The sequence below is a fragment of the Plectropomus leopardus genome, chromosome 2, assembly GCF_008729295.1.
Source record: "Plectropomus leopardus isolate mb chromosome 2, YSFRI_Pleo_2.0, whole genome shotgun sequence".
In the NCBI taxonomy this organism is placed as follows: Eukaryota; Metazoa; Chordata; class Actinopteri; order Perciformes; family Serranidae; genus Plectropomus; species Plectropomus leopardus.
Window position 1 is genome coordinate 1918440 of NC_056464.1, and position 108257 is coordinate 2026696.

Genomic DNA, 108257 nt, shown 5'->3' on the forward strand with positions numbered 1-108257 from the left:
ATAGTGCGGAAAAGTAATCCATGTTGTCACAGTTCAACATGCAACCCATTTGCTGCTTGCTAACTTGTTTGGTATGCGACATAATAGGCCAACCAGAAGAGGGTCCAATAGCATCAAACTGAAAGGGAGCATATCTCCACCTACTGTGGAGGAGTTAGACACGCTTCTGTCAATAAATGGATTCTCCCCCAGTGCTTGTATACTGGGACAAGGACAACAGTTCAATTAAATGACCTAATCAAGCTATAACTGTAGCTCCACTTAACTGTGAATGGAAACATACAGAGTGACAGGATTACGCATTACTTGTACAACTTTATGCACAGCACAGAAAAGGTTTTTGCTGAATATCCCTCGTAGCCGTCCTTTTCCTTAAAAAAAAAAAAACACCAGGACTTAATGAACGAAAATATTGATTATAACAGTAAATCCAGTAACATTTCTAGCATGCTGAGACCCACTGGCTGCTGGGAGGAAGAGGTTCTGAGTGTGGGAGGGGTTTGTGTACAGAGGGGTGGAGTGGTGACTCAGGGAAGAGACTTGAAGTCACCCATCCTGTTGGCCTTGCCCTTGAAGCTGACAGTGCTGTTGCCCCTGCACTTGAAGGTGTCAGATGCTTGTGTGTCAATGTGTGTGTGTACAAGCAGCATCGCTCGGATGGAGACACTTAGATGGCAGTCACCATGACAGGGTCAACAAGGAGGGAGAGCACTGACACTGACATCACTCGACCTCTGATGACCGCTCTATACACACACACACACACACACACACACACACACACACACACACACACAAAGATGTGTGCTTCTTGTTCAAACACATACAGACAAAGTTACGCAGGACCACAGTTAGCTGGTTTGTGGAAAGCAAATTATTTGAATTGGAGAGTGAATTGTGAGTTTTTATTTAGGACACAATTATTTAAAATTTCTTGACATCATATCATAGGATATAAGAACATTTTCAACAGAAAATATTTTGATTTTAATTGACTTTTTGTAAGTGATAAGTTTTTGACTACTGTATGCTGAAAAAGTTCATTTATCACTGGTGATGTGAATGCTGAGCCACAGTACAGTGTACCTTCATTGTCAGGAGATGATTTGCAAGAAGGTGGGCTTGGGTTCCAGATATTTAAATTCTATTAAAGACTATTTGTTTCAAGCCTTCTGCTTGGTTGCACCTGAGACTCCTGGAGGCTAAAGAGGTTGTCACGGGTCAGTGGATTGCACCCGGTCGGCATACCTGAAAGGATGAAGCCATTTAGAGACTTACCCACCACACTGGGCTGCTTGTCAAGCTCCCATAGCAAGGAGGATGACCAGACAATCATTGATAAAAACAAGTGAGGTAAGACATAATGAAGTTTGAAATGATTTATTGATTTGACTGCCTTTATACCATGGTCTGGGCGAATACTTGGTTCTAATCTGCTGCAGGGTGTCTAATATGTGCACGTGTACTAACAGGAACCAAGAAAAGGGATCATATTTCTCCCGTTTTAGCTTCCTTGCATCGGCTCCCTGTAAAATCCAGAACTGAATTTAAAATCCCTCCTCTTTACCTACAAAGCTCTGAATGTTGCAGGCCATAGTTCCCAATCAACCCTCAAGAGCACTGCACTCTGAAAACACAGGGTTACTTGTCAAGTCAAGTCAAGTCAAGTCAATTTTATTTTATAAAGCAGCCCATTATCATCAAAAACACGGTTTGCCTCAGAGGGCTTTACAGCATACGACATCCCTCTGCCCTTAGACCCTCACATCGCCTAAGGAAAAACTCCTGAAAAAAGAACCCCTGTAACTGGGGGAAAATAATGGAAAACTCAGGAAGAGCGGCAGAGGATGATGAGGGATCCCTTTTCCAGGACGGACAGACGTGCAATAGATATTAATAAATCGTAAATAACAATTGAATTACAATAATGACAAAAAGGAAAGAGAAAGAAAGAGGGGAAGAGAGAGGGGAGAGAGGGGGAGAGATGCACAGCAATAATTTTAACAAACGCATGTCATATTACAATAGTGATAGGTGTAAAATTACTAAATGCACTCTATGATAGCATGTGATGTTATGTGCAAATATTGTGTGTGTTGATAAAAGTCCCATGCTTATATTGATAGTGGAGGTCGTGACTGATAATAACGTGCCAAACAAGATCGAGGCATTGCTGCAACCAGGACCCACAACACAGACAGCTTCAGACAGGACCGCTGCAATGGCTAAACCAAGACCACGATCAAGGCGAGCCGGAGGTGCAGTATCAGTGCAGCCACAGCACAGCACGACCAAAGGCAGGGTCACAGCTATCATCACAATCAGGCACAGCCAAGATTGCAGGCAGGATCTGGGAAAACTAGGAAACAAGTGAGCAGGATTGCTCCAGAGAGGCAACCAAGTTAGTGCAATGCAGTAAACAGACATGAGTGTTTGCAGATGGAGGAAGCAAGAGAAGAAAAAAGGAGCTTAGTGTATCCTAGATAGTCCCCCAGCAGATTAAACCTATGTCGGCCTAACTAGGGGCTGGTCCAGGCAACCTGTGCCAGCCCTAATTATAAACTTTATCAAAGAGAAAAGTCTTAAGTCAACCCTTAAAGTAGGAAACAGTGTCTGCCTCCCTGGCCGAAATTGGAAGATGGTTCCATAAAAGAGCAGCGTGGTAAGTGAAGGCTCTGGCTCTCATCCTACTTTTGGAGACTTTGGGAACCACAAGAAACTCCACATTTTCAGAGCGCAGTGATCTTGAGGGTTGGTAGGGAACTATGAGCCGCAATAGATAGGATGGAGCTGACCATTTAGAGCTTTGTAAGTAAGGAAGAGGATTTTAAATTCAATTCTGGATCTTACAGGGAGCCAGAGCAAAGAAGCTAAAACAGGAGAAATATGATATCTTTTCTTGGTTCCCGTACAGCAGCATTCGGCACCTTTTGGAGAGACCTAAGAGATTTGTTGGGGCAACCGGATAATAGGGAGTTACAGTAATCCAGCCTCGAAGTAACAAATACATGTACTAATTTTCACTGGTTCAAGTTAAGATAGATACCTGTTTACTACAAATACATGTCATTAAAAATATTAATACATGTCACTAAATTGATCATACCAGTACAGGGGGAGGGAGCCAGGGACCACCACCAGTATTGTGTGGATGCAAACACCACACACATTGTAGCTTACACTCACTGCAAAGCAAACAAAACACATGTGTAGCACTTGGGAAAAAAATCTTTTTTTTGTATAGTGCATTCCCTATTATTTGAGGTAACATTTCATTCAGCAATATGCATTTATTTCTAGTTCTTTTGTGTAAGAAGCTATAATTACTTTCGCCAGCAGGGGGCAGAGTTAAATAGTAAGTGGTGAATGACTACTAGTGAAGTAGTAGAATAAGCAGAGTTTGTTTTCAGTTGTTAGACGGAGCCCCGTTTGGTCGAAGGTGTGTGCCCGGTGCTCGTGACTTGCATGTTTTCTGTGCTGCTGGTGAAGAATAAATAGTGAACTATTCCTACACCTCGTCGTTGTCGTCTGAGTGGTGTAACACATGCAGGTTTAAGAAACACTACAATCTAACAATACAGCCTATCCACACACACACACACACACACTCACACACACACACACACACACACACACACTCACACACACACACACACACACACGTCTAAATCCAAACAACAGACAGGGGTTAGAAAGATATAGCAGAATGGCATGTGATAGAAGGCCCATGAAAAGTGAAACCTCCACCCAGCGACCAACCACCTGTAGATATAAAGCCACCCAGCACCCTGTTACTTGGCAAGCAAAATAACAAAAAATATACACAATGCAGCCAGAAAAGCCTCCCAAAAAAAAAAATGTAAAAGAGACACTCTTATACCAGCAAAGACAAAAGTTGGTCTGCAACAAAATAAACAAAAGCCCCCTTTTGTAGTAAATACAATATTACCAATTTGAAATATTTACAAAAAGAAACACCCACAAGGAATATGTAAAGGTATTACCTTCAGTCATTTGAGCAAAACTAGGTCAGGAGGTTAGCATTATTTTCCTCATTCCTATTTTAAGAGGCATGCACTGTTAGCTACAATATACATAAAAAAACAAACAAAGCAATAAAAAACATCAAGGGTGGCATATCTCTAGGTTTACAAGCTGCGGTGGCCAACACAATCATATGGTTTGCGGACATACACACATGCATACACGTTGCAATTATGAGAGAGCTAATGCTACCTGCAGCTAGCTGTGGTCTGACTGCAGACAACACCTACAGAGACACCAAGGGAAACACTGTTCAAACGCCATGTAAAAAAAAGTAATAACTACAGAGTGACCAAAAACGGATAACTTTCTTTACCTTGGACGCAAGAATCTCCTTCCACAGCAACACTACAGCAGGAACAGGCGAGGCTAAAGTGCCATCAAGCAAGACAAAACTCTTTACCGGGGCGACTAACCAGGAAGTCAACATGTATCACCTGTCTTCAATCTGAGTGATTATAAAGGTGGAGCAAACATACTACATTAGCTCCACCCATCACATACAGTTGCGTATCATCAGCATAACAATGGAAATTTACAGAGTGATTTCTAATTATGTTGCCTAGGGGAAGCATATATAAAGTGAAAAGGATTGGTCCAAGCACAGAACCTTGTGGCACGCCGAAGCTGATCTTAGTATCCACATAGGATTGATTATTGATGTAAACAAACTGGGAACGATCTAATGAGTATGATTTAAAGTCAATGGGGAAAAACAGGTCCAAAAGAATTTCAGGCCATGCTGCCATATCCAAGCTACCTGTGTCTGAGGTCAGGTCGGTTGAGGACAAGAGGTGATGGAATTTATCTCTAATAGTTATAATTTTGTCCATTAAAGAAACTCATAAAGTCATCACTGCTGAGGGTCAAAGGAATACAAGGCTCTATAGAGCTGTGACTCTGAGTCAGCCTAGCTACAGTGTTGAAAAGAAACCTGTGATTGTTTTTATTTTCCTCAATAAGTTTGCTCTTTGTGGTCCCAAAGTCTCCAAATGTAGGATGGGAGCCAGAGCCTTCGGTTACCACGCTGCTCTTTTATAGAAACCATCTTCCAGGTTTGGTCACTACTCTACTTTTAAGGGTAGACTTATTACCTTCCTCTTTGATAAAGCTTATAATTATGGCTGGCTCAGGCTGCCAGCTCCTAGTTAGGCTGACATAGGTTTAATCTGCTGGGGGACTATCTAGGATACACTAAGCTCCTTTTTCCCTCTCTTGCTCCCTCCATCTGCAAATGCTCTTGTCTTTATACTGCATTACGCTAACCTGGATGCCTCTCCGGAGCATTCGTGGTCCCTTGTTTCATTGTTTTCCCGGATCTTGGCTGTGCCTGGATCGTGGTGATGGCTGTGGTGATGCTGTGACCCTGCCTTTGGCTGTGCTCATGCTATGGCTACACCTGCAGTTTGCCTTGATCGTGGTCTTGGTTGTGCTGTTGCTGTGGTCTTGTCTGAGGCTGCGCCTGTGTCGTGAGCCCTGGTTGCGCAGATGCCATGATCCTGCCCAACGCAACCTTCTACTTCCATTATTATGCATCTTGCCTCCACTATTAATAAATGCATGGGACTCTTATCAACACCTACGATATTTTTACTTAACATTACGTTATCATAGAGTGCATTTAGTAATTTTAGGTCTAACGCTTTTGTGATATGATATGCTATTGTTACCATTATTGCTGTGCTTCTCTCCCCCTCTCACTTTCTCTCGCTCTTTCTCTTTCCTTTATGTCATTACTGTAATTTAATTGTTATTTATGACATCTATTGCACGTCTGTCCATCCTCCTCAGTCGCTCTTCCTGAGGTTTCTACCATTTTTTTACCCCATTACAGGGATTTTTTGGGGAGTTTTTCCTGAGACAACATGAGGGTCTAAGGGCAGAGGGATGTCATATGCTGTAAAGCCCTCTGAGGCAAACTGTGTTTTGTGATAATGAACTTTACAAATAAGACTGAATTGACATTGAATTAAAAAAGCCAATATAGCACACCTGCTAAGTAGTTCCAGTGACAGTGTCCATTTATCGCTCTAAATTAATACGTTGGCTACCATGTATCAATGTGTGCCTAACATAAGTGACCAGAGCAACAGAAACACAATCATGATGTAATGTTTGTTCATGAAGATCTTGATATTGATTTGGGGACCATGAGATTGCTGGATAGCAAGCTTGTCTTGTTGTTAAGCATACTGCCAAATTATATCTGGGCTACTGTTTGTTACGGACTTTGAGTCTTGCTAGCATAACGTTAGCTTTCGGCCCAGCAGGTTCTCATTCTAAATTCTTTAAATAGCACTGCTCTGTCAGTGCTTACAACATACAAGTGTGGCGCCAAAAGACACCTTCCGCTTCACCTGCAGCACGCACAGAAGGCATCAGATGATAATGTGGTCGGACAGAACCACTGGCGTTGGAATTGTACTCTGTCGGATGGTCAAAGGCAGCAGGCACATCCACATGCAACGCAGATGGACCGCATCGCTTGAGAATACAGCTGGACAGAATCAGCAGCATATGCTGGCAGACAGGCAGGTCCTGACAGAGCTGCATCATGTGACGAGTTTAGAGTGAGAACATGTGGTAGATACTGCCACTCTGACAGTGCTTTTGATGTAAGATTCCAATGCCAAAAGCCAACTTTTGCTTCTGTATGATTACCACTATGAGGTGAGAACACAGCCGGGTCGGCGGACAGATGGACGGCACTTGCTGTGTCTGCATGATATGCCACAGAACAACGTCAGGTTGAAACTCTGCCAGCACATAATATAATGTGTGCGAGGATGCCGGGCAGGAGGGGTGGTACAGACCCCAGACTTTCATGCGTACAATGTGCCTTACAATGTGGCTCCTTCCCCTAATCCTAACCATCCATAACAGCATGTGCATGTGTTGGCATTCTGGTATTGATTGCCATGTGGATGTGTTTTGTAAATAAAACCACATGCAGTGTCATCCCATCATGTGCTTATGTTCATATTATGTAGGCAGCATCCCAGAGCATAAATAACAGACACAGAGAGCGTAATGTGTAGATACGGAAGTCCACTGCAAAGCAGCAACATGTGATGACTTGGGATGAGAATGTGTTAGATGTTGCTGGGAAACCGAGCCATGGCCTTTAAAAAAAAACGAATATTTTGATTGCAAACCACACGGAAATCTAAATATATATACCTTTTTTTTCTTCGGCAAGTGACTTTGGTATGAGAGGGATAATGCCCTTCGAAGTATCCATAATCAGGAATTAATGGCCTCTGCGGTCGAACAGTTCATGCCTCCCAGTCGGCCTTTAATTCCTGATAATGGACACCTCGTCGGGCATTATCCCTTACTTATGAATCCTTTGACATCCAGATTCTTCCTCTGACTAAATGGGCAGTGGGAGCAGGGCAGCAGCAGGTTATCTGCAAAGGATATTTCCAAAGTAGCATGGCCTTGAGCTGAGGTAAAACAAAAATGTTGGTTTGAAAAATAACTTTCCAGAAAGTGCGTAGGTTTCATACAACTTTCAGGGGGAAAGTTGCACCAACATACTGTGGGCCTAAAGCTTATGACACAGACAAGTGATACTTAATTTACGGCATAAAAATAGTTTAGAATTTACAATAACAAAAATCATACTGGGAATTGTTTTTAAGTGCCAGAGTGCAAAAAATAGCATTAAAATAGGCTGTTCATAAAAAATGTGCCAGTGGAGGATCCCCCACAATCCCCCTCTAAAGTCCTTGAAATGTCAATAAATCTTAGAAATTCCTTTAAATCCTAGAAATGTCCCAAAATCCCAGAAATGTCCTAAAATCCTTGAAATGTCTTAAAATCCAAATATGCTAAAATCCAAGAAACACGTCTGAGGCTGCTGCGACTGGCCTCTGACCTGTCATTTTGCAAAAGTGGCCCCCAAGCAAAACAAGTGAAGTATTCCCACCATACATGCATGTTTTGCATAAACAGTAGGAATAAGATATAAACATTTCAGCAACACTGTGAGTACAGTAAAGAGTATAACTTTAACTTAAAGCATTTTCAACTAGAAAATATTATCCCATTAGCAATGCTGAGTTATTTAATCAACTATATCATTATACTTGACTTAGTCAATATTGCCCGGCCTAAATACTTCTCATTATTACACTGTGTGTCCTTGTAGTCGTACTCTGACTGACTGGGCCCATGAAGAGCTTTCGAGTACACCCGCTGTAACATTAAGTTGAGGAATAAGAGTGGGCAGAATGTAAAATGTGATAGATAGCACTCTGTAAGAAGTTTCAGCCAACAGCAGGAACAGACACCATTATGGGTTATAGAGTGGAGTTATTGTCATGGTTATCATTTGAGACGTTAATGGTTTTATGTGGAGAGAGAGATGGCAAAGACATGTTAATGTCCTCTTCATTTTTAACCTTGACCTACCTATCGTGCTCCTTAGGTAACCACCACCACAGCCATGCACACACAAACGAATTCACACACACAGAGAAAAGATGAGATGTGCAGAGGAGGTCATTTATAATTAGTTACACAGCACGACAGAAGTCCTGCGCTGCCACGCACAATCAAAGACAGCTCACAGCATACAGCATCCACCGCATGTATAGCAATCAGTTTTCAAGGCAATCAAGTAATCACAGTTTTAATAATGCATCTCCCACCAGGGGACAGTGTAAAACAGTGTAGGCTGAATATTAGATAATGAGCAAAAACTGACTATAAGCAAGCCGTGATGCTCACATTGTACCTCTTTAACTCTCTGTTTCTTCTCGCAGCAGCAGCAGCAGCAGCAGCAGTGTGTGCGTTTTCAGCAGTGTAGCTGTCAGACAGTGTGACAGCTTTATTGCTGGATGCCAGTGGTGAGCAGGTTGCCACAGGAAGCCTGGAGAGAGCTGCAGGCCAATCCTCAACAGCAGCAGTCCTTACTGGAACTATGTACCTCTTTGTTCCCCCAACCAAGTCTTGGAAAACTTTGGTTTCCCGCTCTGTGGATGAGCCTGAGCTCAGGTGTTTGTGTCAGATAGAGAGCTCACAGCGGTTCACCTCTGGTCTCTATCTGCCATTCTGTCACTGTCGCACACCTGGACACGTGTGGTCAGATTTACTTCATTGGATAAACCTTTTAACTATGTAAATTGTATTAGCTGTGTGTAGACTGGTTGTACTACGCCCCTTACCCAGTGCATGCTGGGATGACCTTCAGCTTCATAAGGAGGGAACTGGATAGGTGGTGTCACAACAGGATCCCACATTACTTATGTGGAACTGAATCTACATGTGTATTTTGTAAAACTGTCTAATGAAAAACAATGATATAAGAAAACCTTAAGATCAGGAATAACATGACACACAGTACACTGACATAAATAAAAAACAATGACAGGATCAAGAAATAACACTAATGGATTAGAGACCTTACACTGGACAACGACAACATACTGCACATTGTTCCCAGCCATCTTTTTAAAATATGATTATAACAAAAGTAGCAAAAAATAATATGAAATGATTAATTCATTTTGATAGTTGTTTTGTTCTTGTTTTTTTCTTACGTAGAATAAAAATATAATAAGATTCTCACTGAGTATTTTATAGAAAAAAGAAAAAGAAAACGGTTGTATTTTTGAGGTGGCATTCTGCATCACTTGCAAGAGCCAGTTCCCCTTAATATTCTTTATGGGCCCCACTCCCCACTCCACAGGGCCCAGTACAACTGCACTTCCTGCACTTTAATTTTTTACACCCCTGCTAATTGATATCTTACACAAGTAATTTCTGATAATTTACCCAATATATTCCATGGTTCACTCTTTTTATACAATAAAATACTGTACACTGACATCTCAATATAACTTTTCATGGGCTGAAAAGGACTGCAGGCTCAGGTTGATGTGAGGATAACTGACATTTATATCATGTTAATAATACACATATTATGATATTGTGTAAATAATCCAGCACTTCTTAAATAATTTCTGTTTCTTTCTGTTCTTGCTTTGTCTTTTTCCCCCTACACGATCTGGTTGCCTTATCACTATCACAATTTTTGTATGATTTTGTACAGTTATGAGTCTCTTTCCACCTGCCTATACTAACATGTTGATTGTGATTCATTAGCCCAAAGAAGAGACTACAGACTGTTTGATTAACTCTCATCCCTCCTCTTAAGGCCCTGACACTCCAAACTGAGGAGGATAGGATAGGATAGGATAGGGTAACATAGGATTTGCTTTATTAATCCACAAGGGGTCTGCCACAATCAACATAAAACATAAAAACACATGCAGCATGTAAACAAAAACACAGACATTATTGCTGCTCTCTTAATTTTTATCCAATACCCAATCTAGTATCAACACTTTATTGACTTTGTGTTTGCTTATGTATGCATTAAATAGTGAATAAAGGTTTTTAAGAAAAAATCACTGGTTGTTCTGGACCTATTTTCTTGATGAAGTTCCATTTAAATATACAATTCCTTCTGTGTTGAAAAATAGGCAGAGGTCCACCTTACCCAGTGGGTGTGTCCATTTAGAGAAACACTGACATCTATGTACCATAACTGTATTTTTGTCACGAAGTTCAGCATAAGTTCAATCAGGAAAGCTGTTTTAATGCGTCATTCATTCAAAGTTCGCTCTCTCTCTCTCTCTTATTTAATTCCTCCCACTTCTTCCAATCAGCTCATTATGGGTGTTTTTCAGTTAAACCAATCACATTTTGCCGTGATCTCTATCAGCCAGTTTTGTTGCTGCTGTCAAACTTCAAATCTGCTCTCTTCTCTGCTGCTGCCCGCTGTCACTTAGACAGAAACTCAGCGCTCTCCTCCACCCTGTTCACCTCCAGTCATTATATCCAGAGCCTGGGTCGAGCTCATCAACTGTCTGCTCCTCATCACAGCCAGATCCTTTGCACCCTCTTCATCATCCACCAGCAGCTGAATCTAGACTCTACAGAGGGGTTCCCTCTTGTGCTACAGCCTTGCCACCCAAGTTAAAATATATGACATCATGATCTAATCGCCAAAGACTGTTCACATTTGTCAGACTTTTGTGCCCATGTTAATAAATATTCTTGGACTCAGAATGTGGGTGGCATGGTGGCGTCGTGGTTAGTGCTGTTGCCTCACAGCAAGAGGGTCCCTGGTTGGAAACCTGGTTGGAACAGGGCCTTTCTGTGCGGACTTTGCATGTTCTCCCCGTGTCTGCATGGGTTCTCTCCAGGGTCTCCGGCTTCCTCCCACATTCCAAAGACATGCAGGTCAGGTTGATTGGTTACTCTTAATTGCCCTTAGGTGTGACTGTGAGCGTGAGAGGTTATATGTGTCAGCCCTGCTTTGTCCGCCTGATGATAGCCCCGTAAATTATACCTACTCTACCTATTTGTTAGAAGTAACAACTGTACTTTAAAAAATTCAATAAAGATAAAATATAATAAAAATATACTCCACTGCACCATGTGCCTGTGTGAGCATTCATGCAACAAGGTCAGAGTTGGTGTGATTCTTTTTTGGTCAGTTAAAAAAATTAAAACGGCAGCAGGGTGGTGCAGTGGTTAGCACCTCACAGCAAGAGAGGTCTGGGTCCAAACCAGCTTAAGCGACCTGTGTCAGCGTGGGTTTTCTCTGGGCTCTCCGACTTCCTTCCACAGTCCAAAGACATGCAGGTTCATAGGTAACTCAGAATTGACTCTAAACAAGCTAAAATGATCAACACATTCTCATCATAAATTCGTTACATGTTGCAGCTTTGTCAGTGGACTTCCATGTCCATGTTCATATTATATTTTAGCTATCCCATCCCCCACCACGGGTATATAATAACACCATGACCAGTTCTGTCCAGCTGCTCTCTGACGCCATCCCCTGGCATTTCATGTACACATCAAGGTGCTTTTTGGCATTGTGCACTTCATGACTTCACTTCAAAATCATTAAATACCACTGTTTTGTCACTACTTTCAGATACCGACACCAAAAGGCACCTTTTGCTTCAGCATGATACACCACTGGATGGCATCAGCTGAGAACGCAGCTGGACAGAACGAGTCGCAGTATTATGATATACTGGCAGACAGCCAGGCGACACCTGTCGCATGTGCATTATATGCGACAGGACAGCGTCAGGTTGAGATGCAGCCCATAACAGCATAATATATGATTATTTCAACCTGTTTTGAATATAACCTGACTGAAGCTGATGGTGAAACAGGAAGGAGTAAAGTGTGTGCTTTGTGTTATCAAATAATGAAAGTGATTTTAGGAAATTCTTGAAACAACTTGATTTGCATTGAAAACAGGTTGGAAAATTTTGAGCTGCAGGAGTCAGCATGGAGACAGGCCTATCATTTCATCTGTGGACGAGTCTGTCAGTGTGAGTTGAGGGTGAAGAAATGGTGGAAATTCTTTCAGTGATGAAGAAGGTGTGCTGTTGTGCAAACTAGTGCACATTCGAAATGTGAAGGACCAATCAGATTGCTTGGTTAGAACTACTTGTTGTATTATATCAGAGCATCACATCCCTCCAAGTACACTCCCATCATCACAAAAAGTAGATGTTGCAAAAAATTATTAGCAGCCTATAAAACAATCACTGGCAAGGGCAAGGGTGTCATAAAAACATAGATTTAGTCAGTCAGTCATTTTCTGTAACCGCTTGTCCTCGTAAGGGTTGCGGGGGCTGAAACCAATCCCAGCTGTCATCGGGCGGAAGGTGGGGTACACCCTGGACAGTTCGCCAGACCATCGCAGGTCTATCAGGCGGACAAAGCAGGGCTGACACATATAACCTCTCACGCTCACAGTCACACCTCAGGGCAATTTAGAGTCACCAACCTGAGCTGCATGTCTTTGGACTGTGGGAGGAAGCCGGAGACCCTGGAGAGAACCCACGCAGACACGGGGAGAACATGCAAACTCCACACAGAAGGGCCCCGCCCGGACCAAACGCCGTTCCAACCAGGATTCGAACCAGAGACCCCCTTGCTGTGAGGCAACAGTGCTAACCACAAAGCCACCGTGCTGCCCAAAACTCGTAGTGTGAATCAAAATGTTTTCACTGTGAATTAGAAAATAATTAGGGGCCCATCTTTTGTCGCCACAAACACAAGAAAGCAAACTCCACACAGAAGGGCTGCCGGACCAAACGCCGTTCCAACCAGGATTCGAACCAGAGACCCCCTTGCTGTGAAAACAGTGCTAACCAAAAGCACCGTGCTGCCCAACATAGATTTAAAGAAAGATAAAATTTAAAATAAATAATAAAATAAAATAAAACAAAATACAATGAAATTAAATTAAATACAATGAAATCAGAGTAAATTATATTAAATAAATCTAACCAGACCGTGTTTTTCCATCTGACTGAGAGGTGATGACTCTATTTTACAAATCTTTGACTGAGTCCAGCAGTGAGTGTGTAGTAATGTAAGGGTCAAAAATAAAATTGTTAAATAACCGGAGTCTAGATATTAGCAAACATAATGGCCCTGACATCTGCAACCCCTTAAACAAAGAGTTAAAGCTGCTTTTATTTCAGCGCCTGGTGCAACCCATTCAAACATTTATTTTTAGTACTTGCAGAAAAATTGCTTAATTTGCTCTCAGTCACCAATTATCACCCTTTGTACATACCAAAAAGACAGTGTGTCTTATTATCAAATTATTTTAACCCATTCTACTTTCCAGTTTTAGCTGTTCTAAGTTCTTACTTAATGTTTCCTATTCTTCTTCTCACTAATTTCTTCCTAAATTGTATTTTCTGTGATATTTGCACTGATCTGATCTGTTGTGTCGGTTTTTCTTGCGCTGAAAGCCAAATGTGATACATTAACCCTTTGAAACCTGGAACATCAGTTTTCTTGTGCTCCATTCAGACACTTTTCAAAAGCTGTTTAACTCCTTGAAACCTTAGCAAATTGGTTTGATTTCTTTGAAAAAATAGCATGGTGGAGAACAGCAATGACCCACCTGGTGAGAAATATTCCACAAATTGCAAGAAAATGGTAAAAAGTCACAAGAATATGACCTGTAAATTGGGAAATTAATCAATAAATAAATATGGAAATTTTGCAGAAAATTATATTTATAATTATTCAAATTTTATATATTTAAAAACATATACATTAATATATATATATTTAATTTTCAGCACATTTCCAGGTCATTTCTGTCTTTCTTTCCTTTTGTTGTTGTTGCTGCTGACTTCAATTTTTTTTTAGCACTGCAGGAGCTGCAGCTGACGGATGACTGCTTCTGTGGACAGAGATGCTGAATGCAGCTCAGAGTCAGTGTGGATTGTAATTTACTATCTCAAGAAAAGAGACAGTCACATTTCCAACACATTCTCATCCCAACTCATTACATATTGCCGCTCTGTTAGTGACCTGTGTCGACTCATGACATTTTTGGTATCCTTCTGCATCAGCTGTTTATGCTCCAGGATGTTGTTACTGTGATGTCAACAAATGCACATGGTGGGATGAAGCAGCACAGTGCTTATTTTTACGCAACAGTGTGGACCATCACAATGGTTGGGATTAGGTAACAAATCACAGACGACTGGGTTTAGGCAAAAGAGGCACATGGTAAGGTGTAGAATCGTTCTCCTTCAGCTCCCTGTGCGCATTGCATGTAGACGCGCCCTGTGCCATCCGGCTGGCCGCCAAAGTATGATAACATTGCCAAAGGTTCTGTCCTAATATGTTTTCATCTGTTGCCGTCCAGCCGCATTCCTGTTTGACACAGAATGTGACTTTTGGCGTCACGCTTGTATGCAGAAAGCACTGACAGAGCAGCGCTGTTTGACGTGTGTGGAGTGCGAATAGGCTTACATTTCACAATAAAATATGATGTAAAGTGTCATCATAAATGCAGAATTTCTGTCAAGCAGCACTCATCAAAAGTGTTGAACACCCAACCATCAATCAGGTCGTAGTCAAGCTCAATATCTTCAGCACCCGGTTTCAGGAGCTTTGCAAATACAATGAATGAGCAGCAACCAGCAGCAGTGAAAAACCTGCCACCCCTCCTCTGCCAACAATAGCGTACACTGTAAAGACAAGTCAGAGGCTCCTCCTGGCTCTGATTGGTTGCTGCTGTTTAGGCACACTGGATTCTTGTATATGTCATTAGGAGCACTATAAGGAGGCAGAGGAGCATGATTTTTTTTTTTTTTTACAGATTATCTGTCTCATGTACTTACTGTCATACTGTCTTATTGAACCTTTAACCCTTTGATATGTTCTGGAAATTTGTTTGCAGTTCGCAGGACATTTCTTTTCAAGTTGATCATTATGTTTTTCATAAGTTTTTGAAATAAATCAAATCCATTTCCTCACGTTTTAGAGATTTAATGCTAGTTAACAACATCTAAGCACAAGCACAAGGAGATCCAGGTGTTAAAGTGTTAAATGTAGTGCAGCTGTAACCTAAAATGGAAGCAATGAATGATGCATTTTGCAACATGAGCCACATGAACATGCCACTGCCTGTACCATCATTTATCATGAAATTAACGTGTCTAAAATGGTGTTACGGAGATAGATGATTAACCATTCAGGGTGCAGCATGAGGTGATTTACTGGGTCAAATATATGAGTGCCTGTAATTTAACAGCGTGTGGTCAGATCATCCAACGCTGTCACCTTGTGGCAAAAAGAAAAAACTGCACTAAGTGTGCATGTGGGAACGTAAAAAAGTCATCACTAGTGTGTGTGTGTGTGTGTGTGTGTGTGTGTGTGAGAGAGAGAGAGAGAGAGAGAGAGAGAGAGAGAGAGAAAGAAAGAGAGAGACTGAAAGAGAGAGAAGGGAGAGAGCAGATCTGTAATGATAATGCCTGGAAGAGCGCCAGCCATGCTGATTTAACCTTTCTCACAGGATCATACCAGGTGACAGAAGCTGTATTTAAAGCCTCAGCTCTGGTTAAATACGCTGTGATGTGGATATTCAGCCTCATATCTGTTCATCAGCAACATGCATTTGTAATTGTTTTGTCATTCATGTCTGCATACGTTCAGCTGAACTGCAGCAGCAGCAGCAGCTCAGCGCTCCTTATAGCAGCATATTTCAGTGAGGGTTTGTATGTGTGTCACAGAGCCTCCCTGTCCTCTCTTTCACCCCGAAAAAACAGAAATACTCCCTCTTCATCCTGCTCTTCCTCTCTCTGTACCCCCCCCCCCCATCCCCCCCCGCCTCCATCCGGCTTTGATCCGCCCCTGCAGCCACGCTGGAAAGATGACAGAGCGTAGAAAGAGAAAGTGGAGAGGGAGGGAGAGAAAAAGATGACAGCTCCTCAACAAGTGTGGAGAGAGAGAGAGAGAGAGAGAGAGAGAGAGAGAAAGAGAGTGAAGAAGGATAGAGGCAAAAGAAAGAGGAGAGAGCTATTCCGATGATGAGCTTCTCACCATGGGAGGGGGAGGAGACATATGCAGCATCAAGAGGCACTGGAGCTGCGTTAAGCATGCACACGCTCGCTGCACTCTTTTCACACACACACGCACAAACGCACACGCGCACACACACACACACACACACACACACACACACAGGTTTAACCGCTTTTGTTTACCCTCAGTCTGGTTTGTAGACAGTCTCCATCTGCCCTGGTTGACACAGATGCTGACTTGTAACACATACAGTGATAATCAGTCATAGAAAGGTAGATGTCCAGAGGCACACACACACACACACACACACACACACACACACTTAATCCTTTGAAACCTGGATGGACATCAGTTTTCTTGTGCTGTCAGATGCCTTCCACGAGCGTTTACCCTTTGAAATCTGAGAAAATTGGTTTGATTTATTTTGACAACATGGAAAAATGTTGAAATGAGCAGCCTGATCAGAACATAATCACAGAAAAAAAAGTTGAAGAAAAATGTCCTGAAAACTATGTTTATAATTTATATTTAAAATTATGTTAAGGTCATTTCCTTGTTTGTTTTTCTTTTTTCCCCTTTCTTTTATTGTAGCTATTTTTTTGTGTGTGTGAATTGTTCTTGTAACTTTTACTTTTTTCTTGCTAGTTTTTGAGTCATCTCTTGTGAAGTTGTCCTTTTCATGCTCTTGAAAGGAATCCAGTCAAGTTGCTCTGGTTTTTTAAGGGTTAAAAGCTGACAATTATTTAAAGTTATTGTCAAAAAATCAAATAAAAAGCTCCTTACAATTACAGTATTTATTTAGTAAAGTGTGTGTCAAGCCTTATCTTCTTCCTTTGTACCAAAAAGTGTCATTGTTGTCCAAAAACTATTAAAAAATCACACTGTTGCACTGGGTGCTGTGTTCCTTCATTACTATGAATACACACAACTTAGTATATTATTTATTTTACTCAGACACACACCATCCCGCTGCTGCCGCAAAAACTCACTAGAGAACCAAATGTGGATTCATCCATCACTGAAAATAGTCCCCCAACAAATGTACTGTTTCCTGCTCTCACTAGCTCTAATCTGAGAGTTACCAGCTGTATTAGCAGATTACTTATGTGAAATTATATTTGAAAAGATTTGTATGGAGTTAGATTTGTCGCAATATTATATGTGTAAATAAACCAACAATCTGTATGTAAATGTGTAATCTGAAAATACAAAACACCTTCCACAAACACAGACGATAGAGTTGTAAACTTAAAAAAAATATTTTTCAAATATGGAACAGCACTGCAGATATACAAAAAAACATTAATGAAACTAATATCTGTCTCTAGATTAAATAAATGAAGACCATTTGTAGTAAAATTTTAAATTTCCTCTTTTAACACAGATAATATTGAAACAAATCTATTACGGAGATAGAGAAAAAGAGTAATTATAAATACATAAGTTAAACAAAAAAATGAATAAAAGTAGAGAGAGCAATAAAAACATCAACAAACAAAATAAAAAAATAATGGTAATATTACATTGTTACAGGAGTATTGCAATCAAGAAACAAAACAAATAACTGTTATAATACATCAAATTAATTTAACAATAAATGACAAGCATAGTTTTTCTCGGCAATAAAGAAATGTACTAGATTAAATAAAATAGATTCATTTCTAAAGTAATCAATGAAACAAGTGAATAAATAAAAGCAGGAAGAGTGGTGAAAACAAACGTCAAACAAAACAAATTTGGTAGTATTACAACGTCATAGGACAATTGCAATTGAGACAAATACAAAACAAATATCAGTTAACACATAAAATTAATGTACAAATAAATGCAGAATATAAACAAAAGCAAGAGTATTAAAATACAACAAAAAACATAATACATACACAAACGTATGGGCAATAGTACATGTTGTAGAATCACTGCAATTGAGACAAAACCCTAACAATACCCAAAAATAAATTGACAATTAAAACTTTGCTGCTTAAAAAACTGCTCTGTGTGTCTTTTCATTTTAGCTGTTAGCTCATCTCCACTACTGGTTTCAGGGAACATTCTTCCAGTGTGACTCTCTCCAGCTCCTCAGCCACATGCCGCCCAGCCTCTTACCACCTGTGCTGCAAGCCAAACAGCTTCCCAGCTTCAGTCACACCTCAACTTCTTCAACTCCAGCCTCTCACCACTAGCTTTGGCCTCACCTCAGTCTGCCTGCTTCTTCCACCTTCAAAAACTCTGCAAACAAACATAAACGCATACTATGCTGTGTTTAAAATAACTTAGTTGCCTTTTGGATTCATACAGGATATGAACTGCACTCTCACACATTGCCCACTCTCTTGCTCTTCATACTAGCAGTTGCTCTGAGCATCAAAAAATGATGCCGCCTTGTGTTTCATTCCGAAGCTAAATCTGCCTCAGGAGGCCGGTATCTGATGTCAGAGCATCTGTATTTGCAGTCCAATATTCACTTCCCGTCTGAAAGTGATTTGGATTTTTTTGACACCTTACCACGTGCCTTAATTGAGCTTTTACAAACCTTTCCTTTTTTTAAGAGCCTTTTAAAACTCTTTTTAATATTCATAGTCTTCATGAGCCTGTGCCCCTCATAACAGCACGAATGACAAAGCAGCACCATGTGACGAGTTGGTATGAAAAAAGTTGTCTAAAAGTTGTTGATATTTGATGAGTTGGGAATCAGATGGGTTTGTCCAGCTGCATAGATAACAGATAACAATCATTAAAAACAAAGCAGAGTACAGTGTCTGATGGGTCTCTGCTAGCAGGGGAAGCATTTTCTGGCACACAGTCACTATGAAAGACTATAGAAGGGAGTTTGGAAATTTAAAATCATAAATTCAACCCATGCATTTATTTAAAGGGAGGAAATGATCTGATAACAGCTCTGACATTGCCCCAAACCAAAATGCTATCCATGTGACTTGAATACAGGGTTGCTGCATAATTGCAAATCATGTATCCTCAATAATATTCCGTTATAATCCTGATAATAATCAGAAGCATCTTCTGAACACAGTGGTTCTCATAAGAGAACTCAAATCTTCCTGCTTCTCTTATTAACATGCATCTCATACCAGGACAGTCTCTAATTTAACTAGATTACGCTTAGCTCATTCAAATCATCTCTGCTACCCACATTTAAATTGGATTTCTCTTTACCTCACAACCTCATAATTGCTACTTGACACACTTTCATAATATTTATGTCTTCAGCTATTCGTCGTCAGCTATTTACAACTTACTTTGTTTGTTCCTCATCCATCCATATCCTGCACAACCTGCTGGCTGTCTGATTTGGTTTATAATTCAAATTTTCATTTTGGTCTGTTTGGCCAAAGAAATTTTGTAATATAATTCCATACAGTTGGAGACTTGCAGGAGACATTAAAAAAAATTAAAGTTTAAGTAGCAGCAAATATCCTGACTTAAACTACTTAGTACCTAATAAGTGTTAAGCTCCAAAAATACTAAATCCTAAACTTGACTGACTGTAAATATTGTTTGTTTGTTTCTTTGTTTGTTTGTTTGTTTGTTATGTTTGTTAATTATTGTCTGGTTTGGTTTTTTTTTATGTAGTACACTATGTTTAATGAAAATGCAATAAATCTAAATCTTTTAACACATTTACATATAAATTGGAGACAAGTTAAATTCCAGTGTTAAGGTTGTGATACATTTTTTTTCCTGCTGATGTGATATGAATTCATTTGAAGAGTTTTAAAGGATTTTTAGAGCTGCTACAGATCACATCTAGCCTTGAGTTTGAAAAACTCCCACACCCCTCCTCCTCCTCCTCCTCCTCTTCGCTCTTCCTCACTCTCTGCCAACGGGCATAAAAAGTGCCAGATTAACACACTGGCACACATAGACTACATTGGAAATGTTCATGCGTACAAAGCATCTGCTTGTGTGTGTGTGTGTGTGCGCACGCGCTCGTGCAATCATGATAATTGCCTGGATTTATGGGTGACAGGAACAGTTTACTGTGTCATTTGGACTTTCAGGGACAAGGGTTCACTTACCGGTGAATGTGACAGACAAAGAGCCCAGAAAGACACACACGTGAAAATGCCCACACACACACACGTGCACACACACATAAGCTGACTTGGATGCGTAGGAGTTTTGCAGCTTAGTGTTTGCATGTCGCAGTGATATCTCGTGTATTGAATGTGTGGGATGGAGGAGCGCTACATGCAAGGAGACAGATGCTGGAGTTCGCAATTACACTCACACAAACAAACACTGGCTCTGACACACACATGCACACACACACATATGCATGATGCCCAAAATCTGTCAAACACTGCAATGAAGCTGATATGCTCAGTGCTGCTGACTGTCCCACAGATGAACTCCTGCTACTGAGATTCACACTAAACCAAGGGGAGTCTGATCAAATACTCCAATTCCCTACTGTTACCTCCCCTTGCCTAAACGCACACACACACATGCACAGACACAAAAACAGAGTATGGGATGACGGTTGAATACTAATGTCGGACCTATTTACATTTCAAGCTGCACGACTGTCAGCACATCTCTGTTTGGGGAGAGAGTGGGGAATTGTCAAGAACACACAGTTCTCGCCTCGCTCTTAGTTTTATTCCAACCTTTAAACCCACAACATAATGTTGGGATACTATCGCATCAAGGGCTGGTAATGGAACTTGAGTCAAACTGGGGGAGCCACTGTTTCATCTTTCATTTTGTTTACAAATCCTGTATTTACACCGCTTTTCCTCCGAGAAACCAGCACGAGTCTCTTTTCATTCCATTTCCTTGGCTTGTGCGTCTCTTCAGACTGACCCACTAAAAGTCGTCAAAGGCTGCCGTGTGAATGGTGCAGCTTTTCAAAGTCTAGACCTATTCAGGTATTCTCATTAGCTGTCCTTCACACCACAAGAAAAGCTCAAGCAGTGCTCCGCTGAGTGGTTTCACCAAAGAATGAAATCAAATCAGAAAGCAGATGTGAATAGATGGTTATTTGGCAGGAATCAGTCTGAGCTCACATGGTCCTGTGAGACAACAACATCATGAGCTGCATCAGCTCAAACTGCTGATCCAGGCAGGTGGTCATGTGTTAAATCAGTTAGTTCATCCAAATATTTTTTTCAAAAAATGGTAGCACTCTACAGTATTAAGTCCACATCTATAATGTATTATGAAGGCTTTCATAGTGAATTATTATGCATTCATAATGCTTCATGACTGCACTCATAAACACACATATTGCTTATTGTTGCACTATATCAATAGTCATAAACCATTATAGATTTGACTTATAATTATTTATACTGTAAGTGGCAAGGGTCTTATGGATGTTCTTGACTAGTTATAAACTAGAGGTTGAATGATGAGGCTTATAATGCACTATAAATACTTATACACACATCAATAATCACATGTTGTAAGGACTCATAGTGTGCTGTAACAGTCCATGCAGCATCATGTACTGTATGTGTTAAGTAAAGTGAGGTACATATTTGGTACACATTTATGCAATTATAACAATTTATGCCTCATCATAATGAAGCATAAATTATAGATGTTTTCATAATTGAAAGTGTTACCAAAAAATTATTTGTTTTTGGAGACAAAATTCCAAGGAGAAGAGGAAACGATTAAAGCAACTTCTGACAAATAATAAGTCTGTGTTTTCTGAAGTAAAATGGTAAATAGTAAAGGGACTGCACTTGTATAGCTTTTCTAGTCTTCAGACCACTTTAACACTACATGTCACATTCGCCCATTCACACACACATCACGCACTGGTGGCCGAGGCTACTGTACAAGGTGCCACCTGCTACTCAGTAACCATTCATATGACACTCACACCCCAGTGACGCAGCATCAGGAACAGTTTGGTTGTCAGTGTCTTGCTCAAGGATACTTCCACATGTTGCCTGGAGGAGCCAGAGATCAAACCACTGACCTTTGGATTAGAGGATGACCCGCTTTACCTCTGAGCCCCAGCTACAAATGGTAAGTTGTAACTGTATGTGCAGCCCGTTCTCATTCCGAAGTTATCACATACCTCCACCTGATCAGTGCTTTCAGTGTAAGATCCCAACACAGAAAGCCACTTTTCGTGTCCACATGATACAACAGATGCCCGTCAGGCACCTTCTGTGGCAGCATGATACGCAGATGGGAGGGCGTCACTTGAGTACAAGCGAAAACTGTCACATGCATATGATACACAGCAGGATGTCGTCAGGTTGAAATGCTGCTGGTGAGATTGTAATATAGGAGTATGAGAGCATGTATAAGGTGAGCAGGACGGGTGGTGGATTTGTCCAACAAACCCCGGACTTTGATCTGAAATGTGATGTTTTACTCCTAATCCTCAAAATGTGCCTCCTTCCCCTAATCCTAATCATCCATGCCAGCATGTGCATTTGTTGACGTCCCAGCGTTTGTTGCTATGTGCTATTGTTGCCTAAACATAACCACTTGCAGTGTCATTCCACTACTGGAACATAAAGAGCAAATGCAAAATGATATCTAAAACATAATATGCTGATGTGGAAGTCCACTGCAAAGTGACAACGTGACAATTTGGGATGAGAACATGTTGGTATATCTACCACAGGGTGGACTTTACTATTAGGTAAGGTAGGCCATGCCCTCATCTAACAGGTTCCCCTTACAATTATAGATTTATTACGTTTACATGCAAAACATAAAATAATCACTGTTCTAACTCATATATGATGAAAAAAACCCATAGAAGGCCCTCAGAGCACCTCTTTTATCATTTCTGTGCTCCACAGTTGCTAAAGTCTTCCTGTGGCATCGGCTCACATGTTGTAGAGGATGGTAACACTTCAAATGAGCTTTGAAGAGGCTTGAGCCAATGTAAATACATTCGGTTGATCATACTTCAATACCTCTGCCCAAGTTAAATATTGAATATTTTTGCAGTTTTACATCAATAGTTTTATTGAAGTTAAAGATCTGACTGCCTCTATCACTGCCAATATAAACATCTCAAAGAGAGAAAGTGAAAATAAGACATAATGGAGGCTGTGCTGACCACAGGAAGAATGGCTGATGAAACTGCATCAACTGACGGGGATCCTAATAAATACAAATACATATCCAGCCCAATCTAATATTCTATGTAAGAATATGGCTTGTGTCTCTCTGTATTATGATTCCTTTCTTCATTTACCATGATTACACTGAAGGGTGTATCCTACAGGTCTCACAGCAGAAAGAAATACTGCTTGCTTTCATGTAAAAAAAAACACAGGTTAAAACAGAGCATCCTGCATTTGGTGTGAAATTGGAGAAGAAAATAAACATTTTATGTTTTTAGGTATTTATTAAAAGTATATGTATGTACTTGTACATGTATTTTGATATACTGTCATGATGTCCTAAATTTATATACTTGTGATCTTTGTTTGTGAGTCATGATTCTTATTAATTATATCATTTATTCATTTATTTATTGTGGGGTTTAAGAATAGAAAATATTGTATTTAACTTGTGTTTTCCAACAACCCTGATAATGGGCATGATACTGGCAACAACAAAAAAAACTCATCCTCAAAGACTGGAGGACACCAATCCTACCATGCTTTAAAAACTAGCTGCATGAAATTATTCCAGTTATGCACATGGAGAAGCTGTGATTCAATAATTCATGATTCAATTAATTGGGAAGAATCCTGGGTTCTTTCTTGCAACACCGTGACTCTCTATGTATATATGATCAGGACTTTCTTTCCTGTATTCTGTTTTTATTTTGTTTACACAGACCCTGGCTACAGCAGACAATATTTGCTGTTATGGTCCTGGGTCCTTTAATCACATGCTTATGATTAACTTCCTTTAGTTACCGGTAACTCTGCGTGTGTATGCCTGGGTTAGTGTGTTAAGTATGTGTGACTGTACTTTAAAGTTTTTGTGTCTTGATTTATGTGTGGTTTACGTCCTTACAATTTGCCTGTAAAAATATTATTTAATTAAAAGAAAACTTATGTTTTCCATACACAAAATATGTGTCATTATGGTTCAATGAAAAACAGGTAAATTGTTTCCTATATGTAAATAACGTTTTTATTTCACATTTGTCACAATTTCGCGTGCAGTCATGTGTGTCCGTCAGACATTTCACATGTGCAAAGTGACGTGTGATTTATCAAAATGAGAAACATGCTTCACATATGATATATTCACAGGCATATGTGGTTTTCAGACATTTCACATATGGATGTGGTCTTTATGTAAAAAACATGTATTTCACATGTGTCTTAATGAAAGGATCAATGCTGGCACTGGGTCCTTGGTTCATGGAACATGAGGGATTGTGAAGTGAAAGTTGAATTGATTTTTTTTAACAGTACTGGTGTACTAATAATATTGATAACTATTTTATATGATATGATAATTTTATTTATTTGATTAACTGATAAATATTTAGTCTTTGAAAGACAAAAGAAAAGGTAAATAATTCCCACCAGAGTTTTTCTTGAGCCTGGGGCAATGTCTTCAGATTGCTAACTTTGTCAGACTAACAGTCCCAAACCCAACTGTCATTAACCCTTTTAACCTGGAGTGATATCACTTTTCTTGTGCTGCTTTCAGACACCTTTCCCAAGTATTTACCTTTGGAACCCTGAGCAAAATGAGGGTGATTTTTTCATTTTTTATTTATTTTTTTTTTTTTTTACATTTTTTCTCTTTTTTCTTTTCTTTTCTTTTCTTTTTTAAAGCTGATTTTCAGGTAATTTTCTTGTACTTCCCACTATTTTTGTTTGCTGTTTTTTGGGTAATTTCTTTCTTTACTGCTCATTGTCTTTTTTAAAAAGTTTTTTAAAAGAAATCAAGGGTATTTTTTAATAATCCAAAAGGTTAATGACACGAAGGCAAACCCTCTACTGAGAATCTGAAATGTATTCATGTTGGCTTGCAGATTAATTTTCTTTAGGTTTACTACATGATCAGTCAACTTATAGTTTCAGTTCTAAATTAATTGTTAAATCATTCATTGCAATAATTGTTGCAGAAATGCAATCATTAACTTTCCTGTTCTAGCTGCACCTTTCCCACTACAATGAGTCAGAATGTCTGCTGTGAGAAAGGTCTGTGAATCTGCTTCTCTGAGAACAATAAAGAAACAGGAGTTTTCTGTGAGCAGGGTCATTAAGATTCAGGGAGCAAGATTTATTCACAAAGAAAAAGACAGGATGGACAAACTTTTGACAGGGAGGAAAACAAATTCAAGTGCAGCTCATCAAGCAGCCGTGTCAGACATTTGGACACCACTGCTGTGAGTTAACCACAAACTTCACTGCGAGCAGATTTCACTGGAACTGCTTTCTGCCAAAGAAATAGTACCTGTGAACAGTGACGGCGTGTTTGTGGATTCTCCTTCCTCCGCCTTTCTATGAACTGACCCTTTAACCTTTTGAAACCTGGATTGACATAATTTTTCTTATGCTGCATTCAGACGGCTTAAACAAGCTGTTTAACCCTTTGAACCCCAATAAAATTTGATGTGATCTTTTTTATGTGTAAGAAAAGGCTGAAAATAGTAAAAAGTGACAAGAAAAAGACTTTAAAAAATCAATTAGAAAAAAACTCTATGAAAAAAGAAAAATCCATTCATATTTATTCTAATTATATAAAAAATATGTTACAGAAGAATATGTATACATATAGTTTTTTCAATCTTTAGCAATTTTTGGTTCATTTCTTATTTGTCTTTTTATCTTTCCTTTTTTTTAATTGTCATGTATTAAAATTATGTTACAGGAAAAAACATATACATAGTTTGCCATGTTTTGTTTAGTTGCTCATTTCTTTCTCCACATGTTTTTGCAAGAAATCAAATCAATTTGCTGAGGTTTCAAAGGGTTAAATGGTGATGGTTGACAGTTTATTTGACAGAAGCAAACCAACGGGAGACTACAGGCAGGCTTTTGGTTGGTTTGACTGTGTGTAGCACTAATTCTACTCCTGCACGTGTTTACATAAATCAGTGAGTTGAGAGTGAAGTTAAGCAGCACAGCCTCCTCTCCATCTATCTCTCTCTCACTGCCTGTATTTCTTGCTCCACTTATCCACAGTGTTGCCTGCAGCTACTCATCTGAGAACAGAGCCGAGAAAATGAGGAAATCAGCTCCAAAGTGGAGGAGGATGATGTGTAAGAACAATCATTGTGCCAGGAGGCACGATAAGCCTTTGAATATCGGAGGCTCATTTATGGAACTTCTTAACCCTGTTGCTTTTTCTGTTTCTCTCTCAGAGCTTCAGTGGGCTGTTTGCAGACTGTCAAACAATGACTTCACCAACTGAGGGTGTCACAGCCAGGTCAAGAGACATTTTAATCAGACATTCACACACACAGAGACAGAGGTACTGAGTCAAACATTTGGCCAGCAGGCATCCACCACCAGTGGCTGACTAGAATTACTAATGTGCTCTGCTAGAAAGCACTAATCTAATTACAGTGCAGGCCAAACGCAGTCCTGTAGTGCCCTCTTTAGGAGGAGCAGGGCAGTGTGGCGAGGAGTTTTTTGAATTGGCATTCAACCTGTTTTATGTCACATATTTCTTTTATTAGTGTCTTATCTGCCCATACATTTGGCTGTTTTTTTATTTTAATTTTTATCTCTCTTCACCACATTTTATTTACTTGGGTAAATGGGTGTCTGACTTTTATTTTATTCTGTAAACCTTTTTATTTGGGGGGCACTTTGTGCTATATAAATAAAGATTATTTTCAATATTATTAACCCCCCAGCAGCATCTACCAGTCTCTGACATAATTCTTAAGCAGTCACTCAACCATGAATTTTTATGGGAGCAGTAGAACTTCACATTAACTTCATATGTTTATCTCATATTAACCTACTACCCCCACTGTATTATGTTCTGTCTAAAAACCAGTGGTTGATGTAAGATGATGTATGTCAGACTTGAGTAAAAGTACACATTTCTCACCAGAAAAGGACTTTGATAGAAGTTAAAGTCATCCTTAGAGTGTTAGATGAGTAGTATCTGATATTTACTGTACTTTATAATATAACCGTACTAAAGTACTGAAAGTAAATCTACAAGTAAATTCTGGTAATCTAAAAGCAAACGATCAGAAATTTAAGAATATGAAGTTTATTTCTTTGTAACACACACTACCTTAAAAAAGGAGCCAAAATGACACCTGAGGAAAATTAGGTTGTTTTTACAACTTTGAAACGTGCAGCAACATCACATTTCCTGTGCTGCTTTCAGACGCCTTTCACAAGTATTTAAACCTTTGACTTTGAGAAAATTGGTGTCATTTCTTTCAAAAAAACATCGAGGACAGGCAATGAGCAACTTGGTAAGAATTTTTTCATAAATTTCAAGATTTTAATAGAATTACAAAATTGAAAAAAGGAAAGGAAAATGTCAAGGGAAAAAAGAAAAAGAAAACCAGGGGAAACTATATCTAGAGCTAATTCTCTCTCATTTAAAAATACGTTACAGAAATATAATACTTCTACTAGGTTATTTCCTTTTTTAAGGTTGTAAAGGGTTAAGGGATAACATAACAAAATACAGTTTAAATAATAATAAAACATTCTATAGAACAAAAAAAGAAGAGTTCAAACATTCTATGCAGACAAAAAGGTAAAAATGAGAGGAGCGTCAATGTGTGTTTCAGTATTTTGTGTTTTCTTCTTAACTCTCTCATTAACCATCTCATGATGCTCAGATGTTTCTTGTGGCTCTTAGCAAGGGGCCCGATCCCCAGGTTGGAACCAGAACCACCCGACTGAACTACCTCACTCCATATCAAGAAGTTCAAACCTGATCAAACCAGTCAAAATGCTGCTCTAACATGGATGTAACAATGTGATCATGTCAGATATGAATATACTGTATATTTTTCTTTTTCAGCAGACGTTTATTTCTGATATTTTTTCTTCTGTGTGTAGGAATTGTACTTGTTATAGAGTATTTTTACATTGCTGTATTGGTAACATTACTGAAGTGAACGATTTCAAAGCTTTTTTTTTTTTTTAACACATATCACCTTCACCATATTTTGGCCTGGGACCTTGAGGGTTCTGGCCATTATCTTAGCTGTTCCTTGGACTGCACTCTTCTGGACTGAGATCTCAGAGGGTATTCCTGGTATCTGCTGGAGCCACTGTCCCAGTTTGGGGGTTACTGCCCTGAGTGCTCCAATCATCACTGGTACCCCTACTGCCTTCACCTTCCACACCTTGTCTAGCTCCTCTTTCAGCCCTTGGTATTTCTCAAGCTTCTCGTGTTCCCTCTTCCTGATGTTGCATTCGCTTAGGATTGCTACATCTATTACTACTGCCTTATTCTGCTGTTTATCAAACACTACCATGTCTGGTTGGTCAGCTATCGCCAGTTTGTCAGTCTGGATCTGGAAGTCCCACAGGATCTTGGCCCCGTCATTCTCAATCACATTTTGAGGAGTCTTCCATTTGGAGCTTGGGACATGAAGACCATACTCAGCACAGACGTTTCTGTACACGATGCCACCCACTTGGTTATGGCGCTCCATGTACACTGTGCCTGCCTGCATCTTACACCCTGCTGTTACGTGCTGGACCATCTCAGGGGCCTCTTTGCACAGCCTGCCGGAGTCCTGCCTTTCTTTCTTTCAGGTAACTTTCTTGTAACTTAGCCATTTCTCTTGAAATTGGTCAGTGCCTTCTTTCCTTATTTTGGAAGGAAATCCAGCCAATCTGCTCAAGTTTTCTAATGGTGAAATGAGTTGTATTTGCAGGTCTTTCTCTGTGCTGCATTGCAGCTCAGCATATAACCACAGGGTGGCAGTGCTACACAGGTGAGGCTGGTGTGGCGCTGCCCCAACTGATCACATCTGGCTGCAACTCAACATTTCATCACACTATGTCAAAATTCTCACTCCTCAACAGCTGAATAGAGGTTTGATGGGATTTGAGTGAATAAAAAAAATGATTATCTTTGAATCCGATGAATGGACACTGTGTGATCTGAGTCTTCCGCTGCAGGTCAGTACTGTTTCCTGCTTGCAGGACAGTGAGTTTAATTATCAAACCCAGAGGTGAGATGTAAAGATGTACCTGAGCTTCATGTACATTTCTATTGTTGCAGGCTGAAGAATGCACAACTCGGACTAAAGAATGATCCAGAGGCAACCGTAAAGCCATGAAGACAGAGGCGAGAGTCACTTCCCTGGTTGCCATGACAACATACCTGCTCCTCACTCCAGCATCGTCCCTGAACACAGAGACAGGAGTCTGTCTGATGTGGGAGAGGCAAGAAAGAGAGACCAGCAGACAATCAATCAATCAATCAATCAATCAATCAATCCTTTATTCCAGACTCAAGACAAAACATCAGATACAAAATAAATAAAATAACAGAGAGGACGAGACAATGCACACATTCTAACACTTTCTCATCGAATTACAACCAACTCCCAAAATCCTGACCTGTATCTGCACTTCTGACCAGGATGCAGCGGCGCGCCTTTCCAAATCCAACTTTACATAATTTCTAACAGTTTAGCACACACACACACACACACACACACACACACACACACACACACACACACACACATACATCATGATGGGAATAACTCACATTCCAACAAGCCCTCAGCACTACAATTTGACAGAACCTACTCAAACTCACCATGAGTGTGTGGACCTGAAATTCAATGAGCCTAAAACACAAAGGTTACTTCCACCCAGAGCCTCCAAACCCCAACTGGAATTTTCAACAAAATATTGTTTCAGTACGACTCAATATATATTGTAGCTATTTAAATTTTCTATCCACTGAGTATCTTTTCACTAGAATTTATAACTAGACTACTTGTTTGGAGACATTTACAATCTAAACAATTCAACCATATCTGACAATTTACTCCATGGGACTTGTGTGCCAGTGTGTGTGTGTGTGTGTGTGTGTGTGTGTGTGTGACCCTTAATAGAGAGCTGAACACTTTGAACTAAATGGAGTGAAATAAATCACATTAAATCAATCATTTACTTTCAAAACAGGCAGCTTTTATTTTGCAGAAATGGGTCACCATCCAAATATCTCACTGATCTTCTGGGCTTGACGGACTTTGAAAATTTAGCAGCTTGCTCTTTAGAATTGTGGCCACTTTCCATATTGTCAAGTTCTGCAACTGTCAACTTTTGTCTGGTGTCTTTGAGTATTGTAAAAAGTGCTCTACAAATAAAATGTATTATCATTATTATCATTATTAGTAAAAAGGACAAAGGTGTTAGCATCAAAGTATACTTAAAATATCTACATTCTCATGTAGAATCACAACATGTTTCAGAATGGCATCTATTATATAACTGGATTTAAATCATACTGTTGATTGTATGCATTACTTTATCCCTGTGATGCCTGAGAAAAATTGACTTGATATCTTTCAAAAAATGCTGGAGGGCAACCAGCAACTGAAATGGCCTAAAAGTTTTTTATCTGCAAATAAGTCCAAAAAAAGGACAGTTAAAAAAAAAGACCTCAAAAAGGCATTGCTGAAGAAAAAGAAATATATGTTTTCTTTTTTTCTGTAAGATTATTTTAAATTTAAAATGAAGTGAATTATAAATATAGTTTTCTGAACATTTTTTCTTCGATTTTTTGGATAATTATCGAATAATCCCCTTCCCCCACCCCCAGCTAATTTTCAGGTCATTTTTGCAGTTTGCAGGACATTTTCTTGCCGAGTTGCTTTATATGTTTTTTTCCTGTGGTTTTGTAAGAAATCAAACCAGTCTTCTCAGGTTTTGGAGGTTGAAATGCTAGTGAAGACTACTGATGTCAGTCCAGCTATTAAAGGATTAATGATGAATCCGGTAGAGTTAGGATTAATTTTATCTACTTTACAAATCTATAATATTATATTAAATGCTAATAAATAACATGTTTATTGTATTTTGTATGGATTATCTGTAACTGCAAAGTAACAAGTGACCAAAGCTTTAAGATAAATGCAATGAAAAGTAATATATTTGTCTCTTAAGACTGAAGCAAAAAAAAATTAAATGCTTTTTTTAATGAACTGTTAAACATTATTTACCCCTAAAAACTTGTTTTTTAAGTTTTCAAGATGAACTGTGAATTGTGATATTTCAATATTAATATATATTATAATAACATTACAGAAGACTTCACAGTTGCTAGAATTGGAAAAATAGTTAAATATATGTATTTATGTTAACAGTGGTGTGCATTTATTCAAGAACAAGAGTGAATGGAAAGACAGATGATATGGCTTTTTATTAATAGTTGGCTTATTGAAACATATATAGGCCTATGGCCTACATATTTAGTTATGGGGCTATTTATTAAAAATTCAGGGCTAAACCCTCGCATGAGCAGTCTTTATAACTCCTTTGTTGCAGTGAACAGTATGGTACGACTCCATTCAGAGACTAGTAATACAGTTTCATCCATATGAGTACTGTATAGTTACTGCCTTGAGTCTGTTGTCTTCAACTTTTGAGGAAGTTTAGAAACAAGCTGCAGGTTCATCCAGCTTGTTTAATGAGCTAACAGAGTGATTCTGACCAATGGGAGATCAGGAGGCATTTGTGTAAACCAATGCGCACTCGTGTTCCTGCAAGTGACTCATATTTAGCAGGTCATCATATCTACAATAACTTGTTGAATATTTGTCAGATTCTGACAGAAAAAGCATGTTGCATAACAGAAGTCAGAAGCAAAAGTGCATCAAAAGTGGATCAACGGTCTTCTTTCTTAGCCTGTCGCATCTGTAGCTCATTTGACTGTGCAGCATGGTGACTATTCCATGTATCAGGAAAAGTAAACTTTGACACAATAGAGAATTTGCGTTCTCGAACAATTTACAGAATCTTTCACTTTATATCACTTATATCACTTTATAAATATCACCCCCTTTAATACAGTATGCAGAAGAAAAAAAAATAAAAATAATAAAACACAGAGTCAATTATTCACCTCAAACAATATGTCCTGAGACAACTTTTTTACAGGCGCTACTGGCAAAATGGGACACCTTCAATGCTAAAATGGGACAACTTATATTACGATATAAAAGCCAGAGAAACTGAAGATGAGAAGTAATTTAAAAATGTATTGTCTTCAAATAACTAATATAATAACCCTTTACAACACCTTTCACCCTTTTTTGCAATGTATTTTTAAGTAAATTCCATGCTTGAGATAGCAGTTGTAGCTTTGGTACTCACCCTGCCTCTGACTGTTCTCGATACTCCAAAACTGTCCCTGTCATCCTGTCTTCAGTCCACTGGTTGTACTTCTTCTCTTGCCTTATCCTTGCTGATGCTTCTCTTTTCCTGTCTTTACTTGTTCCCTTCCCTTTGTCTGCCATTGCCTCTGAAATGTAAATAAATTTTGGTGTTTTTAAACAATGTATATTGTTATTTGTTTACTTATTTAACTAGTTATTTAAAACATTTCTATGTGTAATATTTATTAACAGTGCTATATATCTCAGTACTGCACTCTAAGAATTATGCCTTTCTCCTTTGTAGGGTAGAATAGCTAGCTAGAGCTTTTTGAAGTAGGCTAGGCTTGCTAAAACATGACAATGCTAGCCTTTCTTCACTTAGTTCCAGCAAGCTAGCTGACATATTTAGAAAAAAATATATCTGATAAAATTTATAAAAATGATTTATCTGAATATAGCAAGTGTTTTATGATCCTCAAAAAACAGCTTCACAAGTTTTAGGTCAGAATGCTAAGTCATGCCAATTACTATTGTGATTCTTGTATCAGGTGACTGCATGCCTTTTGTTTATATATATATATATATATATATATATATATATATATATATATATGTATATGTATATGTATATGTTATCCATGTTGGTTGGTAGGCCAACAGTTTTATCCAACTGAGCTCCTGACATCATAAACAATGCAATCTACTCACTAGTATCAGCTGGTTAAACTCTTCCTTCTCTTGACACAGGTGTGCGTGCTGCATTTTATTTTGTAATTTTTTTTTTTTTCAAGAAAAATACAAATGGTTGCATGTGTAATTCTTTAAAATACTGTATATGAACTGTAGGTTAATCACGTATAAAACAGTGATTAAACATATGGCTGGAAGTATTTTATGTGTGTTCATGGAAAGAGAGAACAGTTTTAATGTGTTATTTACACACAGGATAATTAAGACGTCTCTTTTACTGTCACAGAAAATCAAAGAGTCATCATTTTGAGAAGCATTGTACTGCACAGTACCATTTATTGATTTTTAAGTTAATAGACGTAATCCAGTACGCCTTCTATATACAATCAGCATTGGCACCTGGGTCAAATGACTCAGCAGTGTCATGTATTTATCACCTCCGGCCCTGATCGGCATTGATACAACAACCAGGTGAAAGTGCTTATTTCACCTCTGCAAGATGCAAAGAAGCACTGCCATTAATTACTGCCCGTCTCCATCTGAGCAGTGCTAAAACAATCCAATCCAAATTAGTCTGCACCAAGTTTGAAAGAGCTACTGAATAAGTAACAGACATATAAAGAGAAGTAAGCACTGTAAAATTTTCAGACCTCTGTCCATGCTGCTTTCTACTGTTTAACTGTTAAACGGATACACTAAAATACACACGCACAAAAGGCACACTCTTCTCTTGCAGAGCCATGTACACAGCTCTGCTCTAATGGCAATGGAAGAGCAGTCTATAGGCTATTTTTAGTTTACCTGTGTTTAAAAAACCTATGTGTGTGCACTAATTTGGGTGGGAAAGGGGTATTAAACTATGGGGTGCAGCAGTTTGGGTATTAAATTATTTTGTTTAATCGTGAGAGGAAATTTGGCATTATGAGTAATTCTCATCACAGTCTGAATATATAATAATATATAATACCTAACTGTATAAACTTACTAAAATAAACTGTGTAATCTTAATCTGAAGGGTTTTCCAGCTGTAATGCTATAGGTGTAACTGTGTTCTACCTGCATCTCCTGCTGCAGCAGTCTGCCAGGTACAGACAGAGGAAGGTTAGGCTCTGTATCAGCAGCACCCCAGTCACCCTGATTCCTAAAATATATCACATTCTATCATTATATTTACATGATGTTTGTGCATGTTGTAACCTATAATTGCAATGTTGCTTTATGGTCTTGTGGGAGCCACACTGAATTCACTGTTTGCATCCAACCTGAGGGCCTCTTTTTGTTTTCTTAACAGATCTAATTCAACCGAGCCTGCTAACGGAGGCGGGGGACTGTACGCTAAAAGTGCTCTGACGTGCAGTTCAAATATCCAATACAAAGGACAATCGTCGTTCAAACCAGCCAATAGGAGGAACAGAGCGCCGAGCTGCTCCTCTCAGGGATCCGTAGGGGCGGGGCTTGTCCTCGAGGACCCACCCCTCAAGGCCGCGGGGTTTGGTTGCACACAGGCTGCAGTTTCAGTTTGTTTTATTCACCATTTTGAGTAGCTGAAGGTAAAAAATTAAGAATATTTGCATTTGGAGGACAAGTCGCTGCCGTACTTTTATTTTCACGCGCTAGCTCGGACGGCGGAGTTGTGCGCCAACCTCGCGCCCCCTCGGTGTTTTGCAGAGCGGGAATCTATATTTCTTTTTTTCCCTGTGCTTTTTCTTCTCCCCCCTTTGTTACATCCTTAACCTCTACAGTATTCCTGCAAAATGTCAAGACCAGTGAGGTAGGTGTGCTAAATGTGTCCTCCGCTCTTCCTAACTTAATAACGACACCGTGCTGCCAGCCGTCGCACATAACATGCACGTCTCCACCATGCTGTGTTTTCTGAGCTGGGAATGTGTTTATTTCATGAAAAAATAATGGCAGCGGGTTGCGTGTGTGCTTCCCTTCTTGTGTGTGCACCCTCTTTTTCTAACATGGATCCCAGCGGTGTGGACTGTTCGCCATGTCTTGTGGAGAGGCTCGCAGGCAGCCCGCCGCTGTGTCGTGTCTGCCAGGCTTTAGACAGACCCATGATGTGCATTTTTGGCTGTATGTAGGCCAGGCGGAAAATTAGACGGTGTGATTTAACCAGCGACGTTTTACGGCTCACTTCAGCCAGGCCTGATAATATTTTCCCTCTCTAACTAAGAATGAGAATATGGCTACCCATTCATATAGGGGAGGCTCTGAAACGCTAACACCCCCCTACCAAAGGAGGAGGTGGTGTTCGGCCTCGGGATTTGATCTTGTTGCCGCGCAGACTAGGCACGTCGATGCTGTAGTCTGCTAATATCGCATTTCAATTTATTTAAAGCATTTATGTCCGTTCTCAACGACACGAAATGTTTTTTTTAGTCATCGAGAATATCTTGGTAGGAGGAATAACGGAGAGCAGACGTACATTTTCAGCGCTGGCAGTAAATTAGCACTGCTGGCTGATGTCACAGGGAGGCGGAGAACTACAACAGTCGCCACACCCCCCAGTGCCAGATCCCCACCGTGATTCCAGCGCACGAGCTCTCTTCAGACCATTTTCATCCAAATCAAAACGTCCTTCAACTCCATTAGAAGTCATTTTATTGCCATCAAATCTAATTTAAAGTAGATTTTTGAAGTCTCGCGGTTTCTGAGATCTAAACAGTATTAGTTATTCAGAGCTGTTTGAGAGGTGAGAGACTTTATTGGCACACATCCATAAACATCCATTTCTTTCAAATATCTAAAACAAACGAACAGAAAAGATCCAAATGAAACAAAATGGCAAAAACTAAAGGAGAAGGAGGAGGTAAACTTATTAACACCTTAGGCCTACATAGAGGTAAAAGATTTCACTGGTTCAGGGGCTAAAAAAAAGAACAATGAAGGAGAATTGAAAATTGATTCATCTGGAATCAGACAAGCCTTTAGGGGCTGTATGAAATTAGATGCGATTCATGCATACATTTAAAAAGCAACCCTAAAACTTCAAGTAATAGCTATTATTTGCTTACATCACTGAGGTCAACAGGCTTATATTTTGGACAGGTATCTGCATGGGATGGGCTTTTAATTCCCTTTTCATAAAACTTATTCAGCAAAGAGGAAAATACAATCAAATAGTTTATTTAACCGTACGAGACCTTGGCAAAATGGCAAAAAAAGAGACAAAAATACTAAGCAATAAAGGACCTAAAAATGCTTAATAATAATTCTGTAAAAACATTTTTTTTTATAATGTACTTTTTATTGGCATTTAGCATGACACACCATCTCTTACATTGGTTTCAAAAGCTTTGTACAACCTTTGTATGTGTCTAAAATGCCACATTTTTAGAAATTATAACAAAAATATAAAAGGAACAGTAAGAAATGTATAACACGTAGGGAGTGATCTGTTCTTTACCATGAAAAACATTTTTTTAAAATAAATACTCATAAATACAGTTTACTTGACATTTTCCTTCGCTTTTTAAAAAAATGGTTTTCGATATCTACTAATCTCCCTTTTGCGTCTTTCTTGTGTACTATGCCACTAATACAGTCTTTGTGCTCATGGTTTCAGTAAAATTAACTGAATGATTGAATTGTAGAGAATCTTACCAAGCTAACTATGTGAGTAGTATGTCCATATTGAAAAAAGCTTTAACATATATACATATTTGATCTGAGCAGCTAAATAACATTCATACATCCAAAGAACTTCGACAGAAATTAACTGCATGGCAACCAGATCCAGAGACAGGCCTTTATTTGTCAAAATGTGTCGCTACTTCGGGCTGGTAAAAGAGACTTGATGTTTAATTGGGACTAGACTTATATTTGAAGTTTTGTGGCAATTTATTTTTTGGGAATTTCACTTGTATAATAAGTGATCTGATATTTTAAACTAATAAAACCACATCAGAAGCAGCATCATTTATTCTTACCAAAACTGAGTGAATCACTTCTGCTCACACACCAGCAGCAGTCTTTGAAGTCTGTTTTTTTCTTCGTTCAACTTTTATTAATATTTGTTACATCTGTGTCACTTTCTTTGGAAGAAAAAATGCTTCCCTAAAGTGTCAAGCCATAAGATTCAACTCATGCCTAGTTAATTTAACTGTGCAGATTAGGGATGTCAGCAGTTAATCGGTTAGCTGCAGAGGACATTTTTGACCATTTACACACATCAGTCTATTGTAGTGGTGGGCGATATGACTGTAAAATCGGATGACAATATTTCAGGGTATTGCAATAATGACATTCTAGACAATATGATTCTAACAGCATTGCAACAAAATAAGTGATATAGTTATATATGTCAACATAAATAATAATAACTTTATTAAGAACAGAGAAAGAGGTCCACAGTGCACTACACAAAATCAAACAAGTCTGTGTACAAAGATACAATAGATACAATAAATACAACAGAGAGAAATGCATAATACCACATTATGCAAGTTCATAGGAAAAGTATTTCATCTATAAAATAGTTTGCCTTTAAATAATCGGTAAAAACTACACAGAAGTGATCTCTCAGTACTTTAGTTTGTAAACATAAAAATAGCTTATACGCTGCTTTTACATAGAGATGGCGCTATAGGGCCACAACAACAAAGTCCCTTCTTTATGCCATTTTTGCATTTTTTTACACAGAACCAAACAACAGCAGCATCATTCTGCTCCAGTGTGTGATGACAGGCTGCTCTCTGCATCCCGCAACCAAAAGAAGCTTGACAGGCGTGACATGCGTCTGCAGTGCTTTCTAAATAATAACCGTGACGTAATATGTCCATAACAATCATGTAGCATCCGTTATGACGGCTGATTTCGTCCTCTAGGGTAAGGAGCTCCTGGACCTCATTGTTTTCCTAGTTACTGGACATTTATGACCGCTGTTCTTCTTCTTTATATTAGCTGAAATTGCTGAAAACTGCTTTATAAATCTTCCACAGTGTGTCACACACATAAGCACGTCATCAAAATGTCACACCCATGCCGCTCATGGTTACGTCTTCTGGCTTTACGCTTACACAGACCTCGTTACCGCGCTGTTCCTACCTCTTGGCCGGGCTCAGAGTCAAGATCACTCTGTCTCCCCATTTCCGTGATCGGACATTATAACCAGAATGGCGAGGCGGTATAACAGGGTGATATTCCTGCTTTGAACAGCAATTGTAAAAGCAGTTTTAGTAAGATTTAGATTCTGTATAAAGTGCAAATAGTACAACAAAATAAAACCGACAAAAAAACGTTAACATCTAAACTGTCTGACAAGGCTGTTCAGCAAACATTCAGGATGCCCAGGCCACTGATCCCATGTGATGGAAGCAACTTAACTTTCAGCCATGCTTGTTGTTGCTGTATGTAATGGTATGATGCCACTATTTCAAAGTCAAAATATTTTCATTATCACAATATGAATATTTCTATCATATTAAAAATTATACTGGTATTATATCAGAAGATATGATATGGCACGCCCCTATTCTGTTTGTTATTTGTGCTACTCTTCGGTGTACTGCTCTGCGCACCAGTGAGGTCTGCTGGAAGCTAGATAGCTAGCAGCCATAGCATTATTAGCTTTAGCTTTGCTGACTATGTTATCATTTTTAGCTCTTTTAGTGCAGTTAACAGTGTCAGCACACCTAGTGGTGCTAATATAGTTAATTATGCTAAAGGGTTTGTGCAGCTCGAAATGAAGCAGCTTATCCACTAGGGAGACCGGAGGGTGGGCAAATATTTCTGGAGCAACATGTTTCACCACTGGGATGGCAATACTGGCCGTAATCGCCGAATGTGCAGCGCTGCTAGCTGCCTAATGTTGGCTCCCACCAGAGCAGGGTGATGCACAGTGAATAGTGGTGGAGGAGCCAGTAGAGACCGTAGGCTGAGAAGTGGGCATGATAACGCGACTGTCAGGATAACAGTTAAGCTGACAGAAAAAAAAGTTCAGACATTTACATCACAAAACATTATAATTTCACCACCTCTAAATAGATGCAGCTTACTGAGGCAATGGAGTGCTGGGCTAAAAGGAAAAGCCTCTTGTATCTTGTTGTTTTTTTTCCCTTCAAATTACAAGTTAACCTTAACCTTACTTAAAACACACATATTGCTATGTATACAAATGTAAAAATCAAGCTTTAAAAATATTATGTGTAAATATTATTTTCTGCTTTCATTGAGTTAATTTTTTAACCAACATCAGTCCTAATCATAAAAATCAACTATTCATTAATTTTCAGAATTTTAACCCTTTAAATGCCAGGTTTTTGTCATGATGCCGCTATGTTTTTAGATGGGGGAAAAAGTATTACTTTCAATATACTTGCAAAATAGATTTTTTAAATTATCACATCCTGGGATATGTGATTAGCAGCAACATTGATTTTTATACATAATTATGTTTTTGTGCAGTATGAAATACTCATATCGCTGTGCACACAAGATGCACTTTTCAAAATCAGGCTATAAATAATGTCATACACTAATATGATTTTCGATATTTTTTTTAACTAACATCAGTGCTATAAATAAATATCAAATATTCAGTCATTATTGTTGTTATTGTTAGCCCTTAAAATGCCTTTTTTGTCATGATGCCACTATGTTTTATCTGGAAAAAAACCTCACAAAAAATTGATTATTTTCAAAATACATCGTGCAAAATATTTTTTTTTTTTTTGCCAAGGCCAGCCTGGGATATGTCAGTAATTAGAAGCAACATTTATTGTGACAGTGCACCTAATGGTAATAGCATGTATTTTCTCCACATATCAAATATGGTAAAAATGATGCCATCAGTTGTGAAATCGTAAAAAAAATTCCAAGCTAAAAGCCCAGAATGACCCCTAGAAATAACACAGTGCATGTTTTTATGCTTTGATGGCTGTGGGATCAAAAATGTCAGTTTGAATAGATTTCAGTGGTACATTTTTTGCACTTAACATTATGAATCTAACAATTTTGTTTCCGCAGTGTATTTTAGACTTACTGTAGGAGCAAAGCTGGAAATCCACAGATTAAACAAAATACACAGTATTGCCAAAATTTATGCCATATGCACGAACATTGCCAAAATTATTGAAAAGCGTGTAAAAAGCACCAAACAGTCCCCAGGGGTAAATCAGTGCCGGCCTATCGAGGGCAAAATTAACAGAAATTGACACCCCCCATGCAGATTTCATTTTGCTCCAGAGTAAGTTTGTGGTTACTGAGTGAATCATTGTAGTGCACAAGGAAAACAGGATGGCTGGACTTTGATTATCTCCACAAACACTAAAGTAGCTTTAAAAAGACTCATCATCTGCTGCATAAAGGCCTGATTGTTCACACGTGTTTACTGTCTGCCACGACACACATGATTTTAGCTTCAGGCACTTCAGACAACAGCAGAGCGAGAAAAAAACCGTGGCCCAGTCATTCATCTCAATGAGAGCCAATGCTACATGGGCACAGAGGACAGGCCCTGAAAAAGATTAACCCAGCTCACCTTTTGCCAAAATGTAACATGACGCTTACTGACAATGCACTACATTACTACGTCAGTCAAACAAGTGTAGATAACTTTGTAACATGAAAGGTCTCACAAGTCTTCCACTGACCTCGCAATCATTGTGAGTGTGGATTTTGCAAACTCTTAACACAAGAGAGAAACCAATGTGTATTGTTGAGCGTCCAATTTTTCCTCAAATTGGTGGATGTGTCGCTAAAAGTGACCTTTCTGGATCAAAATTAATCATCTCACCTGTACCTGAACCTGTGCGGTCCCTTGCCTTTTTTATGCATTGCCGTTTTTGATCCGAATGACAGACGACTTTTGAACTTAAAATAGTAATTCAGTTCAACTCAATTTTGGTCGGCCATTTTTTAAATTTTCTATAGTGCTTGGAACAGCTGTTTAAATGTTTTCAGAGAGGTCACGAGAATGGCTGAGTGATCACTGCCATGTTTGCTTAATTACACTCCACTCAAAATAACCGTTTCCTGCCCATCACACTGCCTGTATATAATCAGTTGACAAGTTCTTGCATACTCTGACTAGTAAAAGCACCAAGACTGTGCATCTTCACTGGTCTCACGATTTGATTCAATAACGACTGTCAGGTGAATGATTTGATTCCATGATGCATCACAATGCATTGCAACCTAAATATTCTATATTAATGGACATGGCTACTTTTTTACCAATAATACAGGCAGTGAGATAAATGTGAGCTTCCCTCTATATTTCTTTATAGATTTCTTTATAAATCAAATTGAAATGTTACAATTCCAAAAACAAAACTAATGCTTGTGCAGACTAACCACCGCTTCTAACAGCTGTCTTCTGCTCTAAGAAGGGAAACTGAACGTCCTGAATGTGGCAAACATCACAAACATCAGTTGAGTCTAAACACCGCAGACAACAGGAGTATTTACAACAATAAATAGTTAAATGGCATCAGAATTTTAATTAGTTTATAGAGTGTGGTGTACTTCTTAAAAGAAAATATTTTAATGTTAACATAAATGTCTAAATATTAAATTCATGGTTGCTACCAGGATGTAATTCATCTTAGAAACGATGTATTTCAACACCCCTAAAAAGCACAAGGCAACCAAACTGGCAAACTAGCAATAACTTTTAAGGGCAAACTGTGCACTGTGGCAACAACGTGCATATTTTTTCCCCCCGTCAACAAGTTGATTGACCAGTGGAAGAGTAGGTATAATTTCAGTAGACGAAGATTTTTTTTGGTAAACTACAGCCCTAACTGTGACAACATGCAGTCTATATTGGTAAGAAGTTATGTAAACAAATAGTCAGTGCTTGCCATTAACAGCGGTCATGATTAAAAATGAGAAAATATAGTGATAACCGAAAAAGACACATATACCCATCACAAGTTAAAATAGCTTGCAGTCATTTACTCATTCAAGCCCAAATATTAACTCCTTTGACCAGATGTTGTACTTATCAGGGCATGGTGACAGTATTTTCAATTTTGGCATTTCTTACCTTTTTCAAACGTTTTTACAACGCAGAGACAGTTTATCAATCAAATAACTGACAGATGAAATTATGATGGTAATAATAAGTTTTAGCCCTGTGAGTTATGATGAAGTGATATGTTACAATGCCACCGAGTAGAATGACAAATATCTATTTATTTATTTATTTATTTATTTATTTATTTATTTTAACCCAACCTCCTACAACTCTGCCTGGTATCCTTAAATATTCTGCCCCAGGATTGTGCAACCACAGCTGCTACTATGAGGTCAAACCTTTTTCCAGAGTTTGGATTGTGTGGGGCATGAAACAATCTATTTAAAAGTTAAGATAGCCAATCTGTAGAATATCTGTGTTTCTGTCAGCACTGCCTCCCCTAGCAAGTGTGAGTGGAACAGTGATACATGAAATCAAATATGATATCAAAAAATGTTAAAACAAATAACTATCAGGCCTTATAAATACTTTTTTTCTGTGTTTATGAGCTGATGCATTTAACTTTAAATAGGGATGCATGATGTATTCTAGCACGTCATCGGTATTGGCAGATATTGACTTTATATTTTTATATTTGTAATCAAGTAACTATTGTATTGTTCTTTCGCTACTTATACCTCTTGTACCTCATAGCTGCCGTAACATTGTGAATTTTCCCACTGTGGGATTAATAAAGGATTATTTTATCTTATCTTATCTTAAAATGAAATATTGGAGCATGCTTACTTTATGCCAATATGACAAACCAATATGTGTGTTTGGTTTTTTGACAAACTAAACACCTAAAGAACATCAACCCGGTGTTTAAGTATTTTTCTTATTTTGCACAATGAATGCAGTGTTTCCCATACATATATTCTCCCTGGACAGCCCGCCCAGGTAAATTGAGACCCACCCAGGAAGATAAAATCTGAATTCCACTGTTTTTTCCAATCAACGATGTAATTTTACAGCGCATACAGACCGTCCGCCCTCCAGCCCCACCAGTGTTTCTGATTGAATACAAAGACTATGGCGGGACAAATTAGACTATGGCGGCCCGCCATAGTCTAATTTGTCCCGCCATAGTCTCAGTGGAGCTGTGCTGTTAATTAAGAGCCGTATTAAAACACCGTTGAGTTATTTGTAGCGCAGTAGCAGCAGAGACGCGCAGCCGAATGTCAGGCGCATTAAAAGTGAAACTGAACCGTTCATTCTGCTCGTCCTAAAACTGTCTTTCACTCACAAAAATCTGCAAATACCTCCTCGCATCTATCGATCTAGCTCATCAACAGATCAATTATCCACCGGAGGAGTGACATTCAGCTGCGAAGGGCATAAAAAAAACACCGCCTGCTGCGCTGCATTCATGGACCCGCAAAAACGTCGGATATTAGAGAGACACCACAGACACAAAATATTTTAGCTAATTTATTTGCACTTGTTTCATTTCAGCTCAGAGCGGCCCAATGTAAATGATCATTTCTGCAGGTTTAAGTGTTAGTTACACAACAGAGAATAAAAGAAAAAGAACAGATTACTACTAAATTACAGCAAATAACAGCAACAAAATTTAATAATGTACTACTAATTAATAAGTTCAAAAGAGAGAATGAAGTATTGAAGAATTGTGGAAAAGGTTTTGTAAATAATGTTTTTTTTAAATCATGAAATAAGCACGTGACCTGTTTTGACCCTTTCCCTTAAACAATCAATATTGAGAATCTTTAAGAACCAGAATTTATTCAGCAGAATCTGAGTTGTTGAAATCCAAATGATACCTAACCCAATTCCAAAACTGAGAATGATTCATAACCCAAAAGGTAAACTATGAAAGGACTGATGACTATGAAGACTGATTCACACATCATCCCATCCACAGTTTGGTGACTCACTCTGAGGGAGCTGGTTGGAAGAAGTAGTATGTTGCTCCCTCCGATAGTCCTGCGATGTGAATGGGGATGTGTGGAAGGCTTGGTGGGTGTGTCACTGGCTGCTGTTGCACATGTCTGAGGCTTTTATTGTGGTGAGTGTGGGTGTGTGTCCTCACTGTAATCTAAGAACAGTGGAAACTGTTTGTATGGATCAAAAGCTTTGGACTGAATCATTCCTATACAAATGCTGTTTAAACATTTTGCTCACAGTATTAAAGTAGTCCGTTTACAGTGTTCATTTTTTGTCTTTGCACACATCATAACATATGGGGAAAAAGGAAACATTACACTAACCAAAACCACTAACCTTTAGGGCCTGTTCTGAGCATTTAACGTGTTTTTCATTCTTCATTTTTTGATAATTTTGGCTGTGTTTATGCATGAACTTTGGCAAGATAGTATATTTTGTTTGATCTTGGAATTTCCAGCTCAACTCCAACAATAAGTCTAAAATATACTATGTAAACAAATTTGTTACATTCATACTGTTTCTTTTATTGTTATCTTATTAATATATTTTTTTAAAACTATTTTTCAGGTAGTTTTCTTGTACTTTTTAAAAAAAAATTTTGCTGTTTTTTTTCCTGTCATTTCTTCTTTTGTTGCTCATTGCCCTCTTCCCATATTTTTTAAAAAGAAATCAAGCTAATTTGCTCAGGTTTCATAGGGTCAAAGTTTGTACGTGTGTGTGCTGTATGGAAAGCACTCTAAGTTGTGTTTGAAAGATATTCACGAGTAGGATGAGGGATGATTTCTGTGTGGTTTTAACCTTCCCCAGCACTGCTTCTGAAAGGTGTGTTACCTGAACTATAGTTGGCTGCTGTCACCTGAGGCTTCCCTCACACACTCAGCCAAATGAGCTTGGAAACTGTAGAAGCAGACCAGTGTCCTGTTCAGTGCCCCAGCTGGAGGCTGTGTGTGACCTCTCAAACCAAATGAGAGAGTTCAGACATCCATATGCAGCTGTTTGTTGCTGCCCCCCTCCTCTCCAGCAACCAGCATCTAATATCAGGCGAGGACAGTGAAGAAACTCTGTCCTGTGTAAACGTAATGTAACTAAGCCCCCAGGAAGTGCACAAGGCTCTGATACAAAGTTTACATAGTAGCCACAAGTGGAGTTACACCCACCTGGTCCATCATGTGATGCTCATGGACCCAAAAAGACTTTTCCCATTGACTTACATCGAGAAAAGAGGCGTCTATAACGCACTGGATAGTTTTTTGTCAGTGTTGAAACCCCCGTTGAACAATTTGTTTCACCATCTAGATTGATAGCATCCAGTTCAATCACATTTGGAAAGTCTAAAGGAGTAGAAAGATTACAATTTTTAGACTGTCATTCAAGCTAGCGAAGCGCTAAACTGGAAGTCTGTCGCTCTGCTGGTGAAAGTTGCCCGCTCAGACCTATGCGGCCACTGTAAGTCTCTAGTGTGCATGCGTCATGGGCCCGTAGATCTGGATATTGAATGGAGCTTTTTTTGCTTCATGCGCCAATGAGTAGCTCCCTTAGGAATGAACGAGGCCCTGCCTCCATGCTGTATCCAGACTTTTTTAATATCCATGAATATAACACAGTGTGTTTACTTCTTCACAGGAACAGGAAGGTGGTGAACTACTCACAATTCAACGAGTCTGATGATGCAGGTAAGCTGTTTCAATAGCCTATGTGTGGTAGTAAAAGTTTGCAATTTGGATAAAATCCATACTTTTCTATGATATTTAACATCATATTGTTGTATATTGTAATACAATACATCTACTGGAAAATCTATTCTGAATGCATTTGACAAAGAGACAATAATTTCTGCTTTTGACTCATTCGAGCCTGAATCACAGTGCAGGAGTGTTGCCATTGCACATAATTTTAACAATTCCCCACAAATCTAGCCATTATAATAGGAGACATTCATGCACATATATATATGCGAGTGACATCTGATAAAATTCAGCCTGTGAGCAATACAGCCAATATGCTGCATCAGACGGACCGATTCCGCCCCCTGGACAAAACACCTGGCGCTGTCTCTCTATGAGGCTATGAGCCCCCTCTGCTGTTGCAGCATCTCACGGTTACATATACAGACAAGTTTTAACGATGTCACCGGAACCCAAATAGACAAGTTCAAACAGCAGTGCCGTGATGTCAGCATTAACGACATTAATCTTAAGGCTCCTCAAGGAAAGATTTCAGGCTAACTGGCTCATAAAATATTTGTGGCCTGAAATTAACTACAGTGAAGTGAGCGGCTCAGTTTGTAAAATGTTTTGTGCTGAGCCCTTTACCAGCCGATGTCATAAAAAGTCAGATGGTGTTTGTCATACAGCAGGGAGACGAGAGACTGAGGGAGTCACCAAAAGAAAAACTAAATCTCTTTCCACCACTGATAGAGTTTTCCCATATTTAAGTAAAAGCAGCAATATTACAGTATAAAAACACTTTGGTATAACTGAAGTCCTGCTTTTAGAATCTTACTTTGGTAAAAGTACAAAGATAATAGCACCAAAATCTACTCATAGAACAAAAGTAAAAGTACTTGCGCCGAAAGGTCCATTTCAGAGTATTACAGAGGCTATTGTATTTCTGAATTACATAGATTAAATTTAAATTTCTGAATTAATATTATTGATACATTAAACTAACATCACTCTAATTTTTCAGCTGGTAAAGGTGGAGTTTAATATATATATACTGGATAGCTTGTGGACTTCACCAAGGGATCAATAAAAGTTTATCTTAATCTGAAACTCACAAGTAGTAAAAGAAGTATTTGCTGTGTTACTGAAAGCTAGCGATGCATGCGATGAAATATTAAAATCTTGTCTTTTCTCTGTAGATGAGGAGTATGGTGAGAACAAGCCTAAGAAGGTGCGCGCACCCCCTCGTGAGCCCAAGCACAAGCGCTCAAAGAACTCACAGGATGACAGGTGAGCCCTCAGTGTACATGTATAAGTGCTGTGACCTTGTTGAAAAATGTGTTAATAATATGGCTTTCTTCTTGAAGGCATGACACATTTATTTATGTTTCACTAATGTGCTGTCTATCAATCTGGTGCCATGTACGCTTTAAACACTTCAACACTCAGTGTGTTTGCATGCACAGTTTGGTGGAGCTGCGGTTATAGCTGTCAGTGTCCCAGTATGCATGCACTGGTGGAGAATCCATTTTTTGATGAAGTATATCCGACTTTGCCACGGCAGGTGAAAATATGCCCCCTCTCAGCTAGTTGCAATAAATGTATATTATTCATACAGTCAAAGATATAGACCGCATCACAATAATAACTGTTTATCTGCATAACTGTGGGGAAGAAAACCACTGCGTCACGTACATATAATCAAACAGTGCTGAGCAAACTCTGCCTTCAATGATTAGCTAAAAGCTGACTAAAACAGTATCAGGTTCATCAGTATCAGGTTAAGTGTAGCCTACACTTTATTAAGAATATTTTCACCACTTAACCTTGCTGTAAGACAGCCCTTTATGACAGGGATTTGATTTCTTATATCACCGTTATGATCAATCTACTGCTGCCTTCATCAGCTGTTGTGGAAGGTTAAAAGGAGCAAATATTAAAATATAGTGTACACTAAACTGCTAATGGTTTCTTTAAGTGGTTAAAATATGTTTTGCTGCGGCCCTGTCCACAGCAGGACATCGCTTAGCTTTTGTGTCAGTGTCAAGGGACTGTACTTTATTTATCAGAGGAGGGGGGGTAGCTGGGGTGTGACTTTATTTAAAACAAATATTACCATTTTAATTTGTATGTCCCTTACCTAAGCCAAAATCAAAAACACAAGTCCATCCTCAGTGCTTACATTTAAAAAATGGATGTGTAGTCCTATTTTAGTTGTACTTACATGTTAACTTGTATTTAAAAATCCAGTTTTAGTTGCACTGACACAGTAATTCCACTCCACATGCTGTATGATGCAGAGAGCAGCAGAACCTGGCGTTCAGGATAACACTAGCTTGTGTATGAGCAAGGAGGATGTAATCAACCAGAGGCAGTAAGTCACAGTCAGCACCAAGACAGCAGGATATAGCGGGGCAGGTGCAACAAGGCTGAGGGGGTGTAGGTCTGGGCAGAGGGCAGCTTTTATGAGGCAGAAAGAAGAGAAAATGGGAAGTTGATCAAATACATGTTTAGTCAGGGAGACAGCCAGGTGTGCTACAGCAGTGTTTGAGGCAGAGCAGGACTGGTGGTAGAGCCGGAGGAGTGTAGAGCGACAGAAACTCAGCTGGAGGAAACTGTGGGGGAGGGGGAGAGCTGCAATCATTGTGCATGTGGCCAGTTGAGTTACCTCTGTAAAATCTTTTTTTTTTTTTTTATTTTTTTTATCCTGGGCCTGGGTCGTTGTGTTTTCGTCTTTCAACACAATTTTATAACGTTTATAGTGCACTCATAGGAATGAACGGGGCCCTGCCTCCATGGCTTTATTCAGACATCACTATAATACATCGGTGGGATATACTGAATAGTCTATGGAGGAGCCACACTGCTGTGGTCGTGCTTGGCCATGGCCAACCGGTGATGGTCTCCTTCGCTTATGCTTGCTTCACTCTACACAACTGGTCCTGGGAGTCTGCTTGCTGACAGTTTTTGGGTTTGTGTTCAGCTAAAGGCTGAAGTCACTATAAGTAAGCACTATATATAGTGCCTAAAATAATGTGATAAACAATATTTTTGTAATTTTTAGATCATTTTATGCAACAGATAATGATAATAGCATAATAACGCACGTAAAGAGCAATGAATTTTTTTTTTAAGAATATTAAGACATTGGAGTTGAAATATATATTTTTAAAAACATCAAAGCCTGTTAATATATTTAATGTATATAAGAAAATACATATAAAAGTATAGCGTCCTTATAGGAGTAGCGCAAAGTTATTCTGTTTGAGACCGCATTAGACAAAACAAAACCAAGTAATGCCTCCCCGTGAACAAGGTACAAGGTAGATTTATTAGCCTTTTTTTTAAACCAAAGTTTAAAAAATGAAATTAAAATTTGTCCTTGATCCTGCTACATCTTTGGAGTTGAAGGATGAGTTGATTAAAATCACCAGCTGCTATGAAAATTCTGTCTGGTTGCTTGGGCATGTTGCTGCTGTTGGAGGCATACAATTCCTGCAGTGCAATATTTGATTTTGCTTCGGAATCTTGTGTCCTGTTGGCTCTAAACAAGGTCCACCAATCCGGTGCAGCAGTTTGATCTGGGATGTTAGGGGCTCTGTGAAGATGTGAGCAGAGCAGTCTCTGGTTTCCTGTATGTGAGTGAGCATCAACCACATCTCATCCACTTTATTCTCCTGCAACTGGACATTAGCCAGAAGAAGGCTTGGTAGAGGAATAGCTCTCAGTCCAAGTCGGGTCAGCCTCGCCCTGATGCCGGCTCTCATCCCTCTTTTTGTACAGCACTTTCTGTGTCATTTCTCTCCCTTGGTTGACTGGCCGCTCGGCGTATGCTGTCAGTGGGGATCCTCTGCTGCATGCAGTCCAAAGCTTAAACAACTTTTCCCAATGTTGATAAGTGCTTGTCTATCTTAGAAAAGTTGTGCCTCAGTAGAGGGGGGCATGGAGTCGAAAAAATAGAAAAATATACCAAAAAAGTAGCAAGGATTTGAGGAGCTACTGGTGGCTACCGGGGGATGGACGGCCAGTGAGTTGGGCGGTGTGCTGGTGGATTTACAGATTTAAAGTGCCAGGGTTTGGCAAGCTAATAACTACTGGGACTGTGACTTTTCCACTCCAAAAGTTCAGTTGTAGACTACCACTAATCTAATGTTAGGCTGAGTCTTCTTAAAATTGTGTTTTATTTTTCTTTGAACTCACACAAGTAGGCAAGTAGTAGATATTATCTGGATCAAGACACTTGAATTGACAAGTGTAAATGTGTACCAACTCTGAGAGGATTGAGCTTGTAGATGTCCTCGTCAAAATTAGAGATTAGTGACTTTAGAAAGATCAGAACAAAAACAAAAGTGTTACTTTGAGCTTTTTGCGATGGAGCTTTTTGGTGGGAAGTTCTAATCAATTCTTGGTATCCATTCTCTATTGCTTGTTTGAGTTTTTATTTTACAAAGGAGATGCAGATAAAAATCTGTGCCATTCTCATGATCTCCCTGGGTACCCTTCCTCCTGTTGATAACACTTTGTTTTTCCTAATCTTTGTTGCAGTGAGGAGTCTGATGACAAGCTCTCTAAACCCAAAAATGATTCAGCAGGTAAGTCTATTGTATGATTTACATGAGAAGTTTCCCTCAAGCACCACAGCTGGAATTTGATTAATGGAACATTGGAGAGGCAGCTCACTGACTTCTCTTTGCATTGCTGCTGCAGATGACTTTGGCAGCGATGAGGAAGACAATGACTTCGGAGAGGAGGAGGATGAAGACGGAGGAAGCGACTATGAAGAAAAAAAAGGCAAAAAGGGAAAGAAAGCCAAGGTGGAGAAGCCCAGTAAGAGGGGGCCCAAGAGAAAACGGGCTGCAGGTAAACACCCAGTTTGTTTTCTACATATTGACGTGATCTTTCAAACAAAGGAGGTGAAAAGCTATTTTTGAATTTATAGAGCGTATGCTGCTTTCTATCTCTGTCTTGCTTTTAAACATGGCACGTGAGATGTCGTGTGCTGTATGTCATGTTCATAAACATGTTTATAGGAATTCATCAAATCCAACACTTGATTAAAATATGACACAACGGCAACACAATGTAAGTCAAATATTTTACTATATATATTATATTTTAATTAAAATTGTTTTTTAAAGCAGAATAACAAGCAAATACATTTAATACTGTTAATACAACACAGTTTATATCTTTGTATATGTGAAATTTTTTTGTCAAATAAACACATTAACAAAGTTCTGTTTGCCCTAACTAATGAGAAAAAGATCAAATGTAAAGGTGACATCCCAATTAAGACTGTAAAAAAAAAAAAACCTGGCTCTATGGGCTGGGCTAATTCATCAACATCATTTCCATGTTTCAGCTAACGTTATTAATTGGCAGGTTTATATTTTCTGTGTACTTTAATGGCCATGAAAAAAACGGCTTCAACTCATGTTACTGACCGCTGTTATAGTGCGTGATGGCTGATAGAGTCTGTGAACAGTTTCAGTTACTTTCCTTGCCCCTAACTGATGCAAAAATACATTTGCCAGGATCATCTAAACTGCATATTACTCGAGTGATGAAATAATGCCATGTCAGAACCATTTTAAGTTTAAAGTCAAGTACTTAAGAATAGATACTGCTTATCAAGCTCAGGGGCAGTTCTGCTTTGGTATATAAAGTGATCAAACTAATCTCTGTGATGCAGGAATGCTTTTGAGTTTGAGGTCCAATATTTTCTGATCAAATAACTGACAAATAGGGTATGATAATAATAATAATTATTGTTATTATAATAACACAGCAGTGTGGAGATTGGACTGATTTTAAAATATTGCTTTTATCATTGTTTTTAAGAGAAGATGAACTAAAAAATTTTTGATACTTTTTTCGGGTTAAATTAATTGTTTTATTAAACAAGCAATATATGATCAATATGATATATATCATATTGATATATATATATATATATATATATATATATATTATATATGATCTTTAGAATAATCAATAAATTAGTTGTTATATTAGTTGACTAATTGAAAGAATAATCGCGAAATGTTTTGGAATAAGTATCGATAGGTGCAGCCCTACCTGGCCAATGGTTAACAACCCGTTGCCAATACAAAAAAAGAATCAAAAAATGTTCTGCCATGTCAGTGCTTATCATTACAGAAAACTATGAAGGGTTTGGACAAACTTTATATATATTAGATATGACTGAATCTAATAAAAGATGTCAAATTCAGTTGTTTTAACTTTGGCTTTATTTGCAGCTGGATGAGTTATTGTAGCTGTGAGATCCACTGATCCAGGAGGTCTCTGAAGGCCAGACAGAAAAGCAGCTGTAGTATTGATGCCGTATTGATCTTTAGACATGTGAAGATCTAAAATAACTAGTGCTGGGTGGTAGACAGGCAGCGCTGCATGGTGCCTCTTAGATGTGCTCTGAGTGTATTCATCCCACATTCCAGCTGATAGTTCATGGTTTACCTGTTTGCCTCCAGCATATCTCAATACTGTGACGTTCTGCTCTGATTTATTATGGAGTCAAATGTATAATTGATGCGCCTGATAATGCCTGTTAATATCATCTCATCTTTTGTGATCAATTGATCAACTTGTCATCAGTGTTTTGCAGGCTAGATGTTGTGTTGATTTTTTGTGGCCGTTGTCAGCATTCAGCTCTGTGTTTCACATCTTGCATAAGAAGAGAATATACCCAGCTGAAACAAGACAGAGATGCATATCTTTAGTAGTTGCAGTGTGTATAGGTAGCTGTCTGGGGAAATTGAATGTTGTGCAGTTTCCTGATCAGATGAGTGAAAAAATAAATGTGATGTTAACTGTATCACTGAAGCTAAGCTTCTCCAGTTGTCTGCCCCTTCCCCATTAACTGTTGAACAGGGCTGGTGAGACAAATTTTACATACTTGAAGCAATAGAAGTTAACTCTTGAGTCTGTAATGTCATACACAACCCAGTGTTACTAACGTAAAATATCTCTGGAATGCTGCATGTAAAACAAATACTTTGCTTATTGTTTTTTGGCTAAAAGCTACCCACTGAGGTGTGATTGTATCCCTTTCAGAAGCTTTTAAATCCAGCCTTTAAGTGCTCTGTCTTTTTTCAAAATTTGAAACTGAATGTCTGCTGCATTCATCCATTTCTTGTGTTGAGAATAGAGTTGTTGTTGTGAGTCTTCCATTAGCCATCAATGATGACTTGATCTGGATTTGTTGACAAATCAGACGCTGTGCTCATGACTTATCGAACAATCAGAAACTGTGTTCCTAATTTAATGAACAATCAGAGGCTGTGTTCCTGACTTATCAACCAATCAGAGGCTGTGTTCCTGACCTATAAACTAATCAGAGGCTGTGTTCCTGACCTATAAACTAATCAGAGGCTGTGTTTCTGACCCATAAACTAATCAGAGGCTGTGTTCCTGACCTATAAACTAATCAGAGGCTGTGTTTCTGACCTATAAAACTAATCAGAGGCTGTGTTCCTGACCTATAAACTAATCAGAGGCTGTGTTTTGACCTATAAACTAATCAGAGGCTGTGTTCCTGACCTATAAAACTAATCAGAGGCTGTGTTCCTGACCTATAAACTAATCAGAGGCTGTGTTTCTGACCCATAAACTAATCAGAGGCTGTGTTCCTGACCTATAAACTAATCAGAGGCTGTGTTCCTGACTTATCAACTAATCAGAGGCTGTGTTCCTGACTTGTCAACCAATCAGAGGCTGTGTTCCTGACTTATCAACTAATCAGAGGCTGTGTTCCTAATTTAATGAACAGTCAGAGGCTGTGTTCCTGACTTATCAACCAATCAGAGGCTGTGTTCCTGACCTATAAACTAATCAGAGGCTGTGTTCCTGACCTACAAACTAATCAGAGGCTGTGTTCCTGACTTATCAACTAATCAGAGGCTGTGTTCCTGACTTATAAACTAATCAGAGGCTGTGTTTCTGACCTATAAACTAATCAGAGGCTGTGTTCCTGACCTATAAACTAATCAGAGGCTGTGTTCCTGACCTATAAACTAATCAGAGGCTGTGTTTCTGACCTATAAACTAATCAGAGGCTGTGTTCCTGACCTATAAACTAATCAGAGGCTGTGTTCCTGACTTATCAACCAATCAGAGGCTGTGTTCCTGACTTATCAACCAATCAGAGGCTGTGTTCCTAATTTAATGAACAGTCAGAGGCTGTGTTCCTGACTTATCAACCAATCAGAGGCTGTGTTCCTGACTTATCAACTAATCAGAGGCTGTGTTCCTGACCTATAAACTAATCAGAGGCTGTGTTCCTGACCTATAAAACTAATCAGAGGCTGTGTTTCTGACCTATAAACTAATCAGAGGCTGTGTTCCTGACCTATAAACTAATCAGAGGCTGTGTTCCTGACTTATCAACCAATCAGAGGCTGTGTTCCTGACTTATCAACTAATCAGAGGCTGTGTTCCTAATTTAATGAACAGTCAGAGGCTGTGTTCCTGACTTATCAACCAATCAGAGGCTGTGTTCCTGACTTATCAACTAATCAGAGGCTGTGTTCCTGACCTATAAACTAATCAGAGGCTGTGTTTCTGACCTATAAACTAATCAGAGGCTGTGTTCCTGACCTATAAACTAATCAGAGGCTGTGTTTCTGACCTATAAACTAATCAGAGGCTGTGTTTCTGACCCATAAACTAATCAGAGGCTGTGTTCCTGACCTATAAACTAATCAGAGGCTGTGTTCCTGACTTATCAACCAATCAGAGGCTGTGTTCCTGACCTATAAACTAATCAGAGGCTGTGTTCCTGAATCACTGACTAATCAGAGGCTGTGTTCCCGACTTAATGATTGTTACTTTGTGTGTTGTTTGCGTAGATGACAGCGATGATGACAGGGAAGTGAGTAGAAAGCGTACAGTGCGCCAGGCGGCCTCTAAGGCTGTGTCCAAACAGAGGGAGATCCTGCTGGGTGATGGAGGCAGCGAGGATGAGGAGCACGAAGACCAGGAGGAACCCTATATGGACCGTATGTACAACCCTACTGTACACTAATAGAGCAACATGTCTTTACCTGGAGGCCATACATGTACCATCAGCAGACTGTAACACATCAGAGCGGTGAAGGTCTGTGTTGTGTCTGTATGAAGCAGGACGACACTGTGAGCTACGTGGAGCTAATGTTTGCAGGTTCCTAAAGAAGATTAACTGAAGCCCTGAAATGTCTGTCACATTAATTTGATATGCTTTAGAGCAGTGGTCCCAACCTGTGGGTCAGGACCCCCAAGAGGTCCCTAAAAAATCTGAAGGGTCCCCAGATTATTTTAGGCATATGAAAGACAAACATATTTAGTAACACAATACACAACATTTCTTTTTTCACTTTTCTTTTGAAAAACTGCATACTGCTGTACAGCAACAACTATATGATCTCAGGTCTACATAATAAGCCTGCTGGTGAGCAGCTAAAAGCTGACAAAGCTGTACGAAAGCTCATAAAGCACAGCTCCATGACGACACTATTAACGCTCTATAGGAAATCCAGCCAGACACATAACAAACTTGCTTGATTTTATTTGAAATTACTCTTAACCCTTTAAAACCAGAGCAAATTGTTTGATTTCTTTTAAAAACATGAGAAGGCAGTTAGCCAGTAGAAGAAATTACCCCAAAATTAGCAAGAAATCAGTAAAAAGTACAAGAAAACTACCTGAAAACTTGTAAAAACAAGACAGACAAACAGACAAAACAACAAAAAAAACATAAGGAAAGGACCTGGAGAAAGTGTTTGAAAAAATTATAAAAATTCTAATGTTATAAAATTATAATTTTAAACTTGTAATTATGATGACTATAAGTAAAGTTTTTTCCCTAGCTTTTTTCTTTTTTCCCTGGAATTTTTCCCTAGCTTTTTTAAAATAATTGTCTAAATCTACAAATTTCTTGCAAATTGTGAAACATTTATCACCAATTTGCTTGCTGCCTTTTTCCCATGTCTTTGAAAGAAATCGCACAAATGTGCTCAGAGTTCAAAGTTTAAATGCTTGTGAAAGGTGTCTGAAAGCAGTGCAAGAAAAGTGATGATGCTCCAGGTGACAAAGGGTTAATTCTACCTGGCGCTTAAATTTCTGTAAACCTCTAGGCATTATGTATGTCAGTATATATATATATATATATATATATATATATATATATGTATGAGATATAAGATATAAGATAAATTAAGTAGCTACTGTCATATAATTAAGTTGAATACGGTTAAAATATTATTTTTATAATTAAATGAATCAAAGGGGGACCCATGATACTCTTATTTTGAAGGACATGGCTCATCTCATGCCTAAGTGTTGATGTATTTGCTGTGGACTTGAAGCTTCCGGTCAACAGTTGGATGTTAGCAGACAGTTAAACAGATACCGCGGCGCCTTTAACTGTGAGGATTTATTCACTGTGAGCAAACAGCTCTTCAGTAAATATTACTAATATTTGCAAAGCACAGTAGTGCTCCATGGTTGCAAAATGTGACATAATACTAAAGCCAAAAGCCCTGCTTTGTGTGTGTCTGTGAGAGGCAGAGCCGCAGGAGAAAGCGGGAGAATTAAAATGCCAGTGGCTTATAAAAATGACATGACAATTTATACTCCATGTTTGTAGTAAAGTCATTTTATATATGATGTGATGTATATGATGTTGCTTCCCTCGATGACCAAAACAAGATAATCAAGATAAAACAATTTTGAGCGGCATGATGAGTTTAACGAGGTTGCTCCCGTCATGGCTTTTATTTTGTAAATCAAGTGCACCCTTTCCTAGTGCTTGGCCCGTCCCCCAAAGTCCAAACAGAAGTGAGGAGAGCTGAGTGACAGTGAGGCTGCAGAGAGAGGAGCAGACAATATTACATGAAACACGACTGTGTGATGTGTCAACAGTTAAGGCTGGGTTTTTTTTAAAGATTTTTGGGGGCGCTTTTATTGCCTTTAATGGACAGGACAGTTTAGGCGTGAAAGGGGGAGAGAGAGGGGGCGACATGCAGCAAAGGGTCGAGGCCGGAATGGAACCGGCGGCCGCTGCAGCGAGGATACAACCTCTGTATATGGGGCGCCGCTCTATCCACTGAGCCACCACTCGCCCCAGTTGAAGCTGTTTGTCAGAGAATAAATGCTACGACTCCTCAAGACTTGAGGCACGTTCCCATGGCTAGCTCGCCAGCTGCTGATTAAAGTGACAGAGGTTAGCCCCGAACTTAGCAAGCTAAGTTAGCCTCCCACTGGAAACAGACCAGGCTACCTTAAGGTGGACTGTGAAGGTGGACCAGCTTTTCTCCCAGCTGCTTCTGAACAGATAATGGAGAAATGTCTGTTTGCCGAGTCTCTCCTGAGTGAGTTAAACAATCAATGATCCCAACTTAAAACTTATTTTGCTGTTATTGATACAGTAGCTGTTATGTATTGTTAAATTATATTAGCTGGGTTAGGTTTCATTATTATGTGAATGTGAACAAACCACAATAATGTGCAAGATGTGTTACAGTCGTGGCTGCACCACTAAGCTTTCATTGTTTTTCAGTTCACTTGTATTTAAAGTTAAAGGACATCCAGGGTTAAAAATAAACACCAGAGTTAATGTTCAATAACTGCATGATGTTCTGGAGGCCAGTGAGTGATTACGTTAAATAATCGTGATTTCACTATCAATCGAAATAGTGGGGATTATTATTTTTGCCATATTCGAGCAGCCCTGCCTCTGCTGTCAATCGTATGATTACAGCTGTTACAGGAAGTTGTAGTTAGTTCCTCAGCAGTGTCACAGTGCTTCAAACAGCTGGACAGCAGAACATCTGGGTTCTAAAGATCCCTGTGTGTCCCATTTGTGTGCAGCCGACGAGTCCGGCAGCGATGAGGACTTCATGGTGGAGGATGATGATGACAGTGACTATGGTCGCTCCAAGAAGAGAGGCAAGAAGGTGATTCGACGGGGACGGACGGACAAGAAGGAGAAGAAGAGCCCCAAGCCCCGACTAAAGGCCACAGGTGAGGCGTCAAATCAGACTTCACAGATAAAAACCCTGCAGCTGTCAGTCTGCTGCTATATTTTAGATGACCTTTGATTCTGTCAGAATCTCAGTTGTTTTCTTTATTCATATCATGTCAATCATTGAAGCCTAATAGCTTAGTTGTTCTGAATCATGACCTCCAGCAACGGATGAGGTCGCCTGTGAAAAATATGTGGTGCAAGCTAAGCAGTTACTCTGATGTGTCAGAGACATATTTAATCAACACGTCATTTATTCTGCCGCTCATCTCATTTTCATGTTTTCTCTCTGGGTTATGAACAATAATTAGGCTGCCACCAGACTGTTTCATCCCTCTCAGCACACAGACAGTACAGATCTCACTGAAATGTTTCCCTTATTATAAACTGAAGTTGACTGTTGAAAGTTGACTCAAATGAATACTAAAGAGATATGAACCAGATTCAAATGAGGAAAACACTATGCAGCTCCAAACTCAGTCACAGGAATAACAAACCAACACACACCTGATCAGTTTGCTTTAACTCACTTAAATCATTGAACATACATTTTTAAAAGCATACATTATTTCTGTACAGTTTCTCCTGATAGTGGTACTCTTTAAAATGAAAAATGTCAGATTTTGTGAAGAAAGCAACATTACTTGTTTATGACTAGAAACACAGTTAAGGACTTGCAACCTGACTGTGAACTTAAAAACAAAGACTTGAGACATTTGACTTGCAAAACAATCACTTGTTCCCTCCTCCAATATTCAGTAATGCGATATGAGATAATGCGACAGCAGGCATAAAGGGTATCCTGCTCAAGATCTGATGCTTACATTAATGTTTTGACGAGATGTTGATTGATATGAAGCTGCAGCCAGGATACAGTTCACTTTTTTAACATTAACAGTAAATTGAAAACTCTTTCCCTCAGTGGAAACAAAGCTTTGATTTACTTTCATGTCACAGATAAGACACAATTAATAGTGAAGACAAAGAAGTCAATGGCATTTAAAGTCTTCTGTGTAATCTCTGCTAGCTTGCTTGGGTAATTTACACAGTAATAAATTACAAAGGCATGTGCTAATGATGTTAGCATGTTGTATTTGTTGAGAGAATGAGTCTAGTATAAGGCAAGTACTCTGTGAACCATGTGAGTTGTAATGAGGCCATCTGTGTAATTATGGCTGAAATTGTCGCTATTAATCCATGTTTAGTGTGTGTTTTAGCTTTATTTTGAGTCAGTCAGACTTTACAGCACTTCACAGAAACCCACCAGTAGAGAGAGAGAGTTTTCACTACAGATTTGATCAAAGCTTGAGCAATATTTTTAAAATGTTGGTAAAACACAATTGTGCGAAGACTGTGTTTCCACTGAGTGATTTTCTGCCACTTCTGCTCTGGCAATAACATTCCAAGTAGCATCGTGATGGATGTTCAAAACATTAGCAGCTTTATTTCTATTGCAGCCACCACACTAGCCGTCATTATTTCCAATCCAAGGCCACGTAGGGGTGTGAAATATGGTAAGGCAAGCTCCTTATATGTGGGAGCGGCCACATATGAGGGACTTCTTATAGTCCACGATTTCACAGACGAATTGTGGATTCAAAACTTCCAGGTGATCCGCTCAACTTTTAAAGAGCTATGCAGTTTTCATTGCAGTTTTTTGTTATGGCTTAATTGAATTGCCTGAAATACCACTTCATGCGAGTATAAAAACTTTTTAGCGATTAATTATTTTTTTCGAAATTGACATCTTTCCATCAGGCCTATTTTATATTCGCAATTTGAGGGTTAATGGAAACCCACCTGCTGACTAGTGTTTTGGAGGTGTAACTGCAGAGTGACACATACACAACACTGCACAGTAGAAATGCTGAAGCACACATAACCTGAAACACCCGAGTATGTGTGTCTTTCACAGCACAGGCTCCATGCTGAGCTGCTGCAGGACTGTAAATCCCCTTCAAAGCTCACTAATTAATACATAATATCTTGTTTCTTCTGTGCACAGACATTGGCAATGTTAGTTTTAGAGAGTGTTTCATAGTGAAAATACTTTTTGACATGCAACAGCTTATCTGCCCAGCACTTGCGTGCAGCTTCTCCACTTGTTGCCTGGCAAAACAATTACGACACGACTCAGTGAATTCTACAGAAGCCCGAAGCGGCCATACATTCATACTTTTTTCCCTCTGTTTTCCCTGAGATAGCAGGATAATTTCTCAAGATCTCGAGATACCGAAAGTGTGTTTTCCTGAGATAATGACATTCATTTTAGATCTCAACTCAAAAATAATGTGATGACTAACAGACCTGCCCCCCCTTCACAGTGACCCCCAGTCCAATGAAAGGAAAGGGGAAGGGGCGCCCGAGCGCCAAGGCCCTGGAGAAGAGCTCACCCAAAGAGGAGGAAGAGGAGGAGCCCGAGAGCCCCCTGGAGGAAGAAGAGGAGGAGGTAGAGAAGAAAGAGACCTCCCCCGCCCCCAAGACGACAAAGGAGGCTGCAGGAGGAGAGGAGGAGGAAGAAGATGAAGAGGAGGAGGATGGCTCGGAAGAGGAGGCGCCCTCTGGAGAAGACTAGAAGATGGTACCCGCTGAAGCCCATCCTCCATGTCTCTTTCTCTGTCTCTTCTCAAACTTTTGTTTTCTTTTGTTGCTCTGCGTTAGAGGTTTTTTTTTTTTTGTTTGTTTTTTTGTTTCTTTTTTGTTTTTTGTTTCTTCTCCTGGCGGCCTGGCTCAATGGTTTGGACTTGGTGTGCATTTTCTTGTTTTGCTTCTCCCCTCTCTCAAACTAAGACATTGTGCTCATGTGATCATGTGGTGTATGTGAGGAGTCCCAGCATTCAGCCTTACCCACCCTCCAGTCTGCATCATCCACGCTCTGCATTTTAGTGTGAAAATCCACTTTCTGCCTTTTAAAGAGCTCCGTCCTGAGTGAGAACAAACTGATTGACTTTGTTTTTGTGTGTTTCTTCCCCCTGGGGCTATCACGGACCTGACGTGACTGGCCACATACTTTTTCTACTTAACTGATATGTGCTGTTACTGGGAGCGTTGTTTAGTATCAGTTGGTAAAGCGCTGTATTTACAAAGCGACGCTGAGTCAACATGCGCAGGGCTGAGGCCCTCACCCTCTCTTTGGTACTTAGTGCTTTTAAACAGCGTGTTTTAACAGGGCAGCGATAGTTAGTGAGTTGTTTTAAAATTCTTCAGACTGTCCTTTGAGTTAAAGCTGCAGTCAGTGATTCTCATCACTACACACTTTATGTTAAACCGGGAATATATCCTCAAGTTCCACGAGCTGTCTGTTGGTGTGAGAGCTGAAAGAAGTCCAGTATTCACACACAGCCCTGCTATAACACTACTCCAGCCAATCAGCAGCAGAGGACGGAGGACACGCCTCCCTCTGGGTGTAAACAGAGTGGGAGGAGAGGAACCATTAATGTGGCACATGACAGGAGCAGTGTATTTGTTTGGATGTTGAATTCAGATATTCAGTCTTTCTTCAGAATTGCTGACTCCACCTTTGAAGCAGTTTATTTTAATTTAAAGCTCCAGTGTGTGAGATTTAGGGGCATTTATTGTCAGAAATGGAAAATCATTTGATAAGTCTGTTTTCTTTCATGTATAATCAGCTGAAAATAGCAATGAATGTGTTCTCTTTACCTTAGAGTGGGCCGTTTGTATCTACATAGGGAGCAGGTCCTCCTTTATGGAGATTGCCATGTTTCTACAGTAGCCCAGAACAGACAAACCAAACCCTGGTGACAAATAGGGACATTTGTGTTTTTGCATCGGCCACTGTAGTAAGAAGCCCGACTACAATGACCAGCCCTGGAGTTCCACTGTTTGTAACGTGAAAGTGCTTCAGTGTTTTTACTGGTTTAAATCACTTGGTCTGTTTGTTTTAGAGAAGAGGAGACCTCTGTGGATAATTCAGCTTCCAGTGAAAACCTCCTGAGCGTCTGGATCTTACGTTGTCGGAGAAAAAAGGTGACTTCACATGTTAAACTACGTCAGAAAAACATGGATCTTAGAGTTAAAACTGCATTATTTGGTGTTAGATCGGTTTAAATCACCAGGTGCGTTTGTTTTTGAGAGAAAGAGACCTCTGCAGACAATTCGTCTCACTGTAAAAACCTCCTGAATGTCTGGATCAGAGAAAGGTGAGCACACATTAAGTTGTGAGAGAAAAGGGCTGAGCATGTTTTGGGCAGCAGCCCGTCACCGATATGCCAAACCAAGGCAGATGTTGACTGATTTTGTGTCATGAAAGTGCTTTATTCGTTGTTTCTAGCTGTTTGAATGGTCTGGTTTGTTTGTTTTGGAGAGGAGGAGACCTCTGTGGATAATTCAGCTCCCGATAAAAAACACCTGAATAATGAAAATGAAGCAGTTCTAGCTGGGACAAGTTTTAGATGCTTGTAATCTGCAAATCACCGTGAGACTCCACAAAATCCCCCTTAATTTTACACACAACACCTTCAATGTTTTAACACACACACACTGTGCTTGTGCCGGTGCCCTGATTTTTTGCCGTGTGGCTGTTGCTTCGTACATCAGTTTGAACTGTTAGCGGTGTGTTCTGCAGAATGCCAGACTGCCACGGTCACACCTCAGCCAGCATGTGTGTGTTTTTATGTATTTGTTCTGTTGTATGCTTGTTGGGGTACTTCCTGTACGAGGGTCTGGCTTCTCTCTCTGCAGCCCGTCTGCTGCCTCTGTTAAACGGTTTCTATTGTGTGTTGGGCTTTCTAACACACACCACGCTACGTGAAGCAACCCCGCCCCGTTCAGTACACATGACCCCGCCCTCCGCATGGCTGCAACCGCTTCTCAGCTTTCAACCCCTTGTGCCAGGCACCCCTAAATCTTTTTGTTTTGTTTTTGTTTTTAAGAAATGCAAGAAGAGATGTTTCCTTTTTTCTTTTGGAAGTTAAAAGAAAATGAATGTTGTTTTTTCTCCTGTTGGTTCATTGTTCTAATTCTCTATTCAGATTTTTTTTGTAATGTTTGTTTTTTAAGAAAAGAAATAAAATGTATCTTGATTTTAAAGAAAAAAAGTTGACCCTATCCAATCTGTTCTGCCCGATGGTTACACCAGCCATCTTCCCTTCTATTTACTCCTGTCCTCCCACCCCCCACCCCCCCCCAGTCCCATCAGCTTAATGGTTACTGTTGGTATCCATTTCTTCTCAGAGCGTTTTGTCCACCCATTAGTATTTCACTGGCAGACACATTTTTGGATTCAGAATTCTACAGCACTGAGGCTCTGAAAAAAGATTGCGATGAAGCGGGCAGCTCAGTGTATATCCGGCATTTGTTTGTCTATTAATGCCTTAATTTCCATTGAGTTGAGTTTCAGAAGTGGCTCTAATAATGTTGTTGGAGGCCTGAGAATGTAATATGTCCTCATGTTTTAGGTCAAATTAGGCTTAGAACAAGTCAACAATCTGTATGATCAGCAGACCATCCAAAGCCATAAACGATCTCAAAACTAGTGACTCAGAGATCAGGTGCAGCACTTGTGAGATTGTCCTTTTTTCAATAAGTAGTGTTTTGATGTCAAAGCAAAAAAAAGCAAAAAAAAAGAGAAAAAGCTGCTATTGTGATCTTGGGAACGTAAATGTATTATTAGGCAGGAGAAATTAGGATCGGTCCCAAGGCTGCAATAGAATCAGTCCTGGACGTGTACAGGACACACTGGAACCTGGTCCTGGTTCAGAAGCACATTCAATAGTTTTACAACTGTCCTTAGCAGGTTAGTGTGTTTTTCTACGTACAGGTCCTGAATTGGCACCCAATCCTTCCAGTCATTTTAAGGCGATTGGACATGACGAAGGAAGTCAAAGCGATCTGAAGCTCAGAGCTGTCAGCAGTAGGAGCAGATTCTGTCCTGTAGTTCACAGCGCTGAGGGCTCATCATCCCACAGGAGGCACATGGCAGAAGGCTGTGAATTTCTCCTCTTTCATCCATTCTGAGATTTCTTCTGTTGTAATGTTTTTGATGTTTTTTTTCTATCTTCCTTCAGTTGTACTGGCAATGTTAATGTAAGCCAAGTTGTGATTCCTACAGGAGACCAAGTGGAGAAGCTTTTGTCAGTGGGGGGGGCTGAACTGTTGAATCTTTTGCATGTTGTGGAAAAAGTGCGAAGCGATGATGATGACGATGACGATGCTGGCTATGGCAATATTGTGGTCTTACAAAAAAAGTATTAACAACGACGATGTTGATAATGTTTTGGTTTCCCAGCTTCTAATAAAGGCAACCTACTTTTTATAAGGATTTAACTACTTGTTTTGTGACGTTGAGCTCTGTGTAATATGGCTTTGGTTTTCTTTTGATCTGCAATATTCTGTGTGTGCCACTCAGTGGCGTTGTGTGCATCTACAGCATGCTGTGTTCACATGCAGAATTCTGATCTGCACACACTGCTGACATTTTACAGCCGTTTAGTACCAATGCAGCTCTGTGATCCGTTAGAGGAATGTTTTAGGTAACAAAAACAGCAAAACAATCACCTCATATATATATATATATATATATATATATATATATATATATATATATATATCATTTTGGCGATTTGTTATTTAGAACTAATGGACCTGCAAATCTGCTGGCTTCAGCAGGAGATCCAAATAAATAATGGAAATGATAAGATATCCTGTAAAAAGCATAGACTGTATATAAAGATGGACAACACCCCTGTTTACCCCAACTATGCTGAAGAGAAGTTAAATATCTGAGATATGGATGCTGCATCTTGTGAGGGTGATGTCATTGAGAGCCGGAGCTTGCACGGTAGCAATATCCATGGTGGGAGAGTTCCTGCCAAAACACCCGTCCGACTAATCGTGAGCCGCTCCATTGAATGCAAGCGCACGCGTTGGCTATCACAGCTGTCAAACATGGCGGAAAAGCCCCCTTTTGTATAATTGAACAACTAACAAACACTTGAACAAACATCAGGGTGATGAGAGCTACCTTCAGTGACAGAAACCATCTTTGGGAAAAATGTATTTGGCGTGTGCTTTGGGTTTTTAGTTCGGTCCATTCACTAACATGGAGGGGTGGGCTTTAAGTCCTATACTGCAGTCAGACACTGAAGATTGAAAACTATTGGGGAGCTGTCATTTTGTCTATCTTTATATACAGTCTGTGGCAAAAAGAAATTGTTTTATCTTAAGAACGTTTGTGTCGAAAAATGGAAATTTTGAAACCATTCAACTTGTCTTTTTAAATTCAGTCTCCTTGAACATTTAAAGCCTAACTGACGCGAACTTTTGAAACTGAAAACAAATAGTTTCTTATAACAGTGAAGAAAGAAAGACAAATATAAAAGTAAAGTTAGGTGAAAAGCTTTGTATAAAGCCTTTTGTTGTTGTCACTTGAGTCAGCGTCACTTGAGTTAGGATCCGAAGAGTCAACCAAATCGGCAGCATTACATTTCTGTAAATCATTTCTTCATTACATTTGTATGTTATTATGTAGCAACCATGTAGTTAATGTGGTAAGGCCCAAAAATCACTTGGCTGTGGTTAGAAGAAGTTTAGGTTTTGGCCCAAAATACTTGGTTTTGGGGGCACAAGAAGTTGCAAATAACCCCATGTTTGTTCCCTAAAAACCAGCTGGAGACATAGCGGTGACTTGCTAAAAAACAACCAGTTTCGAGGCATCTTTCCAAAAATGTTGATATGATTTGTATAACATGCAAATGTAACATAATCACATTTTGCAGAAATGTACAGTGCAAACATTTTCTCCTGGCACTTGACCGGGCTGAAAATCACAAGTTTGATAAGTAAAAAAATCTGGAGGGTGAGTCAGAGAGGAGTAACAGACCTCTGTAGTCCTAACCTCTAACAGAACTGTCAGCGGCCAAGTTGCATTGTGGGTAATGTAGGTACCAGATCAAGGAATAAGATTGCGTTCAATAAGAAACACAGTTTCTCTGGTTCTCTATTGACTTGGATCCTTTTTTTACTGTCCACCATGAGTCCAGCAATGTGACAGCAGTGCAGTGTTAAAGGATCATTTGTGCTTGAGGACTGTGGTTAAGTAAGTAAGAGTACCAATATCACACTCTGAAAGTACTCTGTTACAAGTAAAAGTCCTGCACTGAAAATGTTTCTCAAGTAAAAGTAAGTAAGTATGATCAGAAAAATGTACTCTAAGTATTAAGAGTAAAAATGGCAGAGGGGCAAAATAAAACACCGCCCAAAAAATCTCAAATTGTTTGAAAAAACAAAGAAAAGAAAAAGATTTAAATGTTCGTCAAAATAGTTGGCAATTCATTTTCTATCAGCTGGCTTATTGATTAATCAGCTAATTGTTTTATCTGTACCTGTATAAATGGTTTAATCATTTAATTTGTAAATAAAACAAAACTAAACACATTTAATAAACTCTTCTCATGTTTATGGTTCTTATGGCGCGCTTTAATATAAAAAAAATCTTAATTTAATGTGATTTTCTAATTTCATTTAGTTAAGTTTTTAACCAACATTAGTCCTAATCAGAAATATTACTTTGAATGCCAGGTTTTTGTCATAATGCCATCATGTTTTTAGATTAAAAAAAAAAACACTCAAAAATTGAATTATTTTCTATATACTACAATTTATTTATTTACTTTTTTAATGATCACAGCCTGGGATATGTAAGCAGCAACATTGATTGTGACAGTGCACTTTCACAAACCCCTATATTGACAAATGATGTCTTCAAGGTCCATTGGAAATTTGAAAACCAAACAATTTCTTTTTTTTTTTTTTTTTTTTTACAGTTTCTGGCTGTAATAAATGTTTTCCTTTTTGATGATTTTCTTTAAGAATCACACACATATAATTTAAAAAAAAAAACACTCAAAAATTATATACTAATATATATATATAATATATATATATATATATATATATATAAAGAAAACAAGCTTGCTGTCTTTGAAAATAATCAGTAAAATCCTATCATTTACACTTGCATTATTTGCATCTTCTTGTGCCCCCAAAACCACAAGTCCCTTCCCGATGCTTAAAAAATTATTTGACATGCCCTCTTTTTGCACCACCCCCTCCCCGCTGACAAATGATGACAGTCCCTAACTAATATTTAAATATTCTGTCCAAATCTTGCTCTTAATTCATTATTTTTTAAATATTATATATTTTCAAAAGCAATTTTATACTCTGGAGACCTCAGCAAGCTTAAAATCTCCAAACATACCTGGAAACATAATTATACTCTTATTAACAGTAACAGCTAAAATTATGTTGTTCAACTGGACTCATAGAATATGTCTGTCACACTAGACATCACTAGTTTATGATAAAAAATAAAATATTGGCACTATTTAAATTCAAAGAGTGATCTTTTTGGAGACTGCGAGCCATCTCTGCCATATTTCAGCCTTCCTGTAGGAGGAGCTGATGATTCGCTGTGACTTCAGTCCTCTTCCTCCAAGAGATCAGATTAAAATAAATAAATGTATAAATGCAAACATGTAGTTCCCATTCACACATTCCCACATCCTCACACACATTCAAACACTTCTTTATCTCTCTTTCATTCTCAGAGAAAGAGCCTTTTGTCTTTTTCAGTTTGAGGTAGAAGCAGCTAACTGCCCGGCTGTCTTCTTGTTTTCCTTATGAAAATTAATTTGCTGTTGTCACACAACAGGAATTTTTTTTTGCAGCAAGGCATCTGACAACAATAAAACACATCAAGACAGTGGAACACAGTTAAAAGTGTGAATATTATACAGACAATACAACAAGCAATGATTAAAAAACTACAACAAGTTAGAAAGAAATCAGTTTAAGTGCTGGGCTCTGTAGGAAAGCAGTAGGTGGTGTGTGTTGTATTTGTACAAAGTGTGTGCATAATTGTCAAATGGGATATCAAATTAAAGCTGCACTGAAAAATCAAACCTTGAGGATCAAACAACTTGATTGTCTTATTGTATCTTGTGATTCAACATCTGATTTCAGAAATTTGATTTCAACCTTATTTTAAACATTTTGAGTTTTTTTCCCCAACATTTCGACTTTATTCTCATAATTTTGATGAGAATAATTTTTTCTTGATGTGCATAGTGAAAATAAATCTTCCTCCTCTCAAAAATATTTCTCATGTCTGGCCTTAATCCTCCTCTGTTGATCTCAGATCTTCTTTTCACTGCTGTCCAAATTGACAAAACATCAAATTATGCAAATTATCTTAACTGTCAACAAATCAACCTTTGATTGATGAGATGAAAAGTATCAAGAACTTATTTTTACTGTGTTGTAACAGCATGAACAATTAACACGCCCTTCACAGTAGGCAGGTTTCCATCACAGATTTACAGTATGTAAAACTTAAGCGATATTTTCGAAATTTCGATAAAGCACAGTTGTGAGTTTCCACTCAGTGATGTTCTGCGACTTCTCCTCTGTTGATAACAAGAAGCATGGTGATGGATGTTCAAAACATTAGCAGCTTTATTTCTATTGCAGCCACCACACTAGCTGTCATTATTACCAATCCAAGGCCACGTAGGCGTGTTATGGAGCCCCTTATACGTGGGAGCGGCCACATATGAGGGATTTCTGGGAGCTGATGGTACACGATTTTACAGAGGAATTGTGGATTCAAAACTTCCAGATGATCCACTCAACTTTTGAAGAGTTACGTGATGCAATAACAGCTCTTGTAGCTCTTGTGCAACCGAGGCCCACGCCTGTGTTGTGGGCATGTCAGTGTCTAAGGGCAGAGGGATGTCGTAAGCCCTCTGAGGCAAACTGTGTTTTGTGATAATGGGCTTTATAAATAAAATTGACCTGAATTGCTGTATCATGCCCGAGGGAGCCAGTTCCTACTGAACTAGAAAAGCCCCAAAAAAGGTTTTCCATTGCAGTTTTGCGAAATTTAGCTTTTTGGAATCACATGAAATACCACCTCAAGTAAGTGTGAAAACTTTTTTGCAATAATTTTGCGTTATGTGAGGGTTAATGGAAATCCGCCTACTGACATGTCTGTGTGTGGCAGTAATAATCTGATATTCTTCACCCTGCAGTGGTGGTGTCACTGTGTGAAGCCCTCTGTGCTTCCTTTTCTACAACTTGTTTATTTTGGCTCCTCAGCACATTTTATCACTGGTGCATTCACACCTCACTTTGAATGTTGGACACACACGCGGAGCTAAGTGATATTTTCGGCCACCCCAGGACAGAAAAATGTCCTGAAACCAGCCAGCAACATGTTCATCATGCTCAAAACAACAAAGAAAGTAAATCTGATTTTAGTCATCACCATCTGCTGTTGAGTCCAACACAGTCAGGGCTGTTTACAACACTGCACTCTCACTTTATTCAGACATTCTGGTACAAAAACATCTTTTCTTCAGTCTGGTTATAATGCTCTCTGCACACAAAAGATTTTAGTAACGAAAAAGGGCAAAACTGTACTGGTATGGATTTTATTTGTTTTTTCATCTATCTTCCCTGTATTTTTTGCTGTGTTTTTTTCTGCTGCTGCTGTGTGTGTGTGTGTGTGTGTGTGTGTGTGTGTGTGTATCAGAAGCTGGGCATGGCTTCCTGCTGCTGGAGCTCTGCATGCACACCTGTTGCTCATTCCATCATCAACTGCAGCTTTAAAACCTGCTCTCTCTCTTCATGCTGCTGTTAGCTAACTTCCAGAGTAGTTTTCAGCGAACATTCTTCTAGTCCTATTCTCCAGTGTTTTTGGTTCATGACAATTCTTCTCTGTTTCCTGTGCCTCTCTCCTCTGAGCTCCAGCTCCTCAGCCATACGCCGCCCAGCTTCTCACCACCAGAGCCGTAAGCTACACAGCTTCCCAACCTCAGCCTCACTTCAACTACGTCACCTCCAGCCTCTCTCCACCAGCCTCGGCCTCACTTCAGTCCGCCTGATTCATCCACCTTCAAAAACTCTGAAATAAACTCCTTTTTACCCCTCCTCCCCTTGTCTTGTGGTCTTGCTCTTGGGTCCCATCACAAAAAGGTTCTCTAGGGTTTATGACAGCTTTATGGGTGGAGTGTGCCTTTGCATTGTAGGATTTTTAGAAACTCTTATAGTTGTGAATAGTTGTGGAGCTGTTGTGTATAATACACCTGCCCAGTAAAAGAATGTTGTGTGGTGAAATAAGGAATCTACAGTACAAGATCTGAATGAAGAAGGAACAACTGTTCTATAGGCTGCACTTGTGTGCAGGAACATTATCCAATGGGGGATTCATGTAAATAAAATGTTAAGTCTCCTGTGTTTATTTTTTTTATTTATCTAACCAGGTTGGTCCCATTGAGATTAAAAATCTATTTTTCAAGGGAGACCAAGCCAAGACAGTCAGCAGCAAAAACACAAAGTGGCAGACAGAAGGTGGGTTTCCATTAACCCTCATATTGTGTAAATTGTCATTGTGAATATAAAATACACCTGATGTAAACACGTTCAAATTGAAAAAAAAAACACTTGCATGAGGTATTTCATGCAATAGAAAAAAGCCACATTTTGCAAAAACTGCAATCAAAACACTTCATTGGTTTTTATGGCTCATATGATGCTATGGCTATGTGCCTTTCAGTAGGAACTGGCTCCCTCATGATGCAGCAGGAGCTACAAGAGCTAGAATTGCATCACATAACTCTTCAAAAGTTGAGCAGATCATCCGGAAGTTTTAAATCCACAATTCCTCTGTGAAATCGTGGACTATCACCTCCCAGAAATACCTCATACGTGGCTGCTCACACGTATAAGGGGCTTGCCTTTCCATTATCACGCCATAACACGCCTATGGTTGCTATGATGATGGCAGCGCATGTAGATGCAGCAATCTGAAACTGCTCAAATTCTTGCTACTTTTTTGCTAGATTTTTCTATTTTTCTACACCATATTCCCTTCTGCTGAAGCACAACTTTTCTTCGATAGAGAAGCACTCATCAACATTGTGAAAAGATGTGTGGAGCTTGGACTGAATGCAACAGACCGTGAGAGGATCCCCACCAATGGCATATGCCAAGCAGCCAGTCAGACCAGAGGGCCGAGACAAAAAGAGGGAGGAGAGCCGGCATCAGTGCAAGGCTGACCCGTCTTGGACTGAGAACTGTTCCTCTACCAAGCCTTCTTCTGGCTAATGTCTGGTCACAGGAGAATAAAGTGGATGAGATGTGATTGAAGCTCACTGTTAGTATGTATTTTTAGGATTATGCATCCTCCAAAGTTAGTTTAAGAGTCTATGTCTACCTCAAGTAAAGAGCTACCCATATATAGTGAAGTCTTAGTGCCTGCAAGTTGACCATAGATACCTGAGATGGACCAGTGCCAACAAATTTAGTAACAAACACATTCCTCACTTCTCAGAAGAACCTTAGTTCCTGAGATGTTAGAATTTGATCCCAACCATCTACGTCATAACAACTGCATAAATACCACTTATGTCACACAGTCTTTTCTCTGTTTGTTGTCGAATGGCCACTTGCATGTTTCCCTCATTCCTGTGTCGACCCGAGTGCTCATATTAAATGATTCCTGATTAAAGCTTTACCTGGTGTCTCTGCTCCTCAGTTCCAGCACAGAATGTCATCCTATCTTTTTGGCGTTGTCGGCATGACAGTGTCTGCTTTTTGAGGTGAGTATATTTTATTATCCGTTTTTGGTTATTCACTCACCTGACAAACACACCGTAACGAACCCGTTTTGACATGATATCTGTGGCTAATATTCCACTTTGTGTTGTGGTACGGAGTACCATAAATGAGAGGAAGACCCAAGAGCAAACACAGACAAGGGGTTAAATCATACAAAAATAATTTTAATGTGCATAGGGAATGAATGAAGGGAATGGTTTTGAGGGAATGAGTCCAGTGGCTGAGATGGCGGAGGAGACTGGAGTGGCGAAGTAGGTGGTGAGGGCTGGAGAAGCTGGAGGGTATGGTGGGGCTGGTGAAGCGGTGCAGATCTGTGCAGGTGTGAGGTTCCAAACACAAAGGCGGTGGGGGATGGGTGGCTAGGTGCTGGAGCTCTGAGGCGGCAGGTACTGAAACAAGCCTAGAAACTGAAACAAGCATAGAAACAAGAAATAAAATTTCTTGTTCCTAAACACAGAACAAGGAGACGACACACCAAGAACACAGACACACAGTAACAAGCACTCCCAGACAGCACAAAACCACCACACTTTGATTATATGGACTGATCTAAATTGCTTTGATTTGAAGAATTGTTATACACTAAAATTTAAGCCATTTTCCTTTACTAAAGAGTTACTATTTACCAAAGTTGCTAACCATCAAATAAGTAGGCCTGCTTGAACTTTTAATAATCATGAATTTATATTGTGTGGAAAGGGGGACGCCCCAAGAGGCGGTGTTAGAAAGGCAAACGCTAAAACGGTGTTATAGGAAGGAAGGTAGACCGCAGGGTGGCCCCTGTCCTGTAAGCACGCGTCAAATAAAAAACGGTGAGTTTCTAGGAAGGAAGGTTGACCGCGGGACGGCCCCTGTCCTGTTACCACGCGTTAATTGTTGTTGATTTTGTTGTATTGTTATTATTATATAAGCTATAGATGGAGTGCCTGTTGTGGACTGATTGGGCAATAATTGAATCATTAACTTCAGGCAACCAAGCTTACGTCCTGATCAGACTGTGTTGATAGGAGCTCCGGAGAGTCGCGCCGACCTCTGTGTACTTGCCCTGCGAGGGGCTGCTCGTGGCCGGGCTGCTACTACCAGGGCTCCCCAGGATGAATTTCCAACGTTTTTCCCTCCTCCTCACCACCACCAGCCACCATCCACCACAAAGTGGTGCGAGGTGATACCCCCAGGTTGTGGTGGGATCGAGGCGGGGGTACCTCCCCGCTGCCATCACCCCGGCCACCAGCAGCCATCGCCAGGCAAGTACACAGAGGTCTGTGTGGCTCTCCGCTGTCCTTTCGACTTTGTTTTCGAAATTTCGACTTTAATCTCGAAATTGTATTTCAACTTTATTCTCAAAATTTTGACATTTTTTCTCAAATTTTTGACTTTATTCTTGAAATTTCAACTTTATTCTTGTCATTTCAACTTTAATCTCGATTTGCCCAAAATTATTTTCTCCATCATAAATGGCCCTAATCAGCTTCCGTAAAATTAGAGATCACTGAGAGGGAAGATCCCTTTTTTGTATCAATGTTTTAAATGGCTTAGATCAAGAAGCAGCTTATACCTTTAAATTATCCGCATTTAAGCCCTAATGCCTTATTGAAAAAAGTAAGAGAGTTAGATGCTGTAGAACTTTTTACACAAAGCGATCCTAAAAAGCAGGCGCTCCAAGTGACTGAAGAACGATTTGTAGCCTTCCAGCAAATCCCAGCCTGGGAAGACCCCCTGCATATGGACAAATTCCTAACCAATTTCCTAATAGAGGAAGAAGCTTTATTCGTGGAAGGAGGGGTAACAGACTGCGAGGCAAGACAGACATATGCCATTATTGTCTCAGACCTGGCCATTGGGCTAGAGACTGTAATTTCAGAAAGCAAGAGGAATTCCAAACACAGGGGGAAGCAATGCAACCTCATATTTACGGTTCCCCTTAACCTGGGAATAGGATAACCTCACAAACAAATGCTTTTCCCTATGGACAGCGGCAGACAGTAACTGAGTCAAACCAATGACAATTTCCTTCTGAGAACAGACCAATAAACTCAATGTGGGGAAAATAGGACAACCGACAGTGGGGAGTGGATGGTTATTGTAAAGTTATAGTCACTGCTCCACAATTTCATATTTCTAATAAACCTTCAGAAATACCACAACTAAGTCTACAAGTATCAGGGAAATGTTCATGTTTAAGAGAAAAAGATTTTAAATGTCCCTTGAGTAAACAATCCATCCAGTCTGTCGGTATCAGTGGTGTCCCACAAACTGAGCCATTGTCTGCTCCATTACAGGTTGACTTAGATGAAATAATACTTCAACATCCATTTGTAGTGAGTTCCACTGTTCCTATATCTTTATTAGGACATGATTTATTGAGTAATCTCAATGCAACCATTTCATGTTCACCTGAAGGCATTGAAGTTCATATTCCTTATAATGCAGTGCAACCATTATTTTCTCATAGTATGAAATTATCCTATCAGTCTATGTCTATTGTACTTGACATTGATTTTGTTTCTAGTTTATTTACCATGGAGGGAATTAAGAAAATAGCATCTTGTCAAGCGGCTGTCACTGCTAAAATTTTGAATATGAAACCTGTAGATCCACCCTTTTCAGATCATCAAATTGATCATGAAAAAATGCAAGAAATCCCGCAGTGTTTATTTGTGTCACCACATGGGCTTTTACTCTTGTGGAAAGATACAACTGACAAAGTTGAATTTTTCATAATGTACGTACAGATTTCATGGATGTTAACCATTTGTTGAAATCTTGCCTTGAAAACCTTGAGAAAGTCCCAGATAATGAGGATCAAAACAAAAATTATATTGTCTGGTCACATGGATTTGAGCCGACACATTTTTTTATTAAAACTTTGTCAAATTTTTGTAAACCTCAGATTTGCATAGAAGCTAAGGATGTGGTGTTAAAACCTCCTTCTATATTAGCCTTAGTCCTTTCAGAGTTATGCGTATTGCACGCGAATCATGTTGGGCTATTGAATATTCCTCCATATTAAGCCAAAATAAATCCTAACAAATATCCTGTATATGATAAACAATATCCGTAGTCAAAAGAAAAAGAAGAAAGAATAGAGCCAGTAATTAAAAGCCAAGGTGTGATCGCTAAAAGGAGATCACAAAATAATACACCTATAAATCCAATTTTGAAACCAGGAACTATAAATTTCGCTTAACGCAAGACTTACGAAAAGTTAATGAAGCTGTTATTCCTATGGCTCCAGTAGTGCCGGATACAAATTCAATTCTCACTGCTCTTCCGGCAGACTCCAAGTTTTATACAGTAGTAGATATATATTTAGCGTATTTTTCCATCCCAGTACATGCAAATACACAAGGTTTATTTGCATTCACATATAAAAACGAACAATATGTTTGGCTCCGCCTCCCACAAGGTTTTGTTGATTCTGGAACTATATATTCAGCTGCGGTCAATATGCATCTGGCTCAATTGATCTTACCTGATGTATCAACACTATTGCAGTATGTGGATGGCATTCTGGTGGCATCCCCAATTGAGTCGAACTGCATCAAAGACTCGCTTGCTCTCCTGACACACTTAGCCCTGGGTGGACACAGAGCCTCTCTTGCCAAATTCCAGTTCTGCCAGCCGTCTGTCTACTACTTGGGATATGTATTGAAATATGGGTGCTGATATTTGTCACCTGAACGTGTGGAAGTCATCAGAAAGATGGAAAGACCACAGACAAAAACTGAACTGTTACCCTTTCTGGGTCTTGTGAACTGCTGTCGAGCATGGTTGGCTGACTATGAGACATACAACTCTGTTTTGTGAAAGGCCACTCTTAAGGATGCCCCTGATGATGGCCGATGGGACGAGGAGATGAGACAAGCCTTCCGTCACATCAAATACCTCCTCTGTACCGCTCCAGCTCTGGGCTTGCCTGATTATAAGCTGCCTTTTCATCTCTATGTTGCTGAAAATGGACTTGTTGCCTCTTCTGTTTTGGCACAGATGCACGGTGATAGATCTAGACCAGTTGCATATTACTCTAAAACTTTACTATTGATGGTTCAAGGCATGGTTCCAAGAGCAGTAGCTGCTGCTGCCATTATGGTCGAGAAATCACAAACCATTGTGCTGGTTCACCCACTGACACTTATATGTCACACATATGTCACATGCAGTAAACATTATTTTGCGAAATATTACTACTCAACATATGACATCACAGCGACCACTACTGACCTTATTACATCCAGTATAAGGACAGATTTACAACAAATTCATCAAGAGGATAACAATCTTGTTTTGTATTGTGACGGATCCTCCATGCATCCAGATGATAAGACTACCTTATCGGGATATGCTATTGTTAATGACCAAAATTGCTGCACAGAAGCTTAGAAATTACTAGTGTCATCAGCACAAGCAGCTGAATTAATAGCATTGACAAGACCCTGTATACTTGCAAAGGATAAAACAGTGACAATACAGATTAAAAATATGCTTTCTGGGGGCGCTAGCGAGCCAAGTATGGAGTAGGACGCTCTTCTCAGAGCTCCTGCAGGATTGACAATATTTCTTAATAAAACAGCTATCTTTCCCAGAGAACCAGCCTTAAAGTTTACATAGATTTCAACCATCAGGTAAACTGCCGAATTATGTAAGTCTTGCCGACCCAAATGGCGGAAAAGCTTCGACAATACAGGTTTGGTGGTAATGATTCAAGGTCTGCAAGAACCACGTGACAGAGTACAAAGACCCCAGCGAGGCCGAACCTGCCCTCTGCCCTCCCAGACCAGAAGTTCAGGTTTGACTGCTGAAGAAATTAAATCGGATATCTTATCATCTCTAAGAGGAGAGATGTCTAAAATAATAAGAGAGGAACTTAAAAGTGCACTGGCAGAGAATTTCAACATACTGAAGTCGGAGCTATAGGCTGTGCAGGCCGAAATAGCTAAAAATGCTACCACAACACGGTCAGAAATAGACCACATGATCACGGACATTCAGGACATGAATGGCAGATTATCTACATGGTCTGACGAAGTGGTGTCACCACAGTCCTTGGTAGCTGACCTCCAGAGCCATGTGGTAACTTTGAAAGACCGCTGTGAAAATATGGAGGGTAGAATGACTCGGGGAATATCCGTATTACAGGCATTGATGAGAGCCCTGGCTCCAGCTCACCTGACACGGTCTCTAAAGTTAAAAAGAGAAGCCTGCAGATGGACCGAAACATAAAGATTGACCGCTCACACCGCACCCTCGGTCCCAGGAAGCCTAGAGAACGAGAAAAACCATGAGTGATCATTGCCAAGTTACATTATGATGACGACGCGGCAGAGATCCTGAGGAGGGGATGGTAGGGAGTTTGCTACAGTTTGCTCTTCCCAGCAAGGCTCAGGATTTCACACATTGATGAGGAAAAAGAATTTTTGGATGCCAGGAAAGCTATGGATTATGTCCAGAAATACGTCATCCCATCCATGGAGCCTGAAATCTTTGTGTATTCTTATACCTGAATAACAACAGAGAATTATGGCAGGTACCAAATGGCGTTAAAGCACTGATAGGCTGTTACTTATCCTGATAGGCTGTTACCTATCCATTTACCTTCAAATGTTATGGGATGTATGAATATGATCAGAGGAGTATCTATATTTCATCCTAAACCTACTTAATTCAAAATTGACCCTTTTCAGGGCATAAGTTACGTTCTATGGCATTTTCCTTTTCAGCACTCCCTTTTATTTTATATCAGTGCATTTGTGTATTTTATTATTATTTTTTATTAATATCCCTAATCTGATTCTGTGTGTTCTATAGTGGACTATCTCACCATGAATGGCTGCTATATTTTTGATACTTATAGAAGACCCTGCAGGGGTCTGACCTACTATCTTCTCTATTTGACCCCGAGCATAGTCTAACAAGCAGATTGTGCACAGTGCTGCTTGTTCTTTTGAGGCTAGTGGCTAAGGACCAGGTCCCACCATTTTGTTTATTAATGCAAACAAAATATTGTATTACAAGTTTCTGTGTTCTTTATGTTCTGATCCCTGTGTTCCTTTGGGATCCTGCGTTAAACATAAAAACAACAAGGCAGATAGCTCTCTTTTCAACTCAGATTATTGTTTTAGCAAAAACATTGGCATGCAGCTGTGTTAAGCACTATGTCTTCAGCCTCCCCTCAGGGTCTCATAACCACCTTCTCTACCTTGGATCTCCTTTAAAAAAAAAAATCACAGCAGAACCAGGTCTTCAATTCTGCTATCCATTCTGCCTCCCCTCTCTCAGCCTTAAGCATTGAAGGATCAAGGTCTACATTGTTTATTTTGAGTAATGGACACACTAAATATTATAAGTTATAATGTGAAGAGTCTTCACAGTCCTGTGAAAAGAAAGAAAATCCTACAGTACTTAAACAAGCAAATTTTAAACAGCATTTCTACAAGAGACCCATTTATCTGATGTAGAACATGAAAAAATTGAAAAAGTCATGGGCAGATAAAGTTTATTATTCATCTCAAAGTTTGGTGAGAAAGAGTGGGGTATCTATACCTATACACAGACAAATTAACTCAAATAGACATACTTCCTACTAAAGGACTGATTTTTCTCACCCCCAGAAAAGAGCTACATAGGATAACAGATATTGAGATACAGCCAATCACTATATCTGACCATGCACCTGTCAAATTAAAGTGGGATATAGGTCATAGACCAACTTCCAAACTATGGAGACTTAACGCATCACTCATGAATGACAAAGAATGCATCTCTTTTGTTAATGCAGAGCTCAAGGAATATCTAGATATTAACTCATTGCCTGAAACATCACCACACATTCTAAAGGACTGCGCTAAAGCATACGTCAGGGGCCAGATTATTTCATTTACATGTGCTAGGAGAAGAAAGAGGGGGGCTAAACAGTGAGAATTGGAAGCAAGAATGAAGGAGCTAGAACATGAACACAAAAGATGTGCATCAACCAACCTCCTAAAAGATTCAAATGCAACTCAAAGAGACCTCAATAGTTTATTGTTAGACAAGACTGAGGGAACTTTAAGATTTACAAATCAAAGGTATTATGAATATGGAAACCGTTCAAGCAGACTACTAGCATTTAGACTAAGAAAACAGCAGTCATCAAATATGGTACAGAAAATTAAATCACAGAGCACCATGGCCACAAAACCAGACAAAATAGCAGAAGTGTTTATAGACTTCTACAAGGGCTTATGTAGGAATACAGACACCTGCTCTGACAATGACAAACTTGAACAATTTCTTAATCACATAAAACTTAGTGAATTGTCAAGATCAGCAACTGAGAAGCTGGATGAGCCAATTAAGGAATGGGAGATAAAGCAGGTAATTTCAACACTGAGAAGCAACAAAAGCCCAGGACCAGATGGCTATATTAATGATTTATATAAAACATTTAAAGATATGGTATCCCCCCTCTTACTAAAAGCATATCACCATGCATTACAGTTGAAAACTCTGGCACCATCCCGGACAGAGGCAACAATTGTTGTAATTCACAAAGACGGCAAAGATCCCACGGATTGCCAGTCCTACAGACCGATACAGTTGCTAAATAGTGATCTGCACATATTAACTGCAATATTAGCTAAACGAGTAAATCAGATAATTACTGAAATTGTCCACCCTGACCAAACTGGGCTCATATCCGGAAGATATTATGGAGATAATTTACGACAACTACTAAATATAATATCTCATCAAAAACATGTAAAATTAGAATCATTGTTTATTTCCTTAGATGCCCAAAAGGCCTTTGACCACGTGTCATAGCAATACCTAATTCAAACATTAAGACGATTTCGATTCGGCCCTAACTTTATTAACTGGATACAAACCCTCTATTCATCTCCACAGGCTGCTGTGAAAGTGAACAGCTATAGATCAGAGAGGTTTGCATTGGAACACGGTTGCCAACAAGGATGTTCCTTATTGCCCTTGCTGTTTGCCCTGTGTATAGAGCCATTGAGCCATCTTATCAGAGATGATGACTTCATAAAAGGAATTGTAATTGCGGATGATGTATTGCTATATTTGACAGAGCCTACATTAACAATGCCACATTTAAAGGAGCTTATTACTAAATTTGGAAATTATTCTGGATATAAGGTTAATGTAGACAAAATAGAGGCTATGGACATAAATAATAGAATACATGAACATGATTCAAAATCCGGTTAGAAACATCAACATATACCCCCCACCTGAGCCGGTTCATTCTGAGTCCACATCCCTGTCTTCTGGCGCCTCTTACAATTGTGTTCATGATGTGGACTAAACAACATTCATCATTTACATACATACATATATGACATGATGATGTCTGATTTATCGCTAATCTTATGTTTTGACTATCCTAGGAGGTTGCTGCTCCATATACAAAGAATCTGAAGGAACAATTCCCATCCCCTTATCTTTAGTTTGGGAAGGTATAGGTGCAAGAGGGAGGTCTGGGTTTTTCAAATTAAAATGGGTCTCTGTTCCTCGGAATTTAGCAGAGGAAGAGAAATCCAACCGCGCCTTAAGAGAGGATGGGACAAACCTGATGATTCCGTGTGATGGAGCCAGCACCCACACATTATTGTCAACAATGATCATTTACTCATATCTGTGATACTCACTCACTCATATCTGTGATACTGTTGTTGTTGTTTATTGCAAGGTCAAGATACCATGTGTCAAATATGGCATAATTTTAAGACAGGATATTCCAACACGTTCCTAACTACGCCGCCGGTTCTGTCCAACCGCATTCTCTTCGGATGCCATCCAACCGTGTTTCAGCTGGTGGCTTTTGGTGTCACGCTCATACACCAAAAGCACTGACAGAGTGGCGCTATTTGACAAGTTCGGGGTGACAAGGGGCTGCACATTCCCAAGGTCAGTAATAAATGTATGAACTTCTTTTAGTGTAGTTGGAAAAATTCATTGATGGTAAAATCTCACAGTGTACAGGAACTATGTTCATATATAAAATGAGTTTGTTTTTTTGGTAACAGCAATGAGAGGGAGAGATGTCCTGCTGTGTACTGTTGCTAAGAAACCACATCAGAGTCTTTCCCTGCCTGTGTGCTGCAGCAGTCTGCAGCTTCCTCCATATGCTCTGTTGGGCTTCTGTGGAGGATTGTTTACAGACAGCATGTCACAACTGACTGACACTAATTACCCAATACAAGACAACCTTTAAAACTAAGCCTTTGCAGTCAGGTGTCCCACATGTTTGGTGCTATAATGTTATTTTTTGTTCTTCATCTTTATTGAATGACTTACAATAAAGATACAATTTTAAAATGAATTTTTTTTCACCCCGTCCAACAATTATTCCCCTTCTGACGCCAGATTATCTCCCCATCTTAAAAATGACCTGTCAAAGTTTACAATGTATATCTGTCAGATTTGTCTGTAGACAAGACACCAATATGACCAAGGACACCCGAATAGTGTGCTGATGTAAGTCTGTCTCAGTTAAGTTACCTGGCAACAAGGACGGGAAGCAGCCCAGGAATTCACTTTCAAATAGGCCCAATTCAATCAATCATTTACGTTACATTACATTGTATTGTTTGTATTTGGCTAATATGTAACCTGATGAAAGTTATAATCCTAGGTTTTCTTCCCCATGTTTGTGTGTATTAAAGCAAACCATCAAAGTTGAGTGATACGTGAAGACTTAAGAGTCCAAATATTATCAATCTGCAGGCTGGCAGGCAGCAGTTTCAAGACTGAAGATCCTTCATTTTTTGCAACAGCGCCACCCAGTGAATTGGATGAACGCAAAATACAGCAGGATACTTTAAAGGTTTATTCCACCAAAATATTACATTATAAATATACTAAACAATTACCTGCAAGGTTTATTTCAACCAAATACCAAATACTTTGAATAGCATAGCTTGCTCTAATAGGTTCCTACTTTCTGCATTGCAGTTCAACTTGGTTGCTAAGAGTTGCATGCAAGACAATCTGTAAACAGCTTAAGTTGATCATTATCAGGTAAATCATAGTCCTGTTTGGCCAGATATTTGAAAGGTTGGAGAGACAAGACACTGGGGGCAGATTTAAGATTTTTATATACATATATACAAATACATACACACATATATAAAGCTTAAAGCTCCAGTGCAGAACATTTACATATGTTGTCCCAGGTAGCCAACATCATCACAGTTTTATTTAAACCTGCAGTGCAGACCTTTTAAATATAAATGCATGTATCTTTCATTTAGACCCTTGCCAATCAAGTTTACACAATGCTGATTAAGCCCATCACAGACAAGGGACTCTCGATTTCTCAGTATACCGGAGTAGTGTGTGTAGACATTGTCCTGCTGGTGCACCAGTGAGGCATTGTCCACATCAAATCTGTCATATAAAGCATAATGCTCTGCTGGTACTCACTGTCTAGGACCAGTATCTTAAAATTCAGCCAAGATAGTGACACCTTCAGCTTTCCCTCTTTGGCTTGTGTAATGTTGTCTGGAGTTGGTGCACATAACCATCCTTCAAAAGATTTGAAAGGCAACATCTGTGGTTCTCTCAGATTCATGTGTGTGCCAGTCCACGTGCAAAGTCATATAGAGAGAGAAGGAGGTCTGAGAAGTCACAAGGGCTTTCTGCTGAACGGTTAAATTTAACCGTCTACGATACCACACAGACACATAATCACAACCCAACCACATGACAGCAATGAAACAGATTGTAAAAAGACAACTTCTGACATGCCACTAAAAAGGTTTCTACCCTGAGTTCATATTAAATCACAGCAAAACCTTACCAATAACAGTATCTCCCACATCTACTATGTAAAATTGAGTTTACCTGACGCAGCCTCATTCTTTTGGAAAATCTTGTTGTACGCCTCTTGTTGTACAGTCTCTGGAGGAGGTCAGTGCATTATGCAGATGAATGAAAGTTGGTGGAACTGCAAATGGGTTGTTTTGTTGACCTTTATCAAAAGGCAAGAAATATGTCAATACATCCAAGAGTAGAAAGGGAAGTGACATCTTGATAAATGGAAACATGTTATGGTTCTATTTCTGTGTTAGTTTGTCACAATTCTGCAGTCATTGGAAAAGGTGCAACATGTTTACTAAATGCTTGTTAATCTTGTCTTGCATTACTTGTTACAAATCCTCAGCCAATCATTTCCATTGAAAGTGCCTCCAGAAAACATTCAAGTCCTCTGGAGGTTGTGGAAGGTCACTTACTAAACATATAATGTTGAAACATTACACAAGAAGTAATCCAATCTGCAATTAACTCATTGAGTGCCATTGACGTATATATACGTCATTGAAAAGCCAACGCTTGATTGCCATTGATGTATATACAGTATACGTCAAAGTGTGTTTTCAGCAGCTGGCACAAGGGGGCGCTCTCACGCTCCCTGTGTGTAATTCTGGGGCTGCTGGGATTCATAGTTGTAGTACAAGACGGTAAATCAATGCATGAAGTGGAGTAACTGGGATCAGAGAGCAGAATGATCTGTACGGAGGTGATTCAAAACTACAGCAACGAAGCTACATCTATTCAATATTGGCATAAAATGCCCCCCAAAAAACAGAGAGGGTCAAGTGGAGAGGGTCAAGTGGGGTCAGTGGAAAGCATTTACTTTGAAAAAATTACAGTGTTCAAAGCAGGCCCAGTCGCCCGAATACTGCAGGTAGGAATAATGGAATAGGATTCCGGTTCTATTTTGTGGGTTTTCTCTCTCTGAACTGGGGCCATGATTTGTTGCATTGTGCTGTACTTTATATATTTATTTTACAATAAAAACAATAAAATAACATTTGTAATACCATTTTGAGATGTCTTTTATGTCATTGAATGCAAAATTATAACATTCAAATCACTGTTTTGTCTGACAGACTCCCTTTCACAAAAATGTGAAATGTTTCTACAGCCTTCTAGAAACAAAGTGGAAATTTTTGATGAAACTAGCCTCCATTCAACTTCAGATAAATCAAGAATGGAACAAGGTGCAAATATACGTTTTTTCCATGACGAAAAAGAGAGAGTTTCGTTTTTCATTTGAGCTATTCTGTATTTTGAGAGTCTTTGTACAAAATATTCTGTGGGTCTTGGAAACCTCCCTTCATAAGGAGGTCCATGATTACCACAGGTGGATGATCGTCAGAGGTTATACAAAAATAGTGGTAATCGTGTGCTGTTAGAGCCTCAAAGTGGAGATAACCATGGAGAACTGTATCACCTGAAGGGAACTGTACACCTGTGGTCAACTCCAAATATTCAACCACTCTGCTCACTGCAGTATGGACCTAAGGGAGGAAAGTAACAATGTAAAACCAAATGTTACTGTAGCAATTCAGTTGTACATTTAACCAGTAAAAAGTTTTAGAAAAAGTTATACTTCAATTACAGTCATATCAAACATTACCTGACTGTCTCTGTCCTGTTACTATGCTCTGGAATTCCACCTACTCAGTGCTACGGACTTTTTTGAATAGTTCATGTTCTGTCTGAAATAAGTGCCATTTAGCAATGTACTTGTGTGGGCATGATCTCTCTGTCTTCTCGCAAGAACAGTGCCATGTAATCTTTTTGGTGTCATACAACACCATGACTTTACCCAATTTACTATAAAAGGACACTGTGGGTTCATAAATGGTTATGCACTTCTTAGACTGAGGGGTTCCGATTTTTGTGTACACAGAGAGAGGTATATTAGTGCCTTTGGCAAGGTTTTGTCTTTTTTTTATTTTTGTCTTTGCCAAACCACTTGCTGGTAAGCATCTCTGTAAGCTTTTCCTCATGAGTTACAGGAGATGAGGAATAGGATGTACAGTATGGTATTGATCTCAGGTGTATGAATTAATACGATTTGATTCCACTCCTCGATGTCAACTCCATGTTTACCTGGCACTCAGTAGATTCAAAGGCAACAGGTTGAATCTACTGAGTGCTGCACCTGTTGCAATGGCGATGGTGGTGCTTGCTGCAGCTGCGATGGTGGTGGTGCTCACTTCAGCTGCGATGGTAATGGTGCTCATTGCAGCTGCAATGGTGGTGCTCACTTGCTGTGATGGTGGTGGTACGTGCTGCACCTGCTGCAATGGCAATTGCAATGCTCGCTGCAGCTGCGATGGCAGTGGTACTCACTGCAGCTGTGATGGTGGTGGTGCTTGCTGCAGCTGCGATGGGGGTGCTGCTCACTACAGCTGCGATGGTGGTGGTGCTGGCTGCAGCTGCGATGGAGCTGCTTGAGGAAGATGGGATCGTGAGCGTTATGGGAGGGTGGTTCTCCTTGTACAGAGAAAGGTGTTTATTAATGTCTGTTCTATGTGACAGTATTAACCAAAAGTGGATGCAGTGGAAAGGCAATTCTGGTCAACACTGTAACCCACATCTGTGAATGTTACACCCTAAAATAAAGCATAAAACTGTAGTATTATTATTTTACAATATCATTTGAAAGTATGAATACACAACATCTGAACTGTATATTTGGTCATCTCCATTGTAACTCCATTTGCATTTCCCAGAGAATGTTGGCCAACTTTCCTTCATGGAGAACTGCCTGGTTGAAATAGCTCTCCAAGTGGGTTCTGACCCCCTGCTCAACTTTGTTGGGTGAAACAAAGTTAAGACATAGAGAGGTCAGTGGAACTCCTGGCAGCATGTGCTGCATCTTTTTCATTCAGGCGAGGATTTCCCTTCTTGGATTGTAATATGCATCTACAAAAAGACACTACAAATAGACTAATTGGTCAAATTGAACACTTTGAGATAATTCCACAGACATTAGTAAGGCAATCTAAGTCCAACACAATGAGTAATTTTGAACATGAAAAGATAGAATAACTCAAGCACATTGGCAGTCTTGCTTTTTCACTTTTATGTGGAAATATACAAATGTTGAAGTCCACAGGGCACATAAACTGTTTGACATCTACAGGGTGGATTCCATTTCTCTAATTTCACTCATGCCAGGTTTTAGTAAAGACAGGAGCAAGGAAGAAAGGAGTGAAATTAGAGAAAAGGAGTCCACCCATAGTCTATGAGGATTTCACACAGGGGAGAACCATTGCCTAATAGGGATGCACCTCCCCCTTCACTTTTAATCATTTTTTGTATATATTCCAATTGTGGTTACACATTTACAAATTGAATCAATGTGTTTTATTAATAAGAATAAACTGAGTTTAAAAATGTCTTTCTAAAATTAAAGGACACTGTACAATATAAAATACTAGTTAGGAAAAAACAAAGAGAACCATAAAAATTAGAGAAAATGGCTAATGTTAAGAATAACTGTTTGAATAACATCAAGCATTTACACAGTGACATTAAGACAGTTTAGGCTGCAAGCTGATAACTTAAGACAGATCATGACATGCTTTTATCTTTGGAAATTGATGTACTGGATAGAATTAACCTAATTAAGATTATAGTTACTAAATGAACAATAAATATGGTTGGGCTTGGCAAAATGAAGCTATGTTTTCATTTAACAACTTTAAACTAATGTTGGGCTAACAGTTGGCTTTGCAGGGCAGCAAGCTAGGGTTAACAAATAGGCTAATGTAAGTTAAAGTTTATGTTGATGTTAGTGCCTTTAATACTGGCATTGTCATAATTAGCTTAACAGTAACGTTTCACAGTGCCATGCGCCTAGATATTGTTCATTTAGCTGTTTAATTCCCCAATATTTGTGTCTCATTTTAAACAAATTAAACTTCACTCATATTCAGTACTTACGCTCTGTTCACTGTCCATCTTCAATATCTTCAACATGTCACGAGTGAATACAGAGCCCATATCCTAAAGCCAAACAATGCGCATGTATGGAAAAACGAGGGTCCTAGATCTGCAGTCCTGAAACAACGGTACTGAAAGTGTTGCCCAAAGGCCTGCAGATAGACCCATCTCCAAAGCCCCAGTGCTGCTGTACTGTATATCAGCACTCATGAATACCTCTCGACCAATCAAATTGCTTGGTTGACACAAACTATTAAAAAATGTTGTTGAAAATTTCACACTTATCTTAGAATTTGTTTTTTTTTTTTAAATTTATGTCAAATCTAACATATTTTTTTTTTCTAGAAGACCTGATAGACCTGATAAAACAAAAACAAAGTGATTATTGAAATCACACGTGTACACATTTTATTACAGAATCAAATGTTAGGTAAGTATCAATAAAATTGGCATAAATGTTTTGTAGTTACGCGCGCATGTGTGTGTGTGTGTGTGTGTGTGTGTGCGTGTGTGTGTGTGTGTGTGTGTGAGAGAGAGAGAGAGAGTGTGTGATTTTTGAATTTTTTCTATCATATTCCCATTGGAAATAAACACAGTTACACACACTGGGGTGTGGTTGTGTGTCTCTGCTGAGCCAGCAGAGGGCTCCTTTGTACTACAGATTAGTACCAACATCAGACTGGAGATATTTCTCAAAGCACCCTCCTGCTTAAAAAGTCAACTGTGGTATTTGTCACATAAATAATAGAAGTTCTCCAAAGAACAAGATGTGAGGATATTGTTTGCTTTGGGCAGTTACAGTAATAATGGTGTAATTTTTTTTTTTTTACTGCTACTTTCTCTACAACCTTAGAATGCAGTTATTCTGGTGTCTATTCTATATTTCAAGGAGAGTTAAGGATATAATTATTTTTATTAGACACATTTAGATCTTTTATAGTCTTCCATGTGTTCCATACAGGACTTAACTGTCAGCACCTGGAATACACTTACGTCAACCTTTCAAAGTGTCAAAATTCAATGCTTTTAAGTATATGAGCTCACCTCGTGAATGTTCACCTGGTAGTTCCCTCATTGGACCATTTTGACTGAGTAGATTTTGTAAAAAGCTGCTACTCCTCAAGAAACACGAGGAGGTTATTTCATGTAATGCGCTATCGCTGGTTGCTGAAAAAGCATTTGATGGGTTGAATGGCCATATTTATTTTAAGCATTAGAAAGATATGGCTTTGGTCCTATATGTATGCAGTGGATTAGAGTACTTTATTTTAAAGCACGCACACAAGCACTCAGCAAGGCAAGGATTTGTGCTGATCATTTTTGTTTTGGCATTAGAACCCTTGCACTTACATTATTGGAGCTATAGCTAGCAAGTGGTTTTAATATGTATGGGTATGATTTTAAAATGCATTTATTGCAAATATATATTATTACCGTACATCTATCATATCCCGTAAACTCGACTTAACTTATTTAAGTCAAGTCAAGTCAGTTTTATTTATAGAGCCCATTATCACAAAACATGGTTTGCCTCAGTGGGCTGTACAGTTTACAACATCCCTCTGCCCTTAGACCCTCACATCACCCAAGGAAAAACTCCCGAAAAAGAACCTCATAAAGGAGTTCAGCAACTTTTCAGGATATGAAGGAAACTGCAAGAAGCGTGGAGCAACTCTCCTCAACTGTAACTTTTTCAGCATGTCCTGATACAAACCAGATAGTTTGGAAGAAGTAGGGACCAGAATTTCTTAGTATTAATACAATTTTGCCTATTAAAAAAATGTTGAGATATTGGCACTAAATTGATTAAAACCTTTAGATAAGCATTAGTCAAAATAAACTCACAAAACATAGAAATTAACAGGGGTTAGAAAAACCTGAAATACACATTTTGTTTAGCGTTTAATGACAAATGCTTGTTTGAAACTGCACAAATTTGCTTAAGGCTGAAAGGTTTAAGTGATGTCGCAGCAGCTTTTAAAGGATTAATAAGGAGTAGGGAAGTCATAACATTAAGAAAAAACTGCAGGAGAGAATAATAGGTTAAATCAAAGCAAAATTTAACCTTAGTGGATTAAGTTTCTCACAGAATTTACATTAAAATCTATACTGCAGAAGCTCATGTCATAGGTATGACACTGGTCTCAGATAAAGACAAATAAATAATGAAAAAGATTGTAGCAAAAGAGGCACTGTATCCTAACTGTATAGACTGTCCTCCTGTAATAAGAACGTGATCTGGGTAAACACACTAGATAATAACATACAAACTACTTCTACAGATCTGGTGACTAAAATGAATCATATGTCAGATCTTTGCTGGCAGTGCTGTGGACAGTAAGGATCCTGTTGTATCTTTAGTTCATTCACACAGTAATTCATACGTTAATTCATACAATTAAACACATACAGTTAATAAGAGTTAAAATATTAGAAATGAATAATCATTTGTTTTTTATAGTTAAATATTGTGCTCAGTAACTTAAACAGACCACAAGGTGGTAGTAACATAACATCCAGATTGATGTGTGAGATGCATACCAACAAAGAAGAAATAACCAAAGGAAATGTACTTATGTCACTGTGAACTGAGCAGTTGTTCAGTAAAGGTTTGAATGTGATGTTGCGGTTGTTTTGTTCTATAGAAGTTGCAGCAAAGTCCCCACAGAGCCTCTATACATCTGTTATAGCACTGCCAGAGATAAAGATATTTTGGGATTTAATGTCTTGTGACACTGGCTTTCCTTTCTGTGAAAAGAATCATCCCTATGAAATGGAAAGTATGGAAGTTAAGCAGTTTTTGTTTAAATAACTGGCTCAGAGATATGATAGAAATATTAATGATGAGCATGCAGCCTCAGGCCAGCAAAAAGGATTTAGATCAGAGCTGTCCACGTTTTTTGAATGGGGGGCAGATTAGATCATTTAAAAAACAACAACTTGGGGGCCAGATGCATCTTGCATTATAGAGGTCATATATAAATCACATACAGATTACACAAAGGCAAAAAGTTTGAAAAGGTTTTCAATTTTCCATCACTCCTGAGAGTGGTGTCACCTGGGTGATGTTTCCTGTATCATCCATATGTTCTCTTGTATACTTAATCCAAATTTGGATGCCTAAAACATTTTTCTCCATCACTGACTTCATTCCTGGACACCGCGTGAATGACAAGTAAAAGGACAGCTGACAATAACATGAACTGAGCAAAGCATGAGTCATCATTGCAGAGAATACAATAGAAAAGAATAAAATAGAAATACTTTTTTTATATTAACAGTTTTATTAGTTTTTCAAATATTAGGAAGACAATTACCACACGTAACCCACAATACGAAAATAGCTGTAGACCATCCATCCAGACATTAACAAAAATGAATGAGTAAGTACATTAAGTACAAAAATACAGTAGACAGAAAGCAGAAAGACAATTTAAAGAAAATAATAACAATAAATTGAAAAAAAAAAAGGGAGGGGGGGGGGGGGCATTCCACTTCCTTTGCTTAAACAAGACAGTTCTCAGGACCCTCTATCACTGGCCGTGTCATTTTTTGCATGCCTCAGCCCAGGTGAGAATTTCCAGCAACATTGTTTCATTAGGAGAATTCCAAGGATGACAAAGGGAATCCTTTTGATATTAAATCAACAGTCTCTACAGGAAGCTAGTTCATGAGTGGCTTCCAAATCTTTAGAAACAACTGATTGCTGTTATTGGGCTTTTTCTCATTCCAGATATTTAGTAAACCTCCTTTCAATGTCTGATGCCACTTTCTTAGACAACCAAAGGGGCAACATCTGCAAGGGATACAGGAGCCGAGGGAGAATATTCATTTTGATCAGACTTATACGTTCCATAAAGGACAGGGGAAGGGCCGACCAGCATTGTAGATCCTTCCTGATAGCAGCTATAATTGGGGATATGTTTAAATTCCAGAGTTCAGTCAGGTTAGGGGACACGTTAACCCTAAAAAAGTAAATCCAAAGAAATACTTTATTAATCCTGTGAGGGAAACTGTTTCGTTACAGCAGCAAATAAGAGAGCAGCAACTGAATAAAATATTCATTAAAAAGGAAAAATAATGCAAATATATACGAAGGAAGGCACTGAACAGAATAAAATAGAACAGAATAGAATGAATAAAAAATAACAATGATAATAATAAAGATATGTAGTACAGTATGTACAGAGAACAAACAAACAACAACAAAAAGATTAAAAAGAGCAATAAAAAAGAAAAGAACTGCAGCGTGCAAAAAGTGGAGATGAATGTGCAAACATAGTAATGCGCGGAACTGAGAGCAGATGTGCAGCAGAGACAATGATCAGTGAGTCCAGTGCAGATGGTGAGTTCACCTGCCACACAGAGGGGAGCTGTTAAAGAGTGTTATGGGAGGAATGATTGTTTGAAGCGCTCTTTGTGACAGCAGAGCAGAAGGAGTCTGTTGGAGAATGAGCTCCGCTGTCTCTGAATAGTGTCATGAAGGGGATGGGATGGATTGTTGATAGACAGCAGTTTGTTCAGGGACCGCCTGTTTGTCACTGACTGGAATGAGTGGAGGTTGTGGCCAATGACAGATCCAGCCTTGCGGATCAGTTTGTTCAAACTGCTGGCGTCCCTGGCACTGATGCTGCTCCTCCAGCAGACTACAGCACAATAAATGGCACTCGCCACCACAGACTGGTAGCATCTTGCTGCATACATTGAAGGATTTGAGCTTCCTCAGGAAATAGAACTGGCTCATTCCCTTCTTGTACACAGCGCTGGTGTGGGTACTCCAGTCCAGTCTGTGGTTCGAGTGGACTCCTAAGTACATGTTGTTCTCTACAAGTCCAACCTCCTCTTCCAGGATCTCGATGAGCCGAAGCTCTCAGACACAAAGTGGGAATCAGTAAGTCTGATCATTTCATGACATAGCTGAGAATAAGAAACATCAGGCACCAGGATCCAATGTCCCCTTGTTATAGCTGAAACTGGATAATGCCTCCACAGACTAATACACCAGTAAAGTATATTAAAGAGTGATTTGCTGAGCAGCAGAATGTTGTCAGCTGCAGGTTTACAGATGCCCATTACAAAATTTACAATATTTTAAACATGAGCAAAATGGTTTGATTTCCTTCGAAAACATGAGGAAAAAGGCATTGAGCAACTTGGAAAGGAGTGTCCTGCAAACTGCAAGAAATTAGCAAAAGATGACAAGAAAATGGCCTGAAAATTTTCAAAAAATTCATAAATAAAACAAGATTATCCAAAGAAAGACAAGGAAAATGTCCAGAAAAGTTTATTTATAATTATTATAACTTTATAGCCAATTTATTAATTAATTTTTTTAGCTTAGCCATTCCTTACTTCCCTTGTTACACACACATATATATATATATATATATATAGTCTATTGTGATACAGCCTTGAAACATCAAGGTATTATTTCAAAGCCAAATGGCCCAGCCCTTTAAGCAACAATCACGCTTGGGTTCTCTACCAGAGGTCTGGGAGCTTGAGGGTTCTGCCCAGTATCTTAACTATTCCTAGGACGGCTCGGGGCTGTAACACCCAAATATGGACATATGGACTTCAAAACTGTTTTGAAATGCAAAATAATGGATTGTAAACATGTGATAATATATTTAAAAATAGTGATTTCTAAAGGAATCATTTGACAGCCCTAAAATCTATCTTTACACACACATACACACACACACACATACACACACATATATGTATGTATGTATGTATGTAGATATATATATATATATATATATATATTTGGCTGTATTCTCCTTTAAATTTGCGAAACATGAAAACATTAACGATTTTAAAAGTTGTGAGCTGCAGGTTTGTCGGCTGCAGGACAAAGAGGACAGAGGTTGTTGTGATGAAGAAAGGCCACACTGACACATTAACAGGTATTCCATCATGTCCAGCCCTGCGTGCTCCATCAATAGGCCACATTGTGTCATGTTTAGTCGTTGTACAGTGATCCTCCATCAACACATGGCAGGCAGAATTTATCGTGCAGCAGCCAATCGGAGAGCTTCTTTTAGGGCGAGCCTCCACTGCGCTCAGCCAATCAGAGACGAGGAAGGGGACCCGTGCCTCCGAGTTGTGCAGCAATGCTGTCACGTGACGCTGGGAAAAGGAATGCCAACATGGACCCGTGGCAAGGACGGGATGTGAGCGTGCTACGACAATAACACGACGGAGGAGAAGAGAAACCCAAAGAAGAGAAGTACCGTCGACGGCGCTGCCTTCCTCCACCGAGCTGCCTCCCGACTACACACGGTAGGTCGAGCCGAATGTCCGGGATGCTCTCGCTCGGTCCATCCGGAGACACGGAGGAGTATAAATAGAACAGTTTTGACCCAGCCGAACTTGAGACTCGTGGATTCCTGTGCGGCCGCAGCAGTAGTCAGCCGGGTTGCCGTGTTGCGGAGTGTTTGTGCTTTACGAACAGCCCGCGCGCACTTTGTTCCCCCTCGGAGCGAGCTCCGAGCTAACGCGGCTGCTCTGCTCCTCACGGCAATGGGCGCGTCAGTGCGGGCCGTGTTTACCCAACAGCGCCCTGTTCGTGCACTGAGTGAAGTATGAGGCCCTGCTGCAACATGTGCCCGAGTGTCTGACAGCAGCTCCACACTCAGCACGCAAAACCGATCACAACGGACACTTTGTCAGCCCGGGAGCTACCGGCTGCTCAGTCTGCGGACCTGAAAGGGTTAGCATACACTGAGACTAAAGATTTATATCTAAATATATTTGGAAATTGCACAATCGAATAATGTTCCATTTAGTTTTTATATAGTTTTAATAAATAGTACCACTGCCTCGTTGCATATGTATATGGTTGACCCTTTGAAAGCTGGATGACATCACTTTGTTGTCCTAAAATTGGACTCCTTGCACAAGTATTTAAACCTTTAATGAGCAATGAGCAACTTGTAGGAAATGTTACACAAATTGCACGAAATAAGTAATTTAGATATTTTAAAACAGAAAAAAACTAGATGGAAATTTCTGGAGAAAAAAATAGGACGAACTATATATGTTGCTTATTATCATAAGTAGTATTTTTTAAAGCACTTTTTCCTTAGCCTCTCAGGTCTAGTTTTTTTTATTATATGTATTCATTAAAATTTCAGTTTATTGTTTTGTACTTTTTTTTAAAAAAAAAAAAACTTATTTCTTGCTAATTTTTGGATTCTTAGGTTTCAAAAGGTTAGATAATAGACCACCCACAAATTGTTAAGAAAAGTAATATGCTTTCACCTGTGTTTGTTATCAAACAGAGAAATACAACTGTACATCTTTTGGTACAACTTTCTCTCAGTCATGAAGACTGATGAGGCCTAATTGCCTCATTAACTCATTATAAAACACACTTTATTCAAATTCAACAGAAACAAAAAAAAAACTCACCTAAATCCTCTTGGTTACTTTTGCTTGTAATCTAGTCAGTAAGTAAACTGTTCCAACAATTTCCTGCTCCGGTTTTGGTTGAAATTAGTCCTTAATTAACTTAATTATTCTCCGTGCTCTCTCTCTGCCTGCTGACCACCAGCTGTTTACAGTCCTGTAACTTCTCCTTCCACCTCTAGGTGTTGCTGGGTCTTTCAGCTCAGCTGCCTGTTCTACCAGTAGAGACCAGAGACTGAGCTCTGGTGGTGTGTGCTGTTTGCTACATACAATGAGTTTAATAAAAAGTGGAGTGCCTGTATTTATGATTGTATCGAAAAACATTCCTTCAGCATTTCTAAATACCCTGGTATACCATAATACTGTGAAACTGCATGGGACTATTGTTGCACTGGACTCATGTTACTTAAGGCGCGTTTCCACTACATGGTACCGGCTTTACTCTACTCGGCTTTTTTGGTTTTCCTTAGGAAAAAGTACCTGGTACCACCTTTTTTGGTAAATGCTCTCCTAGGGTTCCAAGAAAGCCGACTGGGTACTATGAGGTAGTAAAAGGTGACGTGAAACACTGCAGACCACTGATTGGTCAGAGAGAATTGTCACTGCGTTAAAATGGCAACCAGAAAGATCACGCCATAGTCCTCCACTGTTCCTCTCTGTGTCGCTCTGTGTGTATGTGTGTGTCACATTGAAGATGACGGCACTGGGGTTTCGCGCTGTGTAGAGTAGAGTAGTGCAGGGCCGGTACCATGTAGTGGAAATGCGCCCTTTAGATTCTTTTTTCTACATATGTGAACAGTTAATGTAACAAAAAACAGAGCAACAGCGTTCATTGCATTGACCATCAACATGATCATTTTGTATTTAGTTGCCATCTCTTGCTATATAATAAATTGTACTGTATCTATGTTGTCAAAGGTGTGATTTCAATTATATTATCCAGGCTAAATTGTGGCTGAAATTATAATATAACATATAACAAAGAAAACAATAAAATGCAATACACAAAAATTTGGTGGAAAAAAGGAGATTAGTATTGGGTCTCTAAGAATTTAGAAAAAATGTTGCCCAAGGAGTAAATTACTTTGGAAATTTGTTCTTAGTTGCCAACACATAACTCTAATGTTCAAAAGTCATGTGTTTAGGTTGATATCTCTTTATGCACTTTTTAACTTCCTGCTGGGTAATAGAATCCCATCTCAATGTTGCCTTTTCAGGTTTTTGTGATCCCACTCCTGGATAGTGTTTCCTCCACGTCCTCTCGTGTGTGTTTGGCCAGGATCAATGGTGTCTCTCAGCAGCAGAACGCTGAGCTTGGAGAATGACCTGTTCAGGGACAGCAGCAGCCTGTTCTCTCTCGGCCTGGGAGACGGTGCCCGCAGCGAGGGGGGCAGTTCTGCCTCCTGCAAGAGTCCTGATGCTGGGGAGCTGGCGGCCATGCACTGCTCCAGCCCTGGAGAGGAGGAAGATGACGAGGAGGACGAAGATGAAGATGAGAGGACGAGTCTGCATATTTTTCTAGGAACAGAGGGAGAAGAGGAAGCTGCAAGTCAGGAACCTAAACTGCCAGACTTTCCTTTCCATCCCTCTTCCCCGTTCTCCCCGACCCTGGAGGACATAGAGGAGTTCCTGAGGGAAAAGATGGAACTGGTCAAAGAGGAGCTCCTGACCCCAAAAGAGGAGGCCTCCCCTCTACCGTGCAGTGACTCTCCATCCTCCAGTGCGCCCCCAGCTGCCTCCTTAGAGACTAACAGTGACCTCGGGACTAGTGCCTCTCACTGCACCTTAAGCTCAAACACTCCTAAGAACGAGCAAAACAGCCCCAGCCCAGTTGATCGTTCTCCTGCCCAAATCAACCCCTCACCTTCCACCTTAACCCCGCCAGTGCTCCTGGGCGGCCCTCTGGTTCTCCAACTCCAGCCCCTACCTGTGGCCCAGCCTTCGGCCCCAGCAGGCTCTCCTCCTGGGGCCCAAAGTGGCATTTGGCTCACACATGTGGTCATGGGGCTTCAGGGTGCAACAGGACAAAATGTCACTTTGCTGGCCCCGCAGGTGCCCTCCACTCCCACCACCCTGCTGTCACTGAACAGTGGAGACACCAAGTCAGCTGACCAGAAGTACGTCAAGATCGCCCCTCTGCCCATCACCATGAGGACTCTAGAGATCACAGGTGTTACTGGGGTTGGGGGCCAGGGCAACGGTCTGCTGAAGGCCGTGGCCCCCCGGGTGACCAGACTGCCGCCCACAGAGAGGGTCCATAAGTGCTCCCATCCCGGCTGTGGGAAGATGTACACCAAAAGCAGCCATCTGAAAGCGCACTTCCGTCGGCACACAGGAGAGAAGCCCTACACATGTAGCTGGCCCGAGTGTGGTTGGAGGTACGTGGCATGATGTGTTCTGTTCATGATTTAACAGGAAATACTAAATTTAAGATCAAAATTAAAGCTATCCACCATGTCTGGATGAAATTCTCCTAGTTGATGTGAGCAGCTGCATAGGAGGCACTGGTTGCTTCAGGTACTGGTGAGGTGATGAAACACAGATACATGAACATGACAGCTTACGAGATGCCAAAACACTGCAAAACTGTTTAGAATGTCATAATACTGTGCCTTCCTGGACAAAGTTTCAAAGGGTCAAACCTCTCGTCAAACCACCCTGTGCTGATTCAACCCAGTTAGTAATAAGAAAAAAGAAACCAAAAGTTATCCATCATCAGCTCTTGTGCCTCATGCTGACATTAGAGTGTGTTAGTAAACCAGTAACATCACCCAAAGACACTGACTAGTCATGAAATCTATTTTTGAAAATAGGGCTGCAACTATTGAATGTTTTTCATTGTGTTCACAGACACACTTTATTAATCCCTGAGGGGATGTTAAATTTTTCACTCTTGTCATTTATATATTACATACACAGGCCTGAAAACACACACATGCACAAAGAGGACCTTTACACATGCATTAATTGAGAGATGTCAGAGTGAGGGGCTGCACATGGACAGATGCCCACAAACAGTTGGGGGTTCGTTGCCTCGCTCAAGGGCAACTCTTAGTGCCCAGGACATGAACTGGCACCTCTCCAGCCACACTCCATACCGGACTTGATCCGGCCACCCTCTAGTTCCCAAGAAAAGTCCCTGTGGACTGAGGCATGGCCATTCCTAATTTCTCAGTTATCTTTTTCAATTGATTATTTATTCAAATATCAGTAAATTTCAACGCCCATGTCTTCAAAATCTTTGTTTCTTTGTAAACAACAGCCCGAAACCATTTCACAATTTCATGAAACTTACGTTTGTGTTGATAAAATATTGACATGTGGACATCTTTGCCTGATGTTGACTAAGTTCATCTGACTACTCAGATATATGAATTTTCTGTCAGTCAACAAACTCTTTGAGTAATTGTTTCGCCAGAAAAATAATGTAAGATTACTCAAGTATACAGTGTCAACAGCGTATTCTAGCATGCAAAGAGAACATCCACCACCAGGTACAGATTTTTTTTATATTTGGAGCTGGACTGTTTATTAGCAGCTCTGTTGGTCAGTTATTCACTGCACCACACTTTTGGAGTAAAGAGTGTAGTCTGGGCACAAACAGAGCAGAGGAACATCAGGTGGAGTGAAAATTCAAATTAATTTGTCATTGTGCTAGTTCTAAAAATTTCTATTCACTCACTTCTGCAGCAGCCACTACTCTCATCCATCGATCTGATCTGATCAGCTCAGACGGCATCGACTGATCAATTGTCCATCCCACAACTCAAACTCCATAAACGGATGCTAAGGAATAAAAGAACTTTTGATAAGTTCCATCTGCACTGCGTTCACAGACCAGTTAAGACCTCCAAATTTAGAGAGGGGACACAGAGTAATAAAACAGACAGACTTTTATCCCCTCCCCCTTCGTCAGCTACCTGCACACATCAGTTGTAATTCATTTGGACTCATTGCTCTAGCTGTACCAACAAAACCACTATCTTGACTAGTGAGCATCTAGCAAGTGTGGGTGTGAAAGTGTGTGCTGGGCCCTTTGACCTTCTACCCTAAGTGATGTAGGCAGTACTGGTCAGACGGAGACATGATAAACACAGGTGTGAACTGTGATATGTCTCAGCTGTCCACTTGTGTTTAGATCAACGAAACACACACACACACCTGGCACAAACAGGCTGAAAAAGTCCACTTAGATGTGTGTATCATTTATTCGCTTTATGGGTCAAGAACTCTCAGCTTATCTCCTTGAACATCAGATAAGTGCATGCAGGGGGCAAGGATAAATTAGCTAGTGAGCTAATAGGGACAATCTCGGTGTATCTGTCTTTACTCGGTGTTACTGTTCCTTACACCACCCGTCTGCTCTTGTTTCGCCAGATTCTCCCGATCTGATGAACTGTCTCGTCACCGACGCTCTCACTCCGGCATCAAGCCATACGAGTGCTCACTGTGTGAGAAGAAGTTTGCCCGCAGTGACCACTTATCCAAACACACGAAGGTCCACCGCAGCTCCAGGCCCAGCAGGATTATCAGAGCCACTGTGTGACACCCTCAGCTGGCCTAAACCCTCACCTGCACCCACCCAGCCTGTCCTGGACCTGAGTGTCCCTCAGGACTTTTGGTGCTTCACAAGCAGAACTTTCAGAAGAATTGTGAGAGCTGGCTGCTGTTTCCCCCCTCATATGTCCTTTTCTTTCCTCCCCTCCTGCTGTTTATCTTTCAGTGTTCCCTCTGAGCAGCTCATCTTATACTGAGCGGACACCTCAGGAAAAACTCTGCTGAGAATGGATTTCCTGGCCTTCACACACAAAACACAGAACACACAGGAGGAGACAGTCTTTTAGAAGAATCGTGTGAGCTGGCTGCTTTGTCCCCCTAATATTTCCCTTCCTTTTTTTCCCTTTTGCTGTTTATCTTTTACTGTTCCCTTCTGAGCAGCTTGTCTTATACTAAGCGGACACCTCAGGAAAAACTCAGCTGAGAATAACTTTCCTGCCCTTCACACTCACAAACAAAACAAACACACAACAGTAGGCAGTCTTACAGAGGCCCCTCTTGCAGCCACTTTGTACTCTACTATTGCCAAGCACCCAGGTGCTGTTGGGAGTAAGTTAGGATGGTAACTAGTAACAGGAGTGTCTATAGTTCTGTAATCCCCTTTTTACTTTTGTGATTGCACCTCTTCTACCCAGCCAAACTTCAGGGTCCACAAGGATAAAGTGACCTGGTGTTTTTGTACGTTGTGAAATGAAAATTTAGCGTCACATTATTTTATGTGTTCTGATCATGAGGTCATGGTCATGTGGCAGCCATCACTGTAGTGTGAAATGACAACTAAAGCAGCAGAATCTCCTCTAAATAGTTTTCAGATTTTCACAGTTTCAGTCACAGTTCACTCTAAATCAAAAGTATGACTCTTGATATTAGGAGTAAATGCTGTGACATTGTCTATGCTAGATTAAACTTGTTGCTCGCAGTTTGGCCAAACTGAGAAAACCTTTTGATGTTTAATGCATCCGACTCTGTCCTTTTGTTGCATTCGTCCAATCCTAATCCTGTTTTGACCCCTGATGCCTTTTCTCAGCCCCACTAATCTCTATTGATGCCTTTGTCCATATCACAAAACCAACCTCACTTGATCCTACTGTTATCATATGACTGCTCTTATTAAACTGTGATCGTGAACTGGGGGTTGCCAAACCAGAAAACCCTGTTGTGGCCCTGTGAGAGCATGGAAACGACACCCTCGCTGCGTGACAGTTTATAAGCTCTTTGTTCTCTGAAATTCTCTTGAAATCATTGTGCAGCCGACTTCCGTGGCCTAGAAAACTACTCCGTCTCTGTAATATATTTTCACTCAATGGTGCAAAAGTGATGTGAAACACTGCTCTTTCTTATTTACAGTAGCTTTTACTGTAAGACATGTCTCTGTTGCAGCAAGAAAGGCTAATAGTTTAAAGAGCTGGAGAGGCAGCTAACATCTACTCAATCATCTGTATTAGCATTCTCTATATAATGTGTACTGAACATAAAGGACAAAGATAACATGTACAGCTTGTAGCCTTTATATATAGATGTTTTTTTTTTATTGATGAGGATTTTCAATCAGTGCATTAAGCTATTCAGTCGTGTTTCTGGAGAGGTTTTTGGTCTATTATGTGATTGTAGCGTGATCAATCTGTGGAATGTCAGACTGATTATGGTCTGGGATTTGGAGTCCCACTCAACTCATTCACCAACCATTAAGCTGAGTCTGCTGGTCTCAAGTGCACTTGTGTTAGTGGAAAGTGAGAAAGTCATTGTGCTCTTATGGCAGTTCCATAATATTGGAACCAAAAAATGCCAAAAAAAAAGGTGTTTTTAAGAAAGGTTAAGCTGCACTGTGTAGTGCAGTCACTATTACCATTTTTTTATCTTAACACATTGGTGCTTGTTAACCTGCCAGTGCTTCACATGAAGAGGCTGTATAATTGAAAGCATAAAGCTTCACATAACTGGACTCTGTCTGTTTAACTGGCAGACACTTACTACTACAAACTGTAGGCTACTGGCAATCTGAACTTGGCTCGGGCAACATCGGTGCTTTTGGATAAAGTCAAAGTAGAGCACTTCTGCATGTAGCAGTGCACCTTCATTTACAGCAATCCTCCTCATATCTCTGTCTCGTAGCATTATGGATACATTAGGTTTCACTCTTTTCAAACCATGCTTGGTAATGTAAAAAACCCATTCAGAGCAGACAGACGGGCAGACGTGTTTATCTGTCTGAACCAGTGCTGTCTTTGTGTCTGAGCCTCCCCAGGCTGCTTCTACTGACCTACATCCAGACCTGTATTCCCTAATCATCATCCAATACTCCCCCTCTCTCTTCTGTTTCTCTCTCACTCCTGTCTGTGGATCTAGTTGAACACAGGCTGTATTTTTTTTTTTTTTAATACCAGATATGCTATTTTCCTATTTGCAAAAATAAAAAGCAAAAGATGAAAATGCACATTTTTTGTTCTGTTTTTATTTTAGGGGTTCTTACTGAAAAGAACTGTTGGAGCCCCTATGTGAACAGAATGGGAGTGAAAGTAAAAGCTGGCTTCATATGCAAATGTGAGAAAGTGTTGCTTTTCACACATGCTACCATATACAGGATTCATACAAGGTATGATATATAACACCCGAAAATCTGCTAACACCCGCTAACATCTGGCTTTTTAAAGCAATGGGAATGTGTGCGATCAGCATTCACACCCGGGTCAAATTACTCTGCCGGATTTTATCGCTGCTCTGATGGGTATTGATAGGAGCACAAGGGGGCGACTGTGGCTCAGAGGTAGAGCAGGTCATCCGCTAACTGGAAGGTCAGCAGTTAGATCCCCGGCTCCCCCAGGCAACATGTTGAAGTATCTTTGGGCATGAACCCCAATTTGCTCCTGATGCTGCGTCATCGGAGTGTAAGTGCGTATGAATGGTTACTGAGTAGCAGGTGGCACCTTGTATAGTAGCCTTGGCCACCAGTGTGTAAATGTGTGAGTGAATGGGTGAATGTGACATGTAGTGTGAAAGGGCTTTGAGTGGTCAAAATGACTAGAAAAGCGCTATATAGTACAGTCCATTTACTATTAATCATTTTAACACCCGGGTGAACATGGTAATTTCAGTTCCTTAACCGGTGAAATGCAATGTCTTAAACTTCTTAAACGTAGTTAAGAAGAAATGAAATTTAAGGTGATCCTAAATCCTGCTATATCTTTTGGCGTTGACCCAGAGAGGGGCTAGCATTTCAGCGCCTGTGGTTCCCTTGTCTCAAAGTCAGTGGGTTTTTTTATTTGTTTTTGATTAGAAGCCTTAAATAAGGTCTGTAATTAACACAAGCTGACTTTTGACATAAAATATAAATGCCCCACTGTGAACTGAAGCTCTCATGTGTCTTCAAAAAGGCGGTTGCTACCAAGTGGCTAAATGAGACTATAGAATGTTGACATGCTGGAGACGGCTTTACAGCCTCAAAGTGGTGGTGATGCAACTGCAGTGTAGTTCATTTATAGCCAAATCTTAGTTTTTTACTTCTGGCTACTGCATTGATTAAAAAATCGTGAAAGTGGTGTTCACTTGTGAAGATTATCTTGTTGAACAAAACGTGTAAGTATCATAAAGGTTTGTTTGCCACAGTTTATTTTCTGCAGTGATCTAAAATCCCATAGGCTTTTTGACAAGGGAATCGTGGAGAATCTAACTTCTACGATGGCCTACAGAAAAACGTCATCCTTAAGGCACTTATTTTCTGCAAAACTAAGGACATCTCTATCTGTACTTCCTGTTCCCAACTACTTTTTTTAAATTAGCAAGTTAGCATGACATGAGCCAGGTTGGCTTACAGAAAAACATTATCACTGGGGCATTCTATTACAAAAACTAGGAAGAATGGCCACACTTGTAGTTGTTTTGTTACTGCTGTGTGATGAGTGATGTAATGATGTTAAATAGATACCTAACTTATCCCAAATGTTGGTCATCCGGAACGTACACCAAAACAGTTTCCTAGCTTCTGGGTGTACTTCCATGGTATGTGGTTCACTCAATATGCACAGTAGTGTTCCTCCTGCTGTTCCTGGCTATCTATCTAGGCAACTATAGCCAGCTCCTACAATAAGTTAAAAATACTCTGTGTAAACAAAATTGTTATATTCATACTGTTAAGTGCAAAAAGTGCGCCATTGAAACCTATTTTTAATCCGATAGCCATCAAAGCATAAAAACATGCATCGTGTTATGTCTGGGTATCATTCTGGGCTTTTGCGTTGAAATTTGTCATGTTTACTATTTTCCACCTGATGATGTCACTTTTACTATATTTGGCATATGGAGAAAACACATGCTAAGCTTGATTTTGAAAAGCACATTTTGTACACAGAGCAATGGGAGCACGTGTAATATTAAAGCGGGCCCTAGGTTAAATGAAACTGAATTTCCTCCCGCAGCAGTCACTTAACCAGCCAACCTGCTTTTATAAAGTAGAAATGAACCTCTAAACACTGGTTAGCTTTGCTGTCATGTCAGACAAAGTTAGCACCTTCTCCCTTCTCGTTCTTTCAGTGAGTGTCTGTTGAAATGACAGCAATGTGACTCTCCTGCAGCGCTAAGCTACAGCAGGGATTACAGTGCAGAGTGGGTGGCAGGAGAAGCACATCAAGGCCATGTTGTGAATCACTAAATTCTGCAGGCAGGTTTCAATCCTGTAACCACTAAATAGTGATCTGACTGCAGCTGACTGCAGCTGCATGATGCAATATCTTTTAGTTAAATACTGAGGAAAGCATAGAGGAAGCGGCTGCTGTGCACGCTTATCAGACTGGAATTTGTGGCTGTTGGTACTTTCCAGTTGTGTTTGGCTAAGAGGGGGAGGAAGCTGGGACTGGCTTCAAAGACCAAATTCCGTGTTGCCTCCTTTCCCGCTGCTGTCGCTACGCTGAGATGATGCAGCCTGAGAGAGCTGTTGAGCTGATTCCTCCCGTGTTGTTTTGATTCATGAAGAGCAGCTGAGGCAGGAGTCTGAGGAGAAGAGGCCTGAGCGAGAGGACAGCGGGAGGAAGGGGGTTTCCTTTTTGGAATTAATCTCGGCCACAGGCTGTAATGCAATAGCAGCTCACAACAGTTGTGACGAGAGGTTACTGTTGGACAGAGTAGCCGACTGTACTGTGACTGTCTGAGGAGCAGTGCCAGCTTTAACAAGCTATACATCTCATCTGATCAATACCATCTTTCTCTTGAAGCTTAAGAACAGAGAGGAACATTGTTATTACTATTTCAATATGTATAGTTTGATGCTATCATTCTTTGTTTAACCCTCTGAGACCTGAGCAAATTGGCTTGATAACTCTTAAAACATGGGATGAAAGCAATAAGCCGGGAAAGATGAAATGATCAAAAAAGTAGCAAGAAAATAGTAAAAAAGGATAAGAAAATCACCTGGAAAATTAGCACCAAAAAAAGATCTGGAAAATTATAATAACTCTGTATCATAATCTTAAATATGTAATTATGATAATAAGGAATATGCTCTTCCCCAGGCTTTTTAAAAATTCTAAATCTACTTATTTCTTGCAAATTGGGGAACTTTTCTTACCTTGCTTGCTGTTTTTCCCCTCATGGTTATAAAAGAAATCAAATCATTTTGCTCAGGGTTTAGGGGGTTAAATACTTGTGAAAGACATCTGAGGCAGGAAAAGAAAAGTGATGTCCATCCAGTTTTCATGAAAATCTTGTTTCTCCCTCCAGGCAAGGAATCACTTGATTTTGGAAACTTTTTTTTAACCTTTTCTGGGCTATGGTGATGTGCTCTATATGAATGCACCTGATCTGTGCCTTCAAGAGGACTCTGTGTACTGTGTGCTGTGTACGATTGTATGCTACATTTTATCACCGGCTGTGGTAACCACACACACCACTGTACACTGTATACTGCTGATAAATGCTTCTCTGTCCGTACGCAGATTTTTGCACAGGTTGGTTTTTATATTTAATCTCCGCTTGGGCTGGTTTCTTCTTATTTGTATACATTCATGCATAAAAAGTAGATAATCACTGAAATAACTTTAGACAACTGTACATGTTTATGTTGCAGCCCTAATAAGCAACAATAATCACTGATGATCAACATGTTTGTGTGTGGTATTTGGTGGGAGGAGGATACTGATGAAGGGAGAGTGTGTGTGTGTGTGTGTGTGTGTGTGTGTGTGTGTGTGTGTGTGTGAACCCACACACAGTAGATGTTTCCCTCAGCTGTGATAACTCACTCAGGTAGCAAGTCGATCCATTTCCTCCTCTTGCCCTCTGGTCTTTGAGTGAAGGGCTGAATAGACCTCAAGTTTTTGGCTTGCTTTCAGAATCCTGTCAGGAATTATGGAATGCTCTGATTAGCTGCCATGAAGTGCAGACAAAGTCTTTGCAGAAACTCAGGTTTGTTGTAGCTCATAGTGAGCTGCTGCTGATGTTTCTTTATTCAGTAATAATGTAATATAACACAGGGACACATTAGGGAGTTTTCAGCAACTGCTGCAGAAGCTGATGTCCCTGGGGCGACCTCCAGATCAGCTGGCAGAGTGTGGGTCCCACATTGGCTGAGTCCTTGGCAGCAGCCCAGATTTCTAATCTGACCTGTGCCTTTTTGCTGTCATTCGCATTTTTTTTTTCTTTTACAAAATATGGGGGGGAAAATGCAATAAGCAACGTGGCAAGAAATGTTCTACGAATTGAAAGAAAGTGAATTTTGGAAATTATTTTTAAAATGTCCAGGGAAAAAAATAAAAAGCTTGAAAAAAAGCACATCTTGCATTATTTTGTCCTCTGGTTTTAATTTGATCTTAAAGCTATTTTAGTTTCTTCTCCCTTTTTGTTTAATTGGGCTGTTTGGTTTTCTGTTGTTGTATCACCATCTATGTATCCCATCTAGCTTTGCTTTGTTTATCAAAGCACTTTGTAAACTGTTTTTAAAGGTGCTATATGAATAAAGTATTATCATTATTATTATTAGTAGTAGTAGTAGTAGTAGTATTATATTTGAAATTAGGTCACAGGATGATTATAATTTTTTGGAGCTTTCCCCAGGGCATTTCCCTGTTTTTTTGTTTTGTTTTTTACTTTAAAGTTATTGTTATTTTGTTTCGTTTTGTCTTGTGATGTCTTTTTGTTTTGTTTTGTTTTGTCTTATGATGTCTTTTTTATGTTTTGTTTTAATTTATATGACTAATTATCAGGTAATATTCTTGTACTTTTTGCTATTTTCTTGCAAACTTTTGGGTCCTTTCTTCTTTTGTTGTTCACTGCCATCTTTCATGTTTTTAAAAAGAAATCAAGCGTTCAGTTCTATTCAGGTTTCAAAGGGCTAAACTGCTCTGTCAATAAGAGCAATAAAAAGCTCTAAAAATAATGTTTTTAAAAACAAAGAATCAGCTAATGTCCCTTAAGTGCCCCATAGTGTCAGCCATAACTGCAACACCTGCTAAACGAGTTATTTGAAGGTGTGATTATATTTATGTCTCACTGATTTTGGTCTTTTATATTTTGTATGTCAACAAACACGCGGTTCAAAACTATGCAAAACTATAATCTGAACTGTAAGAAATCAGTCTTTCATTAATCTCTGCAATCAAATCACAGCTGACATGAGTTTAGCTGCACTGTGTTTCCAGTAAATGAGACAACCATTTGCTGAGAGTGTGACACTGCTGTGATGTGCTGCCACTCGGTGGTTAATCTGAAAACATACTAGCGGTCTCTGCAGTCTCTGCTCTGCATGTCTGTAGAGGCTGTAGATTTTTTTTTATGATGCTAATGACAATCTGCATCAGAGGAGCAGTGAGTTGTGCTGCATTCAGATGCCTTTCACATGCATTTAAACCTTTGAAAGATGAGCAAATTGGTTTGATTTATTTTGAAAACCTTCCTATAAAAGCAATGAGCAACTTGACAAGAGATCTCCCAAAAATTGCAAGAAATTACAAAAAGCTAACAAGAAAACGACCTGAAAATTTACTTTAACAGAGTGACAGAGAGAGAGAGAGATTGAACAATTATTATTAGTTCATAATAATAAAATTATGGACAATGTCTCAAAACTCCTAAACCTAAACCTCCTAAAACTACATTTATAATTTTAATATTGTAGTTATTATTAACTATTTCATCGAGATTTTTTTACCCCCCTCTTGTAACTTCTTCCTGTGTTTTTGAAAGAAATCAAGCTAATTTAGTTTCAAAGCATTAATAACTGTACTTTCACGATTGTTTAACCCTTTGAAACCTGGATTGATATCAGTTTTCTTGTGCTGCATGTAGATGCCTTTCACATCAAGACTGTTGACACCTAAGTAAACTGGTTTGATCTGATTTAAACTTGGAGCAATTTAGCAAGAAATGTTCCAAGGATTGCAAAAGAATAAGTAAAAGGTGGCAAGATTCATTTACTAGAAAATTAACAAAAAAGAAATCTAATTATTCTAATCATATATGTATTTAATCATTTATTTAAATTTTTTTCCTGTTTCTTATTTTTATTTTTGTGCTTATTTTAAGGAAATTTTCATTTTCATTTTTAAACAAATCTGATGTTTTTTTTCCTTGTATATAAAGTTGCTCAGTGCCTTTTCTCTTTGTTGTTGAAAGAAAAATTGATGTAGGGCATGTAAACAGTAAGCTATAGACTGTTTAAATATTCTGAATTAGGCTGTTTTCTGAATTTACCACTTTCTGATTAACACGTGGAATATGCTGGGATTGTTTAGGTTTCCGGGGCATTATATGGACATGTATATGCCCAATTTGGAAAATATGTCTGAACTGGGGTTTTTATTGCACTTTGGGAAACATGGCTTCTCTTCTGTTTACGGTTGGCTCTGTGCATTGCCATAGATACGTTGTACAAAAAACAACTCGCCAACAGTTTGCAAGGCTGGTGTAGACACACATGCAGACAAACCCTCATTTATGATCTGAAGAAGAAACACATCTGCTTTTGAAGATTATTAAAGACTTGAATATCAACAGGTTTTTGGATATGCACAAATATCACCATGCTAAAACATGTTAGGGCACATTAAACAGAGTATGAACAGCAGGAAAACGGTAGTGTTAGTGGAATATTTATTGTTAACTATGTAGGTAATGTAGTAGGAAATATTATCCTTTTCAGAATAACAGCAAAAATCGACTATTTTGTGTACAGACACCTACTTAATGGTTGTGTGCAAAGTCTGAAAAGTCAAGGTGATGCATGCAGAAATGCCTTCAAGCTGCATTTTTTCTGATGACCAGCAGGGGTTAGGCGACTCACTGGTTGCAAAAAGTCCCATTGTTTACAAGTCTATGTGAAAATGACGCTATTTTTTTACTTTAACTACCTCGGTGAACAGGGTTCACAGAAAACCCGAAAGAAAAGACATGGAATTTCTCATCTGTGTTTTCCAGGCCCTTGAAAAGTCATGCAATTTGTCCCAACCTCTCCCAGTTCAAAGCACTTATCAAAACCTAGCCTAGCTGTTCAAACCTGCTTTTAATGTGTAATTAATGTCATATGAACTTTAATCTTGTGTATTTTAATGTTTTCTATTTTATTATCCTCTTTTTGATGTAAAATTTGTTAAGAAAAAAAAGTAACAAGAAAATGATCTGAAAATAAGCACAAAAAAGAAAAAAGAACTAATTTACAGGTAATTTTCTTGTCACCTCTTACCGATTTCTTGCAATTTGTGGGACATTTCTTGCCAAGTTGCTCATTGCCTTTTCCCTGTCAAACCAATGTGCTCCAGTTTCTAATATTGTGACAAGCAAATGAATGCAGCACAAGAAACTGATTTCAAAAAGTTAATACAATTTATCGTTATTTTTACAATAAAATAATTTCTGCGCTGAGATTCTTCATCTATTGGAATGAAAAAACAAAACAAAACATAACCTACAAGTAAAAAGAGTAGTAAAGACTAGTAAAAGAGCATTGTAGGTTAATAAGCACTCTTTTGATTTATAGGTGCCTTTAAAGTAGAAACCCACCAATGCAGTAGGCTATTT

At 39.4% G+C, this 108257-nt stretch overlaps 2 protein-coding genes across 2 annotated transcripts; both read left to right on the plus strand.

Moving 5' to 3' along the window:
• Positions 1–34828: 34828 nt before the first annotated feature.
• nucks1a (nuclear casein kinase and cyclin-dependent kinase substrate 1a) lies at positions 34829–62962 on the plus strand. The gene is made up of 8 exons (XM_042498281.1): positions 34829–35123; positions 45846–45895; positions 47086–47176; positions 50432–50478; positions 50594–50746; positions 54754–54903; positions 57752–57904; positions 60230–62962. The coding sequence occupies exons 1-8, from the start codon at positions 35107–35109 to the stop codon at positions 60478–60480; spliced, it is 912 nt and encodes a 303-aa protein (XP_042354215.1). The 5' UTR covers positions 34829–35106; the 3' UTR covers positions 60481–62962.
• Positions 62963–92431: 29469 nt separating this feature from the next.
• si:ch211-117k10.3 (Krueppel-like factor 15) lies at positions 92432–99042 on the plus strand. The gene is made up of 3 exons (XM_042497658.1): positions 92432–92576; positions 94922–96082; positions 98082–99042. Exons 2-3 carry the CDS (start codon positions 94989–94991, stop codon positions 98248–98250), a joined length of 1263 nt encoding a protein of 420 aa, XP_042353592.1. The 5' UTR covers positions 92432–92576; positions 94922–94988; the 3' UTR covers positions 98251–99042.
• Positions 99043–108257: the final 9215 nt, after the last annotated feature.

Excerpts from the sequence above, each read along its gene's own strand:
- nucks1a (XM_042498281.1), top strand. Across the intron at positions 50,747-54,753 it reads CAAGAGAAAACGGGCTGCAG|ATGACAGCGATGATGACAGG; the intron begins GTAAACACCCAG and ends TTGTTTGCGTAG. Across the intron at positions 54,904-57,751 it reads GGAGGAACCCTATATGGACC|CCGACGAGTCCGGCAGCGAT; the intron begins GTATGTACAACC and ends ATTTGTGTGCAG.
- si:ch211-117k10.3 (XM_042497658.1), top strand. The coding sequence starts at position 94,989 with ATGGTGTCTCTCAGCAGCAGAACGCTGAGCTTGGAGAATGACCTGTTC. Across the intron at positions 96,083-98,081 it reads TGGCCCGAGTGTGGTTGGAG|ATTCTCCCGATCTGATGAAC; the intron begins GTACGTGGCATG and ends TTGTTTCGCCAG.